Here is a 144179-nt window from a genome sequence, read left to right on the forward strand (position 1 = left end):
GAGAGGTGACTAGGGTTTCATCGGCTTTTGGGGAGAGGTATTGGTGGAGTCAGGCAATGCGTCGGAGGTGGAAGAAAGCGGTGCTGGTGAGGGACCGGATGTGGGGGAGGAAGGATAATTGGGGGTCCATCCTGATGCCTAGGTTGCGTAAGGATTCAGAGAGTTTTAGGGGGAGGTTGTGTAGGTGGAGGAGGTGAGAGCCGTGAGATTTTGGACGTTGACGAGAGCCAAAGAGTATGGCTTCCGTCTTGTCAACGTTCAGCTGAAGGAAATTTGACAGGCTGACAGAACATTAGGGGACTGGGGGTCGCAAAGAGAGGTGGAAAAATAGAGTTGGGTATCGTCTGCATACGTGTGGAAGTATACCCCATGTCTGCGGATGACATCCCCAAGAGGGAACATATAGATCAGAAAGAGGAGGGGGCCAAGGATGGATCCTTGGGGTCCCGCAGGTGATCGGGTGAGAGCGGGAGGAGAAGCCGTTTGTGCAGATGTACTGCTGGCAGTTTGTGAGGTAGGACTCAAACCAGGCGAGTGCGGTCCCACTGAGGTGGATGACGGAGGAAAGGCAGTGGAGGAGGATGGCGTGATCAACTGTGTCGAACACGGCGGAGAGGTCGAGGAGGACAAGGAGGCAGAGGCAGCCCTGGTCACAGATAGAGATGATGTCGTTTGTGACTTTCACAAGCGCAGTCTCTGTACTGTCGAGGGGTTCAAAGAGGGAAGAGAGGTGCGCGCGAAGTTGGTTGACAACAACGCGTTCTAGACTTTTGAGAGGAAGGGCAGGTTAGAAATAAGGTGGTAGTGGCTGGGGTTTGAGAGATCTAGGGAAGGTTTTTTAAGGAAGGGGGTGATGACAGCAGTTTTGAGGGAGGCAGGGGCTGATCCGGAGGAGAGGGACTGGTTGATGATGTCAGCCAGTAGTGGGCAGAGGAGGGGGAGGTGGGTGACTAGTAAGTTGGTGGAGAGGGGGTCGAGGCAGCAGGTGGTGGGTTTCATGGAGGTGATGGTGGGTGAGAGGGAGGATGGAGAGGAAGGAATGTACAATGGGGGTGGTGGTAGGAGCTGATGTTGGGGAGGGTGAGGGGGACGGAGAAAGGGTGGTGGTGGGTGAAAAGGGGCAGGTGGATGAGGCTGCCTGGCGGATGTTAAGTATTTTAGATGAAAAGAAGTCCATGACCTCCTCACAGTTGGCATTTGATACGAAGATTGAGGAGGCCTAGGGGGCGGGCACGGAGGAGGTAGTGGGTGGTGGACTCAGTTTGTGACTCAGCTATGCTGATGCAGGTGAATGTGAGATCATAGAATCATAGAATTATACAGCACAGAAGGAGGCCATTCGGCCCATCGTGTCTGTGGCGGCTCTTTGAAAAGAGCTATCCAATTCAATCTCCCCGATTTCTCCCCATATTCCTGCAAACTTGTCCTCCCCAAATAATTATCCACTTCTCTCTTAAAAGTTGTTACCGAATCGGCTTCCATCACCCTTTCAGGCAATGCATTCAGGTCCGAACAACTCGCTGTGTGAAAAAATTTCTCCTCACCTCCCCTCCGTTTCTCTTAACAGCTATCTTAAATCAGTGTCCTTGGGTTATCAACCCACCCGCCAGTGGAACTAGTTTCTCCTTGTTCACCCGACAGAATCCCCTCATAATTTTGCAAACTCCTATTGAGTCTCCTCTTAAGGAGAATAATCCTAGCACTGAGTAAAGGTTGGGACCTTTACCACAGGAGGGGAAGAAAGGGAGGGAGGTGGGGGCGAAGGCACAACAAGCAGTCAATTAATGGACTAAGGTGAAAGCAGGAAGCACGGTTCATTGCTGTACATGTGATACCCAACAGAAAAGGAAAAATCACAGAAATGTTAATCAACTGTACTTTTTTTTATATAAATTGCACAGGAGAGCACTCTGTTATGTCCTTCCAAAGTCAAAGGAACTATATCAAATGCAAGAAATAATTATTATTAATCTGAATCATGTTATCTGTGGACACCACCGAGCAGAGGTTAAAGGATTTCCCTAAGGAAAGATAGAACCAGTGATGATGTTTGGCAAGGGGAAGTGATAAAGGGTAAAGGGTAAAAATGAAATATTAGCTTTCAAAAAGGGAACTAGATATTTACAAAAGGCATAACTGACAGGGGGGAAAAGCAGGTAAATGGGCTGAAAAGATCTCTCTTTAACAAACATAATGGGCCAAATGGCCTTCTTCAGTGCCATAAATTTCTATGGTTCTGTGGAACGCAAAGCTAATTAACTAAGTAACAGAAGATACTTTACTTTCCAGCTTGCTAAGCAATATTCTTTATGTATCCAACTACTTCCTTTCTTCAATTTACACAATTAATGCTGAATTTGACTATTACCAAACTGTGTCCCAAAACATGCACAGTACAAATTGCACCGTGTGCTCACTACAGATATCACAAAATACCCATCAAGAAGGTTTCATTTGCAAATTTCTGAAATATCTTTTCGTTCACCAAAACAATTATGGAATCAAAAGTGCTCATAATATTTATATAATAATAATCCTTCCCTTTGGTAAAGCACCTTGCCAAGTAGTTGAGACATCTTAAAGCGGTTCACAGAATATACTGTAAAGTGTAATGACTATATTTTGTGGGCAAAACGCAGCAGCCAATTAATTGCGCACATCAGTGTCTCACAAACAGTCATGGATTGAGTGACCAGATTATTATTATTTTTTGAAGGGATTATTACCCCCTCATGTACTTTAGTTAAAAGAAAATTCTGGAGTTAAATGTTCCAATGTATAAATTGAACAGGTTGCGCAATAGTGTGGGAGCCACAGCACTGACAAGGTCTACAAACAGACATGAAGATGCAGCTCACATGGTATATTCACTCTCAATAGTACACATTATTCAAGACGTAATCTTTCAATGTATACTGTACCAGTCTCTGGAGGGAGCTGAGAAGGACTTTACAATCGCATTAGCCCCACAAGGAGGAAGCTGGAGAGGAGCCAGGACAGTAACTGTCACTGCCAACAATTGTGAACAATTATCAAGAGAATAGCTCCGCTCAGTCAGTGTAAGAGGCCAATGTGCTTCCATTGATAGATAGTCGAGCTCTTAAAGTCCCTGCAAAAGTTCACAAAGCTAGTCATTTTAAAGGGACACCATTTTCATGGAAAAAGTGCTCAAGTAATCTCTATTTTAGTGGAAAGCAATGGTGCAAAATAATCTTGAATAATTTGTCACAAGAGATCACAAACAACCCAAGCGATGTCATGTTTGAGCATGATCCACTTGAGCCTGCTTGGTTTTCTTACAGACAAAAGGTTTTGTCACACATGTTCGTCCTGAATATAACTGCCATGCTCTCTGCATGACTTTCTTATTAGTTTCTGGAGCCCACCGGGTCTCATTCACGTGCTGTACAAAAATTACAATTGCAAAGCCGTTGGTGGGACTCAGAAGCTAAGTTTATGTTGGCGTGGTTATAATAATAATAATAGTAACAATAATAATAATCCTTGTATTTGATATCATCTTATTATATCTTTGAGACGTCGCAAAGCACTTCATGTTTACTGTAAAGTGAATTCACTGTACATTTTTTGTAGGCAAATGTCAGCAGATGGTACTGTATTGAGACTCAAACTGCCGAGTTGCTTTCGTTTTATGAACCAGACGATTTCAGGAGCTGCGCGATTCACAACTTTGTAGTTAGCATAAATCCTGCGAGAGCAATTTTGCTATGCTCACTGCACCAAGGAATCTTCAGCCAGATTGTTGGCCAGGAAGCGGAAGAAACTCCCTTTTCTTTTCGAAAAGTGCCACGGGATCTTTAACGTCGATCAGAACAGGCAGACTGGATCTCAGTTTAATGTCTCATCTGAAGTATTCCCCATGGACTGTGAAATAAAACATTCAGTTCCAGATTCTCAAGTTACCTATGGTGACTTGAATTTCACTGGCCTGATTGACAATAATAGCTCCACATCAACATTTACAGCCCTGTGGAGTTCAAACTCTCATCTTTCAAATGACAGAGGTAATTATCACCAGTGAGCTAGTTCAAAGTCGCTTGGTCTTTTCACTGAATGTCATCAAGTGGGCATGTTTGAGTCAAGACAACTCAATTCGAGCAGAGCTTTAAAGAGAGAGGCTCCCTTTGACAGGGTGTAATTCGAGAGTGCTTCAAAACAAAACCGCTTAGAACAAATGCTCCCCGAGAGCTCTCGCCCGAAACTGTGACATGGTGGGATGAGCACTTTAGTTTCATAACTTTCACTCGTTTTTACATTCTTGCCTCCAGCAATGCCCAGTCCCAAATCACATACTTTTCCTAAGTTGAAAGGAACGTTCCCTCCCAGTTCTGTATCTCTACAGCCAGATGCCAGGACGTGTCCTCGTGGGTCATCAACCCATTAGCCTATCCTTGTGAATTCTGTATTATATACACAGTGCTATATCCCACCCATGTTTATATGCTTACTGTCTATACACATTACAAATAGGCGGGGTCATGGAATTTGTGCCTTGGGTTAGAAAGAGAGATTATCAAGGTTCGAAAATCGAAGAAACAGAATTACACCCATCAAGACAGCTGGCAATGGCCAGGACTGTGTACATAGCAGATCTTTGTCTTAGATCCTCCCCTTCAAAAGACTTAATCGGCAGTAATTTAGCAAACACGGTCTTTTCTTGTCTTTGGTTCACTAGCTGCGCCTCCATCCCATAAATAGAGCATCAACTGTTATCTTCAAATATTTATTATTTCAATAAAACTTGATTACACAGCGCCACATATCTTATCCTAAGGCCTGACGAGGTGGATTTGCAATATGTGGAGGATATGTACTGGAGGCTGATGTTTTGCAAATAAATGAACCACTGAGTGGCGCTCCTCAGATAATTTACAAGTACCTCACGAGATCAGTTTGGATAAAGATTTCGTACAATGGGTTCAATTCCTGGGTGGGGTGAAACCTTAGGCAAGTTTCCTTACTCCACACGCCTCTGTTTACCTAGCAGTAAGTAGAAACCCGGTTGTTAGTCAATTGTCGGATCGCTTTTTGGGGGTAATAATCCCTCCACGTTTTGCCCACAAAATATACAGTCAATTCACTTTACAGTATATTCTGTGAAATGCTTTGAGATGCCTTGAAGACATAATAAGGAGCTATATTTAAGATGCAGAAAGAAATGTCTGCCTTGTTTTATCTCAGAATGTCCAAACCTTTCTTTTAAAATAAATAGAATGGTCTCAATCTATCTCTGGGATCTCTACGTGTAGGTATAATGCCTGAAAACCTCAGCTTGGTTTGGATACTTTTAAGCATGGTGATGGGTTTCTGCACGCGCCAGACACCCGGCTGACCAAAAACAAATGCTGCGGTAGTGATTAGTTAGTTCATTTGCTGCCCTCTGCAGGAGTGAAATAATATCCCATTGAAATAACATTCTGCTACTGAATTTCAGTCTCTTTGCACCAAATTTTTAGCCGTGGATATAAGTTTAACATAAGTTATGTTTAAGTGGAGTCCTGTAGCTCAGTGGTTAGAGCACTCGCCTCACCAGCGAAAGACCTAGGTTTGATTCCCGGCAGGGCGAAATATTGGGAAAGTTTCCTTACTCCACATGCCTCTGTTTACCTAGCAGTAATTGCTGGTCGACTAATAATAAAATTGGTCACTTCAATCCATGACTGTTTGTGGTTACACTGCTGTGCGCAATTAGCTGCTGCGTTCTGTCCACAAAATATGCAGTCAATTCACTTTACAGTATATTTTGTGAAGCGCTTTGAAACATCTCAAAGAGGCAATAAGGTGGTACATCAAATGCAAGAATTATTATTATTGACTTCAGATTTTATTTTTCTTCACTTTCCCCTCAAACTATTCCATGTCAGACAAGATGACAGATAATAATGTCTGCATTGAGGTCCTCCTTACCTCTGTGACATACATAAACTTTACCAACCTGTCCGCTTCCTCTGCTCGGCTGGCACTAGCCTGCTCCATGTCCCCCCAGCCAGCCCACTCCACCATCAATGGCCTTCAGCCCATCTGCCCTATCCACTGGAAATCCATCTCGGAGCCCCTCCACCTTGCCCCCTTCAAGATCTTTGTCTTCAACCACGCCTTTGATCATCTTCCCACCTCCATCCTCCTTGCCCGTCACCCCTCGGGATTCTAACCACCAGCTCAGGTGCAAACTATAACACTTGCATTCGATGCAGCACCTTATCCCGTCGTTGAGATGTCTCAAAGCAATTCACAGAATATACTGCAAAGTAAATCGACTGTATTTTTTGGGGCGAAACACAGCAGTGAATTGTGCACAGCAGTGTCCCACAAACAGTCATGGATTTTTTTTAACAAGACTATTCCCAATTGGTTATAAAGCACTGTACTAAATGCAACGATGATTATTATTATCATCATCATCATCAACTGGTTATTTTACTCTGCTAAAATACTCCTAAGGCTAAAGTCAAACACAGAAGAAATGTGAAGTCCTGTAGCTCAGTGGTTAGAGCGCTCGCCTTGCCAGCGAGACACCTGGGTTCAATGCCAGGCAGAGTGAAACCTCGGGCAAGTTTCCTTACTCCACACACCTAATAATATTCCCTCCAAAACAAAACAATAATAAATTGGTCATTTTCAATCCACGACTGTTTGTGGGACATTGCTGTGCGCAATTGGCTGCCGCGTTTCACCCACAAATATACAGTCAATTCACTTTACAGTCTATTCTGCGAAGCGCTTTGAGACATTGAGAAGACGTGAAAAGCGCTATATCAAATGCAAGGATTATTATTATTATTATTATTAAGGGCGTATGGGGGGAAAGTTAGCAGCTTGTTTTGGAAAAGACACTCAAATGGTACAGAAATAGCTGGGAGTGAGGGGTAAAGTTCAACAGGACCAGAGAGAACAAACCAAATATGGAGCAGAAAATTCACTGACATTGAAAGGTACATTAACTTTTTAGAAGCGGCAGTTTTCGAAGCGAGATTTCCGACAAGTCCGACAAGTAAGAGGTCCATCGAAGGATTCGCCTGAAATAAACCCACCTGAGAACCTTCTGCCTGTGTGCAACTGGAATAATGCAACGTGAGAAATTCACATTAAACTGGATCAAAGGAGTGGGGTGGGGGGAGGGGAGGGGAGGGGGAGCCACTGGTGTGTGCCATTACTCAGATGGAAAGGGTCTGTGCTTGAACAGGACCACTCCCCACCATCCCCATCCCACCCCCCAAACAAGGTTGTCAAAGGGCATTCATTGAACAGATTGCCCACCTGACTGATCTAATGCACACTACCCCCCACCCAACCCCAATCCAACCATCCACACCAGGTGTGAGTGAGTGAGTGAGTGTGAGTGAGTGTGGACCACACCTATTCGCATTGGCAAATCACTCCTCGCATTCTTGCGTGTCATTTCCAAACGATCTCTGTGGACCATTGGGTGATTTGCTCTCTGTGGACCATTGGGTGATTTGCTCATCGTTAAATAATCTTCGAGACCCCAATCACCGGGTCGGTCGGAGAGGGAGAGATAGAGAGAGAGAGAGAGAGCAGAGGATCTGTTGGTTGAGAATTCCTTTATAACGCGGAATTCCTCGGGAGCGCAGAGGGGAAGTCGGTTGCGCTGTCGTTCCTCTATAAAGCGTCAATGAGTTGGAAGCCGCGGTGAGAGGTGACTGTTGTGTTGGACGCTATGGGCGCTCTGTGCCCCCTGTGCCCCCTGTGCCCGTGGCTGGTGCTGGTCCTGGTCCTCTTCTCCTTCTGCAACGCATCGGAGGCGCCTCCGAGCTCCGATGACTACGGACTCCTGGTGCCCTTCCTGAAGGTCTTGAGGGAGAGAGACGGCAGTAACCACAGCTCTCCGACAAAGCCCGACACCAGGTACCTGCGGTACATGCGGAGGCTCTACACCGTGTCGGCCACCCAGGATGGCATCCCCAGAAGAGGCGTCGATCATCACTACAACACCGTCAGGTTGTTGACCCCTCGGACTCTGTGCACTGAGACCGACGGTGAGATCTCTCTCTCTCTCTCCCACATCCATCCTCCCAACATCTGACCAAATGTCCTTCTCCTGTCTTGGTTTTTTTTTTCTTCTTCTCTCTCTCTCTCTCTCTCTCTCCTCCCAAAGAAATGTCTTCGATAGTATTGCGACTGTTTCGGAAGGGTTTAGTCTGTCTCTTGTCCGGGCGCCCGATCATAATCTCTCCGAAAAACCTAAACAATGATGAATTGGGCATTTTCAATCCATGACTGTCTGTGGGACGCTGCTGTGCGCCATTGGCCTCCGCGTTTGCCCACAAATATACAGTCAATTCACTTTACGGTGTATTCTGTGAAGTGCTTTGGGAGGTCTGGAAGATGTGAAAGGCACTATATCAAATGCAAGGATTATTATTGTTGTTTGTATCTCCAATGTCTTTAAATGATTGTTACTTCCACCCGAGAGACTCGTGTCCATATTATTCTGCCTTCTGTAGATGTGCGCTGAAAACTTTGGGACTTGAAACTCTTTTGGAGGAATTAACGTTGGAAGCTGTTTGCTACCATTAAGCTTGAGCTTAAATGGTAACATTGCGATGTGGTGCCCTGGAGAAAATCCCAAACGGCTGTAAAAGTTCAGGGAACTTGCAGTAGTCCATCACACTGCTAGTTTAACCAATTTATTCCAAATATTTTCTTTACTTGCCTTGGTCCCCCCCAACCACCCGTGCCAAGTCTGCCTCGGAAACCTTTCCTTCTCTGCTCTATTTGCCAAATTCTACATTGGTCTGAAATGCTGGCGATGTGCTAATATGATGAGAAGGGTGATTTTCCTGGCGTCCTGGCCAACAATTTCCAACCAAATGTGTTCATTGGCATCCTGGCTGTTTGTGGGTTGCTACAGTTCTCAGTAATTATTGTTCAATGTATCCAATTAACTCTAGTTACCCTGTACTATTAAATTAGCTTTTAAGATTGTTTAAGGTACTAGGTCAAATATGAGAATTATTTATGCCCAGAAAGTAGGGCATTTACTATAAACCATATTTTGGGTTTGGTTCTCAGGTGGGGTGAAGCCTTACCCAAGTTTCCTTATTCTATTTAGCAGTAAGTAGGAACCCAGTTGTTGGCCATTGGTAGATTGCTTTCCAGGGGTAATAATTCCACATACACACACACAAAAATTGGTAAGTCAATCTATCACGAATTGTGGGGACACTGCTGTGTGCAATTGGTTGCTGTGTTTTGCCCACACAGCAACATAATCAATCCACTTCACAATATATTCTTGAAGCGCTTTGAGACGTCTCAACAACATAAGGCAAATGCAAGGGTTATTATATTCCTGACACCAAATGTGAAGTGGATGCTTGATGTGCTATGAGTTCTACTGCAACAGTGACTTGTCAGTCAGATCACCTGACGTTCAGGGAAATTAGACTTAATGCCCTTATTCTCCTTGTGCTTTCAGGAGAAGCATTCAAGCAGGATGTGTACTATGGATTGGATTTTGTTACGGAGGATCTGTTGAGATCGGTGCTGCTCTACTCGGTGGACAAACCCATTCATTTCCCAGTTTTGTGCAACTGCAATCTCCTGGTTAAAGACCACAAGTTAATTCGGTTGCAGACTTGCTCCAATGCTCAACGATCTCACAACTTCCTTCTGCGTCTAGAGCGTAGGAAGAGGCACGAGTGGGTGGAAGTGGACCTGACCTCATTTCTTCAACCCTTTATTGGGCTTCACAAGGGGAGCCTTCACATGGTGTTCAATTATTGGTGCGTGAGACCAGACCAGTCTCACCCCAACCTCACCAGAGGCAGAGATGGTGATGACAACCCATTGAAACTGTCTCTGATGGCCCCTTCCTTACTTTTGTTCCTCAATGATACTCGTGGACAAGCTCATCAGCGATGGTATGATGAAACTGAGCTCAATGTCCATCCCAGGCTGGGTCAGGTACAGTCACTAGCAAAAGCCCCGTCCCATCAAAGCCGAGAACTGGTGAGGCGTTCGAGTTCGCGTTCCATTCGCAAACGCAGAGGTCCCAAGCGAAGAGGATTGGTGAAGGCACCCCAGAATATTCATCGCTTCCCCTGGTTGCAGCATCCCAAGGAGGAATGTCAGCTCCACGACTTCAGGCTGGCTTTCAGTCAGCTTAGATGGGATCATTGGATCATTGCTCCACACAACTACAATCCACGTTTCTGCAGGGGAAGCTGCCCTAGGGCTTTGGGTCATCGCTATGGTTCCCCTGTTCACACCCTTGTACAGAACATCTTGTTTGAGAAAGGCAATTCCCCCATCCCTCAACCCTCTTGTGTTCCCTCTGGCTACAACCCCCTGAGTGTCTTAACGCTGGAAAATGATGGTTCTGTAACCTACAAAGAGTATGAGGACATGATTGCTACTGCTTGTACCTGCCGATAGTGCACATTTTGGCTCCAGAATGAAATGTATGTGAATCAGTCTGAAGGTTGTTGCTGACTTGCATGGCATGGAAAAATAGTATTATTCCTGCAAAGCCAAGAAAAGCGCCATAATATAGTGTATTAAATTGTTTTAGTGTTTTTTTTATTTGCAGTGAGATGAGACAGTTAATCCCACAGGCACTGCTTCGATGCGGTGCCTGTGGTAGAGCGATACGGGCAAGCAACTGGGAGATGCTTTGCATCGCTCTCATCGTGGGTTCAGAACAAGTTGACTGGAGTCTGTCCATAGACACCTAATGCTTATGCCAAGCTCCGCTAACCGGCTCTGAATGCTGGTTAACTTTTCTAAAATCTTTATTAAAGAATCTGAATTTGGCTGATTCTTTAATAATGTTTTTTAAAAAAAACTTTTAAACTAAGTTTAAATAAAAAAAAAAAGACTTTGCATTAGTTGTAGCTTTAGACCATGGTTTCTCCCACAGCTGATACAAAGTGAATCGATGGAACCCCACTTCATTACGGTGGTTGCATCGCTTCCCTGAATGAGGTGCCCAGCTCCTGACATGTCGTTGTACCTTACAGCATTTTGTTAATTTTGATGCACAAATGACACCTGATTAATGCAATCTGCATGGTATAACTGGTCCCGTTCTGACACCTATGATGGAATATAGTTAAGTGTTGCACAAAAGATGTATGGCCTCAAATTCATCAATGCAAAGTGCTTGTTGGCTTTTGTATTTTGATGGCTTTGTTTTTCATATCATTCTGTCTGTGGGGGGGTAATTTGATTGTTTTTATGTTTTTTCAGAAGGGCACATAAATTTGAATACTGTATATAAGTGTATTTAAAAAAAAAATGACGTTTTTCTTGGCAATACAGGCAAAGTGATTTATTCTTTTTACCGCAGAACCCCAAAAAAGCTGCTGCTTTCTCTCCCAAAAACTGGTAGTTTTGTATGACTATTCGGTAATCTGGCTGAAATCTTATTCAAGTCTCTTTTAGGAAGTGGGCTGCTATATTTATTCAGAATTGATTTTTCCATGCTAAAAAATAAATGTAACTTTCATGAAGTTATGAAAACTAGGTGTCTTTATTGCAAGATTTCTCACTTGGGTGATTTTGGTGGATATGTTTATATGTAGTAGTGAGAATGCTGCCACACTTTGCCAGGCTACGCAGATCTAATCAACTTTGAGATGGACACAATGTGGAGAGTGACCTGTAAGTTGGCTTCATCGGTGGAAGGTATCTCTCTGCTGTCTGACATTCCACCGAAACCCTGAAATTATGTAATTTTAACATGTTTTTAAGGACACAAGTGATACAAAGCGTTATCTGCACAACTCTGTGACTATGTGTAGTTAAAAAAATACCTAGCTGGTATCTTGGTAGATTCATACTTCATTATGGAAAATATATTAAGTGAAGACAAATGCAGGCTATGATCAGAAATTGTATATATTCAAATAAAAAAAAGCAAATGATTTTTTTGTTCAGATTTACTCTTTCGTTCCCTCCAAGAGAAAATGATGGTCTGACTATTTGGGAGATGTTTCATCTAATTACCACCTCTCGTCTGATTATTCTAAACCCAGAGCAGGAATTTGTCACAAGGCAAATGTTTCAATGCTACCCCATGGCCAATTGTTAGACTATCGATTTTTACTGTTTGCTAAGACTCTTAATGTTCTTGGCTTCAAATAACCTTGGTGAGAATCAGCAAATTACTAAATGATTATTCCCAGTTTAGAATCCTACAGCACAGAAGGAGGCCATTTGGCCCATTGTGCCTGTACCAGCTCTTTGAAGGAGCTATTGAATTAGTCTCGCTCCCCTGCTTTCAACAACAAGATTACATTTGTATAGCGCCTTTCATGTCGGGAGGACGTCCCAAGGAGCTGGACAGTGTACAGCATTTCAGACCTGAGCTGGGGTCAGGGGGGAGAAGGGAGGGGAAGGGGTGGTGACCAATGGCATGGTTGAAGAGAAGAGTTTTGAGGCAGGACTCGAAGGAGGCTAAGGAGGGGGCGAGGTGGAGTGATTGGAGGATGGAGTTCCAGAGGTTGGGGGCAGTGTGGCTGAAGGCTCTCCCGCCAATGGTGGGCCAGGGGACGTGGAGCAGGCCGGAGCTGGCTGAGTGGAGGGAGCAGGCGGGTTGGTCGGGGGTTAGGAGGTCATAGAGATAGGGTGGGGTGAGACCATTGAGCCCTTTGTAGGTGAGGACCAGGATTTTGAACTAGATCTTCTGAAAGATAGGGAGCCAATGAGTTGGGGAGATGGGGTCACCGAGTTTGGTGCGGGAGAGGACACGGGCTACAGAGTTCTGGATTATCTGCAACCTGTGGAGGGAGGAGTTGGAAAGGTCGACAAGCAGGACGTTTGCATAGTCGAGCCTGGAGGTGATGAAGGCACGAACAAGAGTTTCAGCGGCCTGAGGGGTGAGGTCGTGGCGGAGTTGGGCGATGTTACTGAGGGAAGGCAGAGCGGGTCATAGCTTGAATGTGGGGAAGAAAAGACTTGAGGATCAAACAAGAGACCTAGGTTCCTGACTGGCTTGGTGAGTTGAAGAATTGAAGTTTTCCCTACAGCCTTATTTTTTTCCCCCCAAGTATTTCTTTAAACTGCTTTAGACAGGAGGATAGGTTATCGAAGCCTTGATCCCAATCTGATCTACTTGATCATGCTGTAGAATGGACTAAGCATTAAATATACTATAATCCTCAGACTTCCATGCAAATGGTATAATTGTCTTATAGTTTAACAACTGCATGGCATTTATTATAATAATAATCCTTGCATTTGATATAGCACTTTTCACATCTTCTAGATGTCTCAAAGCGCTTCATAGAATATACTATAAAGTGAATTGACTGCATATGTGGGTGAAATTTGTCCACAGTTAAGTATTTTCCTCAAAGGAAGATTGGTTGCTTATAAGTCATATCAATCCAGCATATGGTATAGGACACCATCATTCAACTTTCCAATAGATATTGCGTCCTGGTCAAACTTGCTCTGTCCTGAGTTCTGCAACAAACGGAGCAAGTATAATAAAATTCTAAAACGTCAGAGAAACACAGCCATTAATCCAACAAGCTTCTTCAGTTGTTGCCAGCGTTACAAACTGGTGAGTTAATTTTTTATATATATATATATGTGTGTGTATATATGTATTCTCCATGGATTAATTTTACAAACATTGTCACCTTAAATAAAGTAAAAGACAAACATGAAATATAATATTAAATAACAAGAGGATCTGGGTTTGATTCCCAGCAGGGCAAAATGTTGAGCAAGTTTCCTTCTCTACACCTCTGTTTATCTAGCAGTAATAATAATATTATCTAGGAGTAAGTAGTTGATTGGCGGATTGGTTTTCTGGGAGTAATAATTCCTTCAAAATAAATAACAATAAGATTGGTCATTTCAATCCATGACTGTTTGTGGGACACAAACTGTTCAAAGGTACAAAATGTTATTAGATTTATTCTGTTTTGCAATTCACACGCCCTTCCAATTATATTTGTTGTAATAATAATTCTTGCATTTGATAAAAGCACGTTATCGCGTTGATTTCCTACTAAAAAGATTAAAAAAAGCATCCGCTCAATCCACGACTGTTTGTGGTTACACTGCTGTGCGCAATTGGCTGCTGCGTTTCTCCCACACAGTGAATTCACTTTCTGGCATATTCCATGAAGCGCTTTGAGAGGTCGCAAAGAAGTGATAAAGTGCTGTATCAAATGCAAGTATTATTATATCATTATTATTGTAAGGACTGTTATATCATTATTATTGTAAGGATTGTTATTGTATTATTGCAAGGATTATTATTATATCATTAGCTTTATTGCAAGGAGTATTGTATTATTGTAAGGATTATTATTGTTGTATCATTATTATTGCGATGATTATTGTTATATTATTATTGTAAGGATTGTTATATTGTTATATTATTATTGTAAGGATTGTTATATTGTTATATTATTATTGTAAGGATTGTTGTATTATATTATTGTAAGGATTGTTGTATTATATTGTAAGGATTGTTGTATTATTATTATATTATTGTAAGGATTGTTATATTATTATATTAATGTAAGTTTTATTATTGTAAGGATTATGACGTCAGTCAGTGATGATTGTTCTGCTCCGCCTCCCATTGGCTGAGCGCTCCCCACCCACAAACAGACACCACGCATGCGCTGTGCACCGCGCTCGCTGTCCCCGCACACATCCGGCGGAAGTGACGTTTTCTGGGGGTCGCCATTCACACCCGAGCGAAGGGGAACATCCCAAGGTGAGAGGCGCCACACCCCCACACACCCCCCCCCACACCCAACCACCCCACACCCCCCCAGACACCCCCAACCACCCCCCCACACCACCCACACACCCCCACACCACTCCCCCCACACCTCCCCACCACCCCCCAACCACCACCACCCCCCAGGCCTGAGCCAGGCAACAGCCACTCACTCCACCCGACTGTCCGGAGAAAGGGGGGGAGAGAGAGAGACAGGAGGAGAGGGGGAGAGAGACAGAGGGGGAGAGAGAGTGACAGGAGAGGGGGGGAGAGAGACAGAGGGGGAGAGAGAGTGACAGGAGGAGAGGGAGAGAGAGACAGAGGGGGAGAGAGTCAAAGTGACAGGAGGAGAGCGGGAGAGAGACAGAGAGGGGGAGAGAGAGTGACAGGAGGAGAGGGGGAGAGACAGAGGGGGAGAGAGTCAAAGTGACAGGAGGAGAGGGGGAGGGAGAGGGGAGGAGAGGAAGAGAGATACAGAGAAGGGGGAGAGAGAGAGAGAGAGATGCACACAGAGAAGAGGGGAGAGAAAGAGATGGGGGAGAGACAGGTCGAGGGAGTGATAGAGAGAGACACATACAGTGAGGGAGTCACACAGGGAGCAGGAGATGGGGTGGGGGCAGCGAGAGAGAGAGAGACGGGCAGATAGAGTGAAAGAAAGAGAGAAATGAGGGTGGGGGAGAGGCAGAGAAACAGGGACAGACTCGATGACCGCCCAGTTGTTTGGGTTCGGCACTCACAGCACTATCAGTGCGTTGGAGCTCTCCGGGAACAAAGTAGTATTTCTTTTGTGAGTTTAGTTGCTGCGAATGTACAAACTATTCAACCCGGGGGAGGAACCGCACACTCTGCCCTCGCGTGACGGATATGTGCTGTCACATTTAATAGAGAGGGTGATGGCGTCCCTGGTTTATTCTACGTCAGTCACTGGCTGACGGAAATAAAACCATCAATTTAGAGAATAACAGGTATCGGGTAATTTATGTAGATACTTATGTAGACTTTAACATTGTTCTGCAGTTCGGTATTGGTTGTTAGTAGCAGTTTGTGTGCCCATAATCTTTAAACCTTTTTGGTTTGTATATTTATTACAGACTTGGACTCATTGAAATGGGTCGTCAATTTGGAAACTTGATTCGGATGCGGCACATCATCACCTACACCATCTCTCCCTTTGAACAGAGAGCGTTTGCAAATTATTTCTCCAAAGGCATCCCCAATGTGTGGAGACGATTCAGAGCGCAGGTGTTTAAGGTTGCTCCTCGTAAGTACTACAATCTGTATTAGCGGGATTTTTCTATGCCACTCATCTAACATTTGCCTTGTGTTTTGCTTTACCTTATGCCTTGTAACAAGTGAACCTTTAAAATGTAGATCTTTGGAACGTAGGTGTCTGGACAGTTGTTTTGTCTCTGCTCCCTCTAATACGATGTTTGTTCATCTTGATTTGACTCCAGGTACAGCTTTTGATTTCACTTAAAATGTGACTTTAGCATTAACCTGGGTACTACAACAACAATTTACATTAGTTTTGTGCCTTTCACTTCAAGAGGACGTCCCAAAGTGCCTGTATAGTCAAGGATGTGCACCCAAGCTGGGGGGAACATTCATTTTCTTTTGAATAGGAAATAGTGATTATAATAATCATGATCCTTGCGTTTGGTACAGCGCCTTATCACATCGCTCTGATGTCTTAAAGCACTTCATAGAATATATTGTGAAGTGCAGTGACTGTAATCTGTGGACGAGAGACCCATAAGAGGAGAGCTCTTTAAATAATAAAAACACAATATAATAATAATCCTTGCATTTGATAAAGAGCTTTGTCACATCTTCGAGACGACGCAAAGCGCTTCACAATATACTGTAAAGTACATTGACTATATATTGTGTGGGTACATGTAGAAAAAGAAACGATTGTTTAGAGCATGTGTTTAAATAGTGGCCTTTTACATTTTTAAATATTACATATTTAATATAATAATATAATTTAATATAATAATAAAACATCCCCCAGAGGATTGATTTCAAGATTTCAAGATCCTCATCCTCACCTCCAAGGCCATTCACGGCCTCGCTCCCTCCTACCTCTCCAACCTACTATTCCCCCTACCTACCGGCTCCGGTCTGCTCCACATCCCCCGCCCCAATCGCCCTACCATTGGTGGTCGGGCCTTCAGCCTCTCATCCCCGAGGCTCTGGAACTCCATCCCCCAGTGCCTTCGCCGCTTCCTCCCTCTCCTCCTTCAAGGCCGGTCTCAAAACCTTTCTCTTTGACCGAGCCTTCAGCTCCGCTCTCGACTCTCTACCCCCTCCTCGCTCCCTCCCTTCCCTCCCCTCACCCTGACCATTTCCCCCTCCTCGCTCCCTCCCCTCCCCTCACCCTGACCATTTTCCCCCCTCCTCGCTCCCTCCCTTCCCTCCCCTCACCCTGACCATTTCCCCCCCTGCTCGGGTCATGACCCAACTGTGCAGCGCCTTGGGACGTCCTCCTGACGTGAAGGGCGCTTTATAAATGGAATCTTGTTGTTGTTGTTAGGAACTGAAGCCTGGAGAAGATGCCAATGGATTTTCTTTCCAGTTTCTTTGCAGCAATGTTTTCCCTTTGTTCAGAGTAAAATCTTTTGAATATGACAAAAAATGTCTTGTTTCGTGAAGGCTAATCCTGTGCGTTTATTTTCTCTTTCATTCTTTTTAGCATTCGTGCTGACGTACCTGGTGTACACCTGGGCCAACCAAGAAAATGAGCGGTTAAAGAGAAAGAATCCTGCTGACTTTGCCAATGATGAGTGAATCATCCTGAGCAGAGGGAGCCATCCTCCTGACTGATTTAATGCAGTGTGTTCTTCATGAACCTTGCTTGTTGCTTCTTTCTGCTGAATAAATTCTCCTATTGTGGAAAATAAATATTTATGATGTATAACTTGCTGTAGGCTTCTGTGCAGATTTTGCACCCCACCCGCCCGAGTTTTTACTTCTTACTTTGCTGGTTTGAATGCCCACAAAAATATACAGTCACTTCACTTTACAGTGTATTTTGTGAAACGCTTTGAGACATTTCAAAGACATGATAAGGTGCTATATCAAATGCAAGGATTAGTATAATTCGCTCAGAACCAGCCCCTTGGCTTCCCAATGTGGGAGAAGTGGAAATATCACTCCAGGGCAGCAGGAGGTGATCTTGTGACTTGAGAGTTTAAATCTGCAGAGGAGAGTGAACTTTACACTGGATCAGACCCATTGCTGTTTATGAACCTGTGCCCAAAGTACAGAATGCCTCCTTTTCCCACTGTTGCCATTTTGTACACACACTTATGATCTGTTTGTAATGTTTGTTTTCCCCCCACACACAGTATTTGCAGATAATCATGTAAACAATGTCACCATTGTGCAGTGAGGTCCAAAACAGCAGCCAAATTAGTTTATTGCCCTTGAGTTAACCTTCATTTATTTCGGGCAGGTCTGTCAGGTTATTGAACTATTATATCAACTTACTTTGTTTTACATCAATTAGACTTTTGTCGACTTGAAGTTTCCTGATCAGATTATTTGGTAGCTGGAAATCATTCTGATCCACAGTTTACAAGCCTCATCGACTGGCTGTTGTGTGAGATAAGCTGTGGCCATTGAATCTGGTTATAGTGGTTGTAAATCACAGACTGGTACGCTTATTGTGCGGTAATTTCTGCGATTGCAATCAAGAATATTATAGAAAGATGAGCATTTGATAACTATTTTTACCTATTGGGCTTGTATTTTTGTTTTGTTTAAACAGTTATGTGGTTTAAGACTGAGATAGATGTATTTCTTATTGCAAAAGGGATTAAGGGATATGGGGATAAGGCAGGGTCAGGTTATTAGCTGGAGTTAGATTAGAAGATCAGCCATGATTGAATGGCGGGGCAGGTTCGAAGGGCCGAATGGTCTACTCCTGCTCCTGTATGTTATATTAAGTTGGAATCTTGTTCCCCTACACGTTTGATTGTGGATTCCTGTGGAAGTCTTGTAACATGTTGGTTAGAGCACTCGCCTTGCAAGCAAGAGAATCTGGGTTCAATTCCCAGTCAGGGCTGTTTAGTTAGCAGTAAGTAGGAACCTGGTTATTCGTCAATTAGTGGATCACTTTCTGGGTGTAATAATTCTTTCCAAAAAATAATAATTTGGTCACTCGATGCACGACTGTGCTCAATTGAGTTGTGCTCAATTGGCTGCTGTATTTTGCTCACAAAATATACAGTCAGTTCACTTCACAGTTTATTCTGTGAAGCACTTTGAGACGTCTCAACAATGTGATAAGGTGGCTATTATAATTATAGGATTATTATTAGTAGTAGTGGTAGTAAAACTGCAGGTACCCACTCATATGTTAAATCATTCACATTGCACTGTAAAGCATGTAAGTTTTTAATACAATTTTCTGGTGTGCAAATTCATTTCCTTCTCCCTCACAATATTTAAGGCAGTCTGCTCTCGGACGGTTGGACCTTCTGCACACAAAACATCGAAGTGGCTGCACTGGTGGGATTCAAAGGTAGAAAATGTTATTAGATCTTTCTGTTTTTGCAATTCACGGAAATGAAACAGACATTACACATACTGAGGAAACACACACAAGTATTAAGCAAACAAAGGTCTTTAGCGTGGCATCAGCGACCAAGGTTCACAATATTTTAAAACATTGATCCAGTTTAAAGCTCTGTATCATGCTAAGATCCTAATGTCATGGATATAAAATAAAACCACAATAGAACATGTGTTAAAGTCCACCTTTCAACATAGGTGTTGATTACAGCACGTGTCATCTTGGGAATCTAGAAAGTGTTAGGGTTTCACTATGTGTTAAAGCTCCAACAAGACAAGGAGAGTGAGACCCAGGTTCACACCAATGATCCAATGAATGGACTTTAATACTGAGCGAATGGACTGAGTGGAATCCAGGAGCAGATTAATGCAGAATATATATGCTCTTATTTCAACGAAGCTTGTTTACAGGGAATGTTCTCCATTGTTTCAGTTCATTTGTCCTTGGACCAAATCAAATAAGAATCTGCTTATAGCAAAACAGTAAAGAATAAGTTAATCATAACTATGGCTGCACTCAGAGCAATGACAACTTGCATCGGAGAAGAGAAAAATTGACCAATATTCTCCATGTATCAGGTATCCTATAATTAATCTATACACTCCTAAAGTCAGCTCAACCAATTGACATGGACAGTGTAGCAACACTTAATATTATTAATCCTTGCATTTCACGACGTCTCAAAGCGCTTCACAGAATATACTGTAAAGTGAATTGACTATATTTTGTGGGAGAAACATGGCAGCCAATTGCGCACAGCAGCGTCCCACAAACGGTCGTGGTTTTCAGTGACCAACTTTTTTTAAAAAGTGATTTGCTGATCGACTAAGACACTTAATCTCTATCCTGTAACCCATGCTGGATGGCGTGTGAGTGTGGTTGTTAGTGGAGGACAGGATTAGCCTTGGCTCTGATGCCTCCTACTCAACCCACTGCACAATTTGGCGGCATTCCGACACTCGATGTCCTGCCTCACTTCGGAAGACGTCACTTAGATGAGATGCCAGAGGTATCTATGGCAGTTCCTCCACATTTTCAGGAGAAATATCAAAGGTCATCAGAACCATTGTAGATTGTAAAGTTAGATCAATATTCTGGCATTTTTACTCAGTTACAATGGTGAAGTATCTGATTTTCTATCTTTGAATTTTTACCCACAATTATGTGTCTTTCTCTGGAAATTAAGAATTTGAATGTCGCTGATTAGTGATAATCATCCCTGGGAGGAGAGGGGCTTGGAGAGGGTGGAAAGGGTTTCAAGTTACAGATATTTTGTTATTCTGCACCCACTGTCTGGAGTTCCATCCCAAAGGCTTGTGCTTCGCCCCCTCCCTCTACACCTTTAAAGTCTTTAAGCATCTTTCTTTTCAAGTGTGTTTATGGACACCTTTTGTTAATCCCCTACACACACAAACTTCCTCAGTTCACGTCACTCCCTCAGCTTGGGCTCGCAGTTTGCTCTGTAAAGTAGTCAGCCTGGTGTCGGATACATGTGGAAACCCAACACAGTTTATCTAAACTGAAAGTTCCATGCATCCCACCTACACATGGAAATTACAGAGATGTTTATTTGAAGGAAGTGCACACTCTCTCCCTGGAGGTACACATCTACTTGGCTAATTCAGGAGAGCATAAGGGCAGGTTGGCAAGAGCTAAGACTTGGGACTCTAGATTTTGCCTTGGAGTCCTGCTGGAGTCTAACCAGCTATACGTTCTTGAAAGCACTGTCCCTGTCCCCCTGTAAATGAACTATTGGTGGAGTTAGGTCCTTGAGATCTTCAGACTTCAGATCTTATCCAAACAATGTCGCAGTTTCAGGCGATCTGGTCAGGACTTTAATATTGCCTTGAGAATTGGCTTAAAAAAAACCTTTGTTTAGCAAGTGAGGCTAGTTTTACCGGTAAGAGTCTTCGTGTGGCTGCAAGAATGCGATGGTGAAAGCGGTGATGGTTCGTTATTTGAACTTAAAGAACGAAAGACAGAAAAGAAACACATGGGATACAAAAAGAGGCAGAGTGAAGATATTAAACTTTACATTTAAAAGTCTATGTTTCATGATAACATGGATTGCAGTAATAAATCTATTCCTGATATCACAGCGTTTTGGTATGAAGATTGCAGCGTCAGCTAAATTCTGAGTTAAAAAGAAAACAGCAGCACAAGAGGCACAACATGTCCCTCGATCTGTTTCTCTTCTGAGGTCCTAATAAACTGAATTGAGACAATAACAGAGTGGATTCCAGGGCAATGATTTGATGGAAGGAATGGGCACAAGGTCGCGTGGCCTTTCCTCATTCTGTCCTTTATAACCTGAACGTAGTGAAGATCTGCTGGATTATTCTGAAGAGAGCTGACCTTTGGGCTTGATTACTGGGATTACTGCTGATATCTTGCCCTGGGTTTCTGATCGTACCATTGGGGCCATCTATAAAACAAGGTCCAAAGATCTGAGGACACATCTCGTCTGTTCCACATCTCTACCTGTCCAACAAGAACAAGCACGCTTCCTTCCAAAATGATCTCCCAGTTTGTGAAACTCGTTGCAATAATGTGCATCATTTCGACTCTGTTCAGCTGCCAGGTAAGAAGAGAAGAAATTATTTTTTGTTGTACGTGAACCAACTCGATCAATTGTATTTCCATATTTAAAGTCTAGACAATCGCTTTGTTGCAAACTTTTAATCTCCCCACTTCAGTAGGTTAAGAAAATAATACAGGTCATGTGAAACAATATCCAAAGGTGGACTGCGTAACTCACTTCAGTTCCTTATCGCTATTTTGCACAACTGCTTATTGGGAGAAGGGTTTGAAGCAGGGACAAACCTTTATGTATATCAGATAAGACAATAAAATGAGATCAAAAAAGAACAGAGACATTTTCCAATGCTCAGTGTGTGCATCTCTTAGTAGTGTGGTGGGAGATAATATTCCCACTGGATGATCCATCAATGGTTGTTAACAGTAACGTTCTGTGGTGTCCTAGGCTGACTCTGCTGCTCTAAGTCAGTCAGAGGTTCTGCTGCAGCGAGTCCGGAGAATGACACCGTTCTGGAGATGGATTGCTCAGAGACCCCTTGGAGCGTCCTGCAGAGGCAATAATGAATGTGGCTCCAAATACTGTTGGTAAGTGAGGAGATCAATAAAACAGGGACAACAACTTGCAATTAATATAGCGCTCCTCATGCAGGGTAGAGTCCCAGGGTGCTTGACATTGGCAGAGCCGGGGGGAGGTGACCAGAGCCACGTCGAAGTGGAAGGTCTTCAGGTGTGACCTGAAGGAGGGGGCAAGGGGAGGGATTGAGGGAGAGTGCTAATAGTAATAAAATCTTTCATTTAATATAGCGCCTTATCACGTCTTTACGTCTCAAAGCGCTTCACAGAATATACTGTAAAGCAAGTTGACTGTGTATTTTGTGGGCAAAACATTCCAGAGTTTTGGGGCGTAGTGGCTGATAGAGACCTAGACTAATATCAGTTCGCTTGCCAAGAACAGCAAAAATCTTCTGTAATATGATCCGAAGACAAAAAGACTTCATTATAATGTCTTGTTTTTGAGCTTTGTTCACCAGTGCATGTTTTAACCAGATGCTACAGTTTCTGGAATGTACACTATGCAGTTTGAGCACTGGCGATACAATCGTGGTTTAACCAAAAGCATATTTTAAATATTGTTTGTTCCAAAATCAATGCGGTAATCTTCTTCAGTGATCAAATTTTTAAGGAAATATTTTTTTCCTGTTCTATATCACAAAGGGCATCACTCCACAATCACTGGGAGTCACTGCCACAGAATCCTCCCACCTAAGGATATCTTTGAGAGGACTTCATGTTTCCCCTGAAGATTCCACAAATATATCTACTACAAGGCTACCCCCAAGTGGTCTCTTTGGAGCTGAACATGTTTGGCAAAGGAATGCTGGAATCGAGCCAGGTCTCTGTGGCAGTCTCGGTAGTCTGGTTCCTGAGCCAGGCGTGTCCGCAGTATTCCAGGGCATTGCTGATGACAGCACAGCCAACCTGGCTCATTGGCTTGAATTGGAAGGGCTGACCCATCACTGGGGGCAGGGAATGATCCCACTCAGCTGTTAACCCTGCAAGCTAAAGTCCTAATATGAAGGGTGATCCCAGTGGGACAAGCAGCGGGAAAGCTTCTCAGATAATGATATCAATGTAGTTTTAGCTGGTTAGACTCCAGCAGTGTCCCAACACACACTCTGGGGTCCCCAAGCTTTGGCTCTTGCCAACCCGAGCCTAAAAGTGCTGTGGAATGTTACCCTGTGTGACGGCGCTATATAAATGCGAGTTGTTGTAAAATAAAAACTACCCTTTTTTGTCTTGACAACAATGACCAATATAATGTGTCGTAAACCCCAAATCCTCTTATGTCTTTGCAGGAAAAATCGCTGCTCCTCGACAGTTCACAAAGACTAAATCTCACGGAGGGCATTCCAAACAAAGCATTTCTGACCAACACTCCCACTAGATTGTGAACAACAGTGATTTTTTTTTAATAAAAGGTCCACACGCTATTTATATTTGTATATTTGCCAAACTAGGCTTGAATAAAAAAAAATGTGTAACGAATCACAGTCAGTTTCTAGGATTTTTTTTATTGCCTTTGATTTTATTTTCTGGCATCTATTTCTACCTCATCTCTTCTAGACTGAGAGATCAAGGTGGAGGCCTTCGAACATAGGAACAGGAGTAGGCTATTCAGCCCCTTGAGACTGTTTCACCATCCTATTAGATCATGGCTGATCTGTACTTCAAATCCAATTGCCCGCCTTTGCTCCATATCCCTTGATACCCTTACCTAACAAAAATCTATCCACCTCAGTCTTTAAAGTTTGAATGGATCCAGCATCCACAAGCTTTGGGGGAAGACAGCTTCAGATTTGCACTACCTTTTGAGTGGAAAAAATCCGCTCTGGTTTCACTCCTAAATGGCCTAACTCCAATTTTAAAATGATGCCCCCTTGGTCTGGAGTCTTGCATCCCGGTTTCTGCCAGAGCCGTGGATAAGGAAATCCCATGGTGAATCCTCAGTAAGGCTTCTGGCTTCTAAACAGTGGCACAATTGTATCATCAGATGGGATCAGGAGCAAACTTGAGTCTTAGCATTGCAGACTTAGACTTAGTTAGCATACTGTCAATGCTACATCCCAGATAGTCACATGTCTGTTAATCATTTGCGTGGGACTGCGCTTTGCCTTTATATAGACAATTTTTTTTTTTGCCCTTTGCTGCCTTGTGATTCGCTTGACTTCAAAGTATCACCTCCGATCTAACATGCACCAAATGTGGATGTCGTATATTGTAATGGGGTTTGTGAAACGCTTCAGACCCAGGATCCAATCATTACTGGGACTAAGTGTTAGTAAAACCAAAGGAAAATGAGAATCAACATTATTAAATCACAGTCATTCCCATCTCTTATGAATAAATCGCGTTCTGTCACCAAATTGTTGAATGACAATAATATAGACATATGAAATCAATGTCAAAAGCTAGCTCTGTTTTATGTCATTTTTTCACTGTCTGCATTTTATTGAGGATATATAAAACAATAAAGATGGTTAGGTCAGTATATAATTGTGCTGTAATTTAGTCTCCGAATGATGCACATTAAATGCTATCTTTCGCCTCATGGCTTGAGGTCGCTTGATCTCTGATTGATTCCGTGCTGCTTCCAGAAATTAGTTACTTCTTTGCAGAAGTAAAAGAGCTGTATTAACACCAGGGGGAGATCTTGTACCATTCTTCAAAATCTATTCAACGTGTGGATTGACTGTACAGACATTCTGACTCTGGCAATGCATTCAGAGGCATAGGATATGTCTGCACACTGGATATACTGTCCATAGAGTCAGCGAGGAGATATAAAGCTCATCACTAACATAAAACCCTTCATTACCTATCAATAATAATCCAGATTTGGTATAGGACTTTATCATGTCTCAAAACACTTCATTGGTTTTTTTAACAAAAGTGTAGTTACTATGTATTTTCAGATGAATCCAACAGCCAATTCGAGCACAGCAATATTCCACGAATAGCCATGAAACGATTTTGTTTACATTCAAGTGTCAGCTTAACTCTGTTGCCAACACTCTCTCTTCTGAGCAGGAAGGTTGAGGGTTCAAACTTCCCATCAGAGTTTTGAACTCAAATAGTCTAAGCTGACACGCTCAATGTTGTGCTGCATTGTTGGAGGTGCCGTCCTTCAGATAAGATGTTAAACCGAGGTCCTGTCTGCCTGTTCAAGTGGATTGTCCAGTGCCTTGGGACGTCCTCCTAATGTGAAAGGCGCTATACAAATGTAAGGAATATTTATTATCATAGTTTATGAAATCAACATCCTGACCTTGGGTTGAGCCCACAACCTTCTGACTCATAGTTGAGAGACCTACCAATTAAGCTTGGCACTGACTGATTCAGTAAAGCCACATCAGAACTGCTGAATCAATCTGTTTCAAACCACACTTCATGACACTGCCAAATACGTAGTACTTCCTGCAAGCTGGCTGTGGGGGTTTCTTAAACCATTACTGGCATTACAGGAACAAACAAGATATTATCATTTTTTACAATTAATTGAGTATTGAGCCTTTCACCTCTGGGGCATAGGTGCAAATAGAAATAATCGTTGCATTTGGTATAGCACTTTTCACATCAGGAAGATATCTCCAAAGTTTAACAAGATTTATTGTAAAGTACTGTGTAATTGCAGGCAAACCTAAGTCCAGATGCAGACTTAAAAGTCCCAGGCTCTTTCTGACTCTTATAATAATAATCTTTCCATTTGATATAGCGCCTTATCACATTGTTGAGACGCCTCAAAGAGCTTCATAGAATATATTGTAAAGTGAATTGACTATATTGTGTGGGGGAAACATAGACCTAATTGACAGTGACAAATTGTAACAAGTTGTATGGCTGCCAGAAACTGGTCTGACCTTGGTTAAACTTATTTTACGTGGGAGCCTCAGAGGCAGACACACACAACTTTCAACATATTACACAATTCGAAAGAAGGAAGTTTCTGCCAGGAATGTCTTGGCCAACAATCCACCAGATAAAATTGATCATTCACTTCGTGATGATCCTTGCATTCGGTGCAGCACCTTTCGCATCAGGAGGATGTCTCAAACCACTTCACAGGATACACTATAAAGTGCAGAAGCCGTCTTTTGTGGGCGAAATGGGTCTTGTAGGTAATGGATTTGCAGCTGGAATTTCCCAGGCAGAGGAAGTGTCAAAGCCCACACTTACACTAATATGACTCAGCGAATTAAAAACATGGACAGTTTGTATTTACAACACCACCACCCAATTTTTCCAATGAGTTTTGACTGGCTGTTTATTATCCTACGTGACACTGCTCGCAGACCCCGGCTGAGTATTACCAGAGGAATTTGAGTCAACAATTTTAATAGCAGCTCTATGAGCTGGAGATCTTTCTCGGCGTTTCTATTATTGATACCTGCGCAGATTGGTAGGGTTGTGCGTCCTGTATCCGTGCAGTTACATTCTTCCAACTTATTCCTTTTCATATTCTGAGCATTCCCGTTCCAGTTGAATGGTGCGCTCACCTTTTCTAGAAAGTTTATTTTTTAAATCCACCGGATAGTAGAAAAATAATTCCAAGTCCAGATATGAATGTCCATTCTTCCTTTTTATTTAAGTCAGTCCACTTGTTTTCCATCTGGCCCCCCCCCCCCCGCCCAAGATAAACTAGGAATCCATTGGTCCCATCTCCTCTTTGGATGGAAGGTACACAAAAGGAGTTTCTCACAGGAGCCCAACCAGATCAGTCACCTGATGCCAGTACGTGGATATTGCTTGCCCAAATTGCTGCTGGACTTTCTTATAAAAAAACAGAATTATCATTGTATTAAAAAATGCAACAGCTCACAAAGAACTGATCGCCTTGGGTCATTACCCAACCCCCCCNTGCCGATGTGAAGGGCACTCTGTGAATTTATATTGTGATCGACCTCCGCTTGCCTTGTTGTTATGTCAAAGTCAGTAAAAATTCTATGAAGGCAAATTGGATTAAAAAATTGTTTCAAATTTGCTAAAGTGGAGCATCACTGTAATCCATCCCATACATTACCACCTCCCTGAACACATTTTTAAAATCTTATCAACCAGGTTCGTTCGGGTGGTTTGGAAGTTCAGTCGTAATGTTGTTGGTCGATTGCATTTGATGAATCAGCTTCAAACCCTCCTCTTGTAGCTCTCGCTGTGCTTTCATTACTTTATTACTGCAGTTACTCAGCAATAAGTTCTTCAGTGTGGCTTGCACCTGACCTTGTTTAACACTGAGGTGACTTAGTACTTTTCGCCCACAAAATATAGTCAATTCACTTTACAGTATATTCTGTGAAGCACTTTGAGATGTCTCAACGATGTGATAAGGCGCTATAACAAATGCAAGATTATAATTATAGTAATAAGCCTTCATGATACAACAGGGATTTTAATAATTGAAATTCTAAATACAATTACAACACTGCACGATTGGGAAAAAGTGAACACACACAGAATGAAAAATGAAGCCAGCCACACACTGAATAGCTTGATACGGACGGCAAAATATGGTGGGGTTCGATTTAGCTATGTCTTCTTATGATGATACACTCTGCCAAATCCTGCTATGTAGGCTCACACGTGAAGAGGAAGATAGCCAAAGCTGCTTGGTTGGCAGAAGAGAATAGTACTGGTGAAAATAATTGCTCATTAGTGATTAGAGCAAAGGTTTCACATATATTGGTGTCGATGCATTAAAAAAAAATTAAACGAGCCACTGTTTGGAAAGTTTATTAAAGAAAAAGCTCACTGGAAGTTCACTAAAGTTAACAATTGTGCATTATACAAAGCAAACCTACTTCTTTTCATGACAGAATAATTAACAAGAATCTTGAGTTTTTTTATACACATAGTAAATACGTGAATCCCATTTTCCTTAAAAATATGCAACTTGTGGTTAAAGTTGAAAAATACAGAGCTGAACTGCAACAATCTAGATTTGCTAAAAACATTTTTCCATTATGATGGAAAATATATATTTTTACAGAAGCCCAAAAATCTGGTTATACAATGCTTTACTTGCCATAAACAGATTATTTTACAAATATTTCCCGATTCAATTGCCCCAACATTTAGGAGGCAATCTTGACCCTGCAGCACTCTTCGTAAAGAGCCAAAGTACAGTATATTGCAAAAGATGGCACTATGTTAGAGATTAACCTCACCCACAGCTATAAAAGCTTTCACTTGCTGAGTTAACTAAACCTCTCCATTTGTATAAGCCAATGCAATCAAGTGTTATAAATCATAAGAAAGCAAGTTATTTGGAACACATTTAAACACCATTATAAATTTAAAAAATAGACCATTCCCCTTTTTATTTTAAAAAGGTACCTTTTGTTAAGTAAGATGTGCTAAATTATACAAGCTGTACCAGTATTCAGTAATACAGTTGATAAACAGGGATAACACTGCGTGAACATAAATAGGTCACAGAAAATCCAGGCAACTATGTCGAGGGCATTCAAAAAGTTGCAAAGAACTTTACGAACATCCTGATTTTGAGCAACTTATTGTCTTAGGACTGGTACAATAACCTAAAGCAAACAGCAGAACATGTCGCAATTGATCTAGTGATTGACTGATGTTTTGCACAAGGAAAGCTGTTGTAAAAAGTAAAAACATTTAATTTTCTGAAAGGTATTCAGTACTAAACAAAAATGCCACTTGCAAAATTCAGACAATTTTTGCTGAGGTCTAAACACTGATCAAGATAATGTGACAGGAACACATAGCAAAGGAAACCCACAAGAGGGGGGAGGGGGAAATCACATGCCCAATTTTGATTAAAATCATCACTTCCCTTTTTGATTATTTCTCTGCAACTTGTCATTTTCTGCTATACAAGGTTACTCTGTTTGAATGTTTAATGTGTTTCAATAAACATCTGTAGCTTTAGACTGAAATGAAAGAAAAGTGTAGCTAGTGAGGAGCAAATGATCTCCGGTATATTTTTTGTTCATCTTCAGAATCTGAAAATGAAGATACAAATCATAGGGAGGCATTAAATGGGAACAGCGAGCTAAAAGGTCTACATGACCTAGACATTGTCTACAGTAATAAATACTATAAAATATTATAAGGTCAGTTATTTCTATCAAATAAAACATTTATAATTAGAAATACACGTTACATTAAAACTTTTGATACTTTAAGGGCAGACATCATATCAGACACAAACCTATCATTACACACTTTCAGTATTAACATCACATACATTTATAGTCCCAAGTACGACAACGGTAAAGACTGAAACCATTTTGGAATCTGGCTGGCTGACAAATGTTTGGGAACCTCTCTGGAGATCGCTGTACAGGAAGACTGTGCTAGTTAAGTGGTTCAATGGCTATTTCTTACTCTGGTTGAATACATTACTTTTTTTCCACACAGAGAAGAAAAGTGGAGAATGTAACAACAGATGACTTTTACCAGTATGTTCGGCTGGAACAAGAGTCTCTCTCTCTCTCTCTCACTAGGTGCAGAAGTTGTTTGATCTAACTTTTTCCAAACATTGCTGTCAGTAACAATTCAATGAGATTTTAGCAGTAAGAAATGACAATGAGGTGTGGTAACTGGCAGGGATTACTCTTTTCTAAGCCGTTTTCAAGCAGCTGCGATAAAAGGCCCGTGGAATTCTTGGAATATTTACAAAGAATTGTCAATTGATTTTAAAAATATTTTAATCTTAAAAACACTTCTCGCCTCGTCCGGCTTTTTAAAAAAAAAGCATCTTGCTCTGAACTCACGGGCCTGCCAGTTTTGACCACAAGTAGGCCAGTTTTCTACAAACAGCGAGACAGAAAATTTCCCACTCTTTGTTGTCTGTAGGGGCAGAATTTCGGACGTCCTCTGCTCATGCTGTTCCCCTGAAGCCACTTGTCACCTTGACCACACTCAGCAGAATCTGTTTCCCAATACTTTAAAGCAGCAACAAAAACCATTGAAGCACATCTCCCTTCCTAACTAAAAATATATTGAGTGGTCGACTGTAGACAGAATAACCTCTTCAAAATGTCTTTACCACGGAACACGTTTGCTGGTTAAAGTCTAACCACTATAATGCTAGTCAAGGCACCTGCTGAGCGCTGGGCCTTCCTGTTTACTTGGCAAGTAATTTTGTTTTTTAAAAAACAAACTGTTCAACAGCAAACATTTTGGGAGTCACAAACAAAAAAGAAACTTGCACTACCAATTTCTTCACTCAAACAAAAAAAATTATATTAAATATATTCCCCGCTTTAAGTTGCTGCACTTCTTCCCTGTTTGACTGGCTGCAAATGTTGGAACTCATTTCAATAGTGTTTTACCTCAACCTCCCCGTATATTTCAATTTATTCCAGGGGAATAGTCTGGACCTCCCGCCCTGTAATTTTACACTAGTGCAATCAATTTAAAATAGTGTGGCACGGACATCTGGGGAAAGTGGCCAACATTTACCCCAAAGGCATGATTAGAAATTAAAACACAAACGACACTTTTTTCCCCTCAAAATAAGTAGTTTACACAGCATGACCGCTTGACGTAGCACCATGGCAATCTACTGTAAATATATATCAAGGAGGGGGAATACAGATGTATAAGGCACACCCAATGTGTTTGACGTGGCAGATTCAACCCCCAAAAGAGCTTAACAAAAATACTCAGGAAATGCTAACCTGGTTATACTCGTGAGAGTAATTTAAAAAACGTTTTTGCTAAATCAGTGACATTTAAAGCAGCCGTATATTTTTATAATGCATAATAACTGGAGCTGCATTGGTACTTTTTTCAGATTTTACAACTTAATATATAGGAATTCAATTATTCACATTAAAAAGTCCTTTATACGCCAAGTATTTCATGTCACATCCCAACACTCTTAGAAAAAAAATGCTTAAAACCATCCATAATTTACAAAACCTCCAACCAGCTGTTATACCAGAAACATTTCAGGCACATACAGTCTATGTTACGCAAACAATTACATTTCATTCAGGTCTGCATTGCCCACGGACATTTCACTGTCCAACTTATGTGCAGGTACACCGTAGACTGATTAAGCTGTAGGCCCAGCAGAGTAGAGAAACCAATATATGAAAGCAGCTAAGCTGTGCTGGTGATGGGGAGGCAACGGTGCGATTCATTTGGCTAGCATCGCAGATGAGTTACAACAGCTACAACAGTATAAATGCTGTACATCTCCTGTACAAAGGTGCATGTCTTCTGTACAAATGTTATGCCAGAACCACTTCAGTTATCCAGCACATGGCATTCAATAGCAAATGCAGTGAAGTACCTACATAAATCATAGCCCCAAAGTATCCTCCAATGTGCAGCAATAAAAATCCATTCACAATTCTGTTGCATCAACTGAACTTGAAAGTCACATCAGACTGGGGCAAGGCTGTTAACACAACTACTGTTTTGTATCTACAAGGAACCAGCAGCGCACATTTTTCTACTTTGGTAAATCAAAGTCAACTTCCTAGGTAGATTGCAGCATGCATTCAAGAAACAAATGTAGCTTTGAGCATGCGTTATAAAGTGGGAAGAATTTTCTAATGCAGTCTCTTACAATTGAATTTTAAAAAAAATACCCTGTGTTAATGTCGGATTTGACACAGAAATTGAGTAAGATTCATAGGAAGGAAAACTCCCAATATTATCCTTACAATAAGGACTGGGCACGTAGGGGAATATGACATGGAGTACAGAACCATTATGAAATGTAAGTGCACCTAGATTTCATGCAGTAAACTTGGCTTATTGTTTCTAAGCTGTGATTATTTCATTAGTGTAAATACTGCTGATCATAGTTTACATGATTGGGAGCCTTCATTCTGGGAGAGGCTTGATGAAGCTTTGACGATTGATAGTATTTATGAAGAAATGTAACGAAAGTATTAAAAATTTATGGTCTACGTATTTTATCAGGAAGGTGAGTCACTGGTTTAAAAACGGTTTCATTGGTAATGTAACAGTTCTCATAATTTCTTTTTGTTCTGTAAAACCAGGTCAGGATTTTATGCGCAATTTCTTTAAAAATATATATAGCAACAATGATGTGAAAGATGTTCGAGGCAGTAAGAAAGAGGAAGAGTCTTCGGATCTCCAGTCCAACTTTTCCAAGTTCCTCAAGGTATCAGGCTAGCATCCAAACGAAGCCAATGTAAACCCTGGCGGGTGTAGCGTACCAGCTCAGTCATACTGCTGCTGCTGAATATCAATGGGTGCATCACTTTATCCAACTCAGTAAAAAAGTCTAAAAACAAAGAAGATTTTTGGTAAGTACATGCAACAAAGACATTATTGGACTCATGTCAATTTACTGAAGTTAATAATAATCCTTGAATTGATATAGCGCCTTATCACTCTTCGAAAGGTCTCAGTGCCCTTCGCAGAATATATTGGAGTCAATCGACTGCATATTTTCTGGGTGAAATGCAGTAGCCAATTGCGTACAGCTGTGTCCACAAACAGTTGTGGATTGAGTGAACAAATAATTATTATCCTCGCCAGAAACCCAAAGCAAACAACACTTCTAGCAAGCACAGGATAACGATTGCATTATAGGCAGGCTTGCACTCTACTGAGGCCTTTTATAAACAGAATTGGCCTATACAGGACTAAATTCCCAAAGTGGTAGACTATGAGAATCAAAGTAAAATGATTTCAAAAAACAACCTTACATTCAAAATAAATCGAGAGAACTCATATAAGTAGCATAATACTGTAACGTAACACTGGAAACTGCCTTCAGGTAACCTACCTTTGTTTTCTTTCCCCAGCTGATCAGCTTGGTCCCACACCTCAGTGGCAAACAGGAAATTGGACGTGACTTGGACATAACTAGCTGCCATCTGATGGATCCTTTGTGGAATTGTGACAGAGGCAGAAGAGCTGCTGGAGGAAGAATTCCCCCCAGAGGAATAGTTTCCAGCAGTGCCTGGAGAGAGTTTGGGAGACACAGGAGATGGTGTGCCTGCAGCTTTGCTATCAAGAAGGATTAAAAAAATGTTTAACATACATTCAACGGTAGCAAATTGCAAATCAATCTTCAGTCTCAATCGCCTTTTTATGGGACTGTAATATTTGTTTTGTTCCCAAATGTTCCCTTCTGATTATTCTGGGGTATGGTTTTACAAAGGGTATCAGCAACCCTCAGTAGCTTTTATGAGAGTCTGTAGTGTCAACAAGTGTGTCAACTTCGCTCAGTGGGTAGGACTCTCGCGTATGAGTCAGAACGCTGTGGGTTCAAATCCCATGTCGGGACTTGAACTTACACAGTCTAAATTGGCACTCCAATGCAGTGCTGGGGATGTGCTGCATTGTCAGATGCTGTCCTTTAGATGAGTATAGTGACTACATATTTTACAGTTGAAGCGTGAGCCAATTTGCACACAGCAATGTTCCATAAACAGGCATAAAGTGAATGACCAATTTTATTTGGGGGGATGGTTGGCTAAGACTTTCCCAAATTACTATTTCATTTGGAAAAAGACTCTGTGGGATCTATAACATCCTGTTGAATGGGCAAAGATATCTTGTTTTAATGTCTTATTATCTGAAGGTTGACATTTCTGAAAACACAGCATATCCCCAGCACTGCACTGGAATGTCAGCCTAGATCAAGTTCAAAGTCCTGATAAGGGACTTGAACTCACAACATTCTGACTTGGAATGGGAGTGCTACCAATCGAGCCAGACTGCCACGCATGACAAAACTACACAACTGCTCCACCCAACCATCTCCCCAAAAACTTAATGTTTATCTGTGATTTTGTATAAGATAGAACATATGTTAAAATAATGCACAAAAAGTAAATTACCTGCCCACACCAGGTGACTGAGCCTGAGCACTGTTATAGGAATTCTACAAAATGAAAAACAGTTTTAGGTCACAAAATGGAATGGCTTAGAGCAATCAAGTAAAACAAACTACAACAATAATGATCTGATTTACCTTGAGGTGTTCGGTCAATGTTTTGGAGTATTTTAGTGCACTGTCCTTCTTCAATTTAAACAGCCTCATGTACAAAAGTGACTGACATCGGAGACTACAAACAAGGACATGCATTTGAATTAACAGACATTTCTACATTGTTAACTGAAGAGATTCCTAGACTGAAATTCTGGGTGGTGTCATAGCTAGTGCCTTGGCAACCTTGACCTTCATTGGCATTTCCCCCGAATGAACACCAATCAAAATTTCAGCCAATTTACAGGTTAATCATTGATTGAGATTATGGCAGAAATCAAGCACATAGAACTAGAGGGCATAGTTTAAAATCAGAACTGGGAGGTCCAGAACGAAGATGAGAAAATTTTTTCACAGAGTGTGGCAAGAGTGGAATTCCCTGCCGCAGTCAGTTGTTGGGGCACCAACCACACGCACATTTAAAAAAAAAAGACTGGACACATGGTTAAAGGAGAATAAAGTTGAGCGATATGGGACGAGGAATAGGATTGAGGATAGGCACTTGTGTGCAGCATAAACAGCAGTCGACTGGATGGGGCAAATGGCCTTATTTCAAAGCTATACTGTTACTAAACTATCACTGGAAGATAGAAGGTCCAAAAGAGTGACCTTATTGTACAATACTAATCTATGCAGCGCCTTCCACATCAGAACATCTCAAAACGCAAATAGGTCTTGACGTGTGCTTTGACCGTATTCATATCAGAAGCTGCCATCAACAATTTACGATCAACAATTTCACATGATCACGCAACGTGTGTATATATATATATATATACTGTTGATGTTTTAGATATAAACTGGTTAGTGCAATGGCAATCCATCTATTTCAAAACAAACTTCCTCTGATCAGAAGGAGCTCAAACCTCATTAAGATGACGGTACACAGAAGGCTAAACGTACCACAAGACGGCCAGCTTTTTATCTGCTGCAGTAGCATCAGGTGCCATATGGTTCTTTAACTTCATAGTGTATCTGGAGAGAAGAAAATACAGATGGTGCACTTTTTGGTTTGTGAAACCTACATAATTGTATAAAACCTTGTAACATTATAGAATTTACTTTTTAATAAAATACTGAAGCCTTAAATGTTCTCATACTTTGCAACATCCAGCGACACATTTTGTAAGCACTGAAGTGCTGAGTGGAGGCTGCGAATGCATCTGGTCGTAAAACTGAGTAAGTGAAATAAAAGGCAAAACTAAGTTGCAAAACACGTTAAAAGGGATTAAACAATGTCAGGGAAATCAGATAGAAAATGGTTTATTGGGTTATTTATATTCTAGCAGATACTCAACTCTGAACTAGGTGCTAAAAAAAGTAAATAATAATAATAATCCACGACTGTTTGTGGGACACTCATGTGTGCAATTGGCGGCTGCATTTCGCCCACAAAATGTATAGTCAATTCACTTTACAGTATATTCTGTGAAGCGCTTTGAGACGCCTCGAAGACATGATAACGCACTATATCAAATGCAAGTATTATTATTATTCAAAGTTTAATCCATTAAAAAAAATTCATTGTTTACTGCAATGAAGATACAGTGTAATAAAGTGACCCTGCCCATCGATACCCTAGTAGGTACTTTTGCCACAAAGTAGACTTTGTTTGTTTTGTTACCCAATTTGTCTATCAATTCACTTCCCACTGCACATTACTTGGGGAATGTGGTTGAGTTTTCTTCCACTTGCTAGGCCAAAAATAGGGATGGTGATTTTGAACCATCTCCCTTGGTTGATTTTCTGAGAATACAGTGATGTCTTTCCAGATTAAAACCTATGAGGACCGGTGTGTGGGTGTGTGTGCTTTGATGTACAATAAGAAATGGCTTTTAGAATAAAGGATTATATCTCATCTCTCTGCATCTTTCTCATTGCAAACCAGTGTTATGGTCAGACATGTTGATAGCTGTTGCTCTCAGTGATTTTACTTTGAGAAAGTAGAGATGTAATAGACTAAGTTTAAGTGAGAGAGATAGGAAATGGTTTACTACATTAGAAAAATATAGAACGAAAAGATCACGATACAAGATAGTATATCACTAACCTCTACCCTATCTTTGATATCAATTAGCCCAAATATCATGTTTTTAAGCAGATAATGTATGATCCACAGTCACTGAACCACTTACTTGATAAGTTCTACAGTCTCAGCATACATGGGGAAAGGAGACTTGGCCTCTTGAGAACTTCTTTCCAAAGCATTACCGCACTCAATGAAAGATACGACAGCATCAAGATAATACACTGCTTTTTCAAACCTGTCCGACTAAAAGTGACAAAATTGTAGGGGATCAGCACATAGCTCCAATAACAAACAAATTAAAACTTATGTAAAATAACTTTTTAAAAAAAATTAATATGGGGAGTTAAATATTTAACAAGCGCTTACAGGCACTATTCGCCTAAAGGGCGCTAAAAGTAGTTTAAATGATAGTTTTCCATCATTCTTTGTCTAAATTGCTGAAGAAGCTGACTGGTTTACTGTCACTGTACGGTGATCGCTGATTCTAAGTTGTAAAAGTAACTGATCAATCCCCTTTACTGACATCATTATAGCAACAAAGAGACAGCCCAGATTTCTAGGGTATAAAGGCTTTGTTTCTGAATTTGCTATCATTGTCAGACAGGATGGCTGTATATATAAATAAACCAGGACAATGGATTTCTATTTAAAAAAACAATTAGCAACATGTTGCCCCATTATCTCCTACTGTTCTTCAACTGAAAGTCCACAATGTGATTGTCAACACACTTAATTAAACGGACACAAGTTTATCTGCAACATTCACTGTTCCGATGACTGCTTTACTGGCCCATTGCAAATTTAAAGCAACCTCACATATTTGATTTGAAGTTTGCTAAGCTACCAGCCCTGACATGTGGATCTCAAGCAAATAAATGGGAGCTTTTCATAAAAGAAGTATAAACGATACCAATGCAATACACACAAATGAGTTTTTGTACCAGAAAAAGGCAAATAGTATAACTTACCAGTGCATCTGCATTGTGCTTGAGCTTTTTTGCTTCCTGGAGGTAATGATCAGCTGAATACAACCTAAACGATTAAATAATAAATGTAATCTCCAGGTTTTAAAGAAACATTGTTCTTCACAGGTCAAAACTACAAGTTGGTAGTTAGCAAGTTCACTTTGACAACCATATGCATAACACTACTTGACAACTCTGCAACCAACATTTTTTCTAGACTTTCTAGATTTTAATTTCGTTTTTGAAAACAAAATATTTACATATCTGAATCTGAGCAGCCTACAGTCACAAATGTGTAAGCATTAGTTTCAAGATTCATCCAAAAATAGAATACAATTACATTTTGAATATTTAATTCTGGAATTATGCAGTCACATACAAAGCAGAGATAAAAGGGAGGCAGCTTTCTGAGGATGTGAAACACCTCCATTTTCTCACCACTTCGTCAGACACCTGTGGTGAAGGGAGGCGTGTACCTCCAAACTTTAGCAATGGTCTTCAGTTAGGAAACCCTGTAGACACTTTCCCCACAGACCAACGCTACTGTGAATTAGTGATGTTTCTCACCCCTGTTAAAAATATCTCAATGTTAACAATAGCCATAATGTTGCCTGTGCTGCTGAAATATAGGATGCCTCAAGGCATAGGGCTTTTGGGAATGCCAATTTAACAGCTTGGTGTCCACAACATGCTCTACAATGCAGCACCTACAAAGCTGTTTTTCCATAAACATAACTCTGATGTTGACCCCCATTATCAGTTGAAAATAGTATTTCAGGAGCGGCTGAGTTTATAAACTATACACAAACATTGTGGAGGCAGAATGGAGCATCTAATGTGTATAGATGTACATGAAATGTTGATTCGTTCAAACACCGATTAGATAGTTTTCTTTTAAGAAATAACATTATGGGATATAGTACATGGGTAGTTCGGTACATATATGCATGCGAACGCCAGGAAGGTGGAAGGTGAACGAGATGGATCTTGGTCTTTTTTCATCTAGCATACCTAGATATAGGTTGTTATATGGTGTATTTCTTTAAGGGCAAGAATCTTCTAATTTTCTCTCTTGATTTGTGCTAGGGCTCTTTCTCTCTCTGCTTGTTCCCATTACCAACCAGTTATAGCCTTGCTATAACATTGTCAACAACACTTGAAACTGTACAACACTTCAATTTAGCTCCATTCACACCCAAGCACAAAATTGTACTCACCGATCCTCGAAAGTCAACTTGGGCCTCCTCAACTTCAAACCATCTCCTGATGGTGTTGATGATGGCAGAGCAGAGCTAACAGGGTTTTTTTCTTGCAACTGCAAATTAAAGTTTCAATCAGACTGTGTACAGTTCAGTATTCCTCACTGTAACAGTCAGGCATAAAAAGCACTTTTCATTTTCGTTCCAGTAATTTAATATTTAATTAATACTTTACTGTCCTACGTTAATATTTGATTATTATTTCAACATTCAGGAATGCTGCAAAGAGAGAAAATTGATCTACATTGATGTAGATTTGAGCTGATGTTTGAAAATAACTTTGCAGCCATACAGGAACACTGCTGAGCTGTGTAAATTGTATTCAAGCTTTGCTTTAACGAAATCACTTGTGCAGCATGTTGTAATGTTTACAGAGAATAGACCTAAACAGGAAAAACAGAATACAGCAATATCTACTTCTGATCACCAATAAAAGCTGTATTGTTCTAAAGAACTGTAAGGTGCCATAAAGGAGGTGAGCATTGTGTGGGTGCAGAATGACAACAAGATTGCAACCAACTACGAGACTGCAAGAGTCAAGTACTGTTGATCTTGAAGATTAAATCTCACATGTAAATAAATAATGGTGAGGTTTTGTAGAGAGAACATGTGCAAGTAAGATTAACGAAGAAGAGGGAATCAAAGCATCTTCCTGAGAACAGAAAATTGTCAAGGGACAAAGTATTTATAATTCCTTAGAGTACAATGGAACGAGAAGCACAAATATGAACTCATAACCGTGCTTCCCAACACAGTGAGACATCAATTTCAAACCAGAAACAAGCAGGGTCTCTACAGAAAGGGTTTAAAAATAAACGGTAAGGCTCAATCCCTGTGTGCATCTCCCAGTATCCAGTCAAAGAGTTGCATTTGTTCTCAAAGTGCTAGCAGTATACATAGCTTTTTAAAATCACCAGAGATGACTGACCCGGTTCTCCTTGGGACGCATAGATGCCTTTTCTTCTGTCTTTTTATGCTTGGAAGATGAGGAACTGCTTTTGGCACTGCTGCTGCTTTGCTTGGTGCTACTGCTATTATTGCTCTTTGAGGTGGAGGACTGACTAGCAGTTCTCCTGCGGCTCTGATGTTTGTGCTCTGTCTTGGGAGTCCTTTGCGGAGCAGAGGCAGATGGAGATGGTAGAGATACCTTGTCTCGTTCAGAAGATGGCCTCAAAGAACTGTGAAGGTAGGAATGTAAACTCTTGTTAATATTGAAATGATTCACTCTGATAATGTAAATCGGATTTCCTCCTTCAAATATGTAATGACCCAGTGGAAATATCTGCTACCCAATATTCAACATACCATGCATATTGTTCCGCCAGTGCGACAGTTATAATTCCAGAGTACCCATGGATAAAATCCGCATGATAACAACAACAAAATTACACTTGTTAAGCGCCTTTCACGTCGGGAGGACGTTCCAAGGCACTGGACAGTCAGTGTTATGACCACATAACACTACTGCTATTGGTAACAAAAATCTGGGACTTAAATAGCTCCAAAAGCTCATCGAGTATAAAAACCACATGATACCGCTCTCAGCTTTACAGAGCAGAAAGATCTGGTACCCATTGGAAAATAGCTCATGAATACATTATTCTGGTTCAAACAAAAAGAATGGTCAGTTGGGTAAAAGCACCAAAGGACTGATGTTACCCATAGAACAATACCCCAACTCGAACTGCTGCCTTCAGCAAAGGTTAGTTAAGAGGAAAAACTAGAAAGGAAAAAAAAAATCGGGTAGTAATCTAAATGTCAATCTAAAACAGAAACAACTGTACATCTAAAATAGAAACAAACGTACACCCTTTGCTGCTTGTTCTTACAATCTGCTCCCTTCCAACATCCTCCGGTTCTGACAAAGGTCATTGCCCTGAAATGTTAACTCACCTCCTCTCTTCATAGATGCTGCCTGACCCAGCAACTTCTGTTATGATTTCTGATTTATTTCAGATAATAATATGCAGTATTTTGCCTTATGTTTAACAACTGTACATCCATGAATGTATTTAAAAATTTAATTTAAAAATTATTACTGCATATCCCTCATTAACATTTGTAGGCAGAGGTAGAATATTACTTACTCTTTGCTGCTTGAAGTCTTGTGGCTAGTAATCTTTTCTTCTGCTTTAGGCTTCTTATTTTCACAGCTCTCACTCTCTCCATCATTCTGAACAACACATCACAAAATAATTGCCACCAAACTCTCCCAACTCGTATTAGCTTCGATGTTGCAGCAATTATCATTGCATCAGTAACTACATTAAACGTACATCTCCATTATGAGGTCACATCCACTGGCTTCAAGTGCAATTACACCACAGCCCCCCCTCACAGCAATGGTGTCTTGCATTCAGGAAAAGGAAAACAACCCTGGAAAAAGAAGTTTCTAAACAAAATTGGTTTTATATTTGCTGCTAGGATTTCGTTTCAGATTTTGATCGAACAAGAAACCGACAGTGCACAAGACAGTCTGTGATGCTACTGTACGGTTTGTCATAACACTGAAATGATTTTAAGATAGAATTGGAGCCGGTAACAAGAAAACCCTCACAATACAAGTGAATTTGGTCTTTTACTATAGTAAAAACTGCAGTTCCAAAATGGCTTAAAGGACAGAAAAAAACATAGTTTGAAACAGTCCACTTGTAGACAGTATAAGATGGTATAATGCAGGGGGGGATTATAACATCAGGGCCACTCAGCAACCAGTCCAACTAACACCGTTTAAAGTGATACAAATATATTTACCAGAAAGGCAAATGATTATAATGTGGACAGATAATGATACAAGAGCTTGAAGGAGAAAGCATAACCATTACAAGTAGAGGTGATTAATTCGCCTCTTAGTTGACTGCTACACTTTGAAAAATCTGGAGTCTCTCAGTTATAATCATAATCCTTGGATTTGATGTGGTACCTTATCATGTCTTCGGGACGTCGCAAAGTGCTTCACAGAATATACTGTCAAGGGAATTAACTTTGCATTTTGTGGGCGAAACTCAGCAGCCGAGTGCGCAGTTCCCAGCGCAGACTGCCTCAGCAGTGAATGAAGTATCATTAACTCAACCTGTAGCAAGTTATTCTTTTTCATTCAAGCTCTTGTATTGCAGACGCACTGTTGAATCTACCATCCTGTGAATATCTGTGGGCTCAAATAAAATCCAGTGGGAAAATCACCAAATTAATCTGTCTTCATAATTACAACAGCCTTGGATTGAGACAAGGATTGAGACGGTCAACGAATTGCAAAATTAAGAGCATTTTTTGCACCCACAGACCTGTACCCATCTCTCCAACCCTCTTCCCCCAGGAAAATTACAGAATTTGTCGGCAGCACCACCGGCTTTACCATTTCCATTGATTACGTAAGACCTCTAGTGGCAGAAAATATTATTACAGTCTCAGGTAAGGATTTGAGATTTCACAGGAACCAGCTCGCTTGCCAAATAGACCACGAAAGAGTGACACTGGGTAACTACAAATCCAATAAAGACAAAAATTATTTGAAAAAAAAGTTTGAACACTGAAACGTGACGAGTTCCAGAGCAATGGGATCATCGAATAATAATAACAATCCTTGCATTTCATTATAGCGCCTTATCGCGTCTTCTAGACGTCTCAAAACACTTCACAGAATATACTGTAAAGTGAATTGACTGCATGTTTTGGGCAAAACATGGTAGCCAATTGCACAAGGCAGTGTCCCACAATCAGATGCGGATTAAGTGTCCAAATTATTATTTTTTTTTGAAGGAATTATTCCCCCGGAAAAGCGATCCGCCAAACGACTAACAACCAGGTTCCTTCTTACTGATAGGTAAACAGAGACGTGTGGAGTTAGGAAACTTGCCCAACGTTTCGCCCTGCCGAGAATCCAACCCAGGTCCTCTTGCTTGCGAGGCGAGGGCTCTACCTACTGAGTTACAGGACTCTCCATAACCAGAGTCAAGATCCTGCTAAGGTTGTTCTGAATCAGCATACATCCTTCCTTGAATATCCTTTCCAAGAGATGGCATGGTAAGCCTCCATGGTGATTTGTATGGCTACTTGCCAATCAAAGGAAGATCCTGTACAGGATGGACAGTCCTCTGGCAGGTCTTAGCTCCCACAAAGCCTGACCGAATGGCAATAATTAGGAACCCAAATAATATACAGTCCTCTACGGCTGTCATGTTTCAAAGGAAGAATTTGGATTTGTCCCAAGCTGAAAAGAATGGTTACAAATGTTTGGAAAGAAAATAAAGTATGCAAGGAGAAAACTTAATAAAAGCTCAAACGATCTCTTTCCAAATAAATCAGAAGTTCAAACAGTAATGAGAACATTTGTTTCTGAAATGGAAAAATTTGCAGGGATATGGAGAAACAGCGGGGGAGTGCGACTGATTAGGTAGCTCTTCCAAAGAGCCGCCACATGCACAATGGGTCGAATGGCCTCCTTCTGTGCTGTAATATTCTATAATTCTATTATTTGTGTTGTCTGCCCTGAAGCTTTCTAATGAATTTGCCCACAAAATATACAGTATATTTTGTGAAGCACTTTTGAGACCTCACAATGTCATGATACGACGTAAGGCTTATTATTAAATAAGGGCTTTGAGACAACCTCCTGATGGGAAAGACAGAGAAATATATTGTAAGATCAAACCATTAAGTACATATTCATTTTCATATATTTTGTTGACATAAACCCTTTTGGTCAGTAACGAAGATCAACACTTAGATGTAAAATAATGTACATCTTTGGAAGGCACAAACAGTTTTGGGATTTACCACATTTTTTNGGGACCCCTCTTGATCTATGCAGATATACTACACTTAGAAGACCCACCATCAGGTTCAACTGAGTGGCCCAGTGTTCAAGACAGTGAGTACAGCACACAAGATCCCCAGGTGAATCCACCAACCACATCATCTGAAATAGAAGCACTGCAATTCTATTTGAAATGCCTGCAACAGATGGACCAAGTTCACCCCTCTTGATGCCACCCAATGATGAATATCTTCACGATGAGTAAAAATGTACTCTCAAGCCAACGCAATGTCTCTTACCTTGTGCTTTCTCTTGCCTTTGGTGGTACTTTTTTCAGTTGGTTGTTTTGGAGTGTCTCGCATTCGCCTGTCAGAAGAGACCTCCTTGTCCACTTTAGGCTGCTCAATTTCTTTATGAGGAGATTCAGGTCTCCGGGACAAGAGACTTAAGTCAATTCTAACAATAAGTGAGGTAATGTTGCGATATTTGTCATCAACATCACTCAGTGGTGAAAGGAGTTCCTTCTCTTCCATAGGAGAGAAAATCCTCTGCCTAAAAATGCTGTCTTCTCCATCCATGGAGGATTTATGAACAGGAGTCCTGTTATTCTCTGAATACTTTGGGGTTTGGGATGCGGGAGGGAGGGTCTCGCTTTGCTCAGAATCAGAGGAAGAGGAGTCCGTATCAACATATTCCTTGGATTTTTGGGGGGTTTTACTCGCACTCTTGTTGTGCTTTCTTTTTTCCACAGTCACTCTCGTCGATTTGGATTTTGTGCTAGGCTTTCTGGAACCCTTTGTAGCAGCTTTGTGACGATTGGCAGGAATAGGAGTAGCCCTGTCTGAGGTAGGCTCACTTTCAACTTTCAGCCCTCCTCGTTGCTCCTCAGTTACAGCTGGCCTTTCTGCCTTTTTAGGCTGCTTTTTACCAACCCACTTCCGTTGTGTGCTACCATCACTTTGTGCTGGTGATTTCTGACGGCCTCGGTTTTCAGAACCTTTCTGTGCAGTCCTCGAATCCCTTCCGGATGTGGCTGTGGTCACATCCTTTGATCCACTTGGATCCTCGTAGGCTGCATTTTGGTCTCTGCTTTCTTTCTTGTAGCTCTGCGATGACTGGATATGACTGTCCACAGAAGAAGCTGGGGAAACTTTGTGCGAGTTCCCTTTCAACCAGTTGTCTAGTTGCCACTTACTTGAAGGTGGTCGTTCAGGCTGAACAGAAAAGAGAAATCTAAACTGGTGCTCACAGAATCCAGACACATTTTTTTTTAAAAAATACCGGTAACAAAAACACTAAAAAAAATGTGAAAATGTAGGACGCATTGGCAGCCAATATAACTTTCTTCGGAGAATCTTTAAAAAAATCTAAAGGTTTTATCACGATAACAAAATACAGTAACATCCCTCAGTCCAGCCAATGGAAGCTTTCAGGAGATTGCATTTACCACTTTCCATATCTCGACAGGCATTTATTTTGGAAGTACATCTAAACTGCATTTCTAGCATGAAATCAAGCCTCCATGTCAAAGATGACATCTTTAAAATCACTGAATTAAAGAATTTACATCATCCAGACAGGCGTAGACAGGGAATTGAATGATTTCAACAACTATATATTTACCCTGGCTATGTATGCACAAATTATTACATTGCACACCTTAAGATGTTATTGTTGATACTGCAATTATTCACATGTAGGAGAAACCATACACTACCAAGCTTAAACATTCACTATTCTAACTAAAGTCTGCGTCAGACCTGCTGAAATGTGTTTCTGTAATGAGTGAACATGATGAATTCTGCTGTATTTTACCTGATGTAATTTTCATTTTTCAGAACAAAATCTATACTGTGACAAAGTCAGATGTCTAACAACACAAACACTAAATGCTTTACCCTCCTAGCACAAATGAACACTTAGGATTGGGAGTGGCAAATTCAGGCTCATAAAGCTTTTTTTCTAACCAAAACCATAGGTGAAAACACAGGTAATGGAAAGAAAGCATACCATCAAACACATTACAATTACACTATTAACACATCAATTACATCACACTAACTCCAGACATACCTCGGGTGATGCACTCCTAGATGGTTCATTTGCTTCACTGTCACTAGAGCTGCTTTCGCTTTCAGAGTCTGATCCAGAACTACTTTCCGAGCCACTGTGGCTGCTGGAATCACCTCTGGATGGTTCCACGCCCTCACTGTTTTGCTGGGAAGGTTCAGAAGTACTAAAGAGAACACATTTTATGGGCAATTCTAGCAATCAGTTAAGAAGTTCAAGTAGATTTCAAATGACATGTTCTTTATATACAAGACTGAATAATCAGTCTCTTTACTTTGGTTTTGTTACCACATACATTTAACAGAAATTGAGAATCTAATAATAGTCTCTGGCTACATCCATTATGTTATTTCTATTGTGAGAATAATTCAGCTTTTAAGAGCTCTGTTCACAATTTAATAGTTATGCAAGGTTGTGGCTAACTAAGCTTAACAGAATCAATGGAGACTACTAGTCAAGCAATATCAATATGTTAGCAGTTTGTTATCCATAAAATTATGTCAGTAGCAGTTTGTTACTGACCAAAGCCACAAACTACTTAGGGTGAATTGCTGTGCCAATTCTGACATTCTACTGGTCCAATCATCTAGGACTAGAAATGATAAACGTTCACAGGTGGAAAAGGCTAGATAGAATACTTGAACAGGAGAGAAAAGCTTAAGACAGGCTACATTTTGCGGCCTCTGCCAGTATTACCTACCCGCCAGGAGTAGCCCTTGCTGCTGGTTTCGAATCCTAAGGATTAAAAAGATACTCATCAAATCCATCAAATTAGGAATCTATATGTAAATGACTATTGCAGTGCTTCATCACATGCTGAAATACTCTATAGGTTCACAGACCAGTGGTGTAAATTAAATCGTCAAGCTACAAATCAGTGTTCGATTATCATGAAACTAAAGCAATTTAAGGCAGTAGCATTGCATAATTTCAATGTAAAGTAAGGACAATGGTGCCACAACCGAAATAGCACACACCTTCCATTATTGGTTTATATGAAACAACGCTAAAAAAACGCACAAATATACAAAAAAATCTGCAATAGAACTTCACTTTACTTCAGTTTTAAAATGCAGTTTCATTACACACAAAGGTAATTAAATCACTGAGCAAGCAATAGGTCTGATGTGTGAAAAATGAAGAAAGGCTGAGAGCTATTACATGCTTGGTGGGGAAAGGGAGTTTAAAGAATGATGATGTTATCTTTAATGGCAAACCGAGAAAATATAAAACAAGCTATCAGAACTGGCGCAGTTGTAATTCTTTAATCTTATAGCATCTCATAATTTTTTTGAAGGAGGATTGTTTAATCTTATAGCATCTTGTAATTTTTTTGAAGGAGGATTGGGTGGGGTGGTGGATGTAGGGGTTAAGAATGGTGTGAATGAAAAATGTCACTTCAAACAGGTCACCAATGAGCCCCCGTCACATTTTGGCAAGCTGGAAAGCAAAGCAACCTGACAACTTACAAGTGCTGCAATACCAATGCACTTCTAATCCCATCTCCAGGCCTTTATGGCTCCTTTCTCCACCATCTTGCTGCATGTGATCCTTTGTGGCCTGTTGTAGCTCTTCCCTCATTCCCTAACTCAAACATTTACACACTTTCCTTGTCTCCAATTAATACCTCAGTAACAGTTTTTTTTGGTGAGTGAAAAGGACAGTAAGGGGAATTGAACCAACATACAGATCAAGAAACAAATAGTGTTCTCCAGCACAGGGTCAAACAGGTTGATCAAGGTACATTATTCCTGAGACAACATTGACATTCATTCACAAAATACGAACACTACAGTGAAAGCAAACCTGATCTGCATCGCTGTCCTCACTGCTGCTAAGTTTGAGGTCATCCTCCAACATTCTAAGCAATAGAAAACAGAAACCATTGGGGACACAATCATTGCAACAAGGAGGCTCATGCAGATTTGGCTCAATACAAGTGAAATCTGCATTTACCAAGAGTCTGATGTACTTTCAAACTCAGCCAAGGGCAGCAAGGTCTGATCGCAATAGACCACTCACAAGACCAAAGTTTTCTGACACCAAAACATACACAATGGCAATGGAGTGATACTGAAGTCACTGCACGACTAAAGAATGATAAAAGTCATGAGTAAAGTAAGACTCTAAATAACAAGCAAACATAAAAGTCACCTCCATTAAATCCACCATAAGGAATTTGTACTACATTAGAATAAAAGATATGGTGAGGGGGAAAGGATACAGTAATTTTGCTTCAAAGTGTATCACGCAATTACATCCCTGTTCCATTGAGAGTTCAAGCCTTTTAAATAGGATCCATATTTCTATAGTTTTCCATCCATGCACAATAAAGTGCAAAGCCCCACCTCAGTTGCCAAGTCTGCTAATATATTTTTATCTGTCAGCCTCTGAATAGCTATCTTAAAACTATCTTTGATTTTTAAAATATTTTAGTCTTGAATTGTTTTATAAGATAATCTACAAACTCCAACAAAATTATTATAATCTAGACAGTAATATTTTCACTACAAATAGTGAACACATTAGGATTACGTCAAAAATTAAGTAGTGGGGGCCACTTGAGATCTAAACTGCTGATAAAGCATCATCATTTGCAACATTCACCAAAGTACATTTTGTTCATTCTAGGCATCTACTTAATTTATTGATTTTGTTTTAAGAAATTTCAAATAGTTTTTATTCTGAGTGGAAGTGGAAATTCTGATGGTTGGTAGTTGTGCTACAGTCTGATGCTTAAATGCAGGCCATTAACAGTGAAATCAGGAAGCATTTTTCACTGAAAGGGTGGTAGAAATCTGGAATTCTCTCCCCAAAAGACCGTGGATGCTGGATCCATCCACACCTTCAAGAGCAAGGTTGATAGATTTTTGGTAAATCGGGGTATTAAGGGATATGGGGAGAAAGCGGGAAATTGGAATTGCAAGGATTAGTTGAGGTACAGATCAGCCATGATCTAATTAAATGGCGGAACAGGCTCAAAGGACTGAATGGCCTCCCCCTGTTCCTATGTAACTGAAAGTTACAGAACTTTCAATAATTGCAACTCCTCTGTAAAATAAACTCAGAATGGGAGCAAGAATTAGAGTAAACCCAAAATAATAATAATAATCCTTGCATTTGATATAGCGCTTTTCACGTCGGGAGGACGTCCCAAAGCGCTTCACAGAACACACTGTAAAGTGAATTGACTGTATATTTGTGGGCGAACGCGGCAGCCAATTGCGCACAGCAATGTCCCACAAACAGTCGTAGATTGAAAATGACCAATTTATTATTGTTTTGTTTTTGGAGGGATTATTATTAGGCTCTGTGTGGAGTAAGGAAACTTGCCCAAGTTTTCGCCCTGACTGGAATTGAACTCAGGTCTCTCACTTGCAAAGCGAGTGCTCTAACCACTGAGCTACAGGACTCCACAAATGTATTGATTCTAAAAGCTTCAAACAAAATCAAAGCAAAGTTAAATTATCTTCTGGTCTAATAGCTCAATAATGGTGCAGTGGTCTAAATTCTGTCTGTTCATTCCATAATGGAATAATAGTCACTGGTAGGTTGACTTACCGTGATGCAGCTTGGTCAGGTTCACAGCTATTTAAAAAGAAGAAAAGTGGTGTTATATCAAACCACTTGTAAATAAACTTAGAATTATTTAAAGTCTCTTTTAGACATGTTAAGTATTACTTCAGTAATTTAGTATTGGAGATCGGTAAGATTGTTTTAAACATGTAAAAAAAAAAAAGCATTTTCAAGGCTCAGCCAAGCACAATATTTTACCGATGCCAAGACTGTTGAAATGCATGACCTAAACCACTCTAGCTCAAAAAAAGACAAAACAAAATCAAACAATGAAGTAAACTCTAGTTCGGAATTTATTTTGGCAAATCTTTTTATTTTTCAGGAGATCCTCTTCAACTGCACCTAGTCATCTCCCCCTCTCCCCAGCTCAGCATCGTTCTACGCCACTGTCAAGCGCTCTGGGACGCTACCCTGCGTGAGGGACGCTATATAAATGCGAGTTGTTATTGTATTCCGTTACTATTGATGTCAGGCATTCAGTCAACATAATCTAAAAGGCCTGTGCTGCAGGGAGGACCAGAGGTTGGTCAGGATCAATGGGATTTAGCGAAAGGAGTTGAAAAAAAANTCACCTTTGCTTTCCTCAGATAGCCAAGCTACGTTTGGATATTTCTCATCCACAAGGGGAAACACCTTAACAACCACCACTCTGTGCAGTATTTCACTGTACTAATGAAGAAGCAGGCTAATTAGAAGTCAACTTATTTGAAACTACTTCAACAAGGGATGCTTAGACCAGAGTTGCTTAGGCCAACTCTAGTGCCTCCCGGCACTGCTCGCTAATTGTGACAGACTTGTGATCAAATCTGGTACCTTGTCTCTAGCAGAGTATTATTCAATAAGCCATCAGGAAAACCTCAGTCTATTCTGGCAGATCACACACACCTCTAATTATTAGTGAAGCACTATTGTAACAATAAAATTGCAGTTGTATAGTGGCTTTCACGTCGGGAGGACATCCTGAAGTTGGGATCCACAGCAGTATGATAGGGTGCGGTCAGCACTTCCCTATTCATTTCTTATGAGACCCAAGAAGTTGGTTATATACACTGTTGGTTTAGTTACCTTTCCCATCAATTAAATTCATGTCTCAACAGTGTGTACAGGTTATAAAAATAATATATAACTGGAAAAAAGCTTATCTTCATCTGAGAAAAATGGATTTGGCCCATGTCTTCTCATGACCAATGTTTTTTTTAAATGGGGGGGGGGGGGGGGGGGGGAGGAGAGACACAAAAACATTTAGCTTTAAGGCATTTGCAAGCTGTAGTATTGACGATGCTTGAGCACGTATAGACGACTTTTTGAGCTATTGGAGCACCTGACATTTATATTCTTACTTAAAACTCACCTGGAAATTGCCTACTCCAAATTAAACTTCAACTTTCCTCACTTCCTCGTATACATCAAGAGAATAAAGTGGACAAAAATGAGAACTACTTACGATTTTGCTCGATTATTGGAGGCCGCTTTTGATGTAGCACTGTATCTCTCTGCAATTAAAATCTCATTATTAAAAAAAAGTCGTTACTATTGCAAAGACAAAGTGTGCAGTTAAAATGTAAAGTAGCGGACAGCATGTTGTGTACCAGTGACAGCACAGTGCTTCTCATCTGCAATTCCCCATATGGCGAGTTGCTGAAAATTGGTTCCTTGCACTTGCTGGGCAATTCTCACAGGGAGAATAATTAAGAGAGAAATCGCCCTGGACTGCTCTTGTGCACCTTCTAGCTTTCAACCTCTCAATAGCTTTCAAAAGAGGCATGGGTGGATCACCCACCTGCCCTATTAGACAAGGAACGAGATTTGAAAAAAGTTAATGCAGTTGAACTGCTATTTGTAGGAGATGAACTTTCTAAGGTCTGACACTTTGCTACTTTATTTCAAGGAAAAGAGCAATAAAATGATTTCCTCATTGGAGGTTTAAAGATCAGGGAGAATCATTTTTACCTCCATTCACTGTACAAATGATCTAGAGCAGCCTGGAATTTTTTTTAGATGAGGTTGTGATGGGGAGAAGGTTCACAATTGTTGGTTTTGTCCTTGGAATTCCTTAATTGCATCCTACAACTAGTTATTAAGGGACATGCTTTACAGAGAACCTTAGATGACTGAAGACATGCCTTTGTTCAGTTGATAACATGCCCAAGTCAGTTTCTCCCCCTTTCAAAATATGCGCCTTACTACGTTCTGCTTCGAGTTATGACGACAAGTTAACGGTACCTTTCGTAAAGAAAACTAGCCTGTAGAATAAAAAAAAGCTGTATTATCCTACAGCACCTTTAATACCCATTGTCAAGGCTTTTACCTCATTTGAACATTCCCTGGCAGAGAATATAGGTAAGTGACCAGTTTTCATCAGAGATTGCTCTGCAAATAGCTGCTAGGTATGCAAGAGGAGTAAAAGATTATTTGTGCACTGATTTTCATTGATTGTGGAGGAGTTGCCCAACATTCCTTGGCTCTCACTACCTAATAACTCAGCAGATAATGGAAAAAAAGCGCATCAGATTATTCAAGTTATGATGGCAATCCAACTCCTGGAATAAGTCTCATAATACCAGCACTTGTATTTGATATAGCACTTTATCAAAATATCAAAGCACTCCCTACAATTAATTACTTTTGCAGTACAATGACTATTTTATATAGTGACCTTTTAAAGTAGATTGACGATTCTGTAGACAAATGTAGAAGCTGATCTGCACTAGCAACATTCCACAAATGCCAATGTGATGAGATTGACCATTAATCCGGTATTTTGGTGACGGAGTGTGGGAGGAAAATTGGCCATGAAGCTGGGGGAACTTCCTCTTTTATATGAAATAGTGCAATGGGATTGTTACATCTAGCTGAATCACCTGAACAAGCACCTTTGGGAAACAAACTCTCTCTCAGTTGCTGTTTGGCCTGTCTAGATTATGAGCTCACATCCTGGAAAATGGACCAAATGCTGCAAAATTGCCCATTCAATAGTTGGAAACCATTTCTACAAACTTAATGCAGCCTATAAATTCCAGAAAGATACATGTGTCTACTGAACATTAAAACACATTAGCATAGTATGCCCTTTGAATTGTTGCGGTTCAGGCCCAAGAAATAAACTCCATTAACTTTACTGCCTTGGCAGAGACATTAAAAACATCCCATTTTAAATAGCTTTAAATACTTACTCGGCCCTGGTATACTGTAGTTAACATGCTGAGATTCCTAAAAAGATAAAAGACAATATAAGATGTGAAGTGTACAACATCTGCCACGGTCACAATAGGAGTGGAAATGGAACATGAAACTCTCTTTAGGCCAAACAGATTTTGTCTGTTTTCCAATCGTTTTATCAATATAGGCCTCCATAGCACACAGTTCCCGATATGCAGCAGGTGTCAGAAGAACAAGATCACACGCACATATATTTAGAATGTCAACACACCATGAAAACAGATCTGTAAACTGGTTTTGAAAGTCACCTGCAACTTTTTCAAATTCACTCAAATGAACTTTTCACTCACCAAAAGCTATTATTTGGATTCTAATCAAAGGAAACCTGAAGAGAATTAAAATGTACCTTTGGTATAGATGAGAAACTAGTCTGTAACATAGCCAAAAAGGATCAGATGCAGCAAGAAAGCAAAGATAGAAACATTGAAAGGTTGGAGATGGAGGGATAAAAACCAATGTTATTAGTAAGCTGGTTGCCTTTGGTTTTCAGCGTTGCCAAAGTTGGAAAGTATCGCCTCAGCTAACTGGCATGGAGTTTCTACATCTGCTGTAAAATAGATGCATTATCTTAAACACAAATAGGTCCCTGCATACAAGGCAAACACCACATTTTGTTACATGCTCAGGTTACCCTCCCAACCTCACCCCCACACCTCTTGACTTCCAACCACCTCAGGTACAAACCCTCGACTGCCCAGGGACTTGGCAGTTTCTCCCGACGGAAAGGCACTATATAAATGCAATTTGTTGTAAATTTATTTGGTATTATTACTATTGAGATTATAAATCGTCTCAGAAGTATTAAAACTGTTTGAAGGCGCTTTTTTGAATCCAAAAGTAGATTTATTCTTCAAGGTTGGTTCAAAGCCATATTCTACTGTATCAGTATTGAATTCATTTGCAACATTATGGCAATATTTAGAGGTGCGCTAGGTTGCATGCAAAGGTTACCTCAGAAAAACCTGTAATCAAGATAACCTTCTTTTGTAAAACTCTCTGCATCCTCTCCTCCCACGGTGTGCAGGTCTCTTCTTCCCCTACCACGATACGTTACATTTGTAAACCAATCTATCCTTGTACTCTAGTCTAGAGGCTGAAATAGATACCCACCTTAGTTGGAAATGGAAACTTTGATGGCTCAGCCTTGCATGGTGTGTGAATTGCTGTCAAAGGCGGTGGCCAAGAGTGTGTCATTTCCTAGAATATACATGTTCATAGATTTAAAAATTCCAAATTTAAGATAAATGGAAAAAACAGGGCAAAAGACAACACTACTATTGGATTACTAACATACAAATACCAATACACGTGTGTGCACACGGGACGTACCTTTAGAATCTCATCCACACAGCTCGCATCACCAGAAACAGATGACTGTAAATTTCAAAAAGAAAACAAGTTAATCTGTATTTTGGTTTGGATCTTGTGGCCTTTCAATAAAACAATCTGCAATAACAAACCGTAGCACAATTAGGCTTGATTCATTCTAACTAGTAGATTGCTCGAGTGGCCAAACTGCAGCAACATCAATTACTGGTGCCCTGTACACTTATGTAGTTCCATGCAGTGTACCTCACTATCTCACCTCCAATGGTCTTGTGAACTATCTGAAATGGGAGAAAGTTAGGCATTTGAGCTCTGGGTCCAGGCTGATACTTCAATGCAGTGCTGGAGGAATGCTGCATTGTCAAAAGTGCTGACTTCTAGTCAGTGAACTCTACAGAAAATTATGTGATGTGATTGAGATGGTTTGACAATGTGATAAGGTACTATGTCAAACAAAAGGGTAATTATAGAAATATACTGAAGAGTTGAGAGACAAGCTTTTAGAATTCTGTCATCCAATTAAATTAGAATAGATGAAACAACTGTGCTTCTTTTTTAAAGACACATGGGGTAGGGGGCAGACAAAGACCGTTCTAAAAAATAGAAACCAGCTTCCAGCTTTTCATTACATCAGTTCTAATTCCCAATACGTTTCTGATCTCTACAGGGTCATAACAACATTTGTCTTAATTTTGTAAACGTGTGCTAAGTAGCCAAATATAGCAGAGCTAACAATTTTATTCCTTAGATTTGAAATAACTAGCTGTGCTTAATTTCTCTTTACACTTCTTGTTTGAGATTTTTAAATTGTTTGTGAGTGAGAAGGTGATATTGTCAATCATTTCTATTTTGTCAGCCATTTTTCCCAGTAAAGCTGAATTCATCAAAGCATATCTTTATACCCTTTTAAAGCAATAAATTCCTTGAACTTGACTACACACACAAAATTTTAATTTTGTTATAAATAAAATTAAGTTATAAAAGTTATAAATAAAAAGAATGAACCATTTGTTTACCTCCACAGTCTGGGATGGGATTTTGAGTTTTGAGAGATGCACTTTGTTGCCTGACTTCATCTCTGACAGGCTGCTTCCATGAGACTGGCTACCATAATGCTCGGAAGGAATTTTTGGTTCCAATGATTCATTGGGGGCCTGATCCTGTCCGTCCATAGGTCTCACATAGGCTGTAGGCTTCTGCAGCATCGAGCTGGGTTTGGACATCAATGCAGGAGTGAAAGCCTGAGAAGTGTGTTGTCCACTAGCAGGGAACGTGTGAACACGAGATGGAGAGTCCCGGGTAGCATCAAGATCTCGAGGTGATTTTGACCGATGGCGCTCTTTGCTATGGTGGTCGCTTCCTTGAGACCTCGAATTACTGGAGCTTATGGAAACGGTTGGTGGTTTAGCTGGGCTGACTGAGTGTGATTTTGAATGTTCAGATCCATGTTGGTTACTTCTCTTACGACTGCTAATGTGTGAATCACGTTCATGCCTCTGGCTACTGCTGCTGCCACCACCAAGTCTTTGGCTGCTGCCATGGCTGCTTTGTAAACTGGAACTTGACCTCTTTTGTGTCTGTGATGAAGTACTAGGGGCAGAAGCTGCTGGACCCACTGGGGTCCACTTGCTACTTTGGTGAGATGTACTGTGTCTCTGATCACCAAAGAAAGCCGGGTCGGGTTTCTCATCTGGAGTTGATGGAACAGTGCCTTTGGGTATGCCTATGAGTTTTCTATCTCCTATCAAGTCTTTCATTTCATCGTAATTTCCCAACATGCTCTGGATTCGACTGGAAAGTTTATCTTCTGATCTGCCCTGTTTTTCAAAACAAAATGAGAAAGGACTTAATTTAGAAGTTAAATATTTCAAAATATAGTTGACTTGTAATGAATATTACAGTCAATTAGTGTATAACGGTCCCATTGGAAAGTTGCACAACATTAACATTCAAGTCTTTTCCCCCTCCCCACATCTCCCTAAAAGGGAACTCACTGTGTAGAGTATCGTGGCAAAGGCCCATGTCCCAAGAGCTATACAGTGAAACCGGAAGGTTGAATAGTTTTATCATGGTGCTGTCATTTCTTTACTGCAATAAGATTCCATTAACTGAAAATAGGCATACAATACTAAACCTAGTGAGTAATACATCACAAGAGAATTGGTACATTGAGCCAGAATAATTTCTGCAAAGGACAGTTTATAAAACATTGTCAGTTTAATTTCTAAACAATGATTTTTGTTTCAGTTACCAAAGTGACAATTCTACAGAACCAAGAGAAACATATTCAAATATAACATAGATCATGTATATGGTGATGTACAACACTCATATAAACAGTGTATGCAAGGTTATTAAATTCAAGACTACAACACAAAACAAATTTTCAATACAATCTACTGAACCAGCCATGACTTTTGAGATTGGCATACAATTACTGAGCTACTTGGCAAGTGGCATCTACAGACAGTTGTCTTTGGCTATCTATCTGTTTTCACACTCACCAAACAACAAATTGTCAGACTCAATGGCCACACTGACTTCAATCACAAAAATTTAAACATTTTTAAGGGTCTTCTTTCTTCAAATGGAACAACCTTCCCATGTCAAAGGCGCACATCTTGGTTGTCAATGGAACAAAATTAGAAGGAAGACCATCTCTTTAAGATATTTGAGATCAGTGACACAATGATATCAGGATCAGTTCCTCCACTCCAAGGAACGAAAATGCAACAATAATCACAATTACCTAACATTAGAAAGATACCCTGGGACAGGAGCTTGGTATGTGGAGGATGCTTCAATTGAAAAGCATGAAGATGACCCATTTCTGGTATCTTTTAAAACTTAATTTTCATCTTCATTGCAGTACAATCAGATATTGGGATTTATACTTGGTGGGGTACACAAGGACAATAGACCGACAACTTAAGATTCTTTGGTTGACAAACCATTTTGAATCACAACAGTATCTCAAAACTTAAGGACGCGCCTTAAACACACTACTGTTCAGTCCAAGAAGTTTGCCTTGATTCCAACCCCAGCTCAGGTCAAATCCTTAACTGTTCAGTGGCTTGGGACATCCTTCCGATGTCAAAGGCACTATAGAAATGTGATTTGTTGTTCAGGGGCCGTTTAAACAAAGCCTGAGATTATCCTGACTGACTAAAGACTTTAAATATAATCAGATCTTTAAAACAGTTGATGCTTTATATTTGAAAAAAGTGGAAGCCTTGATCTGGCTTCCGCTTACATAAAGTATTTAACCTGTCATCGGCAGAACTTTTAAAACAATAAGGAAGTAGGTCAATGCCTCAGCAACCTGGAACAACAATCAGGTTTTACGCAGCAATATGCACTGCTTATTATGACATCCTGTATATAACAATAAAGAATGTGACATCATTATCTACAGGCGTCAATGTAAACTGGCACATCAGCAAAATCTGCATGACATGACTTTACGTCAGATGTGATAGCGATAATAGAACACTCCTTTAGAATTACTTTTATTTGAAATTAAATGTTACTTGACATAACTGAATGAGAAAGTTACAAAAAAAATCAGATGCTATTCTCGAACAGTGATTGTGCAATATAATCTCTGAAAGGTTTAAGGCTTTCCTAACATTTTTGGAAATTTTGACTCTTTGCCGAACAATTAGGAAAGAATTGTGAGAAAGATAGTTGATTGAAAAAACTTAATATTCATTTATTTGGGCATACAAATGCCTTGGGACATCCACCCGACGTGAAAGGCGCTATACAAATGTAATTTTGCTTTGTATTGTACAAGTCTTCAACCTAAAACTGTGAATTCAATCCACATTTTTCTTAATTCAGGCATCAAGAATACTCTTGCAGACTATCAGATAATCTGAAGGCAATATAACAATGAATTCAATACTTGTTACCAAAACCAACAAGAACATAAGGATAGAATACAAATCTGGTTCTCAGTTTAATATTGCTTTTCTCTCTTCTGTGCCCCCTTTCCTGAAGGTAGTGACTCAGATGAGGATACAAATCCCAGACGATGGCAGGTCTCCAGCATCTTACCCAAGGAGCTATTCAATACCCAAGAGCCCAGACAGCAGGTGGTGGCAGGATAATTGACAGCTCAGTTGAGCCCAATCATGTTATCGCATAAACATTCACTTAATCAGTGGCACTGATTAACCCACTGAAGTCACCCAGAAATCAACTCCATTGGAATTTTTTTTTGGACCCAAGAAACCATTTTGCTTCCAAACAGCAATATTCAAATTCTGTGATGTCCAAATAGAAACCATCATCATTGTCAAGATTCATAAGTAAAACAAACTCAAGATAGGCCTAGCTAAAGATGAATTCAGTATCAGATTTGCTTCTGTATTTGTTGGAACTGCTTCCAATTTACAACAATGGATGTGGACAGGATGCCAAATTTCCAGACATTGAAAGGTTACATTTTCAAAGATAATTTTAGGTTTTCTCACCCATAATTACTGTACCTGTACTTTATATGGCTCAGCAAAGAGGGGGGAATTTCCAGGGAAAGTTTCTTCATTCTGCTGAATTCCTTGATTTCTCCGTTCTCGTTCTTTCATTCGCAGTGCATTTCTATCTTCACGGTTCATGTTGCTGAAAAGCAAAAGACAGCCATCTGTCTTTTCAGAGAAATGTTGGTGGCATAGGTTTGAAAGTATCTTTTAGAACCTGCATTCCTTGTCTGGGTAAGGAGATCCCCGAGATCTCCATGCCTCCCGGGTGTCGCATCTAGCAAGTACCCTTTAAATGAGACACAGCATCACAATCAGTACCCAATTATAATTAACCTGAACTTCCTTTCTGTCTCTAAAGATGAAGTTCCGACAATGAAAAATAGCTAATTGGCGACATTGAGCCAGACAGTGGAAGGAAATTGAATTAACCTACACAGACAAAATAAGAGTACTGAAGCACCCTGGATCAACAAATGTTAACATACAGATGAATTGCTATCCATAAATTACAGGTATCACGTTACTGGGCAAAACAACTCTTTCAAGACATTTTCCCCCAAAGTAAGCAGTAATCAAGATTTAAAAAGGATTTAAATTAATAGAGAAACAAACACAAAAAATACAAAACTATGCTTGAAAAACACAAAAGTATACTGGCAACACTTTTGTATTTGGGGAAAAAAATGCAACTGATCGAACCTCTCATAAATGAATACACAAACAGATCTTGCAGCTAAACAAAACAAGTCTTTCGAATTGTAGGTAACATTTCTAACTTAGCATTACCCAAACCAGCAGATTGACAGAGGTAATAAACAACTTAGGTTCTGCAAATTCTTTGTAAATGTAGGAAAGCATTAAATGTATATGGTACAAATTGAACTGTCCCTTTGACAATGAAATACAAATGGTCCAGACAAGGCAAAAGATCACCAATCGTTGCACAGAAATAAGTGGTCGTCAGTGAAACACGTACTTCTCTTGTAATACAGGGTTTACTGAATTATGTACTCCAGACACTTCTTTAACTTTAAACTAAAATAAATCAATACAAACACATATTATTTTCAAAATGATTTTCTGGGATAGCATGGGCATATTAGCAGCACTCATTGTTGATAAGTGTACTATAAACACCAGTACACCTGTAACTGCTAAAGATGATACAGCAAATTCTGTGTTAATCAATTTGTCCAGAACCAAGCAATTATGCAAGACTTGCATAATTCACAAGTCAATCAGACTGTTCGACCATGACTTTGCAACTACTCACTTTTGTAATTCCACCCTAATCAGCGACTGCAGCCAAAATAAACCCCACTAATTTCTTCATTCATGAACACATTGCTTTGTCAGAAAATGTTCTTCACTTAATTGGATATCCAGGAGGTTGTAAGGCACATGGCTCAAAGATTCTTACACAATGACATTGGGGTAAGCTTGGTGCAGACTTCAGAGTTCGGAGGTAATGTCTTTTCAGATTTTTACAAATCAAAAATGTTATGATTCAATAAGTATTGCTAGACAAATATTTGAAACCATCTGTACATTTCCTTCCTGAGGTTAGAGAGCCAAGCATTTTAAACCTCCTCAAAACTGTAAAAGTCATTCCCTGCCCTGCTCAATTGTGCGGTAACAACTCATCCAAACCCTAACCGTCCAGGAAAGTTCTAGATACTGTGTTATTTACCTGATCTCAGCTAGTGATAGCTGTGCAAGGGTAATGTATGCCAAAATTCTATGTTCTGCTCTGATCTTTCCCACCTGGTTGCCTACCAATGGCAGCAACAAACCAGGGACAAACAGCAGACGTGTAGTTCAAGTACAAATAGCACTGAAACTAACTTTCATAATTAAAAACAATATTTTTTTAAAAAAGAGCTGACTGAAAGTGTTATATCAATATATTACTGCACAACAATTAAACATTCATTGTTTGCCCACGAAATCATTGTTTTCTTCTTCTATCTAGACTTTCCATGCTACTTGCTAGGGTGGAGGTTTCAACATGTTTTTAGTATTTTTTGCGCACGCTCTACCTCCCCCCCACTCATCAAGCAATTCCTCAGGTCATAGCATGACTGTAATAAATCTATTTTTCAAACAATAGTGCATTGAAACAAAGACTTATTCAGCCCAGGACACACAAAATTCCATGGACTCTTGCACACCCAGAACTAAACAATTGAATTTCCAATTACACCAACATGTACAGTTTAAAGCTTGATTTGCAACAGCTGAAATAATCAATTTCTCACCGGCTTTAAATCCAATTTGTTAAGATTCTAAATGCTATATTGCTTCCAAATTTACAGCAATTACTTCCACAATCACAACTTTTTCCTAACGCTACTATTTCACAACAAGATTCCAATTCATCCCAAGTACTGTAGGTGCAGTAAAGTGACAGCACCCATGATGTAGTTAGTACATATTAGTATATTATTTGAAGGGTTCAAACCTCTGCTTAAGAAGCAATCATTGTTCAAAATCTCAACATTTACACTATTGATACAGTGCTTCTCTTTAAAGCATTTCCAAAAATGCAAAGGTAGAGTTCTAATGGAGGGCCTGAGGGCTCCCCAGGCTTAATTTGAAACAAAATAAGCTCCAGCATGAGGCACATAAACAGTTAAAGAACAGTAATCAGAATAGTGCATAAACCATTTTTTAAAATGAAAAAAAATCTGTTTTTCATTTTTTGTTGTCAGACTCTGCCACTGTGAAGCGCTCCGGGACACTATAAATGCAAGTTGTTCTTTCTCGGGAAATAGCTCAATTTTGATGAACTGAACCACAAGTACTCCACTACCCTAACACTCCCAATATGCTGGTGGTGTGTGAACGTTGCTGTTGGTACCCAAATTAGGGTAACTTTGCGAACGATTACAGACAGACAGGAATTTTTTTTGCTGTAAAGACAAAATTCAGACACTCACAGCTTGAGTCTTTTCCTCTCAACTCTTTCCTTACTTCTGAAGAACTAAACTCGGTTTTGACATTCACATTCCAGAAAGTGCAGACTGTTTTACAGTGAAAGGATATTAAGGTACAGCTATGGGATGCAACATTAACTCAGGATGTAAGTGTGGCTTTTTTGTGTGGTAAACATGCTGAAGATTCGATGTAAACATTTCAAGAGGTTCAATATTTTATTATACAATTGTTTTTTTGTAACTTAGTTTCCACTATATACTCATCATATACTCATGCTCAATAGTAACTTTGTATTCAAACTTGCTGTTCAAAAGCACACAATACTTGCTCAAGAAAAAGTTGCCTTGCTACACTTGAATCAGATGGCTGGTTAAGTCGTAGGGCAGGTATATACGATATAGTTTAATGATCAGAGTTTCCAGGACTTTTTTTTCCTGAAGGAATTACCATCACCAGGAAAGCGATCTGCCAGTCGACTGACAACCGGGTTCCTACTTACTGCTAGGTAAACAGAGGCGCGTGGAATAAGGAAACTTGCCCAACGTTTCACCCTGCCAGTAATCAAACCCAAGTTTCTCGAGTGCTCTAATGCTCTAATTGCTCTAATCACTAAGCTACAGGACTCACGATAGATAGAACTGATACAACTGATAGAACTACAAAAAATAGCACCATCCATATACTGTATGTAAAACAAACTGAAACTGCCTATAATACACAGAGATAAACAATTATATATATATATATACACAATGTGACTTAAGAAATGTTGGAGTCTTTTTCACCATCTCCATATGAACTGAACATCACTGGGTTAAACCATTTTTATATTACTATTTAACCAGGAATCAACTTGCTAAAACAAGGCACCACCAAAAATTCAAGAATCTAAAAAAAGGCATTTTATTTTAAAATGCATCTCTACTTAGATTGACTAGTTTTCTCTCACCAATTATAATAAGCACCACCATCCAAGTAGGACGCAAATCCCCCCTCCACCAATGAACTCCTATGGTGCATTGAGAATATATACTGAGTGTTTACATCAATGGATACAAGATGAAAGTGGACTGAAGATTCACAAACCACATATTCAAAGCCAAAGAATTCTACCCCAAACTAGTCATATTCAACATTTTAATCATAAATCATCATAAATCAAAATGTTCTTGGTTGCAGAGTAATGCATTAATATACAACATTCTTGCTATCTCTTGTACAATTATTGTACAAACTGGTTATGTCTGTTGGCCTCACCAGTTGTATAAAAATACCATACCACAGCTATGGTTTGTACGGCGACATGGCTATTAATTTCAGTGTTTAAAGAGATCATAATAATATTTTTTGCATTTGATATAGCGCCTTATCACATCTTCAAGACATCTCAAAGCGCTTCACAGAATATATGTTAAGTCTAGTGATTGTATATTTATATTGTGCATGGTTGTCAACAGAGGAAATGCTAGGAGCTTTATAATTGCAATGAAATCAGTTCTCAAAACCATTTAAATAAGCACATCTAAATTTGTCGCATTTTTGAACATATATAAGTGTGTATTAGAAATATTAAAGAGTATGGTGAATGCGGGGTGGGGGGGCTGCATTTCATTAAAAGTTTCTGCTAAGACCTGGCGAAACAGGCTTGATGGACTGAATGTCTGCCTCATGTTCCTGTTTTCCTAATGAGCGTCGCTCCTAATGATCGACCTTCAACGGATCTGTCATTAGGTAGGATTTCTAGATCACAGGTCTGCGGACTACAACCATGTACAACAAGTATTTACCACACCCAGTCTGGCTCAATTAACAACCTGAATGGGATATTTGATGCAATTTAAAACAAATGAAGAAATAAACTATTCAATTTCTGAGTTTCTAAAACTGCATTTTAAAGTTTGAAATTGTGAGGTGTTTAAATGAAAACAAGTGCCTTCCAATTAACAATTGAAATATAAAAGTACATTTAGATGGTTTCTGTATTCAAAACTATTGTGTGCTAAAATTAAAGCAGATTAAATGTATAAAATTGTATAAATTCAAAGCAACAGCTACTTACCCAGTCTGTGAAGCCATGGAGAACTGTGTGAAGCTACAGAAAAGGCTTCACTCATCTGAGAAAGACATTTCACGCCACATGTGTTCCCTCCTCTCCAGCCAATCAGCAAATTCAATTTGCTCTGTAGTCTTTAAAGAAAGAAAAACACCTCAGTGGGGGAAATTGTCTACATGCACTCCATTCAGGTACTCTCTTTCAGTATCTACAACTAAATCTAAACTAATAAGACCATAAACACACAAAACACAAAATGTAAACAACTTCTATAGGCACATTTGTGTATTAACTCTGTTTTGCACAACATATTGTACTGCAGAAAGCTCTAAAATATCATCCAAAGACTATTTTTATATTTGGATTACAATTAGCAAATTAATAGTGAGCATTTTAAACAGGTTCTATTCCCCTTACATTTAAGTCATTTGGTTAAAAAAAATTATCATACGTTTCTCCGCAGGTTTAGTTCTAATACTACTCTTCGTAAAGCAATGAACACATATCATAATTTAAAGCAATAATCCACTTCATCATGGCAGTAATGTTTGTATGATTAGTGATAAGTAAAATAGAGAGATCATACAGATAATTCTGAACTTTCATAAAAAAAGTATAATCCATCAAGTTTCTTTTAAGAAGTTGCTAGACTAGCAGACTGTGCCACTCCCTCAATGATGCAAGGTAGACAGCATTTGCAACCAATTAGAATGCATATATTTCACGAAAAGTGCGCTTCTTTCGTAGGCAGTACTATTTTCCACCCAGAACAGTTTAACTTTTTTTAAAAAAGTCTGCACACTGGAGATAACCTACAATCATCCTACAACAGCCGCGAACTCACCAACATTCCAATCATAAATATACTGTGAAGCTTTGGGACTGATCTTAGTTAGCCTGTACATTCACCAACAACAGTCGGTGTTCTTTACAGTATATCCTCTTTGGGACATCCTCCCGAAATGAAAGGTGCTATACGAAATGTAAAGAGTATCATTATATGGGTATGTACATTTCTTTAATAATCATCCACGTTTAACTGAAATCAAGCATTAGGTTACTAGATACAAATTGAACACGCAAGTCCAATTTTAAGCCTTCACTAAAGTGAAACTTTCACATTCAATTCATTAATCATACAGTATTCAAAGACTGTAAAACTTTTAGCTCAATTGTAGACTATGAAGGAAGCAGATGTAAAGAATAAACTTGCCAATGATGCACCACACAGAAGGTTCAAGTTACTCCTACAAAGCCTTCAGAGAAACAATACCGAATTGTAGCTGGACTGCAAAGACACTGGACAAAAATTAAACGGTGCAACCAAAAATGAAAACCTGCAACATTCCCCTTGATCAGATATCACAAGCAAAAGCCTCAGGTTGTATGCAAATCCTGTATGATAGGAAGTAGCAGGTGAGGTGCTGGTTTCAAAATACCACTGATGTGAATTTAAAAAAACAGTAATGTAACCTGAATTTTATTAGGAAGCTACCAACATACTCTGCCAGTGTAACAGAAGCCACTTTACTGGGAATGATAAAGCCATCAATTGCAATTTTTGGATTATCTTTTCTGGAAACTGATCACATTTTGCCTTAATACAAGTATACTGTTATATACAGTGTGCTATAATACTTCAAGTACGAACCCTGACCACTTCGATCAAACTCAAACTGAACATGGCGTATGAACAGATATACAGTCAAATTCCTTTAAATTTCTCCTCCGCACTCACTAATGACTCTGTGGCAATAATGTCGAGATATGAGTGTATTCATCCAAATTCTCAATTCCTCACACAGTTCTCACAAGTCAGATGTAAGAATCACTATCAGCAAACAATCCAACCACAAGAATTTTCACTGAACAGCCCAAACTTTTTTCGCGTCTTCACACTTGCACAAACGTGTCACTGGGCTTAAGAGTACCCAAACTAGACGGAAGGTTCCACGTATGCCATCTATATGTGGAAATTCTAATGTTTGGAATTTGAATGTGCAATTTCTCCTTAAAGGCATATACCCTGCTTACCCATTTCCAGAGAGTATTAGGCACAGAGAATATTAGGAACCCTCGAGTGTGCATTGGGATGCTACTGGAATTTAATCAGCTAAAATTGCAAAAATTGCCACTGAAAACACTATCTGGCAAGATTTCCACTACTCATCAAGCTAAGATCGCCTCCAACCCCCCTCCCCCGAATATAGTCAAATCTGTCAACAACATGTAATTTGAGTATGGATCAACAGGCAGCAACAGAGAGTAGGTATCCAGGAGTAGGAAAGTGCTTCCACACCTCCGCTGACGTTGTTTGATAATGTTTGCTCAGCATATCCCAATGTAAGGAAATCTGGCATACCCCATGGGAGAAACTTTCATCTTACCCACTAATGTATCACACCGCTTTGAAACTCTGACTCGGTGTTCCATTTTAGCATCTTTCACTTTTCATGACTTCTCTCTATTAGAGAATTTAGTCTCACCACCTTTCACCCACCATCTCTACTTCCTTAAGGTGCTGCTGATTCATGTTGGGAACGATTCTTCCACTAAAGTTTGATTTGTCCAATATCACTAGCCTCCATCTAGGACCGGCTCTCCTCTATTTTCTTTGTATCTCATGATTCAACAAGAGAATTCCAACAAAATACATCACCTCAGATAGAGTAATTTAATGTGTTATTTTAAACAAATCCAGAATATTTAATTTTTAATTGCAGTTGGGGAAGAAGGCATGAATGGATTCATGATTTAATAAGAACTCTTAGAAATTACATCTGAAATGGTCAAATTTTCAAGCAATCAATTTTTCAAACAGGAGGATCGTTATGACAAGCTTGCTTTGCCCACTGGAAATTTTTACAACGGAAAAAATACAACACATCAAGTGCTTAGGTACTAAAGCCATCAACTTTACTCCCCTCTAGTGAAAGATATTCAATGCACTAATAAAATAATTTGATGAAATGTAAACTCTGCCTTTCTACAATGTTTGCTTCACAAGTGCGCTGACTCAAGCTAAGAAATTCATTTTTTAGGCCAAATAAAGTTTTACTAGCTAGTTTATAAAGTGGTATTGTACTGAAACAGATTCAAATTATCTGGCAAGAAACTAACAGGCATGCTATTTCTGCTTAACATAAGCCTGATGCTAAATGTATGTTTGTCATTAACAGAATTGAAGTTGACAGCACGTGAATGCAGAAATTTGTTTTCACAATACAAACTTATGAAATATAAACTGTAATCCAATCAAAGATAAAACATAACTCTCCAAATGCCATAATAAAATAACAAATATGATCTATTCATTCAACACACATTTACAATATATTCTGTTACCATCACACTTATACATCAAAATGTCACTTCTTACTAACTATAAATAACTAGCAGAAGTGAAAAGATGACATACTTTTACATCTACTTTAAAAAATATTTTTGTGCACCTAAGTGTTATTTCAGTCTTTAAAACGTCATACAGATACATTTTTACATCAATAATAAATGTTAGCAAGATATCGTCAACAACAACATTACATTTGTATAGCACCTTTCACGTCAAGGGGACATCCCAAGACGCTGCACAATCAGTGTTTCAGACCTGAGCTGGGGGTCGAGATCGGGGAGGGAGATCGAAGGCACGGATGAAGAGGAGGGTTTTGAAACGGATCTTGAAGGAGGCAAGGAAAGGGACCTCTAAGTATCAAACCACTTGTAGGCCACAAGTATCAAACCATCACTTTGACAATTGTATTATAAGTTTAATTCTTGCGGAAACATAAAATCTAGTTTTTCTAAATTTGCATTACACTATCAATGCACTTCAACAAACTCAAGTTGAAAGTACAGTGGTGATAGAAACAAAGCAAACAATTAATGTGTGCTCTATGTGCTTTGACTTGCACATTTTAGAAACTTTGTTCTTGTTTTACAATTCAAAGAAAATAATGAATTATAAACCCACCTAACAATGTATTTCCAATGTCTTCCTTATTCAGCTTCCTAGAAGGAACTAGACAGAACCGCTGTTTTGTTTACAAAACCAGCAACTTTATAGCTATGCACGTAAGATGCTTTTAAATTATATTCTACGAAATTCCTGTCTGAAAGGTAATCACCACTTATCTTGTTTGATTCACACATTTGTGTCATCACCAGTTTCTTCTGCTGTTTATTCAAGTTAGCAGTATCTTCCTAGCATTGCTCTCTGCTCAGTTACCTCCAACAAGGTATGACAGGATTTATTTAGAATAGTGGCGAAGTTGACACTGGATTGATGTCTGGGCACTTTATTTAGTCATTGGAACCTTATTAGTACAAGCCTGCTATGATTTTCTTTCTATAATAAAAAAAAACTCACCTTTCTACATCCCCTTTTTAAAAAAAGAGACAAACATTGAGCAGTTTCCTCACTCCACACACATGTCTCTGTTTACCTAGCAGCAAGTAGGTAAACTGAGGTAAGTAGGTAAACTAACCCACTTGTTAGTTGATTGGCGGATCCCCTTTCCGGAGATAATAATCCCTTCCAATAAAAATAATAATAATTTGGTCACCGTTTGTGGTCACTGCTTGGCGCAGTTTCACCCACAAAATATACAGTTGCTACAGTTTACAGTGTGTCCTGTGAAGCTCTTTGAGACGCCTCGAAGACATGATAAAGCCCTATATCAAATCCAAGGATTATTATTTTTAAAAAAATCTTGAAGAGCATAGTTGGTCACAAGCACAAACAGTACACAGTATTTGAAATGTAATATATTGCTGAATGGATTAAAATATCCTGAATTGTCCCATAATCCTTGATGCAACAAAGGGAGAAAGATATATATTCAATGTTTCTTAATTATTTGAGTACTATTGTACTGGTTTGACGCTGGCTCAGACCAAACATTGTGGATATTTTCTCTTGTGTGATATCATGAATGGTAATGGCAAATTGTTAGCATCATTCTTCATTCATGTCACTGTGGAGCAGAACTTCCTGGGAGAATACAAAGTACCTACTTCCAGGCTGACTATCTCACAGAAAGCAGAGGAACAAAGTTACAAAGATAGAGATCTGTAAATAATAAGTAGCCCCTTCATAATATTTATATTGTGACAATTTGTATAATACAAATTTCACAATCCATCCTTTCTAAATTGTTAGATATTACCATATCAAATGCAAGGATTATTATCATTGGTGAATCTAACTTGTAAGCGAAATATAAAATCAAACCACTCACAGATGGATTAATATTGTGATGTCATAGAGGTGGTTTCTCTTATCTCTACAGTGGAACGCCCTCCAGATGTGAAAGGTGCTTTACAAATGTAATTTTGTATTGTACTTTAACATACTCCATCAGCCAGACTATGAAGTACTGTAAAACAATAAAATAAGACACAATAAACCTCAGACTAATGTTTAAGTAGCTATGCCATCATACTCAAGGATTTTCAAAACAAAATCATATTGCTGTTAATGTTTGGTAGAAACGTATTTATTCACTGACATCAAATACACAGATGGCAATCATCAGCCAGGTTTCCTGATTATGAATATTGCCCAGTGCTACTTGAAAATATTAATGATGCAACATTGGGAGAGCTCATGACTCAGATTTAAAAAAGGCCACTCTTGCCCAACAAGCTCACTCCCATGGTGCATTAACTCTCGTACCATGGCAACTAAACATGCATTTGAGGAGACATTTTCCCTGATATCTGCTCACCATTTTTATCTTCTGATCCTCCTACTCGTCTTACGTTTAGATTTACCTTCTCCATACCATTTATTACTTTTATGCAAACCTCACGAGTGCTTAGTGATCTTTCCCTGATAAACATAGTTTCAATAGAGATCAATAATGAATCGATAGGGATGTTTAAGAGAGACTTGGGTACTAGAGACATTAAACAGTATGGCAAAAGGGCAGGTATTTGGATTAAACAATGTGTCAAGATCTAAAACTGGTAGAACAGGCCAACAAACTGAATAGCCTCCCCCTATTCCGATTTTCCTATGTTTCTCTGGCTCACAATTTTTTTAAGCTCATCTCGGAAATTGGGTGACATTGGCAGGGCCAGCCAGCATTTATTGCCCATCTCTGGTTACCCTGAGAAGTTGGTAGCGGACCTTTTTTTAAAGCCATTGATATATAGTGGTTGCTTACAACTGCAGAACAGTATATTCTGTCGGCGCTTTGAGGCGTCTCGAAGACATGATAAGGAGCTATATCAAATTCAAGGATTATTATTAGTGAACAAGTTAGACTTTTACAACAATTGGCAGCTTTATAGAATTTTTTTGATCTCGTCCAATTATCAATTTTTAAAATTCTAATTACACAACTGCCATTGCGAGATTTTAACCCATGACGTTTGGATTGCTAGTCCAGTAACATTACAGATACACTACTGACCACATAAATTGTCTCCGGTTCTCTTTCAACACCTTAAAATATATACCATCTATATGTGGGGACTTGTTAGCCCACGGGACAGCATAAAGCTCAATTGGAGACCCACTCCCCAGTCATTGAGTAAGAAAGAAGAAAGAATCCTTGCATTTGATATAGCACATCGTCGAGACGTCTCAAAGTGCTTCACAGAATATACTGTAAAGTGAATTGACTATATATATGAATAGCCACCTAACGTTAATACATAAAGAATGGCTAAGAACTCAGAATAAGACTACTTTCATAGGAACGACCTTCAAAGTGTGAGGGGGAAAACAGTCGTGGAAAAAGATTGAATCAGGTACTCTACACAAGCATCACTGCCAAAGCAATGCTTCAATCAGTGCCGCAATTATTTTTCAGCAAAAATAAGCTAGTAATCGGCACTCTCTTTTGGTCATTTCAAAGATTGATACGATTGCATTAATCTGTTGCACTGATGCAGATGAGACCTTGAATAAATGTTGCATGTCTTGAGACCAATTCTGGTCTGGCCAACTAGGAACACTATTTCAATTTGTCTATTCTAGTTCTTAAAGGAGTAGCTATGTTATACTGATGTGTTACCACAGAATCCATTCATAATTCTTTCCAAAAATGTATAGAGTGTCTGGGAAAAGACATTTTGTACTAGATTGCCAACATCAAGTCGCATTCACCAATTGGGAATGCGCACGGAGGTTTAATTATTACTATTAAACTATTATTACTATTAAAGAGATATTTCTGCACAAAATGTCTGCTGTCACTAGGCCTTTGACCTTAACTTTATACTATAAAATATGAGAACACAGGCATAAGCAAATGTACTGATACTCCATCCATATAGAACACTATCTGCAATATTCCTAAAATGAACTTTTGAAAATGTTATGGCAAGACTTAACACGTTTACTAGGGTATTATATTTACTGTAAAGGAATCAAAACAATATAGTGGTAATATAAAACTAATGACAATATTTGCATATGATATATGCCTTTTCACTTTGTCGAAATTTCTCAAAGCGTTTCACAGAATTTACCACAAGTAAAGTGAACAAACCACACTGTGTCTCTCTATCCCATATTTACCAGTTCTTTGTGCTCTATAGGCTTTGGCTAAATTCAATCGAGATCCCTATAGCAGCAGACATTGGGCCCACCAATGCCACAGTACATTTCAGTATGTAATCAAAATAGTAATTTAGAACAAAACACATTTAACATCAACGATTACCAACAGTCAAACTCTCTAAAATATTTAGTCAATGCATGAATTACTTGATGTACAGCTAAGAAAGCTTAGTATGTCTTAAACGATACACACTTGGGAGATTAAGAAATCTTTTACTTCAGATATTTAAGATAAATAGCTTCCTCGGGATGTACAAAAATAATTTTAAAACTGTAAAAAAAAAAGTTAGCAACAGTGGTAGTTAAAAGTTCGGCTACAACTGCGTTTGTTGACGCCCGCATAATCAGGCCATATGAAACACACAACTTTCACAAGACCCATGTATATAGACTGTGTCCATCCCTGCCACAACTCAAGCAAATGGGCCCCAGATCTGTGGTTCACTTCACTTGATGAACCGATCGCATATTCTCGAAAGAAATATACGGAGTCCATCCCGAGAACGAGATATAAAAACGTCTTAAAAATAACATTAAAACACAAACCTCGAACGACAGTGAGGGGGTACCTCAATAACTAACCGCCGGGTGTGGACTGTTCAGACCTTTTTAAAAAAAATCCCATGAAGAGGAAAAAAATTCCCAGTGATACATTCTTCCGTTTCTTTTCCAAGAAAAGGCACAGCTAATCCTATTAATACCCACAATCCTGACCACGGACAGACTTTTTAAGGGATTTGTAGTTTTCGTTGTCAGGGGCTCCCATTGCTTTTAAGGAAGCCGTCTGTCAGGAAGGACAACAAGTCCCGGGTGCTCGCTCGCCCCACATCGGTCCGAACAAAAGGGTTCGGCCGACGTGACGTCTGGTCTACGAAAAAAAATGTTACGACTCCCAACAGTTTTTAAAAAGAACATTTTAAACGTAAAAGCATCATGAAGTCAACGGGCTGGTCGAGAGAAGGGAAAGAAAAAACGAGCCTCCCTCTCCCCCCCCACCCCCCCACCACCACCCATCTAGCCCGACAACACGTCGAAGACAACTACACAATATCAATACGATAGAAAGTTTAATAATCGTTTTAATAAATCATTTCGAAAATATCCACCAAACCCGGGGAGAGAAAAGATGCGGTTGGGGAGAGAAAAGAGAGAGACAGAGTGAGGGGGGGGGGGGGGGGAGAGAGAGAGAGAAAAGAGGCAATAGGGGAGAGATCGAGAGGGGGCGAAAAGAGAAGAGGGGGAGGGGGGAGAAAGAGAGAGAGGGGGGAGAAAAGAGAGAGGGGGGAGAAAAGAGAGAGAGGGAAAGGGAGAAAAGAGAGAGAGGGGGAATGTGAGAAAAGAGAGAGAGGGGGGAGAAAAGAGAGAGAGGGGGAGAAAAGAGAGAGGGGGGGAGAAAAGAGAGAGAGGGGGGAGAAAAGAGAGAGGGGGGGGGGGAGGGGGGGGAGAGAGAGGGGGGGAAAGAGAGAGAGGGGGGGAAAGAGAGAGAGAGGGGGAAAGAGAGAGAGAGGGGGAGAAAGAGAGAGAGGGGGAAAGAGAGAGAGGGGGGAGAAAAGAGAGAGAGGGGGGGAGAAAAGAGAGAGGGGGGAGAAAAGAGAGAGGGGGGAAAGAGAGAGAGGGGGGAGAAAAGAGAGAGAGGGAATGTGAGAAAAGAGAGAGAGGGGGAATGTGAGAAAAGAGAGAGAGGGAATGTGAGAAAAGAGAGAGAGGGAGAAAAGAGAGAGAGGGGGGAGAAAAGAGAGAGAGGGGGGAGAAAAGAGAGAGAGGGGGGAGAAAAGAGAGAGAGGGGGGAGAAAAGAGAGAGAGGGGGGAGAAAAGAGAGAGGGGAGAAAAGAGAGGGGGGAGAAAAGAGAGAGAGGGGGGAGAAAAGAGAGAGAGGGGGGGGAGAAAAGAGAGAGAGGGGGGGAGAAAGAGAGAGAGGGGGGAGAAAAGAGAGAGAGGGGGGAGAAGAGAGAGAGGGGGAGGGGGGAGAAAAGAGAGAGAGGGGGGAGAAAAGAGAGAGAGGGGGAGGGGGGAGAAAAGAGAGAGAGGGGGAGGGGGGAGAAAAGTGTCAGAGAGGGGGAAGAAGAGAAGCACACAGAGGGGGAGAAAACAGAGAGGGGGGGAGAGAGAGAGAGAGGAGGGGAGTAAAGAGAAACTATTGGGCTGCGACCTGACTCCACCTAAAACAATAATAGAGCCCAGACCGCCGCTCTAACTAACTGTGGGCAAGACGCCGGCTTCAAACACACGCGCACACACACACACATATAACATGCTGGTCGCCGCCGCCTCCCCTCCCCTCCCCGGGGCAAACAAGAGACAAACCCGATCCCCAAAGACAGGTTAGGTTTACCTTCAATCCAGTCCTAGGGCCCGAGCCGTTCCATTCCCACACACTTTGCTCCCGACGCCAACCGGGAGGAGAGGATTAACCCCCGAGGAGGAGGTTATGTGTGTGTGTGTGTGGGGGGGGGGGGGGGTGAGAGGGTGGGGAGAGAAAAGGAGGGGGTACGACGACGAACGACGGGGGCGACCGGGTCAGAAAAAAAAACTAGACCAGGCCGCTCCTCCTCACCACAGCCAAAGGAGAAAAAACTCCTCGCTCCCGCGTCTGGCGCCCAAATCCCAAAGGATTCATCGTAACGACGAAGTCGACGTCACTCTGAGGATCATGGTGAAGACTTGGCTTGGTGGGGGGGGTCGTGGTGGTGGTGGGGTGGTGGGGGGTGGATTTGCGTCGACTTAAAAAAAAACACACAACACAAAAAAAATCATACCGGCGCCATTTTAGGAGCAGGAACAGCTGGTAACCAGGGAGAGGGCGCGTCACGTGACCGCCCTGCCGCCAAGCGCGCTGCATGCCGGGATTCTCCTCTCCCCCCCGCCCCGCCCCTCCCCTCCCCCGGGGGTGGGTGGGAGGGGGGGAGGGGCTGCTCGCCGTCACGTGACACGGTCGGACCCGTCACTCACGTGACACGGTCGTATACGTCACACGCACCCATCACCCCCCCCAGTTGCATTATTTGCTCCATCAGTCCATACTGGTTGAGCTCTTCCTCCTGGGGGTGGGATAATAATAATAATAATAATAATTATCACCATCTTCTTCATCATCGTACTAATCCTGGCACGTACACAAATTGGACGCTGCATTTCCGCACAAAAAGTTATTACATTTATCATGTGAAGTACTTTGAAAAGTCCTCCCGATGTGAAATATACTAATAATAATGATAATAATAATCCTTGCATTTGATACAGCGCTTTTTACGTCGGGAGGACGTCCCAAAGCGCTTCACAGAACACACTGTAAAGTGAATTGACTATATTTGTGGGCGAACGCGGCAGCCAATTGCGCACAGCAATGTCCCACAAACAGTCGTAGATTGAAAATGACCAATTTATTATTGTTTTTGGTTTTTTGGAGGGATTATTATTAGGCTCTGTGTGGAGTAAGGAAACTTGCCCAAGGTTTCGCCCTCTGCCTGGAATTGAACTCAGGTCTCTCACTTGCAAAGCGAGTGCTCTAACCACTGAGCTACAGGACTCCACGACTGGACTCCACGACGAATATCAAATGTAAGGATTATTACATTAGGCTCGAAATGCAAAGCAGGTGCACAATGTATGAAAAAATATTTATTTTTGCATTCTTTTATTATAAGTCAAACGTATCAAAGTAGTACTAGTTTAAAACTTAACTGTGCTGCCTCGTTTCATAAGCTCACTTTAACTTGGGCCAAAATCAAGATTGTCAAATGTCCTTTTCTGTATCAAGCATAAAGAAAACATGATAACACAGAAAAAAACAATGCTCAGATACTGAAATAAAATAATAAAAAAGCTGGAAATGCACAACAACTGAAAAAGAAAGGTTAAGGTTTGAAGGCAAGTCCCACCCAGTGATCAAACGTTAAATATCTATCTTTTTGACTGAACCCGTTGTGCATTTCTATTCATATTAAAAAAGTGACAACTCGCTAGATCTATCACCAGATTTTTGAGTAGGCTGTCTAGAAATGTAGCATTGTTCACAAAACATCTTTATCTTTCTGCTGTTGATTGACCTGCACATTACCAGTATATCTGTTTGAATTCATAAAAATCCCGACAGTCTAATTGACAGCATTTTGGAGCTATTATCAGACTTATGCTATCGAAACATTTTCTAAAATGTAAGTGTAACATTGCTCCCATTTCATGGTCCCAGCACAACCTTGGCACATCCCTGATCAAATGACAATGCCCCTCCTGTTCTCCCCACATCCTATAGCAGCATGTGATTGGCAAGGTTTGAAATTCAGTGGCCTTACCAAATTTTACATCATCCTCATAACCCCTTTGAAGTTGCTGCAATAAGAGGGGACGCAGCTGGGGATTTAGTATCTTTGTTAGTTAGGGAAGCAGATGAACCAACTGGATGTCATTTTTGGCACAATACTAGCCACATGCCTTGACATGATTTGCATCTGAATGCTTAATAAACAGGAAAAAGTTTGCTAAACATTGTCCCATACACAATAAGTCTGTCCCTTTTAATTAACCAAAAATCTTTGTGTGCTGAAATCTACAGGATCCTAAAATCATTTGGCTTCAGTTGGATTGTCACATTACACAAAAAACATTAAAGGTGACAGCTCACTATGCAGGTCATCCAACCCCCAAGAATGATATGCCCTTGACACAGACAAGGTATTATTTTTTAGGCATCCAAGTAAATGTTGCCCATATCATTCCACACAATACATACAAGTCGAATTTATTTGTATTTTAGCCTTTCTCCTTTCTTGTCCCCCTCCCCCTGCTAGTTTTATCTCAAATTTCTTCCCTTAATTCTCCTTTCATGAAAGTGATGAATAACCCTGCAGTAAATTTCACAGAGTTAGCAGCAGTCTCTGGTGGATCACCCAAGTGAATTTATGAGAAAGCTTGGAATGTTGGTTTTGGCAAGTAATTCAACCAGTGAAGCCTAACCCTGACCTCATATGCATTTTTCACTGGAATGGGAGAGGAAGAGACATTGAGTATTGACAATAGAGCCAAATCCTTGTTATTTTTCCTCTATGTAGACTGGGGTTGAAGGCCCATCGTATCCCCATTGCTGTGACAGCTGAAATTAGCTAACAAGGCGTGGATCAGTGAAATAACCTGTAGCTTTTCTGGCTATAGCTGAACCACAAAAGGAGCTTTGTTAACTTTTTATTCTGTTCTTGGGCAAGTGTATTAACCAGTGGCTGATATCATGGCAGACAGCAATAGAAAACAAACATCTGCAAATAAATCATGAGATTTTAGTCGAGTATTAGGTTTTATTTTAATGCATTTTATAGGGGCACTGCATACCATGTAACACTCTATTGGATAACATATGAGCTGGAGTCTATTACAAAGGCAGCAATTCATCCGGAAGCTCCAATTACATCATAAACATAGCAAAGCCTTGGGAGTTTCATTTCTCAACTGTATATCATCTCAAGCCTGATATACATTATATTCTTGCAATGCAGTCCAACCATTTATTCTAAATGGAGGCAGTTTTGTTGCATTTTGGTCACTCAGTTTTGTATTGAATGTATTAAGTCCCATGGTGGACAGGTGGTACGGACAATGAGTGAACCACTTTGTTTGACCCGAGCTGGTGTAGGCCACTTGATCTGTAGTGGAGTGACAATGGTTTTTATTTCACTGCATTCAGCGATTTTACCCGAAAACAAACACCTAAACAGAGAACTTTGTTCCTTAAACCAATTTTTGTTTTGTTTCTGGGATGTGACAGGTGTTGGGAATCTGTGGGGGAAAAAAACACAAACCTCATTGATCGTACCTTATCTTATCACATGTCTATTTGAGTAGGAACCCAGTTGTTAGTTGATTGGCAGATGACTGTCCTGGGGTAATAACCCCTTCAAAAAAATTATTTGGTCACTCAGTCCATGACTGTTTGTGGAACACTGCTGGGCGCAATTGGCTGCTGCGTTTCGTCCACAAAATATATGGTCAATTCACTTTACAGTGAAGTGCTTTGAGATATCTCAACGACGTAATAAAGTTCTATATATATCAAATGTAAGGAATATTATTTTATTACCCCAGGACATTGTGGATTCCTGTAGCTCAGTGGTTAGAGCACTTGCTTTGCAAGTGAGAAATCTGAGTTCAATCCCAGGCGGGGCGAAACCTTGGGCAAGGTTTCCTTACTCCACACACCTAATAATAATCCCTCCCAAACCAAAAACAATAATAAATTGGTCATTTTGAATCTACGACTGTTTGTGGGACATTGCTGTTCGCAATTGGCTGCCGCGTTCGCCCACAAATATACAGTCAATTCACTTTACAGTGTGTTCTATGAAGTGCTTTGGGATGTCCTCCCGACGTGAAAAGCGCTATATGAAATGCAAGGATTATTATTATTATTATTATTATTATGAGCATTGAGAATCTGTTTACATTTTAAGTGATCCACACAAAATATTAAAGTATGTCCTCATACATGCTTTTATTACTTTGAGGCTTGATTACGCAAACTCATTGCTTGTCGGCCTCCCCAACTTCTCCCTCCATAGGATGCAGATCATCCAGAATTCTGCAGCCCGTGTCCTCTCCCACACCAGGCTCCATGACCCTATCATCCCCATCTTCGACCAAGTCCACTGGCTTCCCATCACACAGAGGATACAGTTCAAGATCATGGTCCTCACCTTCAAAGCCCTCCACGGTCTTGCTCTTCCCTTCCATCCTGCTCACTCTCTCCGCTCGGTGGGCTCTGACTGCTTCATGTCCACCGCCTCGCTCGCCCCACTGCCACTCTGCCCCCACCCTCTGGAACTCTATCCCGCAGTCCCTCCACCTCAACCCCTCCACTTGCCACCTTCAAGACCCATCTCATGACCCTCATCTTCGACCATGCTTTCGATCTCCCTGCTTCCCCGCCTGCCCTCCACACTCCCCGACCCCGATAACTTTGGTCCGTAACTTTGTGTCCAGCACTTTGGATGTCCTCCCGACGTGAAAGGCGCTTTACAAATGTAATTTTGTTGGTTGTTGTCTTATTCCCCAAAAAACATACATTATTTAGAACCTATTAATATACTGGACATTTAAGATACACTTTTGATAATACAAATAATAATAATAATCCTTGCATTTGATATAGCACTTTTCACGTCTTCTCAACGTCTCAAAGTGCTTCACAGAATAGACTGTAAAGTAAATTGACTATATTTGTGGGCAAAACGGGTCAGCCAATTGCGCACAGCAGTGTCCCACAAACAGTCGTGGATTGAAAATGACCAATTTATTATTGTTTTTTGTTTTGAAGGGATTATTATTAGGTGTGTGGAGTAAGGAAACTTATCCAAGGTTTCGCCCTGCCTGGAATTGAACCCAGGTGTCTCGCTTGCAAGGCAAGTGCTCTGACCACTGAGCTACAGGACTCCACTAATTACACTATATTGATTTCAAATCACAATGCAAAACTCTTCAATTACAGCATAATGTTAACATCATTAGTGAAGTAAACTTTCTGTGTTCAATATATATTAAAAAGGATAGCTTCAATTTCAGATTAGCATTAAACAAGCTAGCATAAACTAGTTCAAAAGCTCCCTCAGATACAGAACAAGTTATTATAATTTCATAGACCAATCCCCTAAATTACCATCTTAAACTTAAACAATGCCAACATTTGTAATAGGATGGTACGAAGATTAAAACCCCCCAAAATTTTAAGAGACTTCACTGTCCTTTATTTGCAATGCTTCTTAATATCATGCACAGAGGCTGTTATTTTATTTGAGATTAAAACATTTATTTATGGATCAAAATTTCACTGAATCTGTAATCTTATTAAACCCTCACAAATCAATATCATGTTGGCCATCAACTCACATTGATATTGAAGTCAGTAAACCTTTGATTGCTGGCGGCTGCTTTAAAATCTTCACTCTGTGGGCTGGCCATTTGCAATAGTTAACATTCGGTGACTCTGAAAAATCCTTTTCCAGCAATAGTTTCAACACATCAGTTTCCAAGTGAGAAATGTTCCCAAGTGTTCCCTATCCATTACAGTAACAATATATAAAATAAATCGGAGTACGCTTGGAAGTACAACTTTCTAAAAATTAACAACCTTAACAATCTCTCATCATTACTTTAAAAACCAAGGCACTCTTGCTCAGCTACTCAAAGTTTTTCAAAGAGATAAAGAAGCTGAGAGTGATATGACAGAAGATTGGAAAGCAAGACGAAAAATGGAAGTAAAAAATAAGAACGCAATTTTCCACCAATTTAAATAAATCTCTTATCTTAAACTATGAAAACTAATGGAGCGATGTTCAGGAGTTTAATCTTGAATATATCTACACGGCAATCTGTATTTAATAAATATTAATATTGAAATGATGTGCTGCGCTATTTATTTTCATCTAAGCGTCGTCATGGGTTGAATAGATATCTATTAAACCATTAGTGCATTAGTCCATGGGGAGCTGGGGAGACATCTGCAACTTTATAATTGGATAATATGGAAGAAATCATATAAAGAGGTTAATACCATTATATATACACAATTCAAGAGTGATAAGATTTGAAATATCATTTTAATAACTTTTCAGCATTTAAAACATTTGCCATTAGTAAATTATATTTTCAGAATTACTTTATTCAGCATGCTGAGGAAAAAACAATTGACTTGGTTCAACCACTATGATGCAGGTATAAACATTGTAATTAACTGCTCACAATGCTAAGATACAATAATTGGTACGGTTTGAAAAATGGGTACAAATGCCCAGTCTTAAGGGCAGAATATACAACTCAGTGGCAACCACCTGCGATTAAAAGGGGAACGATAGTGTAGTGATAATAGGAAAAGTGACGCATAAATCACAAGCAAAAATGTTTGGATACATTTGCTGCTGAATCAACTCCAATTACAAGGTTTCATATCCCTGCAATCGTACATCTGAGAAGATGCAGTGAAGACATATAGAGCAAGAACATCTGCAGTACTTATCCCTACACTATGTTCTCTTTTAAATAAGTTTCCATAATAAATGTAATTTCACTATAACCATAAGTCACTGTCTTAAGCTATCAGTATTGCATTGGGACTCGCTAAAGCAGTGACATTGGAAAGCCAAGGCCCCATCTTGTTGCATGTTACAGGTGTCCCAAGCATGAGGAAAAAATTGTAATTACTCAATAAAGTTAGCAAGACTATGATGGACATCGTTCTTCATATCTATTAATACCTTTGTTTAATCCATTAAAACACACACAAAAACCCGAAAGGGTTAGTGAGAGGTTTAGAGAACCTTAGAATGAATAACCTTTAAGATGATAGAGGACCTAAAACACCTTACCATCCAGTGATGGTTGTCATGATCGACTTACTGTAAGGTTGTTCACCCTATTTAAAAAAAAAGTTAATAGAACAATTCATAGGATTTGGAGATGATGAGATTTTATACCAGATGTAGAAACAGCTGCTATATGTAAAAATGGCTGATTATCTGGTCATTTGTAAGAGTAGTGGACTATTTCTATTCCGATTTAGTTAAACCCCATTTTCAATCTAGTGCTGTATAATCTAAACTTATCAAGAATAGCTTCATGGCCAATTGGTAAGAGAATTGTTCAGGGTACTCACATTTGATCGAAGGATTTCCCAATATGTATTGAGTACGTAACAATATTTCTGTTTAGTCCAAAGGTCACCAAACCCGTTAGTATTTCAATTAAGTCTCTCTACAGGTTTCAATCAGTGGGTAAACAGATAGATTCAGTATCTCTTATGAATAGATTGCAGATTACACTTGCTATTTAAAACAACAAACAAATCAAAACAAACAAAAGGACCGTCACAAACTACAGTAAGTCAAAGACAGGTGAGACGATTATAAGGGCAAGGTTCAGGTTTGTGAATTTTAAATTTAATTTGGAAATGGTACAAAAATAGCAAAGTATGCACTTTACAAGCAAAGGCAAAAGTACAGAAATGCAGCACTGTTGCCATTATTTCTTTACCCCTCTCTGGTACAACCATGGAGCTTTCTCCCATTGTTGATCTTGGGAACAGTCACTTTGGTGAACCAGACCTTCCTTTCTCTTCCCCCCCCCTCCACCCCTTTTTTACTTAATGGCATTTAGCTAATGAAACTGTAATGTGCAATCCAGAGGAACGATGGGGTAGAAATCACACACATGACAGACGAAGGAAGTTTAGGTCAGATTCACAAAGAGGGCATATCTGAACGTTAAGTAGATTCTAAGACTGGCGGGTACTGCAGAAACGATTGGTAAGTTTTAAACCGAACAGCTTGGTATGAAATGTTTCCGACTACAGTTCACACAGGGAGCAGCATCACGATTTGGGCTTCTTTTTGGGCGGTTCTTCATCCGAGCTGCTTACGCTACTCCTGGAACTGGAGTCAGAGTCCGAATCAGAGGATGATGTTTCGCTGGAGGAAGAGGACGAGGAGGAGGAGCTGTCGCTTGATGAACTATCCTCGTCGCTGCTGCTGTTGTCCGAGGAGGAGGAATCGGATGATGATTCACTGTCTGAAGAGGACTCACTGGACGAAGTACTGCTACTGCTGCTGCTGACACTCTGAGATCTTGAAGGTAAAAAAACAAACACATGAACCAGAGAAATTACTAATTCATTACAGGGGATAAACAGATCTCTTATTAATAAAATGTATATTTACAATATATCCATTAGGGTTTCATTCCTTTGTGTCTGCTTGCCTTTGATTTAATCGAGGATTCATTTTTAATACAAAGGGACTTTTCCTAAGTTTTTTTCCCCACAATGGAGCATTAAGATAGGACATCATTACATTAACTGCGGTTAAAGGATTTTTAAAAAAAAAGTGTTTTCCTATACCATTAGCATGCAAGGGGATAGGAAGCTTGAAATATCACATGAAAGCTACAAATAAATTATATTTGCAACAGATATTTCTAATCGACATTGACAAGATTTCACCTTTTCTCTAGAAGGTTTACAAGAAAAGTTCATGTTTAAAAAAAAAACCTTCAAACTTTACAATAAAACAAGGCTATTTAATTGCTTGCAGGTTTTCAAATAATGGAACATGCCACTTCACTTCAACAGATAAAGCCATGTTCTTTGCCACAGTATTTTGATCATGACAATGATAAATACACTTTTGTTAATTCTGAAATATGCTAGTCTACATCAAGAAACCATAATAAATCAATTACTTTACTCCATCTAGACTTTCTAACAGTATAATAAGTGGATGTAATATTTGTAAAAGACAAGTTAAATACACCATAGAAAATATTCTCACCAGGTATTAATAGTTAATTACCTCCTCCTGGTGACATTTTTGTAGCTACACAATTCACTGCCTCAAATTACCCGTACAGACAGCAACAGATGCAAAGAGCACCTTGACATTTGAACAATGCTACTCAGTTAAAAATAGCTCAGATTCTCTGCCACATATGGAGCTTGAGAGAAATGTTGAGAATCTCAGCAGTTCAGATCTCCTTAGAATGCAGTATATTTTTGGATCCTCCTCAACATCTCGTTGGGTTAGAAACACTCCATTATCTGCTGCTGTGTCGTACAGTTTGAGCTAATGTTAGCTGAGTTCACTCAGAGTGGCAATTGCGGACGGGGAATGAGAGAGAAAGAAAGGTACCATATAATTGGGTTCAACATATCAAGATGGAGGAGGTGAAAAGAAAGAGGGAGAAAATCACTATCACTATCCAGTAACTTGTGCAAAATTCAAAGTTAAATATACCATCGTAATTTGCAGATAAACACAGAGGCACTGATTACTGGAAGGCTTGTTATTGAAATATTCATGTAATGGCATTTAAAGGTTAGGACTGTTTCTGGGGAAATGAATTGGAATTAATCAAATATACTTGTAGAACATATTGCAGCCCTAACAGAGACTTATCTTGCTTTGACAAGGAAAGTCTGAATTGTGCAACTAGGTCTTGTTGTTGTGCTGTTAAAATTTACCGTTTCTTCTTGGTCTTTTTTTCTGTAGCTCCCTGAGCACTGTTGGAAATTAAGAAACACAAGCATTTAAATGTTTCGGATTGAGGATATTTTACAACTATTATTCATTATACCCTTTAAGTTGTTTTACAAATCCCAACAACCCCCAAACAGTAGTTTAATGAGCTACATTATAATGAAGGCTTGCTTATTGTACGATTGGGTGTTGGAACCTGACATTTATTTATCAATAGAATGTGCACAAATGGCAGCTTGTCCATTTTTCATTACGTCACTTTCAGCGATTGCATCCTATTGTGTATGTATATATGTGTGTGTGAATATATATATATATATTAATAGTAAAATAGTAAAATCCCAAGCAGTTAAAATGGGGCTTAACGTATTACAATCTGTAATATAAGCAAGTGTTCCTATAAATTACAGATGAGAGATGACCTTCTATCTATGTTAATGTGTTATTCTGTTTTTTTAAAAAAAACTTTTTTGTAACAACAAACGGCTAAAATTCACTTTTATTAAGTGAACCCAATATGTTTAATGTTGACTAATATTTATTCTCCTGACTCTCCAGTCGTATTACAAATGACAGTATTAAACCTTGAATACTGGCTTTGATCATTCCTAAACCAACATGGGTAGTTTTAGCGTTAATGAACCTGCACAGGAAATAATACTCCTGGTGATATTAGTTGCTCTATCTCATCTCAGGCATAAATGTTGAAATTTTCAATCATGAACATATATCTACCCTCTCTGAAATTAATAAATTACAATAAGGACGCAAGCTTCCCTATTTTCCTAATTTTTAACTTCAGCCTTCTGGTATCTATTATTTTAGTATTTAACAGCGGCAAGCATCACAGCCAAGTCCAATCCTGTCCTCGTCCAATCTAAATACTTGCATATTTCCAGCAGGGAGTTACTGTATAGTGATCACAAATAAATTCATCTTCCTCTCTCTTAGTCAAGAGACACAGAGGAAATCTTTGAAACACAACGGATTTAGCCAAGATCTATAAATTCAACACATACTGGGAATCCAAATTTGAACCTTTCAGTTATGTATGACTGAGTTTATCCTCTGAACTGTGTTGGGGGGGCGGGCGTTAAGAGCAGCTTTTATTATGAAACACTCACCTGGGTGGCAATGCTAATGCATTTTGTTTCTCTTTCAAAGTCTTCTTTAATTGTACTGTCCGTGATGGTCTGTGTAGATATTTCCGCTTTCCAGTGCATTCGTAGGTCCAGTGGCCATATTCTAAACATTTCTGACATCGAACATGTTGCTTATTGGCTTCCCTAAAAAGATGACAAAATCAGAATAATAAATAAACACTGCTTTAATAAGCCGACTTATTTGTCATTCACTGCTGCATTCACTTACAAAATACAGACACTATATTTATAGTAAATACTGCTTTGCAACATCCTCCTGATGTGAAAAGTGCTAAATCAAATGCAAGGATTATTAGTAGGTTTATTTTACTTAATTCAATGGTTTTCAAAGTAGGACTGTGTAAAGAAACCAATTTGCATTTTGTTTCTATGCACAATTTACCCATTAACAAATATCAGTGCAAAAAGAGTTCATAATGACATTGGAAAATCACTCCTCCCTATTCAAAAATGGATGCTTATTCAATCTAGATCAAGTGGACTGACAGATCCAATTGTGAGACATGATTTGAAGCACTGTACTCATGATTATGTTTATTCATCTGCAAAACGTCAGCAATGCAGGAAAAAAAACATTAGATGAGAATAATCTGGAGACAATTACAACAGTACTGCATTTCCAGTATTATAAAGCAATACTTTTTCCAAGTCTGTTCTCTGAAAATGAAAATACACAATACTCATGCAGATTTGCAATTGCAAACAAAATGGGAGGGATAAACACATAGAATTTCTTGCACTTGCGCAGATGACCAACACACCAACCAAAACCGCACCTTTTCATCTCTTCTGATAAATCTATTCTCTACTAATCTTGCAATCTATTGTAAATGGCTAAATCCAAATCGTGTTAACAGCAGTAGAGAGGTCAGTGATTATAAAGGGGGAGCGTATTAGGATTTAAAAGTGAGGTCGAGGATCTTGAACTTAATCTCTGATGAATGGGAAGCCAGTTGAGCTGGGCAAGGCTGAGTGTGATCGACTCACAAAGCCAAGTTCAGAAGAGGACACGAGCCGCAGAGTTCTGTAATCCACATCTGGGATGCAGTACTAGATACAGATCAGGAACGTCTCATGTTTGATGCCAGTCTGGAATGAATTGTAATTGCAATCAGGAAGCAATAAATTAACCTGCGCTGAGCTCCCTGTCTTCATTTGACTTGATACAGATGTGTATCTGTAGACAGATTTGGACTCGTCTGTGATGTGTATCACTAGGTGTCCAGAATGCATGCGAATGACCGCTTGGCAGAGAGACCAGCAATCTGACAATGTCAGAAAGGTATTCGGCAAAAGAAAAAACACCTAAAGTAAGGGACTGGATAAAGCAGGATGTAATCTACACATTTAGTCATTCACCTGCAAAATACATAGTTGCAGTGCTTAACAGTAATATCTGGTGAAACGCTTCAAGACATCCTCCTGACGTGAAAGATGTTACATCAATTGTAACAATAATTATCTAAATGCCTTCAGGAAAGTAAGGGGCGGGGGAGGGGGGGGGAAGAACAAGAGTACTCATTTTGGAGGAGTGTGACGTTCTTCCATTTGTTTGACTGGACTTGTAAACTGTCTCGAGCTGGTAAATCTCACCAGCATTTTCATTTTCAGTCCATTGATAGAATAATAATAATCCTCGCATTTGAAACAGTTCCTCACCACGTCGTCCAGATGTCTCAAAGCGCTTCACAGGATATAATGTAAAGTGGATTCACTGTATTTTGTGGGCAAACATGGCAGCCAGTTTACACCTAGCAATATCCCACAAACAGCCATGGAGTGAGTGTCCAGTTTTATTTGGGGGTTTATTTGTTGACGAAGACTAAGGAGAGAGAAACACCTTTCTCTTTTCCTAACCCATCTTCCCGACACATCCACCTGAAAAAGCAGACAAAAGACGGGAGCTCGGTTTAACGTCTCATCCGAGAGACTGCACTTCTGACAATGCGGCTTCGGCCCCCCCCCACCCGACGCGCCATTGTAATGTCAGTTCAGACTACGTGAGTTCAAGTCCTGATGTGGATTCGGAGGCGAGAGTGCTACCTACTGAGTGCTGGAGGCTGATACACACGCGCGCACACACACACACGCAACAAATACCACCAGCAGTGTACGTGCAATCCTGCAGCGCCGTGGTTATGAGCTCTCGCCTCGCAACCTGGGTGGTTCGATTCCCGGCAGGGCGAAACACCGGGCAAGTTTCCTTACTCCAAGCGCCTCTGTTTGCCGAGCAGTAAGCCGGAACCCGGCTTTTAAGTCGTTTAGCGGATCGCTTTCTCCGGGAGCAGTGACCCCGTCGATTTTTTAAAAAAAATAATAACAGACCGGTCTCCTGAATGCACGGCCGTTTGCGGGGGTGGGGGACGCCGCCCCGCGCGCGACTGGCCGCTGCGTTTCGTGCACAAAATACGCAGTCGCTACACTTTTACGGCGTATCCTGTGATGCGCTTTGAGACGTCTCGAAGACGTGATGAGGCTCTGAGGTCGAATACAATTATTATTATCACTGGGTGGGTGGGGGGGGGGGGGGGGAGAAGCGAGGCCTGAGGAGAGGAGAGGGGAGAGGAGGGGAGTGTGTGTGTGTGTGTGTGTGACAGCAGCGTCTGAGGAGGGCGGCGGCCCCGGGCCTCGCCCCCCACCACCACCACCTCCTGGTCCTGGTCGAGCGAGTGAAGACTTCCCGGGAAGTGAGAAATAGCAGCGTCAGACCCACACCCTGCGGCCTCGCCAGCCGCCAGCGAGGGGACAGCAAGCCCGAGGTGCTGTGGCGGGGGGCCGGGGGTGGGCCGGGGGGCCGGGGGGGGGGGGGGGGTACTCACGCTTGCCTGCGAGCGATCAGCCTGTGCATAGGCGTCGCCATCTTGTCTTTTCCCGAAATGCCTCAGTCCCGTCACTAAGCAACGGCCCGAGAGCCCACGCCGTGTGCCGCCCAAATACCGCCCGGAAAGTAGCCCCCAATGCCGCGCATTCCCGACCCCCCCCCCCCCCCACTACCCACCACCCACCACCCAAAGCCCTTCCCCCCACCTCCACACACTGCCCACCACCCGAAGCGCAAGCGCCAGCACCAGAGAGAGAGAGAGAGGGGGAGAGAGAGAGAAAAAAAAATCCGCCCAATTGGGCGTGAAAGCCGCCCAATCCGGCCACGTTGCCCTTCAAACGTGTGGCAGGAAACCCCAGAGCTTCTCGCAGAAGCAACGCGTTGCTTCGGTCGGGCGGCTTTCACGCCCAATTGGGCGAGATCGGGCGGTTTCCACGCCCAATTGGGCGAGATCGGGCGGTTTTCCCCCCCACTCTGAATGAGTGTTAAAAAAAAATCACAGGTTTTTTTTGCCTAATTTTTTTTAAACCCCCCCCCACCCCCAAACATTTTTGAATTTGCAAAGCGTTTTCTTTCCTCGGAAGACGCTTTCTTACGTAGGTTCAAAAGGGCTGACCCTAAATTGCCCGCTCTGCTACCCCCAGAGCAGACATACTGGGCTACTTTTTGATAATATGTAATAATAATATATAATAATAGTCATGACAATAATCCTCGTATTTGCCGCAGCGAGAGCCTTATCAGGCGACGTCTCAAAGCGCTTCACAGACTATAGTATAAAGTGAATTGACTGTATATATTTGCGGGCGAAACGCGGCGGCCAATTGCGCAGAACAGCGTCCCCCCACCCCGAGAGTGACCAAATTATTATTATTTATTAATTGGGCTAGTATTTGGTCGACTTTGGGCACGACACGTGTATTTTAATTTGTTCACGGGATGGACAGACAGATAAACAGTTTGACTGAGGCTAATCGCTCAAGTTCTTTATAACCACTTTTATTCATGCTTTTTTGGTCCAAATCAAGTGTCCGCCTTGCCTCATTAAGTAATAAATAAAGTAATCCTTGCGTTTGGTATCCATTCGTATGAGGATATAGATGGCAGAATACATCTTGGTCCTTCTTTGGATTTGTATACGCTTATTGTGGAGAACACCATTCAACCCTCATAGTGGACCGATTCTGCTCTTAGCACTCCCTTCAACTGCTACTGCTCGTATTTCAGACCTTTCTCGGTCCATTTGACCCCTCTGATGCCTCCAATCAATCAGAACTAAGTAAACCAGCACATCTTTCCGTGAGTGAACCAGAACCCGTCAAGAATGCCTCAAAAATAGAAAAATACTGAGACATCAGCCTCACTGTCTCAATCCTACCACAGCCCCTGTATTATTCCCCACCTCGCCCAAAACCCCTCAACCCCAGCTCGGGTGCAAACCTTGGAACGTCCAGCCCCTTGGGACATCCTCCCGACGTGTAAGTCACTATATAAATGTAAATTTGTATTGTATTAATGCACAATCTCAGGCCATTCTCTGGCCTCTGAGTCAATGCTGTAGTTACTGCTATAGCTGTAAACTGTCATGTCAATATTTGTGTATTCTTTCCTACATATTGATTTAGTCAGGATTACCACATCTTGAGCTTTCAGTAAAGTACAGCAGTGACCTCACCAGGGGTTTCATTAATTCATTGTGAAGTGAAGGAGGTTTTAAAACAAACATAACAGGAAACAGTACATGGACAGCAGAATGTACAGAAATACAGATAAGATTCCATGCAAATACACCAGAGGATAATTTTAACAGCAACGAGAATGTTTTCCAAGCCTGCCTCTATGTTTTTTTTGCGTCTGACTAATTTTTAGGGCTCTTTATATCATGCCTCTCAGGACAAGGTGCTGTTAAATCTCTGGCAGTGATATGCTTCAGGGGCTTTTAAAAGGTAGTGCAAGGAAGTGGGCAAGAGAACCTGGAATGAGTCACAATGACTGTCTCTCCCAAGAGGAAGTGGCTTCTGATGAGGAGCTCCACTAAATGGAAATTAATTTGAAGAATAGTGGATGTGTCCTATGACTTTGTGGGTTAGCGCATTGGAGTATCAATGACTGCATTACCGTGCTGTCTCATTGAGGCTTCGTTCCATTGAAACCTCTGTATCTGAGCCAGAATAACCCATTGGCTTTGGACAATATAAATCTCACTAATTTCTCTAACACTTCAGAATGGAGCTGTCTCAAACGTTCTTTCCGATTTGAATCAGTTTGGTCTTGAGCACCAGTCCCACGCACAATGGAAAATGCAATTTTTACAAGGTGATAAATCTGCTACAGAGTACTCCCGGCTGTGGAAATGTATAGCTCCTCTGTCTTTAAATAAATATGACAAAGAGGGGAATTTGTGCACACACCCACACATGGAGCATGAACTTGGGTTGAGAGTAATAACTGAGTCAGATCCTCAACGTTGGACTTTTTCTCATATATCTCCATGATGACTGAACATGACAAGATATTTGTCAATGTGTCCTCTTTTTGCTTTTGCAGTGACCTGCCATTAACCTACTTGTGCAACGTTAACAGCGGGAACTGTTGTGTTCAATTGCGATTGCAGCATTCATTCAGCCCTTAAGCTTCCTTAAAGGAAGGTGCCATTTAATGCATTTTCCAACGTATTTTTAATTTCGCAAGTGAAACAGAACACACAACGCACAAGAGAATAGCTATGTCATTCTCCCACACAAGTGGTATATAAGAACAGGGACACCTAAGTGTCATATTAATTTGAATTTATTCCATTTTGTGCGCAATTGGCTACCACGTTTCATCCGCAAAATATGCAGTCAATCCACTTTACAGAATATTCCGTGAAGCACTTTGAGACATCTCAATTACGCAATAAGGCGCTATATCAAATTCAAGGATTATTATTATTTTTACAGGTTTTTTTGTGCTGTTTCTGATGTAAGACGGAAGTGAACGATATTCATTGAAGCAAAGTGTACAGCAGAGGCAATAATAATAATAATAATCCTTGCATTTGATATAGCGCTTTTCACGTCTTCTAGACATCTCAAAGAGCTTCACTGAAGCATATATTGTAAAGTGAATTGACTATATATATATTTATAGGCGAAATGCGGCAGCCAATTGTGCACAGCAGTGTCCCACAAACAGCTGTGGATTGATGTGACCAATTTATTGTTTTTTTTTCTTGAGGGATTATTATCAGGGGTGTGGAAACTTGCCTAAGGTTTCGCCCTGCCGGGAATCGAACCCAGGTCGCTCGCTTGCGAGGCAATTGCTCTAACCACCGAGCTACAGGACTCCATGTCACAATGGTTATGCAAATGCGGTTCTCAGCGTGGAACTTTATTTTCTCATACGCTTCTGACCAAAACTATGTGACACATTTCTCTGCATCTGTGTGGAATAAAACGACAGCTTGCACTTACATGTGCTAAAGTGGGTCATTCATTTCATGGCTTGTGCGACATTGCTGTGCCCAGATTAGTTGCTGCGTTCGTCTATAGAATAGACAGTCACTATACCTTGCAGTGAAGCACTTTGAGCAGGCTCTGAGATTGAAGTTTTAAAGTAAAAATCATTGTGAATCGATTACGTATATTTTACGTACTGTTTGAATCTGAACTCTTTTACGATGCTTACTGGCGACTGACTTTCCATTGTTCGAGACTGTGAAGCCGCTGAAACAATGGCCACCAGATGGTGTGAGTGTACCACATGTTTACAACATGTTATAAAAACTGTTTTCTTTTCATATAGAACATTCCTAGTTTTTGCCATAATCCATGGGCTCCTGAAGCTCGATTCACGCTGGTGTAAAGCTTCCAGCCAAACTCTGCTACCTCGTCCAACTGGCCATCTCTCATTGTATGAACTGAAACAGTGAGACTCAGCAGTCTATCTTACCACAGAACCTGATCTTTTCCTTACACACACCCTGTTTTGCAGGGTCACTGGAGAGCAATCCAAAATGGGAACAGCGGCTTTTACTCTTCCATAGTTCATGCATTTTGAGGCCAATTATAGTACTACCTTGGCTGAGATGAGCTAACTCAGCACAGATCAGGGCTCAAATTTGGCTCATTTCTGGCGTGTGTTAGCTCACTGCACAGTGCATTGATTCACTGACTCATTAGAGCACCTTTAGGTTTCTGGGGTATATAAAGAACACATGGAATAGCTCATACTTTTCTTAACGTGAAACCTCTAACCCAAACCTCCAGTGCTGCCTGATTGTCTGGCTATTGTTTCTCCGACATGCATTGCTCTGCTGTCTGTTCTTCCAAACGACAGAAGAGACAGACAATTCTAAACCAAGGAGAGAGGGAGGATTTGACTATATCATAAGAACTAATTGGATGGCAAGCTCTGTGGAAAAAAATATATATAGACCAAAACTTTTTGAATATTTGATTTGTGCTCATTTCTAATTTTGTCATGCTGGTTGGCACGGTGATGACACACCTCACAAATCCAACGCGGTCTCACATATTTTATGGGGTGGAGGTGCACATTGCTGCTTTGTGCAGCTAAAATAAGAGTAATAAAGATCGTTTCACAGCTCCCCTGAATGGGAAGGTCCCAGATTCGATCCTCGCTGTGTGCTGAGTTGGCTGATCTCAGCTTTCTGTAGACTTGATGTGTCTGATGTCAGGCCCCAATTTAGAGCAGCGAGAGTCACATAAGGTTCTTAATCCTTTTCCTTTCTCCTGATGCCTTCTGTATGTGTGCGTGCGTGTGCGCGCGTGCGCGCGTGTGTTCAATGTGGCTGTTGATTTAGTTGCAAAGTCATTGTCAAATAGCCTGCAAACATTCGCTGCCAAGGGTCATCTGTAAACAATGACTACTTGGGGCATTAGTAATAATCCTTCCATTTGATATAGCGCCTTATCATGTCGTTGAAATGTCTCAAAGCTGTGTGACTGGAGTTTTAAAGTGCTACAGACCTTGATTTCTGCCACGAGAGGGTGTTCCCAACAATGGTCTCCAGTAATAATAAAAATCCTTGCATTTGACCAAGCGCTTTTCAGGTTACAAATTGCTTTGTCAGATTTTACTGTGACTGTGTATTTTGTAGGCAAACTGCTAATACAGTACTTTATTGTGATTAGTTTATTGAAGGCCCCTCATAAAAGAAACCTTGGACTCTAGCATTATAAATCTGTTTATATTCATTACAATACAAATTTACATTTATATCACTCATTTCACATTGGGAGGACATCCCAAGGCAATTAGCAATCCTGACACCCAAACCAGGGGGGAAAAAAGAGGGGAAGTCGGAGGGGCAGGACGATGGAAAGCTCGGTTAAAGAGCTGGATCTCGAGACAGATCTTGAATACAGCGAGGAAGGGAATGAAGTTGATAGGACTGGTTGCTGGAATGGAGTTCCAGAGAGGGAGCAAATATATACTCCAGTTGTAATACTCCAGGTGTCATAATAAAAATTGCATATCTATGACCAATATTTATATATATGCTGTAAATGTCTCCAGATCAGTTTGTGATGTTTCCTTGTGTCTGCCAGACTGATTTAAGAGTTCCTGAAGCCAATTATCACATGACTTTAATTTAATTTAATAAATAAATTAATAAATTAATTTAACAAATTCACTTTACAGTATATTCTGTGAAGCGCTTTGAGACGTCTTGAAGATGTGATAAGGCGCTATATCAAATGCAAGGATTATTATTATTATTGTATTATGACCTTCAAGCTTCTTTTCTGTGGCACGTTCAGATCCATCTACACTGAACTAAAGAAAAAGAAGATGAGGCTGGAGTCCCACTGAACGAGTGCGAGCCCATCAGAGCCAGTTTTCTCCCAGAGGAGACAACTACACGTTTTGTAGAGATATAATTGCTGGTCTATACAAGTAACGGAATTGTCCTATTTTGTGAGATATGCAGTAAGATGTAATTGCGAGAAATAATCTTACCTAGTGTAACATCCCTAGCAGAAATTGAACTATTCATAAACAGAATCACGTGAATGTCAGAGAACTAATAAACACGGTTTATATAGGAACTGCACCTTCTGTTTAGCGAAATGTAAGAGAGGGGTAATAGTAAGTTTAGATCATGGTTTCCATGATATTGTACAGCGTGTTGAAGCATTGTACTGCACTATGAGATGGGATCAAGGATTTTAATGATGAACAATAATAATCATTGCATTTGATATAGCGCATTATCACGTCTTTGAGACATCTCAAAGCGATTCACAAAATATTTTGCAGGCGACAGCCAATTGCACATAGCAGTGTCCCACAAACAGTCATGGATTTAGCGACCAATTGTTCTTTGAAGGAATTATTATCCTTGGAAAAGCGATTCTCTAATCAACTCACAACTGGGTTCCTACTTATTGCTAGGTAAACAGAGGCATGTGGAGTAAGGAAACTTACCCAACGTTTTGCCCTGTCGGGAATCAACCTCAAGTCTTTCATTTGTGAGGCGAGTGCTCTAACCAATGAGCTACAGGACTGCACATTTTAATTGTTAATTTGTGAGGAGTTAAATTTATTCCCATTAGAAGAAAGATTGAAGGAGACATGTTCCAGGTCTTTATAATGATGAAACGCACAGATGAGGCAGATTGATGTGTAAACAGTCTTTTGATTTAGACTGTGAGAGCAGAACTAGAGAGCAGAGGCATAAAATGAAAAGGGCACAAATTTATTGTAGCTTTCACCTTCAGAGTGTGAGGCATTTTTCTACCTCTGACATGGCAGTCCATGGGTGCACTAAGATGCTTTGCCAATAAGGGCATTATTGATGCGTATCCTTTGATGAGATTAAACATTTCCTTCTTTACTCCTGACAATCGAGTGCTGCATCTCAAGCAAATTGGCTAATGGTGTAAAAGGAGCCCACTGTCTGGCATTAAATTAGACTAAATTACCACCTAACCCATGTGGAAAATTTATGTCACATTGGGTGTGGTTGGAGAAATGAAACATTTACCATGTAAATGTTTAAATTCCTTATCAATTGTATTTCTCACCACAAAGCAAAACAAAATACCCCGGTACGACAAAAATACTCTTGTATCTTCAAAGGATTGTTACCAATCCTTGTAAGACTGTTCCTTATTCTACTGTTCTCAGTAATATCAGTAAACAATCCTTGCATTTGATGTTGTCATTATTGATATCACCAAGATGTGATTGAATCATATAGTAATCCCTGGGATTGATTTCACCGTCTCCCATTTTTCTCGATGGCGTTCAGTAAACAGAAACTGGAGTTGTGTTATGAGTCAGGTGTAGAGAGTGTCTCTTCCTTCTAATTTTTCTGTCCTTCCCTGAGGGGAACATCCATACCTTCTTTGGCTGTTTCCTTTGGAGTGCTGAGACTGTGAGCTCCACGCTGGGCCATCTGTTTCTATTTGAGTAAAACTGCAGATTTCCCGGAAAGCTGTAATATTGAATCACAGACAACATCCAGATATTATTTGTTTAGTTCACACACAGTAGTTGACTCTGAGTCACACAAGCCTTACAGTACAGCCGTGACTAAAATATACTTAGTGACAGCAATTGTTCTTTGGTCAGCCTGACACATGCGGAAGCCAATCACCATGCTTAAGAGTCCCCAAACCAAAAGAGTACTGAGAGTTTCACATATATATTGAATTTTCCATTTGTCCAGAATGAGGTGCATACTTTCGATCCCCTGGAGGGATAAAGCCTTAACAAAACCAGGTTTGGTTTGGTGCCAGATTGATAATAGTTTTGTCCATTCCTATTATGTGTGGCTCCGCCATTGTTAAGAGCGCCAAGATGCTGCCTTTGTGAAGTGCACTATATATTTATACATGTATATAGTTGTTGTGGTTGTTAAATTATATTGTCTGTGCATGTCTCATCCAGCTCCCAATTCTCCATCTGATATTCAGAATAAGATCGTGTACTCACTGGATTCACGGTGCTCAAGTAGAGCAATATGGAACCACATTGACTACTGATAATGGGTTATTAAAGTTACCTCTGGTTAAAAGTATCCGTGATGTTTGTTTTCAGTTCTGTTACTTGCATAAAAGCACTAGAGAATAGGGTAAAGTATAATAAATTGCTTAATGATCTTTGAAGCAATTTAAGGCCTTTGAGAATAAAGTATAGGCTACATCCCACTTAAACAGTACGTGGAACTTACTAATAGATATCTGAGAAAGGCTTATGCAGAGAAAGCTGAAATAAGTGTCTGATTTACATATAAATGAAAGAAAGAAAAAAAGATTTTTTGTTTCTGCCACTGCCGAAAGCTACTTGATATCTTGATTTCTCAAACTACTCCCAGTTTCTCAGCGGGCTGAACAAATTTGGGATTTTCTTAAGATTGCTAGCATTAGAAGAATTAACAGATGTCTCTGGGTGATTGGTTCTGATGATGCGAGAGATTTTAAAGAAGATGAAAAAGTTATGAAAATGAATTCAATAAACAGAGTTTTTTATGAGAACAAAATTGCAAATGGATTCAAGCACTTTTTGAGAGCATTACATTTAATTTCTGTTTGTCTCATTTAGGCAGCTTGTTATTTTCTGCAATAGAAGTTTCTATTTTCTGCTGCACACTCATAGCGAGGCTTTTTAGGTAACCTTGTTCCTTGGTGCATTGCTGTACTTGACTAATTCACGGCAAACTCTTGACTGGATGGGTGATTTGTCGAAGATAGGGTGTATGCCTTTCCTGTTGGTTCAATTTATCCAGCAAGCCTTCGGCTTGGGTGGTGTTAAAGGGCACTACAATGGGCTTCAGACTCTGGCTCATTGAGGGTCAAGGGAGCCAAATCCTGATTCCAGTTCAGCAATCCCTGTTGGAAACGTTCCCGTGTTTGTCTTTCATGCGAGGACAGGCTGGAAGCTAGTTTCAATCTTTTCCCCATCCAAATAAGCTGTTGATATTCACTTTCAAAGGGCACACGTGAATGCAAGGATTATTATTATAATGGGCTTATTGGCAAAGCAGCTTAATGCTTGGTATGGAATGCCAAGTCAATGGTAGAAAACCGCTTTCAGGAGAAAGCACTAATTCCTGAAATCATTCTTAATAATAATATTATGATCATTCCGCTTGTTATAGTAGCTTGACATGTCGTTGAAATATCTCAAAGCGCTTCACAGGATTTATTGTGAATTGATGGCTGTATATTTTTAGGCAAATATTTTAGACAGGAAATTTGCGCACAGCAATATCCACCAACAGCCTTGGAGAGAGTGACCAGTTTCTAATAGGGTTTTAAAGGAATTAACCAAATAGGTGAAAAGGAAAAATACAAAAAGGTGTATGGGAGAAAAGGCAGGCAAGTGGGCCAAAGTGGACAAAGCTTTCAGGGAGCTGTCGCTTTACTGAATAGACTCCTAATGTGCTGTAAAATTATGATTCTATGAATGAATACAATATAATTGGAGGTTGCTGCATATTGACCTATGCTGGAGTCTAGCTCTTCAAACCACTCTGCGGAGATGATTTCTCAGTGAAACGCTGCGCTACTAATGCAACAATGATCTTTGGAGATCCTGGAAATGAACTGAAATTCTAGGATGAGCGAGAAGAATTCTCCGTGCACTTTTATCTTGAGGAAAAAGAGTATTAGTATCTTTGCATCTCTTTGGTTCATATTAATGTCTATTTCAATGCTATGTAAAAAGATTCAGATATGAGCGATTCCTTTCTGCTCATGTGTACTCTACATATATATTAATTGATGTACAACTGCGGTATCTCAGAGCTGCCTGTATTGTCAGCTTTTACCCGCTGTGTGTACAGGACATGACATGGCCAAAGATAAGCTCCTCCAACGTAAGTTATAGCTGCTAACTAAAATTGCTTTTTATTCTACTTTATCTAACAGTCACCATAGAAGCAGTTAAATGAGGTCAAAGATGTAATAATTCACCACTCGATCAAAGACAAAGTTCATACTCTGAAGGTGACTTCATTATAATATGCTTCATTGGCCCATAAATCAAGAGGGTAGGAAAATTAGTAACTGCAGATGTTACCCAGTTTATTCAACCATGGATGATTCATTTGGTTGCAAAATTAAAGTTAAAGTTAAGCATGAATTTAATCAGCTATTTTACTATCACTATGCCTGACCTTTCTAGCTGTCTTATAGCAGATGGCTTAACATGTATATGCAGGTGAGGTTTGATAATTGCATAATTAGTTTGCAATTAACTAAGGAATGTATATTAATGTTACATTTGTTAAGAAATTAAAATGGCAAATAAAATAGGCTGATTTCGCCCACAAAACACACAGTTAATTCACTTTACAGTGTATTCTGTGAAGTGCTTTGAGATGTCTCGAAGACACGTTAAGGCACCATATCAAATTCAAGGATTATATATTATTATTATTTGTTATATTGTTTCTCCCAAACCCACCAATTCGTTCACTGTTCGAAAATAGAAGGGAGTTTCTCCCAGCGTTTTGGTCAACAATCTTCTAAACTAAAATTGATCATACACTTCCTGGCTGTTTCTGGGAAATTGTCACGTGCAAAAGCCCTGTCACATTCAGCTACAAATACAAAAGCAAATCAGATAAATTTATTTTAGGAAATAATATCTTGGGATACACTATAACAGTGTATAGTTTGGGACATGACATGTTCAAGCAACTGTCAGGATGGTGGAAGGCAAACTGGATGGACCTTGGTCTTCTTATGTCTGCAATTCTTATGTTCTTATGTACAAAATCACATTTCACAGTAAAACCATTTGAGACATCTTGATGATGTGATAAGGCGCTGTATGAAATGCAAGGATGATTATTATTATAATTTCTTCCTACAGGTTGGCTAAAATTCCTTGTCTTTTGAGAATCAGTGCCAATTGTCCAATTCATCCTTGCTTCAAGCAACGACCAAAGACAAATTTGTGATGTTTCATTCATTAATAATCTTGCTTTTTGAATGCTATTTTGCTACTTAATGCTTGACACATTAAAGTAACAAAAATTGTTATTTTGCAGCTGCAGAGTTGTAAAGAAATGCGTGAATTATTAAAACGAATAAGAATACAATGGATCAAGAAAATGTCCCAATTCATTCACAAAAACTGAGAGTCGTTCTGTACATCGGGGCTTTATAAAAATTAATCATACACAGCAGATTAATTTTGGAATAATAATACAGGTCTTAGAATTAGGCAACTAATTGAACCCTTGATTTAAATATTTATTTATTAAGAAAGAAAAGGTTCAGGTGATTAATATTGGGGGGAAAGAAAGGAAAAATTCAACTAATTTGCTGATTTTTTGGGCCTGAAAGAAAAACTATTGCAGCGTTTAAACTGTAAGTAATTACTGTGCGTGCGTGCAAGGAGACTTTAATGAGCAAACAAAGCAAAATATCAAGCAGGAAAATGAAAAGTTTAATTCATTTTTGTTCTGTTTTGAACACTGCTTGTTTATCCTCAGCATGTATTAAACATTCTGCAATAACATCGCAGACATTTCAATCAATCAGAGGGGCACCGAGATACATTTTTAACAGATTAATAGTTAAGGCGATTGAATTTTTTTATGAGATGAAAAAGTCATCTTTTTTAAAAACAAAAGAATTATGAGCAAAGGTGAACTGTTTCTAGGGTGGGATTTATGCCGGTCACATTTATGCAAGATCACAAGATCGGTCTGATTAAAGAAGGTCCTTTGGTCTTTCTGATCTCAGATCTCAGAATATTCAGAATATTCTACACTTAACAGAATATTCTGTGAAGCGCTTTGGGATGTCTCGAAGACGTGATAAGGCACTATATCAAATACAACGGTTACTTTTCTTAATCTTATTCTTATTACCTCATCCCTCCAGAACACCCACCCTATTGTCCCCTCATCGCTGCATCAAGCTGCTTTTCAAATGAATCCCAGTGTCCTAACCTCTACCATCTTTCCTGGCAAAACCAAACACTTTTCCTTGCAATAAAACAGTTGAAAAGCTCAACTGGTGCCACAGATCAGCTCGTTTAGACGGCTAATAATAACAACAATAATAATAATAATCCTTGCATTTGATAAAGCGCCTCATCACGTCATCGAGTCATCTCAAAGTGCTTCACAGAATATACTGTAAAGTGAATTAACTGCATATTTTTGGGGTGAAATATGGCAGAATAAACTTAGCCCGAGTTCAACCATAGAGTCAGTCACCCAATGGTTAATAATAATCATAAAAATAAATAATAGTAATAATCCTTGCATTTGATACAGTGCCTTATCACGTTGTTGAGATGTCTTAAAGCACTTCATAGGTTATACTGTAAAGTGTGGTGATTCTATATTTTGTGGGTGAAAGACAGCAGCCAATTGCACATAGCAGTGTTCCACAAACAGTTGTGGATTGAGTGATTTTAAAAAATAATATCTGGAGGTTTATGCATTTACATCAATGTTAAATGTCTCAGATCTGAGGGCTGAAGGGTGGGGAAGGGAGTTGACCAATTTTGTGTGGCGGACTGTGAGCAGGAACACAGGAAGAAGCTCCCTTCTTTCGAATAGTGGGATCTTTAATGTCCACCGAAACAGGCAGACAGCACGTCCGACAATGTAGCACATCCCCAGCGCAGCCTTGGAGTGTCAGCCGAGACTGCTGAGTTCAAATCCTGATGTAGGGCCTGAATCCACAACCTTCTGACTCAGAGCCGAGAGTGCTGCCAGCCGAGCCAGGCACGTTGCAGGTTAAGACTAAGAGGGCATTTCCTATCGCAGCATTTGACTAACGCACCGCGGAAACATTTAAAAAAGAGTTTTGAAAAAGAAAACAATTGTTGAGAGTGCTTTTCATTATTCGCTGGTTGTCATGTCTTCATCCTGAAAAACGACCTGCTCAGACCATATGACTTGCCACATTTATTCCCCCAGCAAAATAACATGGCCTGAATAGCCATCCCCTGTTCCTATGATACAGATTCACCTCACGGCCAATGGACAGGGCAATAACTCTTCAGTCAGTCATTCAGAACAGATTGTATTTGCCTGAACATGGCTACACATGAAGGTACGGTCAGAAGTGCAAACTCGAAGGGCGCTGCTTTAAGCTTCGCCTCGCAAACAAGGTATTTGCGGAGATAACAAAAAACAGAGAGACGGAGAAGAGGGAGAAGGAAAAAAAAGTTAATCTGGAAACTTAAATTAACGAAACGATAAAGGGAGCTCATTATTTTATCATTTTTAAACAGATTACGTGTTTAAAAAAAAGCTGCCTATCAAAGTGACGGACTCAAAGTTCTCTTGCCTCGAAGTGATAAGACTGGCTCCAGCGCAGTTCCCTTCATTTGTATGCGAGGAGTACATTTTCATCAGAATCTTCATTAGCCTACCAAAGCCTTCCTGAAAAATTTGAGGAGCCAGTTACCGAGCGGTATAATTAAGCAGTGATATTCGGTTCGTGCACGCATCACTGGCGTAGCCGTGTACAGCTCACAGGAAGAATTTCTCAGCTTATTCATCTGTGGAGCAATGCACTCTTAGCTGCAATGAGTTTTTAACTCACTGATCAAAACCTGTTTATTACACATCTAAAGAGCTAACAACAGCCTGCAAATTGCGAAATATAATTTATTATTGTCCCAGAAAGATCCTTGTTCTGTTCTGCAGATATAATTAAACTAAATCTGTCAAATGCTAATTATTCTTCTAATAAGTCTGTTGGTCTGTGAGACCCCAATCAAACAAATCAAGCTAGGTCCATTGGCTGCTGCTTTAATCAGACTTTGAAACAGCAGGACAAGTCAGCTACAATTTGACTGAATCCAGAACACAAGTCCTGCTTGAGCTATAAGCTTTATTTCAAGGGCTAATTGACTGGCTTCTGAATAAAATTTACAGTTGAATAGAAACTTATACCAATAAGCGGTATTGCAGCCACCATTGTGAACATCACCAGCTTATACCAATAAGTAATAAGACGATACAAGTTCTACTAACACCTAGAGAACTAACAACAACAACAACAACAACAACAACAAGATCGCATTTATAGAGTGCCTTTCACGTAGGGAGGACATCCCAAGGCGCTGGACAGTTGGGTCAGGACCCGCGCAGGGGGGAAATGGTCAGGGTGAGGGGAGGGAAGGGAGGGGGCGAGGAGGGGGTAGAGAGTCAAGAGGGGAGCTGAAGGCACGGTTGAAGAGAAGTTTAACCTTAAACTTGACATTGCTCTTGAAGATTTGTACAAGTTACGTGATACCATTTGCTGCATAAGTTATTATGCTTATATACCATACCTTCTGAAGAGTTCCTAATTCCTGAAGCTGTCCTTAATAATATAATAATCCTTGCATTTGATATCATGTGGTAGAAAAGTCGCAAAGCACTTCACAGATTTACTATAGAGTGAAGTGACTGTGTATTTTGTAGGTGAACACGGCAGGCAATTTTGTGCATGGCAGTGTCCACAAACAGCCCTGATGTGAATGACCAGTTTTATCTGGGGCCAAGACACTTGGAGAAACTCCCTTGAATATTATCCAACTCATCGCGATGATCTTGAATCGACTTAGGATTCTCGAAAGAGGACCTGTCATTCAAAATGTGGCATCCCCAATAATCGATTCAAATTAGAACAATTTGCTTCAGCTTTTAATCAAACGTCCTTGAGATGTATGCGAAAGCTTAATCAGCTTTGTTTGATAACATCTTCACATTGACTGAAAATGCTTAATGAAGGATCAGTAAATCAGTGGCAAGTCTTCTGCTGAAGTTGTGATTGAGGCATATTCAGGAAGAAATTCTCTGAAATTATGTAAATCTAGAACTAGCCGGAAATAATAATGATAATAATAATTATCCTTGCATTTGTTGTAGCAACTTGTCGTGTCTTCGACGGGTCTCAAAAATGCTTAAATAAAGTCTTCATTTTGAAGCTGGCTTTTTAATAATAATCCTTATAAAATATTATTATTAAATATTATTATCTTATTAAATCTAGTGGAAAATCTGGGAGGAATTTCACCCCAATACAATGGGGCCAGGGTTGTTATGCCTGAATTTGAACTGAACGCTGGTTTCATGTAGTGGAAAGACGTTTCATTCTCTCCTGAAAATATGTCCCTCAACTTGATCAGCAAATTCCCCCTCGAAACCATTACACGAGGTACAAGTCATTGAGCCTGAAAACAGTGAGGGTTGATAAAAATCGTGCGTGGGATCAGCAATTAACCACAACAACAACAACAAGATTCCATTTATAAAGTGCCTTTCCCGTCAGGAGGACGTCCCAAAGCGCTGCACAGTTGGGTCATGACCGAGGGGGAAATGGTCAGGGTGAGGGAAGGGAGGGAGCGAGGAGGGGGAAATGGTCAGGGTGAGGGGAGGGAAGGGAGGGAGCGAGGAGGGGGAAGAGAGTTCAGAGGGGAGCTGAAGGCTCGGTCAAAGAGAAAGGTTTTGAGACCGGCCTTGAAGGAGGAAAGGGAGGAAGCGGCGAAGGCACTGGGGGATAGAGTTCCAGAGCCTGGGGGCTGAGAGGCTGAAGGCCCGACCACCGATTAACCAAACGAATCACATCGGGAAGTCAGTTAGAACGTAAATTGATATTTTTGTCACGGTTCTCACAAAGGAGTTTAGCGTATTCACACCATCTGTTGCATTCGGAAACTGCTGAGCACTCCTGCTTTCCCAGAAGGTGAAGAGACTGCGCTTGTATTGACTGTGCTTGTATTGAGACGTTTCTAAGACGTGATGAGGCGCTATAACAAATGCAAGGATTATTATTGTAACACACAACAACAGGGTGAAACTAGAGATAGTTGTCGCAGCGAAGTCGTTTCAGCGAAATTAATTTTGGTGGCCGTTGGAAATATGCAACGGTTTGGAGACAGTTTCCTACAGTAGCTAAGGGCAACCAGAATACCATAGCCTAATGTGTGCTCCAGCTGTGATAGCCTGATGTGCAGTGGATATGTCTGCTCAAAGGGTATGGAGTTCCAGGGAGTTCAGGCTATTTGGGAGTGAGCTCCACAGGCAGGAAACGGTACGTGATGTTTTACCACTGGTATTCTGTTTAGATTGATACACAAAATGCTCAGGCAGCAGCTGTTGTGTTCCTAGCAAGAGCCACTGCGTGGAATAAGGCTAAGCACTGCCTGTAGGGGCTGTTAACGGCACAATTTTTTGTGCATGATCAACAGACAGCCTGTTCTTAATAAAGAGAAAGTCTGTAAATGTTTGAAATCTGACGAAGGTTAAAGCTGAAACATCAACTTGCCTTCCTCATTCAGATGCTGATCAACCGTTTCCATGCATTTTCTGTTTGTACTTCATACCTTGGGTTAACAATATAATCCTAGATAATCCTTTTCGGTCTATTCTGTGAAGCACTTTGAGACGTCTCGAAGATGTGAAAAGCGCTATATCAAATGCAAGGATTATTTATTATTTTTATTATTATTATTTGATGTACCGCTGTATCATGTCGTTGAGACGTCTCAAAGTGCTTCACAGGTCATGCAACACCACCAACAATTAATTGGGTTTGTTTAGCACCTTTCACATCAGGAGGACTTCCCAAGGCGCTGGACAGTGAAGGGTTTTGCACCCGAGCTGGGGATTGGAGTCAATGCTCCAAATCTAAAGTATGCTCCAGCTGTGTTGGTCTGACATCCAGTGACGTCTCTTCACAGGGCGTGTTGTAATAGGACAATGAACACCTATTAATCATAGCTCATGACCTGATGTCTCAGGAAGCTGGAGACAAAGGTTGGCAGCTGAACACATAAACTCCCTGAATGAGGCAGCAATTTTATGTCCGGTTAAGGGATCTGTAAATGGTAAGCCTCTCTTGACCATTGTACTTAGTACTCAGTGTCGAGAATAATGTTTGGTGCAAAAAGCGAACCATCAGACCTGTTAAGAAATAGTATAATTTCCACCCCATCATTGGAAGCCGTCACTGTCATCTGTATTGTACACTTTTTATGGAGGATTCAATCAGATCATAGTTTTAATAATCCTTGTATTTGATACAGCACCTTACCACGTCTTTGAGACATCTTAAAGCGCTTCACAGAATTACTGTAAAATGTACATAGTATCACCAGAATACACTGTGGCACATTTGTGGCTGAACATTTTTCTCACAGTGAAGTCTTAATTGTACATCTTTATAATTCAACATTATTGCTGTACTGGGGTTACTTGAGTCCATTGCGCCAATTATAATAATTATATGTTTCATTGGGGATTTAATACTTAGGTGGTAATGGTAATACTTAATACCTAGGAGTAGTTCAGAGTGCAAAAGGACACTTAACAGAGAAAATCTGTCTTCTGTTAAGAGCTAATAGGTTAAAAGCAGTACCACAAGTGTGATATTCGATACACAGATTTTAGCAATTTAATTATAGCTCAGTTCTGTTCTGTTCTGGATAAGAGCCTTTGCAGTTTTATTTAGTTTATTTGGCGATGTATATTATAATAATAATAATTCTTGCATTTGATCCAGCACCTTGTCATGCCTTTGAGACGTCTCAAAGCACTTCACAGAATATAGCGTCAAGCAAATTGACTATATTTTGTGTGCAAAACGTGGCAGCCAATTGCGCACAACATCGTCTCCCAAACAGTTGTGGATTTAGTTACCAAATTATTATTATTTGTAATAATTTTTATCATTGCTTATCCAAACAGTACCAGTATGATCCAGTGCTAAGAGTTTGCCATATCGCCCACGCCAGCGAATGGTGTGTCCAAACCTTTTTTCTGATGTATGTCGTGCTTTCTCGCTTCCAGGTTTAGCCGAATGCAATTGGGAGTTTGTGACAAAGTTTCGGAATTCATTGAGGTGTAATGATTTCAGCTCCTTGTCTGTAACAATTCAGCCGTGCCGAGAGGCGATGCTGTCCGCTGTGGTTTTCTGCGTGTTCTGTGGTTTGACTGTTTGCGGAGAAAAGTTCCTTGTGTTACATTTCTGGTGTCAACAATGTTCCAACAGTGTAACACCAGCCAGAATCAGCAGTGCGGTGTCACTGGGCCAGTCATTGAAGAAAATGAATCAGGGTGATAAGAAGGAACTCTTTACACAGAGAGTGATGAGCACGTCACAAGGTGGATTCAGGTGAAGAAGGATCTTCGGTCCATTTGATCTCATCCCTCCTGAGTGCACACCTTACCCTCCTCCCGTCACAGCATCGAGTTCCTTTTTAAATGAGTTGAGTGCACTCGCCCACCCGGTAACCTGTTCCAGTCGTCAGTTACATTTTGCAACGTCCTGTTGGGTACGATGGGCAAGGCAGACGAGGCTACTTTCCCCAATTGTTTGGGTAACAAAAAACAACGACAACTTGTATTTATATTGCGTCCTTCACATGGGGCAGTGTCTCGGAGCGATTACCAACGGTGGAGCCTGTCGCCGAGCCGGGGGTAGGGAGGAGGTAAGCATGGTCGGAGGGAAACATCTTCAGTCATGATCTAACAGAGGGGAAGGAGGGGGCATGGCGGAGTGATTGGGGGAGAGAGTTACCAAGCTTCGGGGCTTACTCCAGTGTGTCGGGGTGAGGGGCAGCCCAATGTCAAGTGTTCACCTCAATCTTCATCATCTTTCCTCCGCCATAGGAAAAGGTTTGGTTGCTATAGTGATTAAGGCGGTGAAAATGAATGAAATTAAACTGTTGCCTGCGTCATATCACGCAACACTTATCCTTGTTCAACAGCATTATTAAAATTTCATTAAGCGTTAACTCAGTCGTCATCAATGTAACCAATGTGGTTACAAGGTTCGGCATTCAAAAGGCATTTTTATTCACAAACTAAATTACCTTTGTTAATACACAATTTTTCAATTTGCTATGAGGTGGTGGAGATTCGGTAGTGCGGTTGGTAGACCTAATAGTTGGCTGCCGTGTTTTGCCCACAAAATATACAATCAATTCACTTTACAGTATATTCTGTGAAGCGGTTTGAGACAAGGATTATTATTATCACGTCGCTGAGACATCTTAAAGCACTTTGTAGGATAAAATTAATTGCCTCTCAGGAACACTGTTAGCCCCGTAATAGCACTCTCTTTGGAGAAAGAAGAATGGAATTATAAAACTTGTAGATGCTTTGAAAACGCTAAAACGCATCAATCAACTTTTCTTTTTCTCTCTCTCTCTCCCTGAGGAACACATGCCAGAAAATTGGCTTTGCGGAGAGCACGTCTGGAATCCTCGTCACATGCCTCGAATTCACATAAATATAAGACAGTCGTGCGAAAGGCAAATGACAATTAGACAGTCCAGGTGCTTCACTCCGCTGCTAAGTGGATTCCAGTCCAACTTGGGCCACTGATCTGGAAATATACTCACGCGTCAATCAATATCCTCTCCAGCTCAGCTTGGTGGGCCGTTATATTCTAATGTTTTAAAAATAGATTTCTTATCTTATGGAGACACGGAAAAAATCATTCCTCACGTGGCTAAGTGTAGTGACATTCTTCTCCTCTGCCTCGACCCCATCCCTGCCTGTCCTTACCTCCCATTCTTCTCCTGTCACCACCCACCTCCGCTCCCTCAAGGCACAGGTGAGTGTCGCCAAACACACCTGGCTCAAATCTCACTTAACGGTCCATAGCCTGATCTGGCTGGACCACATCAAAGCTCACCACTCCGCCCTCGCCTCTGCTAAATCATACTTTACTCCAAGACAATCTTGGAGGCCAAGGACAACCCCAGGGTCCTCTTCTCCATCACCAACAGGCTCCTCCGCCCACCCTCTCACACTTCGCTCATCCTCTCCTCCAACTCCAACTACGAGGAGATGCTAGACTTCCTCGAGACCGACATTGATGGGGTTCCACTCAGCCACCTCTGCCATTCCAACTGCTACCCCCAACCCCATCTCCCCCTCACAATCCGGCCCCTACCCATCCCTCCCTCCACACCTTCAAACTTGTCTCCCCCTCATTTCTCACCATTATTATGACCCATATGAATCCCACCACCTGCTGCCTCGATCCCATCCCTGCCTGTCCTTACCTCCCAGCTCCATCTCTTTGCCCCTCTACTTATAGCCTTCATCACCCTTTCCCTACCCACTAGCACCATTCCCACCCCCTTAAAAACAGCCGTCATCATTGCTATCCTTAAAAAAAGTTCCATGGACCCATCCCTGCTCTTCAACTACCTCCACATCTCCAACCTACCTTTCTTTTACAAGGTCCTGTAACAAATCGTTGCTTTCCAGCTTCACTCCTTGATCTCCCTCTATGAACCCCTCCAATCGGGTTTCCATGCTGTCCACACGGTCAAAGTGACAAATAATAGCTCCGAGACTTCACCTTACCTGAAGGACGCTATAATAATGTAAGTTGTCCCCATTCCAATAAAAAAATAAATAGTAATTAGAAGCTGTTTGACAAAACAGATGGTGATAAACATGGAACATGACAATGAATACACAGTGTGACAACCAAATTCGACAGCTTAAATCTACTTTGTTTGACATGTGCAGCCACTGGAGAAGGTGCCAGCGTTTAGAAGAAATAGCCATCAAACCTGCCAACACTTTACAATTGAGCGGGTAACATCATACACTGTACATGCTGAATGAATGAAATGAGGTTCTTAATCTGCAGCTTTGGATAAATATTAAAAATATAATTAAGAAACGCAGCTTTTTCCGAAAACCATTGGACATGACGGTAGCTCTGCATACTAATCAAGATCATCATTGTTTTACATTGTGGGGAAGACATGACGGAATTGTACGTCCCTCGGGCAGATTGTATCCCGTTTCCATAGTAACTCAGTCTCGACCTCAGTATCTGATTCCAGTGTTTGATTTTCGTGTTGTCTCCCCACCTAACTTGCCACGGTTTCACAATCCCGCCTGTTCTTCTGTTTATTTGCCATCATCCCGCGGTTTGGTTTGTCCACGTCAAGCATATTAAGAGGAGTACAGTGAAAGCCAAGTCAAGCTGCCTAATTGTTTTCAGCAAACATATAATAATAATAATAATCCTTTCATTTGATATAGCGCCTTATTGCGTCTTTTAGACGTCTCATAGTGCTTCACGGAATTAACGTGTATTTTGCGGGCGAAACGCGGCAGCCAATTGCACACAGCAGTGTCCCACAAACAGTTGTGGATTGAGTGACCATATTTTTTTTGAGAGATTATTACCCCCGGAAAGCAATCCACCGAACGATTAACAGCCGGGTTCCTACTTACTGCTAGGCAAACAGAGACGGATGGAGTAAGGAAACTTGGTTTTGCTGTTAGGGCATGAGGGACAAGCAGAAGACCGGAGTCAAGTGAGCTCTAAATCAAATGCAAAGATTTAAATAGAAGTTAAAAGTAAAGGGAAAGGGGTGGGATGGTGCAGGTTTAAAGTGCTTGTGATGTGAGTGATGGGAGCCAGGTTTAATATCAGTCTGAATTACAGCCACAGCAACAGCAAAGCTGCTGAAGAGCATAACCTTCGACCGCGATGACATGATGCCAATCTCACAAATTTTTTTTCGCTCTGGTAATGTGACACTAAAACAAAGTCGAAAATAAGCTTTCGGTTTATGTGTGGATGAACTGTCAGTCATTTTCCTTTTCATTCCTCACATTCACACTCCCAGAGCAGCCCAGCTTGTCTGCTGCCAATAATGAAAACATACCATAGGAAAGTTTAATGTTTCATCGACCTGAAACTTTAACTCACTTTCCTCTCTCCATAGATGCTGCCTGACCTACTGAGTGTTCCCAGCGACTTCTGGCTTTCTGCCAAGTAGTTACTTCTGGATCAGGATATGAACGATTCACAGCTAACAATAAATCAATTTGCAAATCTATGTACCCCGGACGAATTAATCACTCAGTTAGCAAACTCGATGGAAATGAAAATTGTTGAATAAAAATAATTTTGCACAAAAAATAATTGGATTTCTTGACTACTGGTTCATGTGACATCAGGCAGTGAAGTGCAAACATCTATGGAGATTTGGGCATGAAGTGTTTTTTGGTTGGAAGTGTGACTTAATCTGCTGTGCTGTGGAATGCTATGACGTGGTATAAATGCTCAATTTAAATAAAACATTGGTTAGACCACGTTTGGAGTACTGTGTACAGTTCTGACTGCCACATTCGGGGAAAGATATTGTAGCATTAGAGAGCGTAGATTTAGAGCTTAGGTTTATTGCGTAGATTTAGAAGGATATTACGAGGGCTGAATGGATAAAGCTTTCAAGAAAGATTGGACAGGTTAGCATTTTCCCTCTGGAGATGTGACAATTGAGAGGGGACCTATTTGAAGTGTTTAAAATTATGAAAGGATTCAATCGATTGAATATTAAAAGGCTGTTTCCACTAGTTGGTGAATCCGTAACTTGAGGACATAAATATAAGACAGCTTGTGCGAGATCTAACAGGAAGTTTCGGAGGGAACTTCTTCCCACAGAAGCTGCTGAGAATGTGGAACTCACACCAAGAAGCTGTAGTTGAAGCAAAAAAACATTGATGTATTCAAGAGGCAACCTGATGCACACTTGAGGGAGAAGGGAATAATAATAATAATAATAATAATTGTTCGATATCAGGCCTAATCATGTCATTGAGACGTCTCAAAGCGCTTCACAGGATGTACTGTAAAGTGATTGATCGGCTGTATCTATTTGTGAGCAAATTCAGCAGCTAATTTGCAGACAGCAGTGTCCCACAAACAGCAGTGATTGATTTTATAGAGGAGTAAAGGGGAAAGGAATATGAAGAAAGGCGGCTCATGTGGAAGGCCAACATTGGCATGGACTAGTTGGGCCCAAATGGCACATCTCTGTACCATATCGCTCCATGTAAATGTGTGCCCCAAATCTTCAATTTGCTGAAGCCAGGCACACAAGTTTGAATCTGCCTCGAAATAAAGTAAACTAAATAATCAGGGTAATTAGACACATCACTTGTGTTTGATGTCGTTGACACGGTGACATTTAATTCCGAGCATTCTTTCTAAGGCTTTTAAAATCTTGTAACTGGTCTTAATTATTTCTGATTCTCATCTCAAAGTCAAACCAGTTGTTCAAAAGACGTGGCAAAGGAATTCTTGATCTGTGATAAAAGTCTCGCTTTGTCTTTATGATGACAAACTTATTGCCTGCCCTATATTTAACACGATCGCAAGATCACTAAAGAAATTCAGATGAAGAAAGCTGTTTGGCTCATTTGATCTCATCCTTCTAGAATACCCACTCCCGTGAAGCTCGTCCTTAAATGGGTCTGTATAACTTAGCAAGAGGATATCGCAAAGTATTTCAGGGTTGCATTGGCACTTGAGCTGGAGGGTTGGGGGTGGGGTGGGGTGAATGGAACCCCGAGTGGGGTGGGAAAAGTGAAAAGTTACAGGAAGATGAGGCCCAAAGAGGTCCATTTTGAGATGTGCCTTAAAAGAGAGAGAAAGGAGTTAGCGAGTTGGAAGATTTGGGGATGGAGCGTAAGTAGGTTTAACCAGCTTTAATAATGATAATAATCCTTACATTTGATATAACACTTCATTATTTCATTGAGACATCTCAAAGGGTTTCACAGAATATACAGTCAAGTGGATTGACTCTGTATTTTTGTGAGCGAACCCGGCAGACAATTACGCACAGCAGTGTCCCACAAACAATCGTAAATTGAGGGAGGAGGGATTATTTATTACCCCTGAAAAGTGATCCACCAATCAACTACCAACCCGTTTCCTACTTGCTGCTAGTTAAACAGAGGCGTGTGGAGTATGGAAACTTGCCTAAGGTTTGGTCCTGCCTGGGAATCAAACCCAGGTCCTCTCGCTTGTGAGGCGAGTGCTCTAACCAATACTTTGAGACTGCTTGAGCTTTGTTGTGTTGTTGGTGTGGGTTTATCACTTCCATCCTTTTGACTTGAGTTGTGTTACACATCAATCTTGATTGTGGGCTGATGTGGTGTGACAGCGCCGGTTGGCTAGGATTTGATCTTACTGGGAGTCCTGTCTCGCAGTAACGTAAGGTGCAGGTCTCAGTGTGGGCGTCCTTTGGCTCCTGCTTTCTTTAGCACATTATCCTTTCACCTCAGGGACCTGGATTTAATTTCCTCCCTGACTGACAGTTAGCTCTGCTAACTGTAATGGCCTTAAGAGAAATGAGTTTGGACATTTTCAATATCCCATCATTTGGCATTAATTGGCAATCTCGCTGAACGATCACAAGAATGACTGGTGCAGGGAAAAGACATACTACACTGCAGTCCTTGAGGGCACTCTTACAAAGCTAGGGAGTAAAGAACATTATTGGGACAGGATTCAAGGAGCTTTCTGACTTGCTCTACATCTAAATCAGGGTTGCTTGATGTTATTCCTGGAGCAAACTGCAGCGCTCGACTGGCTCCGGCCTATTCCGACACTGTTATGAGCTCCGAGACATTGTCCGGGGTGAAGGGCATTATAGAAATGCAAGTTCTAGTAGTTGTAGTAAACAACTCCAATAGGGGAACCAACACCAGCACATATTCAATGGGCAAAATGGCTGGAAGCTTGTTATGATTCTGTAAGTGCTTCATCCCCCAGGAATAACCCACAACCTTCTCCCTCCCTCCCGCCACACAGTTAAATAATAATAAAGTTTACATTTGATACAGCGCCTTTCATGTTGGGAGGACATCTCAAAGCGCTTCATAGGATTGGCTGTCAGGTGCAGTGACTGTGTATTTCATCGGCAAAACCTGAACATTTCATTCTGTTTAGTTTAGTTTCAGTCAAAATAATTTGCTTGCGTCTACGTACGAGAAGAAAAGTTACATAATTGCTTCAGAATAATTTTCACGCTGTAAACCATGAATAAGTCTTATATTCATTGTTATGTTCCAGTTACTATACCAAATTTTTGCATGCTTGTTTTGACTAACAGTAGACTGTGAGAGCAAAAGGGGTGTAGCAAAGGCAAGCATTGTGTAACCTTATTGCAGATGAAGCCTGGATGTCTCGTTGGGTTGGAGTCAATTAAGCTGAAATTCCCCGTCAGTATTATGCTTAGCGCCTTTGACAACGACACGAATGAGATGTCCTATTAAAATCACTTATCGCCAAAAGTGTGAAACACTGACTGGAATTTTAACTCAAATGATTCAAAATCTAGTATTGTATTGGTGGAATAAGTGCTGTGGCTTAAGTAACTAAAAGCATGAAATATTAAGTATCAGAGCCTAAGAACATAATAACTTTTACCCGAGAAGCAACACGAGTCTGCGATTCTAAGGATATTAAAATAGAATCTTATTCTAAAAAGACAACAACACGTAGTTGGTACCTTGTGCTATGTGTCTATTTCTACTTTCAGTTTTGGCACAGGTCCTGGGTACACTGCTTAGCAAATCAATACCTCAATTTGATCCAATCTACTGTGAAGCAGAACTGGTGTGTGTACTGTACAGAGTCTACACAGAAGAAACCGATCTTTGTGCAGATCTATAAAATAGCACTGATAATTTATCACGGACAAAATGTGCACACGGTATGAATTACATATGAACCCTTCAGTGCACAACGACACTTACTTTTCTGATCCATGTGTTTGACAAGAATAAAATAAATAATATGCTGCACGCCTCATTTGTTTATAAATGGCTGAATTCCCGCTGCTCCCACCATAACCATTTATTGTTTGCTCCTTTCCCGCATCAATATCACATAAAACTATCTGGTGACACAAGATAAATATTTCAGTGTTTCCCTGTTGCTCAGCTGGGAAATGCACTGGCCCGCATACAATCTCAGCCGGAGAGTGTGTGTGTCTGTATGTATGGATGTATTTGTGTGTGTCTGTGTGAGTGTGATAGAGTGCCTTATCACGCCGTTGAGACGTCTCAAAGCCCTTCACAGAATATACTGTAAAGTATTTTGTGGGCGAAACACGACAACCAATTGCGCACAAACAGACCAAATTATATTGTGTGCCTGTGGTGTTTTTATGTGTATGTTTGCATGTGTGCTTCTGCATGTGTGCGTGTAGGTGTATAGGACTGTGAGTTTGTGTGTATGGCTAGCCGTGTGTGCATGTTGTGTGTGTGTGTGTGTGTGCGTATGTGTGTCGGTCAGTGTGAAGGCAGGTGAGGACAGGGCTTCACTGTTAGATAATGGTTGTTCGCACTCTTCGACTAGACACTCACCCGTGAAGAATGGTGACTGAAGTGAGGTAGTGGAGGGTGTCAGTCTCCATCTACATGTCAAACTGCTGACTTTCTGGAGCAAACACCGTGTGAAACTAATATCATACCATAACAAGCTTGAGGATTCTGCAAGACGCCATTTACACATACTTCAATACTGTGGGTTTGGCAGAAGTGTTGTGTACAGATCCAGAGATAGTGCTATTACAGGACTAATTACCTAATGAGAATGCATAATTCACTTCTATTTCATTTCATTAAAAGGCCCATCACTATCACGGTGCATTGAGATGAGAAATTTCGTGCCCTATAATTTTTGCACTGCAAATTAGCCGACGAACCCAAATTATCTCAAGACAGAGAATTATATTTTCCTAATTAATATAACATTTCTAATGTAGGAGAAAGGATAGGAGCAGAAAGACCGACAGAGTGGAAAATGAGAGTGAGAACATAAAAATCACTTTAACGTCAATCTGTATCTGGCTATAAATCTGGGATTAAGTCATGGTTCTTGGGTATCATGAGGCTGAGATGATTATTGTTTGAAATTTTGACCTAAATAAATTAGGAAAGCGTTCAACATATTAAAAAAAACCCTGATCATAATGCAAAATATTCTGAAAATGTTATTTTAACATTTTCAGAAAAACGCTTTGAATCTTGGAAATACACAGGAAACTCCTGATAACTCGACCCCGGTTTCATCTCTCACTACCACTTAAGTCATCATGCTGTCGATAAACCGACCGCATTTGTTTATGTATTTATACATATGCCTAACTCTCCACTCCTGATAACTCAGGTATTGTACATTACCACTTTGTGGAGACATCTCGAAGCTTGAAATTAAATAGAAGGAAGTATGATTTCTCGTTACGTAATCAGTCCAGTAATTAGCACTATCACTTAAGCGCTTTGAGACGCTATCCTGCATGAGGGGCGCTATCTAAATACAAGTCGTTGTTGTTGTCGAGCCCTTTCCCTTTGGAGTGACGAGTTATCAGAAGTTTGCTGCAATATAATAATCGTGGCATTTGACACAGCAGCTGATCACGTCATTGAGACGTCTCAAAGTGCTTCGCAGGATTTGCTGTAAAGTGGTGCGACTGTGTGTTTTGTGGCGAATGCAGTGCTTTCCACAATATTTTGTTTACTTCTTTCTAGTCAAGAGGCGGGATTGGAAGATGGCCAATATGTGTGTGGGGGCAGGGCAGGGGTGAGCGTTAAATCTTTTGGCAGCGAGCTTGACGTATTGATTCAGCCCGGCCGCACACCTCGATCTGGGAGCCAGCCACCGAACACTGTCACTGTGCCCGTCAAAGCTCAGAGTGCAGTAAATTTTAATCTCATTAAGAATAACAAGCAGCTTGTTGTTGATCCGAAGAGCAATGCTGTACACACCAAACGCGCAAGGAAAAAGACTGGAACTCAATCGTTATAAACGGCGTAATATTCCTCCTCAACAAAATACAAAGGCTGCATTGCAATAGCAGCCTGGCTCAGCTGGTAGCGCTCTCGCCTCTGGGTTCAAGACCCCACGTCGGGATTTTGACCTAATGCAGTCTAGTTTGGCACTTCAAAACAGTGCTGGGGGTACGCTGCATAATTGGAAGTGGTGTCCAAGGATGAGACGTTAAAAACTGAAGTCCCGTTTGTCTGTTCAGGTGGACCTTATAGATGGCACAATTCAAAACGAACCGGGAGTTTCACCCAGTGTCCTGATCAACAGACCTCAAAGATAACAAATTTGGTCATTCATTTCGTAGCTGGTGTGGGCCATTGCTGTGCGCAAATTGGCTGCTGCATTGTCCTACGAAAGTAATAATAATAATAATAATAATAATCCTTGCATTTGATATAGCGCTTTTCACGTCGGGAGGACGTCCCAAAGCGCTTCACAGAATATACTGTAAAGTGAATTGACTGTATATTTGTGGGCGAACGCGGCAGCCAATTGCGCACAGCAATGTCCCACAAACAGTCGTGGATTGAAAATGACCAATTTATTATTGTTTTTGGTTTTGGAGGGATTATTATTAGGCTCTGTGTGGAGTAAGGAAACTTGCCCAAGGTTTCGCCCTCTGCCTGGAATTGAACTCAGGTCTCTCGCTTGCAAAGCGAGTGCTCTAACCACTGAGCTACAGGACTCCAGTACTGTCACTACACTTACAGTATATGCTGTGGAGCGGATATACTGCTCCACTCTCCTTACTGAGATGTGTTCTTGATGCGAAATGGCTTAAACCATCGTGTTATAATGGGATCAAACTGTACCTTAATAATAATACTAATAATACTTGCATTCGATATAGGAACTTATTACATTGTTGAGATGGCTCAAAGTGCTTCACAGAATGTAGTGTAAAGTGAATTAACTGTATGTTTTGTAGGGGAAATGCAATAATCAATTGTGTGCAGCAGTGTCTCTAAACAGTCATGGATTGAATGACCATTTTTTTTTGAAGGGATTATTACCCCAGAAAGCAATCCGCCAATCAACTAACAACTGGGTTCCTGCTTATTGTTGGGTAAACAGAGGCGTGTGAAGTAAGGAAACTTGTCTCAGCTTTCGCTCTGCCTGAGAGGCAAACTGGAGTCCTCTCGCGTGCGAGATGAGCGCTCTAACCAATATGCTTGACTCAATCAATCGATTTTTTCTCTGCCATGCACCCTGCAACATGTTTGTCTCTCAAGGCATTTCCCATTCCACAATACAGGTGCTCGTACCAAAGGGTCCTGGTTACCTATACCAATGGCAAACTCCAAAATAGCAGAAAGCATCAAAAACAATGGGGGTAAAATGTAGGCGTTGATGTGATTCATTGGTGAAAATAACAGAAATATCCTCTACACTTCCACCACTTCCCTCTAGTGCCATCATCGTATAAACTAACCCAACTTTAGCAAAATTCATTAACCTTTCGTGATGAAATCGACAGATAATGATGAGATACAATGCGGCTCTGATAAGCAATCAGTCTTGTTTCTGTCATATGTAACCAATGTGCTTTAGCTTCAACAATTAAATCACTTGGTGGACATCTTTGCATGATTTTTTTCCCCCAGCTCCTTTGACAATAATTTATCATTTCATTATGCATTACGCATAGTTCGTTGGAAGGATAAATATGCATTTTTAATTGGCTTTATCGGAGAAAAAAGTTGCTGCATCAAAAGAATACATTGGAATAATTATATTCTCTTTGCTGATGGGTGTTAACAGTGTCGGGTTTTGTTATGCTACCAGTCCTGGAATATCATCTCTCAGAGTGAACACATGTTAGATTACTCAACGTCATTAGTAGCAGCTAGATAGCAATCAGCATTGAGACATCTGATTTGGATGAAATGATAATTTGCGGGATTCAGTAGAAGTGAGTTTCTCCCGGAGTCTGGGTCAAGAATCCTTCCAAAAATGAAATTGTAATAATAATAATAATAATCCTTGCATTTGATATTGTGCCTTATCACGTCTTCGAGACATCACAAAGCGCTTCACAGATTATACTGTGAAGTGTAGTGATTGTATATTTTGTGGGCAAAATAATAATAATCCTTAGCCCCTTTCATGGAGAAGGATGTGTCAAAGCTATTCACAGGATCTATCGCAAAGTGCAGTGACTGCATTTCAGGGCTGTTGCGAGACATTGCACTGTTAAGCACTTTGGGACTTTACAACACGTTAAGGTGCTTTATCAAATACAAATGCTAGAATTATTTTCTAGTCCTACCAGCCTTTCTTCCTCCTTTTGTATTTACTTTCCTTCCTCTCGTATCTTTCTTCATTTTTCCTCTCCCTCCCTCCCTGCCTCTTCTTCCCCTGTTGGTACAATAGGTATCCACTTGGCTCAATAAACAAACCAACATTAAACGACCTAACATTAAACCAGCCTATCAATGCACCTTCCATTTCATCCTAGCTGTTGCAGACCTTTAGGGCTGAAAAAATAGCAAATGAATCAAAACCTATTACGTTCTGAACATATACTAACTGAATGGAATCTTTATTGTTGACAAACACAGTCTAATGATATCACAGAAAGCACCACAAAGCTCTGAGGAGGCACAAACCACCCACAATCCAAATTATATCTAAGCACCATAAAGCCTGAGTGTTTCATTAGGTGAAACTGACATTCAATTTATTTTCCATTTCCTATCTGCCACAATCATGCAGTGATTCCTGACCTAATTCTATGTGATGTTCGTTTGACATCTCACAGGCACAAAGCCTATTGAGCTCGTGGGCTTGAGGGGGAATAAAGAGGTTGGAAGATTTCACAAGTGAAAATATCCAAGAGAACTCAGACTTCAGTCAGCATGGTCAATCATAACACGAATAAACATGTCTTTCACATCAACCGCTCTGCAGGTTCACAGCGCGAAACTTTACTTTTAGAATATTGAGAATTAAACGTTTATTAAATAATTCGGTCACTCGATGCATGACAGCATTTGTGGGACACTGCAGTGTGCAATTGGCTGCCGTGTCTCGCTAACAAAATATACAGTTAATTCACTTCACAGTATATTCTGTGAAGCGCTTTGAGACGTCTCGAAGACGTGATGAGGCGCTAATATTAAATGCAAGGATTATTATTATTGCATCAATAAATGGGCACCCATTTTACAGGCTATCCAATTTTACTTTATAGTTTCTTGAACTGTTTTCATTTGAATGACCTGATTTGCGGAGGGAGGTTGGTGGGTCGTGGGGGAGGGTTACATGATGAGGCAGAGACTGCTTCCCGGTGTGTTTTTTTTCCTGTCTGTTTGCTTTGAAAAGTTTTGGTTTCTGTGGCTCTTGAGTGCTCTGCGTAAAACAATAATCGTTTGCACTGGAAAATTGTTCATAGAGAGCAAGGTTTGAGGTGGAGTGCGTTAGACGAAGAAAAGCCTGGGGGCAGCATGCAACAGAACAGCACTAGAGTTTGCACGAACAATATGTGGAACAACTGAGATAGAGCACGTTACATAGACTTTCAGGTCAGGCAGACGTTAAGATCCTATGGCACAATTCAAAAAGGAAAGTGTTCTGGCCAACAATCCCCCAGATAAAGTTGGCCATTCACTAGCAACATCATCGACAGCAACATCATCGATGTTGCTATGTAAAAATTGACCGCTGCATTCACCTACAAACTGCACAGTCACTTCACATTAAATCCTTTGAGGACATCCTCCTGTGAAAGATACTGAACTGTATCAAATGCAAAGTTTATTATGATTATGTCTCAATAATGGTGACATTTCTCACAATATTGGCAACACATCTGCTAAATGGAAAGGAATACGAGATGGTGAACTATTTTTCTATTGTAAAGTTACTGTAGGTAGTCTATGCATTGGAAGGCTGTGTGTTGCTCCCAATTCGGAGAGCTTTGGGTCTTATTTCACATTACGGATCATACAGCAGTATATATGCTTTCAGGATGCGCTATATTTATTCAGCATCATTTATATCAAAGATTGATTGATTTAAAAGATGAGCTGTATGCAACTGAAAGGTCGGACGGCAATAATTTCATCAGTTACTCGACCGTTAAAGTCAGAGATGATTAGTGGCAGTTTAATGACAACTCACTGTAGCATGGCAGGAAGGGTCACTGTTTGTGCTTCATGCAGAACATGGGGTACTTTACATGGCACTCTGTGTACCAGTGTGCAAGGTCATGTTGGGAGTTCATAAAGTGCCAATCCAATAATAATAATCCTTGCATTTGATACAGCACCTTTCACGCCAAGTGGACATCTCGAAGCGTTTCACAGGATTTTACTGTAAAGTGCAGTGACTGTGTACATTGTAGGCAAATGCAGATGCCAATTTTCACACAGCAATGTCCTACAAATAGCCATGAAGTGAATGTCCAATTTTGTTTTAATATTTGGAGGATTGTTGACCGGGATAAACTCCCTTCTCTTTGCGAATAGTGCCATGGGACCTTTCACGCTCACCTGAACAGGCAGACAGGATCTCTGGATGAGAAACTGTTATGAACTGACTTGTTCAGGTCATAACATTTCTCGGAGAATGGCACTCCGACAATGCAAAGCTCCCCCCAGCCCTGCACTGAAGTGTCAACCGAGAATGTGAGTTCAAATTGCTGACGGGGGAGCTTGAACCCACAACCTTCTGACCCAGAGGTGAGATTCTACCGATTGAGCCAGGCTGACACATATTAGCACAGTCACTTTACAGTAAACTCCTGTGAAGAGGTTTCAAAGCCTATTCATATATTATTACTAGACATCATTGTGGAGCTATTCACTATTGCAAATATGAAAGGACATTTTGGGGTTCTAGGTGGTGTGTGTCAATGTTATATTCGTAGTGGTCTTAAGCACTCCCATTGCCATCCATGTGTGAAGGGTGCTATATATATATACAAGCTGTTCTTGTTATATTGTACATTTTTGGAATTACAATTGGGAATCTGGGTTAAAGAGTAATGGTTTTATTTTCATAATCAAAGGACTCTCTATAATGGCTATTAAATGTGCATTATTTGTTTTAAGTATAAGATTGATCCTCTGCGGTTTGTTTCAATGTTATTCCAGACACATTCGAAGCATTTTTCTCCTCCTCGCACCTCGCAGTCACAATATTGCAATACGTTCTATCAAGATGCCCTTTCGTGCATAAATTGCTCAAGAGAAACGCGACCAAGTGATAAATTTTGTGTCTTTAATAATTCATATTGCTTGATATATTTTCAGAGGTTATTCATAAGTTGGAATCGCTATCTAGAATAGGTCACACTGTTATTTAAAGATTAATCATTTTTCTCCAGCATTTGCATCACTCACGGAATGCATAAAATGACAAGAAGTTCATCCGACTTTTTAAGAATCTAAATTAAAAAAGCAGATAGTGTATTGGTAGTCAGAGCAGGCAGCATTCCAAGTTATCGTAAATCAGTACCCCGTGGTTAGAACACTCACATCGCAAGGGCAGGACCCGGGTTCGATCCCCATGTAGGGCAAAAGCTTAGGCAAGTTTCCTTACTCCACATGCTTCTGTTTACCTAGCAGTAAGTAGGAACCCTGGTTGTTAGTCGATTGGCGGATTGATTTCCAGGGGTAATAAATAAAAACAATAATTCATGACTGTTCCCTAGGGAGAAGGTGGACGCAGAAAGTGTTGATTCTTTCAAAAAGCAAATTAGATAGATTTATTTAGGAAATAATGTCTCGGGATGCAGTATATAGTTTGGGATGTTACATGTGCATGCGACTGCCAGGATGGGTGGAAGGTGAACTGAATGGACGTTGGTCTTATTTTGTGGAGGAACTCTTATGCTTTTATGTAAGTTAGGGGGTGACATTCAATTCAATTCAACAAAACGCAGTCTAAACTAATGCCCAATGGGAAGCCATAAAGCTGTAACCTAGACTATGATGATGAGAGATTAGCTGGGTCTGTGCTAACAATGAATTACACATTGTGGCCTATTTGGCTAAATGTCCTCACCCTCCAAGTCTCCGGGGGAAATCCACTGTACTTTATTCTGCAAGTTGTTTTTTTCTGTTGAAGATTGAATACTCTTTGCTGACAGTTCTTTTTATCTCCTTACTCCTGATGCTTCTGTTTACCCAACAGTAAGTAGGAACCTTGGTGTTAGTCGATTGGCGGATAATAATCCCTTAAAAAATAATGATAATTTGGTCACTCAACCCATGACTGTTTGTGGGACGCTGCTGTGTGCATTTGGCTGCCTCATTTCTCCTACAACATATGCAGTCAATTCACTTAACAGTATATTCTGTGAAGTGTTTGAGACTTCTTGAAGACGTGAAAATGCGAGGGCTATTATTATCCCCGATTCGCATCTAAGAGAATGTCAGCCTAGCTCAGCTGGTGTCACCCCCCTCGTCTCTCAGTCAGAAGGTTATAGGTTCAAGCTCCACGTTACGGCTTTGAATTTACAGTCCAGCCTGACATTCCAGAGCAGTGCTGGGGTGGGGTCGCTGCATTGTCGGAGTTGCCGTCTTTCGGATGAGAAGTTAAATCGAGGTCCCATTTGCCTATTCTTGAGGAAGCTAAAGATCCCATGGCACTATTCAAAAAAAAAAGAGTGTCTTGGCCAACAATCCCCCTCCCAGATAAAATTGGTCATTTACTTCATGGCTGTTTGTGGGACATTACGGTGCGCAAATTGGTTTACTGAGTTTGCCAACAAAATACACAGTCACTACATTTGATAGTTAAAATCTTATGCAGTGATTTGAGACATCCTCCTGGCGCGAAAGGCATATATTAAATGCAAAGATTATTATTTATTATTTCTGTAAGTGTTTCTGTAACAAGAGCAGTATGCAGTTTGCTGTGAAGAATCGCTTCTTCACAAAATGCAATCCGAAGTTTAATTGTGTGCTTTCATAATTAAAGGCTAAACATTAACGGATGAAAAATAATACCAACTCTGCAAATCCCATTTACCTAACACAAATTATTTAGAAACACTTAAAGGGGTCATTAATTCTCCGCCTACGGGGAGATTATCTGAAGAAAAAGTTATACAATTAACGTTAATTGATACTCGGTACATATCTGCAGCTTTGCTTTGAAGTTCTATTGCACAATATTGTCTACAAACTGCATCTTTAAGCAATTAATATATATATATATTTAATTTTCCCCACAAAACGCAGAACATTTGATTTGTCACATCTTCGTGGGAGGATTAAGTTTGCCTTGCTTGGAATTGAATAATAAAACAACTAACTAAAACAAATCCACAACTGTTTGCAGGACACTGCTGTGTGCAATTGGCTGCCGCGTTTCACCCACAAAATATACAGTCAATTCATTTTACAGTATATTCTGTGAAGCGCTTTGAGACGTCTGGAAAACGTGATAAGGCGCGATATCAAATGCAAGGATTATTATTATTATTAACTTCAGAATGAACAAATGTGCTAAATGGGAATCATAGCCTGGGCTGGCTCTTTGAAAGAGTTATCAAGTAGTCCCACTCCCCTACTCTTTCCCCATAGCCTTGCAACTTTTTTCTATTCAAATATCTATCCAATTCCCTTTTGAACGTCACTATTGAATCTGCTTCCACCACCCTTTCAGGCAGTGTATTCCACATCGGAACAATTCGCTGCATAAACAAATTGCTCCTCATTTCCCCTCTGGTTCTTTTGCCAGACTAAAGGAATCTAAACGCCCATTAATTGTGCTCTATCAGACCTCTCACTCGTCAAATACTCTCTCTCTCTCTCTCTCACATGGACCCCAATTCCCTTAGCATTCATAATCCTAACAAGTTCTCTCTTGGAACGCTCCACACTGTCTACCTTCACAACCTCCTTGGGTAAACTGTTCCACAAATTTATCTGAATTGGTTGCTGGAAAATATTAGGGCCAATAATAATAATCCTTGCATTTAATATTGTGCTTTTCATATCTTAAGGGAGGATGTCTCAAAGGGCTTCGCAGGATGTACTGTAACGTGTAGAGACTGTATTTTGGTAGGCAGACGTGGCAGCCAACTTGCACACAGCAATGTCCCACAAACACTCATGAAGTGAATGAACAAATTATCTGAGGAGGGGGGCAGTGGGGGAGAATTGTTGGCCTGGACACCAGGAGAAACTCCTTTCTCTTTTCGAATGGTGCCATGGGATCGTTTAACGTCCACCTGAACAGGCAGAGAGGACCTCTGTTTAACTTCTCATCCAAAGTACGGCACCTCTGACAATACAGCGTTCTCCTAGCAATCCGCTGGAGTGTCAGCCTAGGATTATATAAGTTCCCAGCCTCGAGCTCATCAAGTCAATTGCACTTCATGCTGTGTCTACTGATGAGCTAGTTGACTCCTCATTACAAGGTCATTCAGTCCTGCAGCACACCCTTAAAATGATTTGATCCTTAACTTTGCCACCCAGTGCAATGCCGGGAAAAACACAGAGTCTTATCTCAGTGCTCTGACATCTGTGTTTATTACATACATAAGAACATAAGAAATGCTAAAAGACCAAGGTCCATCTTGTTCGCCTTCCACCTTCCTGGCGGTCGCATCTATGTCCCAAACTACCTATGCACTATATTCCATAATGTTATTTCCTAATAGAAAACTATCTAATCTGTGTTTGAAAGAATCAACACTTCCTGCTTCAACCTTCTCCCTAAGGAGCCTGTTCCACAGGTTCGCTCTTCGCTCACTGAAATAGTGTTTGTGTAGATTCGTTCTGAATTTCCCCCCCTTCAATCGCAGGCTGTTTCCTCCAGTTTTTACTATTCTGGACTAGTTGAAACAGCCTGTCACGATGTATACTGTCTTGCCTCTTTAGAATCTTAAAAGGCAGCAATCATGTCGCCTCTAAATCTTCTCTTTTCCAGCGTGAACATGTCTTAGTTGCTCCTCATAGTCCAGTCCTTCCATTCCCTCAGTCGTATTGGTTGCCCTCCTTTGTATCTTCTCGACTTCTCCAATATTCTTTTTATTCTGTGGAGATCAGAACTGTGTGGTAGGATTACCCCACTATTTCGGCTTGCTATTGATCTTTTGATAAATCCCAACGTCTGATTTGCTTTATTCACTGCCACAGAGCATTGTTGCGAGAGCTTCAATTTATTGTCAATCAGGAACCCCAGTTTCTTTTCATTTTCCATACATATTATTTTCCTTCCATTCAAATAATAGTCCCTTCCAGGATTTTTGTCCCCATGTGAAGTACTTTACATTTCTCCATATTGAATTTCATCTGCTACCGATCTGCCCAATTCCCAAGTATGTTCAAATCCTCCTGTAACCTATCTTGTTCAGCTTCGCTAAATGAAAGTGGTAGATTGCGAAGCTGAACAGGATAGGTTTCAGGAGGTTACACATGCTTTCATTCTTATTGTCCTTAAGACCCAGCAGTGAGAAATTCCCCCTATTCTACCTTTGAAGACTATCTCAATTAATAATAATAATCTTTGCATTTGATATAGCGCTTTTCACGTCTTCTCGACGTCTCAAAGCGCTTCACAGAATATACTGTAAAGTGAATTGACTGTATATTTGTGGGCGAAGCACTGCAGCCAATTGCACACAGCAGCGTCCCACAAATAATAATAATAATCCTTGCATTTGATATAGCGCTTTTCACGTCGGGAGGACGTCCCAAAGCGCTTCACAGAACACACTGTAAAGTGAATTGACTGTATATTTGTGGGCGAACGCGGCAGCCAATTGCGCACAGTAATAATAATAATAATAATAATCCTTGCATTTGATATAGCGCTTTTCACGTCGGGAGGACGTCCCAAAGCGCTTCACAGAATATACTGTAAAGTGAATTGACTGTATATTTGTGGGCGAACACGGCAGCCAATTGCGCACAGCAATGTCCCACAAACAGTCGTAGATTGAAAATGACCAATTTATTATTTTTTGGGTTTTTTGGAGGGATTATTATTAGGCGTGTGGAGTAAGGAAACTTGCCCAAGGTTTCGCCCTGCCTGGAATTGAACCCAGGTGTCTTGCTTGCAAAGCAAGTGCTCTAACCACTGAGCTACAGGACTCCACAGTCATGGATTGAAAATGTCCCACAAACAGTCATGGATTGAAAATGACCAATTTATTATTGTTTTTGGTTTTGGAGGGATTATTATTAGGCTCTGTGTGGAGTAAGGAAACTTGCCCAAGGTTTCGCCCTCTGCCTGGGATTGAACCCAAGTGTCTTGCTTGCAAGACTTGCTTGCAAAGCGTGTGCTCTAACCACTGAGGACTCCACAGACTCAGTCAGGTCAGTCTGCCTCTGTCCTCCATCTTTAGCATTGCAAAGTAAGACACTAACAGCAATGGGCACCTCCTATAACCCTGTGAAATGCTTATCTCCCAAAGACCTTGTTGAAAGGGAGTCTGGCGGATCTACATGTCATCTTTAATGCAAGCTGCTGGGCTACAAAGAGAATAACTAGTTTCTTGTCTTTAATCTCACGCTCACACAGACATAAACTCAGAGATCTGTGAGGAATTTTAACGATTTGGGGCTGGATTCTTCTGTCAGTATTCTACTGTCGGTAGAAATTATTATTTTTCAAAACAGGGCAAAATACAACACGTAAAAATAAACTTTTTTTAAATATTTTATTACTAGTACAAATAATAATCCTTGCATTTAAAATAGAATGTTTCATGTCTCAAAATGCTACACAAAATATACTGTAAAGTGAATTGACTGTATATTTTGTGGGTGAAACTGGGAAGCCAATTGTGCAAAGCAGTGTCTGCTGCTATTAAGCAGAGGCATGTGGAGTAAAGAAACTTGGCAAAGGTTTACTCCTATTTTGCCCAAAGGCTGGCCTTTTCATAGCCAGCCACAAAGCAGCCAGTGCTCTTGTTATAGATAGGATCTTTTTTATACAGTTTATAACGACACAGTCAGTGTTTGTGTTCACAGTGAGTACCGGAACAGTCACTTCCTGTGACTTGAAAGTTTGGTTCCTTCTTTCACAACCTCGAGAAGATAAACGTGAAGAGATATTTGATAATCTTGTTGGGTTGGTTTGCAATGCTTGTGGTTTGGAAGAGGAACCTGTGAGGAGAGAGAGAGAGAGAGCGATGTTTAATATTAATATTTATTATGTAATATATAAAATATGTTAAATATTACAGTAATATATTGTATGTAATATATGTATATAGGTGGTGCATAGTATGTATCACATATATACATATATGAGCATATATATACATAGAATCATAGAATTTTAAGGCATAGAAGGAGGTCATTCGGCCCATCGTGCCTGTGCCAGCTCTTTAAAAGAGCTATCAACTAGGCCTACACCTCCGTTCTTACCCCAAAGCCCTGCAATTTTTTCCTTTTTAAGTACATATCCAATTCCCTTTTGAAAGCTATTATCAAATCTGCTTCGACAACCCTTTCAGGTTATATATATATATATGTGTGTGTGAATATGTGATACACATTATTTATCACATAATATGTGAAATACAAATTTCTTCTTAAAAGTTCAATCGTGCTTAAACTGTCGAAATGAATGATTACAATATTTTTGTTCCCCTTATTTGGTTTTGCCAGGGGAATCCGAGAGTTTGACGTGTTTTAAGACTCCTGGGTAAAGTGAGCTAATAATTTAATGGTTTCTAATTAACGCAGACCTCGAAGTAGCAAGCTATTGTAAGAGAGAGGAAAGGTGAATCTGGAGAGCTTGATAAATGACAGCCTCAAGCATTTGCAAGTTCCTTTTCATCTGCAAAATGAGAAAAGGGCAATTGGCAGCAATGCACTTTGACAGGCTACCTTCAGACAGCCTGTCACAACTCTAAATCTGGCTCTTGGGTAGGAAGATTAGTTTCTGTTCATTATTAAAATATGCTTTAAGGATTAGTGACGTCCTCTGTCAGACACTTAACACAGAAGAAGCAGCGGTGCAAGGGGCTGTTTTTCATCATTGTGTTTACCCCATAAGCTTTGTAGAGAATAGGATGTTTTTTTTAATCTATTTTGAAGATTGTAAGAACAGTCAGTGTTTGTCCCGGGTTTTACTGATGAAAACTCCTGTAATAACAGTAATAATCCTTGCCTATGGTCACCTCCCGCCTCTCCCCAGCTCCGCGTCATTCTCCAACACTGTGAAACGCTCTGGGACGCCACCATGTGTGAGAGGCGCTATATAAATGCAAGTTGTTATTGTTGTTGCTATTTAATGCAGCCCCTTATCACATTGGTTGAGACGTCTCAAAGCTCCTCATAACATATATTATAAAGTGGAGTGACTATGTATTTGTGGGCGGAATAATGAGGGTCTCTTTCTAGTCCAGGAGGACTGGTTAGCAATACTTGCCTCACCTTTGGACCCAGCATAAACCTTCCTCTAACCTCTCTCAATACTCAGACTGACATCTTTTTTGATCCAGATACCTATCATATTTTAATACACTACTGATGTCCATTTGAACGTGTTCTCCTGTCGACGTGTTGTCCACGCTAGACTCTCAGCATTCCTTTAACCACTTTGCTTTGCACTGTGACAACGCCAAATTATGAGCAGTTCTGCCCTGATAATTCACGTGCGTGCGTACTGGGACTAAATTAGGATGGCTATGTGTTACAGGGACAGGTGATAGCATACATTAAAAGTATTGTGCCATGTCCTTCACCTCAGAGAGACCCACATTTGAGTCGAGCTATAAAAGAGATATAGAGAGGTTAAACTACATTCTGCTCTCCTCTCTCTGGAAGATGCTGCTCTGAATTCTAGTTGAGTAGATCAACTGATAAACTGGTTCGGATTAATCCCAACTGGAGGCTTCAGCGGCTTGTTAATGTCTGGACCAGTTCTATTCTGAGAGGGTTTACAGGGAAATGCATAGGTACCACGGGTCTGACTGACACCTGCTGTCAGGTACCACTTGCTCTGAAGAATGACAGGTCTCTGTGAAAGAAGAAACTCTGCAAATGGACACATCAAACTCCACTCACAACAGAATAAACCAGAGTCAATTAGAATTGAAATGTTATTAATAATAATATTAAATTATGACCCCTTACCTACGTTCAGCCATTTATAATTTATATACTATAATATAAAATAAATAATAATAATCTTTCAATTTGATATAGCGTCTTATCATGCCTTCAAGACTCTCAAAGAACGTCCCAGAATATACTGTAAAGTGAATTGACTGTATATTTGTGGGCGAAACTCGGCAGCCAATTGCACACAGCAATGTCCCACAAACAGTCTGTGGATTGAGTGACCAACTTTTTATTGGTTTTTTTTCTTGAGGGATTATTATCAGGCGTGTGGGGTAAGGAAACTTGCCCAAGGTTTCGCCCTGTGGCCATATACTATGGGCAGTATATAGCTGAATAAAATGAAAATGACGGTAATAAAGTTTAGAAGTAGGGGAACTGACATTGATTGAAGACTGAGAGAAACTATTATGACGTAATTGGTGCAGAATGAGAGGGTTGCAATAGTCGGCCATAATACAGGAATTATTGAAGAAGGAAATTCACAGGGAAGTTGGCGCTCAGGTATGTTCATTAACAAGACTGTCTGGTTAGACTCCAGCAGTACCCCCAATCCACACTCTGGAGACCCCAAATACCTTGGCTCTTACCAACCTGCGCCTAATACTTTGCGGAATTAGGTAAACAGGAAGCCTCCCTCGAGGGAGAGAGTGCGCATTGCATTCCAACAAACTATCCCTGGGATTTCCATGTGTAGGTGGGTGCATGGAATTCTCAGTTTGGTTTGGAGACTCTTAAGCAACGGTGATGGGTTTCCACATGTGTCAGACACCCGGCTGACCAAAAAATAGAATGGAAGCAAATGAAGAGATAGGCTGTTTGTTTTTTTGTTTTTAGGGATATAGGTTTGCTTTTCTTTTATGTGTGCACAGTGACAACTTAGAACAGCAAACTCCTGTCAAGGGCTTTCAGGCATCTGGATGACATGAGAAGGCATTCTATCTAATAATAATAATAATAATAATAACTCTTGCATTTGATATGGCTCATTATCATGTCATTGAGACATTTCAAAGCACTTCACAGGATATACTGTAAACTGGATTGACTGTGTAGTTTGTGAGCGAAACATGGCAGCCAATTGCACACAGCAGTGTCCCACAAACAGTCGTGGATTGAGTGAGCAAATTACTATTTTTGGAGGGGATTATTACCCTGGGAAGCTATCTGCCAATCGACTAACAATGATTACTGCTAGGTAACAGTGGCGTGTGGAGTAACAACAACAACAACAAAATTACATTTAAAGCGCCTTTCCCATCGGGAGGACGTGCCAAGGCGTTGATAAGGAAACTTGTCAAAGGTTTAGCCCCACCTGAGAATCTAAGCCGGGTCGTTTCGCTTGCGAGGCGAGTGCTCTAACCAATACTTTACAGGACTCCACAATGCAAGGATCGTTATAATAATCATAATGCTTACAGTTGGTACAGAGTTTTTCACGTCAGGAGAACATTCCAACGCACTTTGTAAGATACAGTGTAAAATGTGGGGACTGTGTGTTATTGGCCAGGTGGAGAGGAACTTGGTAAGTGAAGAAAGTTAATACTGAGATCAGTGTCAGAGCCACTTCCAGGTACAGTTATTTAAAAATCCTTTTTCCAGTCTTGCAAATGAGACTCATTGTGTCACATTAACACAATGTTGACCAGCCATGCTGAATAAACAGAAATCCCAAGCAATTACACAGTGAGTAAGTCTTACCTTGATGGATAGCCTCACAGAAAATCTCTATACAATCTAATCTTAAATCTGAAAATCACAATGAACGTTCTCATATCTTCCCCCTGGGAGAAACTGGTTTGATGAGGCAAAAGGTTCCAGTTGAGTTCTTTACAGCAATGTTACAGGGTTTACTCTGTATGAGCACAATTAGCTCAGTAATTTCTCGCTGGAATTATTTACAACTGTGGTTATCTACGTGGAGAAGAAACTCACATTGGAAATATAGTAAAGCCAACAATACTGAAGTGATGAGTAACATCCCGGGAGAGCTGAAGAATTCTGACTTAAAATATACTTTTCCCACTGTCCTTTCATAGAAGATGAGGGGTAACAATTTGCCTTAAATTAGTGATGAAGTGATGTTACGAAATGGAACCAAAGAAATCCATTAGGAGCCAGAACATTTCTCATCTCACATTAATCCAGGAATAAACTGGAACCGCTAATATGGTAACACGGAAGGAGACCTTTTGTGCCTGTGTGAAGTCTTAGAATAATCTCAGTTCTGAATATCAATAGGATTTTATTTTATATGTTTTACAAAACATTTAAATTACTTAAAGGAGATGGTGTGTCCCACCTGCGGGCAGGAGGACGGTGGCAAGTCTCTCATGTGCACTTGTGCAGAGTTGTGGTTCTCCTTCCCAGGAAACTTGCTTGGAGTTTCAAATATCTACCTCCATTGGTAGTGGATTGGCGGATCGCTTTCTGGGGGTAATAATCCCTGCCGCCCCCCAAAATTGGGTCACTCAATTCACGACTGTTTGTGAGACACTGCTGAGCGCAATTGTCTGTAACGTTTCGCCCACACAATACACGGTCAATTCACTTATATTTTGTGAAGCGCTTTGAGACGTCTCGAAGACATGATGAGGCGCAATATCAAATGCAAGGATTGTTATTATTAATATCAAGTGAGGGCTCAAAGCTGCACTTGTCGGATGTCGAATGAGCAACTTGCGGTCAGGACTTAGCCCAATACTCCAGGGACAGAATACAAGGACATTTCAGTCCAGACACAAGGACATTTCCATGAGTTGGTGGCATGCATATGTACAACGCTCAGTCTGGTTAGGACATCCTTAAGCACAGTGATGGGTTTCGTGGCCGGCTCATTAATTTTCATAATAATAATAATTCTTGCGTTCGGTATAGCGCCTTTCACGTCAGGAGGACGTATCGAAGCACTTCACAGGATGTCCTGTGAAATGCAGGTACTCTGTTTTTGTGGGTAAAAATATTACAAGGCAGCTGGACACTCTTTAACCGTAAAATGTAACCCGCTCTTGTAACCGGTTGAAAGCTCAGGGTTACCAGAGTTCAGTGCAAGCACTTTGTTACTCACCAATAGAGCTCTACTTATGTTGGACTGATTCCAGCACCAGAGAGACTGGGAATTGATTAGATAACGTTTGTCTGCTGGCTCTGAATTGCTCTATTACAAAAGCCGCATTGAATTGATGCCGGTAGTTTTAATTCAGCCTTGAATTCAATTTTAATTTAGCACATCTGTAGCTTCTGTCGGTATTAGTTTTGTGGAAGTTTTTGTATTCTCTTTCACACCTTTTCGTAACAATAACTATCTTCGGATTTGATGTTGCAGTTTTCAACAACAACAACAACAACTTGGATTTATATAGCGCCCCCCACGCCGGACGGCGTCTCAGAGCGCTTTACAGTAACGGATCCCGGGACCGAGCCAGGGGGAGAGAGGGGGGGAAGGTGACCAAAGGCGCGGTTGAAAAGAAAGGTCTTCAGCAAAGACCTGAAAATGGAAGGGAGGGAGAGAGACGAAGGGAGTGAGGAAGGCAGTTCCAGAGCCTCGGATCTTTTTTCTTTTCACATCAGAAGGATGTCTCAAAGCTTTTTGCAGAATCTACTGTGAAGTGGAACGGTTGTGTTGGCGGGCGACTGCTGCAGTCCATTTGTGCACATTGATATCCCACAAAAAAACAATGCATCGAGTGATCAATTTTATTTAGATGGCTGTTGGCCAAGGCACGGAAACTCCTTTTGTCCTTCGTTTTTCTACTATGTTACACTCTTCTGCATGCTTCCAATCTTATTTATTCTCTATTTATTCTATAGATGCTCTCATACTTTCTTGTACCCTTTGTTTTTCCCAATCTAGACATTTATTTACTCCCTATTTTGTACCATCTGTTTGCACTTCAGAAGGTTGTGCGTTCAAATCCCACGTTGGGACGGTGAGCTCACAGACTGTGATAGAGTGATAGATAGAGTGCGTTGTTGGAGGTGCCATCCTTTAGATGAAATGTTAAACCAAGGCTCCGTCTACCTGTGCATGGCACTCTTCTAAAAGAAGAGGGAATTTCTCCCAGTATCCTGGCAAATAATTATACAGAAAACTTGACCATTCCCTTTGTGGCTGTTCATGGAACATTGCTGCCACGTTTGCCTACACAGTCACCGCACTTTATGGCAATTATCTGTGATTCACTTAGTGACATTATGGATGCTGTATCAAGTTCAAGAATTATTGTTATCATTATCTTTTATCCCCCTTTCTCATCCTCTTCTGTTTTAACGCGTTGGTCCTAAATTGTTGACGTTCCTTTGCCAGCTGCCCACTTCTTTGCAGACTCCAGTGCCAATGCTCAAAGCTTGGCTGGTTGGCAGGTATTTAGAGTGAAAAGAGTCAGCAGATCAGAGGCTTTTAGTGAACTGGCAGGCACGAGAGACATGCTCACCGAAGAGCAGCAAGGCATCTTACAAATTAGCTACAATAAATCACTTGGAACAGAATTAACAAAAATCTTGTTTCAGGGTCACGTTCCACCAGCAGTGATTATTTTTTATTGATTCCTGGGCCAATTGAGTTAGGAGTTTGGCAAGAGAGACAGAGAGATGATGGAGTGCCCTTGTCGTACCAGAGTGTCGACACCGAGCAGCTCGGAGCAAGGAGAAAACGGATAGCACAAGTGTCATCACGTCTTTTTTCTCTTATTCGTTCTTCGTTGCTGATTGACGCTTTGCAATGTTGCTTTGCAAGGCGCGAAACTAGCAGGTCAGGAAGCAAAGTAATTGGAACAGCAAAGTAATTAGCAAAAATGTAACACGTGATGTGATCATGATCATTATCCCACTGTCAGAATTTCTATCCCTGTTGATGTCTCAGTTGAGGAACAACCACTCTCGACCCCACTGCCCCCATTCCCGTCCTTTGGATGAGACGTTAAACCGAGGTCTTGTCTGCCTGGTCAGGTGGGCATCAAAGATCTCACGGCACTATTCAACAAGAAAAGGGAGAATCTCCTGTTGTCCTGGCCAGCAATCCTCCAATTACTCATTCACTCCATGCCTGTTTGGGGAATGTTGCTTTGCGCCAATTGGCTGATGCGTTCAGCTTCAGAATACACAGACCCTACACGTTACAGTAAATCCTGTCAAGCACTTTGAGAAGTTCTCCCGACACAAAAGGTACGATGTACAATGCAAGGATTATTTGTTGTTACTAATTGCCAAAATTATGGGGTGCGTGCCTGGCTCCAACAGCCATTGGATCTCCTGCCCTGTGGATAACAGCAGATCATTTTTCAAGGTATTTATTTAGCTCAACTTTTTTATGATACAAGAGAGACAGAAAGTGTTCGATGAGAACAGAGAAGAAACAAATTTCATTTGACAAGCAACTGGAAAAAGGTTTCGCAATGTAATGTCCCAACAGCAGAAAGTAGATTAAATTGGAACAATAATAAAAATTAAAATGAATTGATTCTCTAAGCTTATCTCATCCAAGAAGTCTCTTTATTCACGCAGAATGTGATAGCCTTTCAGCGCTGTGCACTTAATTCCAGGCTTGCTCATGTGGAAATATGGAATCATTCAGTGGCTGAATTATTTTGCTTCAGGTTGGACCTTCAATGCAGTTTATCTCACTCGGATGGGCTGATGTGACTGGAAATATTTTCCCTATCATCGTAGCATATGATTTCATATTATTTTGTCAGGCTGATTAATTCACAAGCTAACTTGGGAATGGAAATGAATACAAAATGAATACAACAAGCGCTGCACAAAAATCACTTGCATGGATCAATAATGGCGGAACTTTGAGACGGAAGGATTACTCGTGATTCAAAGGTTGCCGGTATGAACTCATACTGTAGTTTTCCCATCACGGATTTATACTGTAAAAGTTTCTACAGTTTGTAGTTATAGGAGTTTCAGCACTAGATTCCTTGAGGGGATTAAAAAGGGCAGTGGTTTAGCAGGTTCCTTTCTCTGTTGCTTGATTTTGAGACATAATCCTGTTCCAAATCAACTATTACTATTACTGCTGTATTAAACGACAAGTTTACGGGTATTATGGGAAAGGGGAATAACGTTGGCCCATTGGTGCAGGAGGAGATATTCTTATAAGGTGCAGAAATTATAATAATCCTTGTAGATTTAGCTTCAATTAGAGCCTTATCACATTGTCGAGTGACTCAAAGCACTCCACAAGATATACAGTGCTGTAAAGTGGTGTGATTCTATTTAATTTATGGGTGAATGAAGCTGTCAGATTGCACACAGCAATGTCCCACAAACAGCTGCAAAGTGATTGACCAATTTGGGAGAATTGTTGGCCAAGGACACGAGGAGAGAGCCACTCCCTTCTCTTTTTGAATAGTGCTACGGGATCTTTAACACCCACCTGTACGGGCAGACAGATAAATCTTCTTCCTAGAATATAATTATTACATTCATTCTAGTTGCTGTCAGTTCCCATCTGCACGTTCAGGTGGAGGTTAAAAGACATTAGAAAACAGTCATGACTAATGTCTCATCAGAAGGACGGCACCTTGACAATGCTACAATATGCAGAAACAACAAATGTTGCGCATGCACACAATTCCAGATAATATGGCAAGAGTTTTTGTCGCCTTCAAAGGGTCTCCCTTGCATGGAGGACAAATGACCCTGGGGATATTTAAGCACTATGCGTGAGAGAGAGAGTGCGTGTGTGTGTGTGTGTGTGGGCAGAAATCATAATCGTGGTTTCTGCTTTTTGCAATCAAATTCAGTCAGAAACTAGACCTTGGTAACTAACACATGCTACCCAGTTGCCAGTAATTTTTTCTGCTGCATCTTGAATAACAAACCACAGTGAATTTTCAGCACCGCTCTCACCTCAGGGCCCAGAACAGCATGCCAATGTCTCTCTGTTCGCACTCAATCAGAGAATGCAATGAGTAAGCCTTCTGGATATCTTTAATGGTCTTTCTTTTCACTAAACACGCTCTGTAATAGATTAGTTGCACAGTGTGCCAATGGAACAGATCTACTGAGCACTATTTAGCCATTGTGCAGTATTTCTTTCTGCACCACCTACTCAATGAATATTTGCCCTGCACTTTATCAGAGCAATACATACAACTGTGCCAGCCATGGCTGGGATCAGTCCTGGGTTCTCACTGTTCAAAAAAAGCTATTAACCTAACTTATATATAAATAAAATAATAATAATAACGCAAACGTTTCTCGATTTACTTTATTGCTAGATTATTATTAATAGTCATCTTTACATTTGATTCAGTGCCTTCAACATTGAGACTTCCCCACTTTTGCTCTGCAACATGTATGTCAACTGTAGTGACTGTGTATTTGTAGGTGAAATTGGCAGTCAATTTGCCCACAGCAATGTCTCACGAACAATTATCAAGTGAATGATCAATTCATCTGGGGGCTTGTTGCCCTGGACACTGGGAGAAACTCCCTTCTTTTTGTGAAAAGCGCCGCAGGATCTTTAACATCCAACTGAAGAGGCAGACAGGACAGGAAGCACGGCACCTCTGGCAATGCGACACTCGGATAGCATTGCATCGGTGTGAACTAGGTACTCAGAACCTTTGACCCAGAGGCGAGAGTGCTGTCGAGTGAGTCAGGCTGACACCTGACCCATTAAAGCATGGTTTGTTAACACTCTTGCGCTAGAGCATAGAGATGTGATTTATTCGGGAGGTTTTGGAGTGGTGTACCGACCGTGGGGTTCCCAAGCAGAAATTGACCTTTCCTGCTGATAAAGAGCCAATTTGACTATTTGGGGCTTTTTTATGTTGATAATTTAGGTGTCTTAACGCTTGAATTCAGGATTATTGACAACGTACAGGGATCAGACCCACCGACGCAGTGTGTGATGGATAGATTTTCAACAGCAAATATAAGGTTTGTTCACACCACTGATTGACATCAACTCACCAGTTAGAGTTCTCCAGTCACTTTAACAGAACAGTGCGAAATAACATTTCACTCCCTGGCCGTTCTGGCATTATGGACTTCTCAACCGTTTGATTCGATCACAATTTGCAAACTCACTGTTAAGTATCTATTATTCCACGCATAAAAGCACCAGAGGCCTGAAGTTTCCTATGGTTTTAGACTTAAGGCCATTGCCCCAACATTTAAGCCTGTGCGAAAAATCTTTGGAAAATTCTTAAATCCGCACTCGAGTTGGGAGCCTTTTATCTGCAGTTACCAGTTAGCCATTAGACAGTATCAACTGAGAGCTAGGTTACATTCTGGGTCACTGTTGGAAAATGCCACCGTCTCTTCGGGAAATGCACAGGGGAAAATGATGGAGTAAGTTTTCGATTCCGCGAGGCATTCTGGTTTCACTCCGACAAGCCTATAATTAATATGTTTAACTGTGCAGTTATGAAGAGTGAATTGGGTCCTTTATCATCCGAGGCACCTTTCATATTGATTCTTTCTCTCCCCCCTTTCCCTTACTAGCAGGTAAGAGGCTTGAAGCGAGGAGCTGCTTGCAAATCTGCATGACTAAATAATGTCATAACAAAGATCGCGTCCAAATCCTCAGCAAACAATTTACAGGTGCAATCTGCGAGATGTTGTTAAGAACATATTTAAAAGTCAACACAGATATATTGGGTGGTCTATCTGAACACATAATGGAGCAAAAACATCACATATTGAAGTACACGCTATATCAGAGATGTGGAATCAATCCCTCTTTAGGAATGTGAAAGCCTCTTCTTGGCTTGCTATATATTCTCTCTGCTTCAACCTTGTTCTCCAGTCATAGGAAGACTGAAGTTATACTGTCAGAGGCAGAGATTACTCCTTGTTGCTTCTGTGGAATGAAAGCCCATCTGAGTCAAGACAGGGTCCCTGTGAAGTGGTTAGCAGCAGCAAGAGAGATGTTCAAATCTTCAGATCAGCTTCGAGCCAAAGTTAGAAAATGTGGGCTTTCACGCGTGCAGTCGGGTTTTAGTTATTGCTGAGTTATTGTGGTGTTTCATAAGAGATTTGGGTGCGACGGGGGAATGGTGAGTTGTTGGAGGGGCTGTATTTGAATGAGATGTTAAACCGAGGTCCTGTCTCCTTGTTCTCATGCGCGAAGGAACGCTATATAAATGCAAGTTGTTGTGCTGTTGTTGTTGTTCAGATGGATGTTGAAGCTGCTCATTACGTGATTAAAAAAGAAAAGGGAGTTTCTTCCAGCATCGTAATACGAACGCACGGGTATGTTGCGTAAGAGAAAAGAGACACGTGTTTACAGGATAGCACATCGCTGGAGGTACGCCCCATTGAACCTGATTCAAAACAACAGCCAAGCAAATTATTATTAATTGCCTGATCTTGAATTAAAAGACAGCTATTCACAAAATGCATCTCAATTTTACTTTTTTTTAAAAAAAAATTAGTCTCTTGGCCGAAAGCCAGTGTTTATTGTTATTTACATTCGGGCCTTGACAGGATACATATCTAGCTTTCACAAAAGAGCATAAACGAACCTAATGTGTGTGTTTACCCTGAGCTTTCCTCACTGTACAGCTTGAATTCCCAGTTGTCAGACAGCAGAGAGGGACACTGTTTCTGTTTCTCCTGTAAGTAAATTACATCTGCCCCGAAACCAGCTCTGTAAAATTAATTATCCATGTTTCCACCATTTATCAGATACTGAGTGCTTGGCCTCCTTTAACCTGATCCCTTTCCTAAAAAATGGATGTTGTGCTGAGTTAATTATCTTTTTCACTGTTCTTCTGTGAATCCCCAAGGACTTTTTAACAAAAAACATATGAACATGAGCAATCAGTTTCCCAGTTTAACTGGATTGAATGAATCTCCACTTTGTCTTCTCTATGATGTTCTTCAAATTGCATTCTGATAGACTGGACTCAATTGCTTCACCATCCGAATTGCTTTCACAAGTTCTCTTTACACTTTAGGCTATCTTGATGCAGAGACGTCACACTCAAGCTACACAGAGAACTGGTCAGGCCCCACCTAGAGTCCTGCTTGTGGTTCTCATCATCACAACATAAGCACACTAACACAGGCCCTACAGGGATGATCCCTAGTGTTAGAGGAACAACAACAACAACTTGCACTTATACAGTGCCTTCCACACAGGGCAAAGTCTCAGAGCGCTTAACAGTGCCGAAGCCTGACTCCAAGCCGGGGGTGGGGGGGGGCAGGGGGTGGGGAGGTGACGGTAAGCACGGTCAAAAAGGAAGGTTTTTAGGCGGGACTTGACAAAGGGGAGAGAGGGGGCAAGGCAGAGGGGTTGAGGGAGAGTGTTCCAGAATTTTGTGGTGCAGTGGCTGAATGCGCAACCTCCAATGGTGGAGCGGCGGGCGCGAGGGATAAGCAGGAGGCCAGTGCCAGTCAAGTTGAGCTACCGGGTGGTGGATTGAGGAGTGAGGAGGTCGGAGAGGTAGGGAGGTGCCAGAGAGTGCAAGGGATTTGAACATGAGCGTGAGCATTTCAAAATCGATCTGTTCATTGATGCGGAGTCAGTGGAGCCTGCCCAGAACTGGTGAGATGTGAGCACGGAGTTTGGTCCAGGCAAGTATAGAGTTCTGAATGAGTTGGATTTTTTGAATATTGGAACTGGGGAGACCGGCGAGGAGTGCGTTTGAGTAATGCCTGCACAAGGGTTTCGGCTGCACTTGAGTTAAGGTATGGTCGGAGGTGGGCAATGTGGTGGAGGTGGAGTAAGGTGGTACTGTTCAGGGACCGGATGTGGGGAAGGAAGGACTGCAGGGTGGTCGAACTAGATGTCTAGATTGCGCCCTGGTTCAGTGAGTCTGAGGGAGAGATCTGGGAGGGTGAGTAGGTCAGATCCGCAGGAGTGAAGACATTGATGGGAGCCGAGGAGTTTGGCTTCTTCTTGCCCACATTCAGCTGCAGGAAGTTTGCGCTCATCCAGGCCTGACGTCTGCCAGACAAGCTGATAGAACATTGACGGATCTGGAGTTGATACTGGAGGGGGCGAAGTAGATTTGTGTGTCATCTGCATACATGTGGAAGTTAAGGAAGGAGTTATTAGCAATAATCAGACAAGATAGTGCTCTTCAGTCTTGAAAGGAGATGTTTCATAGGGGTTCTTGATATATGTATATACGAATGTTAAATGGATGAGGATATAAACCCAGAACAATGCTTTGGGATGTATCGAGGCAGTAGCATAAGAGGACACAGGTTTAGAGTTCATTTCACACCATAGACTACCTCAGGGAAAGAAATCTCATTGTAATGGACTTTAGCTGATGGAACAATTAATTCCTCACAGAGTTATTCAACTCCCTCCCTCATTTGATTCTAGATACTGCACTGATGAACTTTGTAAGCTGGACAGTAAGTTTGACCAGAGGGACAAGCTTTGGTGACCAAATAGCTTTCTCTCATCCTTCAGTTTTCTAATATTTTTGATACCGTTTGAGTGTGGCTTCTTGTGTTAAAAGTATGTATCTTCTATTCTCCTACGTGACGTCTGACACAATGCAGAAATTTCTGTCAAACCATCATAGGTTTTGATCTAACAGTGGACTGCATACACCGCTGGTATTGTGTTGACAGAACTGAGAATGGCTGCTTATGAAGCTGAAGTCTCACAGATAATTTTACTTACATAAAGGTTAGGCTGTGGCAACATTTCTTCTTTTGACTATGAAAGAAACAAACAGCAAAGACATCGATCTTGTTGGCATTTGAGTACAGGAAGTGGTTTAAATGTTACTTATGAGTGTATTGGTCAGTATCCCTGCCAGTCATGTGCAGACCAGGGTTCAATTCCCTCCCTGAGGGAGGGATGTTCAATTTGGCTCCATGTCCATCCACCATAATATAAATGAACCAAGTAATGGACCAGTACTCCGACCAGAACAATAACAATCAGAAAGATCAAACAATTTTCCATATTGACATTCCCACATCTAATAATGTTCTCTCTCAATGGTTTGGACACAGTTGGCAGGTTCTCCAGGGCCAAACTATAATGAGAGCTTTCAGCTCAATGAGAAGCAGGTGATGCATTACTTCACGTTGACTGAATGACAATGGGGCTATTTATCATTGGTGTCGGGAGACATGTTGGGCAGACTGAGAAATCACTTGTAAGTCAAACTATTGGTCTCTAGAACTGCAAAGTAGCCTCTCAGAGTTACTATCTGACTGATCTGGCAAATGCTAAGATTTGTTAACCTTCATTAAGTCAAGGAGTTGTCTTCCCTTTGGTACTTTGGGCCATACTGTAGTTACAGGTTTTTTTCCTGTCTTGCAGTCCCTCTGTGCATGAATAGACATTTGCAATTTGAAGCATTGTATTTCATAAGAAAGATTTACTGAATAATTGTATTCACTGGAATTTCTGAGCATTTTTACTCTCCTATTTAAAATATATATTTATCGTCCTATCCGAATTTTACCTATTTTGCTCAAAAAATGATGAATGTTGGGAATAATTCAACAAACAAAGAGCTAGAGGCAAAAACACTTTGTTTTCAAAAGACTTTCAGATGCTGTGACCTGAGAGTTAATGATTTAGGTGTCAGCTTGCCTCTGAATCAGAAGGCTGTGGATTCAAGCCCCACGTAGGGATGTTGAGTTCATACTCTAAGTTGACACACTAATGTAGTTCAGTGGGAGCTCTGCAATAGTCAAAGATGCCCTCCTTCATTTGAGATGTTAAACCAAGCTTAAACCACTTAACTATCTTTAAGTCTGCTTTAAAGATCCCATGACACAGTTTGAAACCTTTCTCCTGATGTCCTGAACAATAAACCTCCTGATAAAAATAAAACTCGGTCATTCACTTCATGACCATTTCTGGGACATTGTTACACTCAAATTGCCTGCTGTGCTCACCTACACATACTCAATCACTACACTTTACAGCAAAGGTTTCGATTTAATAAGGAGTTATATCAAATGCAAGTATAATTATTAATCTACCAGAGGGACGAGCTTTGGTGACTAAATGGCTTTACCCATGCTTAGGTTTTCGAATGTTTTTGATACAGTTTGTGTGTGGCTTCCTGTGTTAAAAGTGCGCATCTTCTATTCTCTTGTGTGACATGTGAAAGAGTTTCAGCAAGAGGAATGTTAGACCGTACCGACTTTATAGTGGTAGCCATCCGATCTCATGGCCTTTTCAAGCTGAAGCTAGTTATCTCTGCTAATCGGATCTTCCTAGCTGAGAATGGAGTCCAATGTGATGTATGCATCTTCCTGAGAGAGCCAAGGGAGCGGATGGTTGGTTAGGCAATGAGTGCTTTGTGCTCTTGAGATGTACAGTGAGGCACTAAAGTCTTCAATTCCACTGTGCATTTCAAGAGGGATCAGATGTGAATTTGCCATCTGTTTTGCTAAAGCAATGTTCTGAACCATGTTTGTTGCTGAAAGAAGTCTCAGGTTGTAAAGCTTATTCACTTGTCATCCTTCTAATAGTCTTCCCACATCTTTGGGGAACAGATTGTTTAATGCCCCTCCGGCCTCTACAGAAGTGTGATCTTCGAGGCACGGGGGAAATAGAATATTCTTCCAGATTGTGGGACCTTCCGTCAGCACCAGTCACTGGCAAGGTTAATGATAATAAATACTGACAATCCTTGCATTTGATATTGTGCCTTATCACGTCTTCAAGATGTCACAAAGTGCTTCACAGAATATACTGTAAAGTGAATTGACAGATTATTTTGTCGGTGAAACGCAGCAGTCAATTGCGCACAGCAGTTTCTCATGGACAGTCATGGATTGAGTGACCAAATTATTTAAGTTCTGGGGGGTGGGAGGCGTTAGAAGCAGAATGTATCACTATCTAGTCTACCCAAACAATACACCTTAATAATAATAATAATAATAATTCTTGTATTTCACATTATTGAATACCTCAAAGTGCTTCGCAGGACTCCACTTTGAAATAAAACTAAAGTTTCAGTCTGATGCTATCTATTTTACGTACATCTAAGAGAGAGGAGTTTGTCCCTGTGTCCTGCCCAACAATCCCCCAAAGACAAATGATCATTAGCAACACGGCTGTTTGTAGGGTAGGACATTGTTGTGTGCAAATTGGCTGCCGCGCTTACCTACAAAATACAGCGACTATACTATACATTAAATCCTATAAAGGTCTTTGAGACATCTCGGCAACGTGATAAGGCTCTACATCAAATGCAAGAATTATTATTATCTATGAAGCTCCTCCAAGATATGATTCATCTCGAGCCATAATGCCAGAAAGTTAGTTATAGGCTGTAATGTAATTGAAAGGTTCAGCTCATGTCACAAATAAATGCTGGGGAGTTTGTGTGCCAGAAGCGATTGTCAGTTGTGGTAAAACTGTCAGCGTCACTGATGACCTTCACACTACAGGGAGAATGATATCATCACCACAAGCTTATTGAGAAATGACACTTGTTTGCCAAGAAATTTCAGTACTTAGATAAGATGATCATAACAATCTTTGCATTTGATACAGCTCCTTTTAAATGTCAACATGCTTGAGATAGTTTTGGTGTAAAGTGCATTTGCAGGCGAATGCAGCAGTCAACTTGTGCTCAGATTGTCCCAAAAATATGACAAATTTTTGTATCTGTGCATTATTGGCCAGGACACCAGGAGAAACTCCCTTCTCGTTTCAAACAAGGATACCTTTAGTACCTTTGCCCTTCTATTATTCATTGATGATTAATTTTAATATGTTTAATGCCCACCTAAACTGTCAGAGGAGACCTTGGTTTAATGTTTAATCTGGTGGACGGTACCTCCAACCATGCAGCATTGGTACATTAGCCGAGACCATGAGCTCAATGTGGGGCTTGAACCCACAACTTTCTGACACGGAGGCAAGAGTGCTTCCAACTGAGCCAGGCTGACACCCAGCATGAAGTCACATAGCTCCCTTAGTATCCTTTCACATAACAAAGTCCCGGTTATTGTAGATTTATCATAGTAATAACACCAACAACTGGAACACTTTCACATAGGAAATACCTCAAAGCACTTGATTCAAGACTGAGATTGATAGATTTCTTTTGGATAAAGGGATTAAGGGATATGGGGATAAGGCGGGTAGGTGGAGTTAGAATAGATCAGCCGTGGTCTTACTGAATGGCGGGGCAGGCTTGAGGGACCGAATGGCCTACCCCTGCTCCTAATTCTTGTGTTCTTATGTTCTTATGTTGATAGATACTTGAAAAGGAAAAATTTGCAGGGCTGTGGGGTAAGAGGAGGGGGGAGTGGGACTAGTTGGATAGCTCTTTCGAAGAGCTGGCACAGACACGATGGGCCAAATGGCCTCCTTCTGCGCTGTAAGATTCTATGATATTCTGCTGGTGAATAGGCCTTCAGAACCCAGCTGGAAATGTCATTTCTGAGGCTTCAGAGACATAATTGCTGTGAGTTCAGCCACAGTGTAGGAGGTGAGATAGCTATGGGCAGTCTGGCAGAATTCACAAGCTCACAACAAATGTGCTTGAACTTCAAGCCACTGTGAGCAGCACTGTGTCTTTCTTGCAGGTGAGGGTTAAAGTGCTTCCACTCTGCCTGTCGCTGCTTGGCTGCTCTCTTGTCCTGCAGCTGACGCTCTGAAAAAATATTAATAAGACGTCCGAATGAATAATGGGACAGCAGAGGCATTAAAAAAAACCTCTCTGCTTTTCAGTCGCTCAGCGGCTGTGCAACATAGACAACATGGGAAACGGAGTGAGTCTTGTTTTTATTGGAGAAATAAAGGTTGAGCAGGGTTCGCAATCAAGATGCTTAGGATACCACACAAATAATCCTGCTATCTGGCTTGAATTCTGAGCGTAAAGTCAGAGGCAACCGGTGTACGAAATAAACATGTTTGATTTGAGACTTCAAGTGTCAAGCTCTGTCACTATTAAGCACTCCAAGACACTGCCCCATGTGCAGGTCGCTGTATAAATGCAAGTTGTTGTTATTGTTTCTGATTTTGGACAGGGTTGTGGAGTCCTGTAGCTCAGTGGTTAGAGCACTCGCCTCGCAAGCGAGAGACCCGGGTTCGATTCCCGACAGGGCGAAACCTTGGGCAAGTTTCCTTACTGCACACCTCTGATAATAACCCGTAGACACTGTCGAAGAGAATAAATTACTATTTTACAACATGCTTCACAGAGTATATTGTAAAGTGGATTGACTGTGTATTTTGATGGGAATAAGTGCATTTGCTAATTGCATGTTTTCTTGGGATCTTGTGACATTTGAGATTGTAGAACAAATTCGGATTTAATTTTTTTTTGCAGGGAATGAAAAACTGCATTTGGTTTTCATCTCTTTTCACTGCCTCTGGCTGGGAGGGAGGCAGATAGACTGGCGGCTCCTTGATTTCTCCCCATGGTGCTTTTCAGCCGAGTGCTTTGCGTCGCATGAAAGCAGTCTGCTCTTTGCTGGAGGCTGTCATTTTGTGAATAAGCAGCATGTGATGTTATCAGCAGGGACATCAGTGAGCTGCCTCTCTTGAGAGACAGTCTCTTCTTTTACATTTGGTTCATAAAACTCTGCTATTCCCCCTTCACCCAACAAACAAAAGCACCAGACACGCTAATTCAACAATACAGTAATCGTACTTGCATTTTCTGTAGTATCTATACGACATCTCAGAATGCTTCGCAAAGTTTCTGTGAACTGTAACGGAAGCAAACACAACGATTTGCGCACAGCAATGCCCCACAAACAGCCACAAGGTGAATGTTTGTTGGCCAGGATATTGGGAGAAGCTCCCTTCTCTTTCCGAATACGATCTATAAAGTCCTCAGGTTAACATCTCATCTGGAGGACTGCACCTCTGATAACACAAGACTTCCAGGTGCTGTCACCTTAGACTTTCAGCTCCTGCAAGTCCTGATGAGGGCCATGCTTTCGGACACCTCCAGAACTGCCTACCTCAATCCCTGCACCTCGCATCCTCTTTGCCTGTTTTCCGATTGTAACTGAATACCTTCCTCTTCAACTGCGCCTAAGGCCACCCTCCTCTCTC

At 40.7% G+C, this 144179-nt stretch overlaps 5 protein-coding genes across 8 annotated transcripts; 3 read left to right on the forward strand and 2 right to left on the reverse strand.

The window, feature by feature from the left end:
- The first annotated feature begins 7699 nt into the window (after nt 1-7699).
- On the forward strand, nt 7700-10574 carry gdf9 (growth differentiation factor 9). The gene is made up of 2 exons (XM_007891453.2): nt 7700-8018; nt 9461-10574. The coding sequence occupies exons 1-2, from the start codon at nt 7700-7702 to the stop codon at nt 10417-10419; spliced, it is 1278 nt and encodes a 425-aa protein (XP_007889644.2). The 3' UTR covers nt 10420-10574.
- A 4067-nt stretch (nt 10575-14641) lies between these two features.
- Nucleotides 14642-17651, forward strand: LOC103177334 (cytochrome b-c1 complex subunit 8). Its single transcript, XM_007891454.2, has 3 exons — nt 14642-14725; nt 15823-15992; nt 17427-17651. Exons 2-3 carry the CDS (start codon nt 15839-15841, stop codon nt 17519-17521), a joined length of 249 nt encoding a protein of 82 aa, XP_007889645.1. The 5' UTR covers nt 14642-14725; nt 15823-15838; the 3' UTR covers nt 17522-17651.
- Nucleotides 17652-21643: 3992 nt separating this feature from the next.
- On the forward strand, nt 21644-24746 carry LOC103177335 (liver enriched antimicrobial peptide 2). The gene is made up of 3 exons (XM_007891456.2): nt 21644-21891; nt 22294-22433; nt 23705-24746. Exons 1-3 carry the CDS (start codon nt 21826-21828, stop codon nt 23739-23741), a joined length of 243 nt encoding a protein of 80 aa, XP_007889647.2. The 5' UTR covers nt 21644-21825; the 3' UTR covers nt 23742-24746.
- A 3371-nt stretch (nt 24747-28117) lies between these two features.
- Nucleotides 28118-73041, reverse strand: aff4 (AF4/FMR2 family, member 4). Of its 3 annotated transcripts, XM_007891457.2 has the most exons (24): nt 72936-73041; nt 63040-63167; nt 58053-58182; nt 54576-55376; nt 53563-53607; nt 53344-53430; nt 52188-52224; nt 50459-50507; nt 49000-49026; nt 47245-47299; nt 46139-46173; nt 45442-45604; nt 43668-44582; nt 40700-40785; nt 39541-39790; nt 38571-38668; nt 37357-37420; nt 36495-36631; nt 35460-35534; nt 35263-35334; nt 34345-34438; nt 34211-34254; nt 33151-33374; nt 28118-32643 (listed from the first exon to the last, which is right to left on the reverse strand). In XM_007891457.2, the coding sequence occupies exons 2-24, from the start codon at nt 63054-63056 to the stop codon at nt 32516-32518; spliced, it is 3633 nt and encodes a 1210-aa protein (XP_007889648.1). In that variant the 5' UTR covers nt 63057-63167; nt 72936-73041; the 3' UTR covers nt 28118-32515. The 3 variants fall into 3 exon arrangements, with proteins under 3 accessions (XP_007889648.1, XP_007889649.1, XP_007889650.1); XM_007891458.2 differs by lacking the exon at nt 35460-35534; XM_007891459.2 differs by lacking the exons at nt 47245-47299; nt 49000-49026; nt 50459-50507; nt 52188-52224.
- A 6122-nt stretch (nt 73042-79163) lies between these two features.
- On the reverse strand, nt 79164-86746 carry zcchc10 (zinc finger, CCHC domain containing 10). 2 transcript variants are annotated; one of them, XM_007891460.2, is made up of 4 exons: nt 86591-86746; nt 83733-83894; nt 82593-82631; nt 79164-81201 (listed from the first exon to the last, which is right to left on the reverse strand). In XM_007891460.2, the coding sequence occupies exons 1-4, from the start codon at nt 86629-86631 to the stop codon at nt 80949-80951; spliced, it is 495 nt and encodes a 164-aa protein (XP_007889651.1). In that variant the 5' UTR covers nt 86632-86746; the 3' UTR covers nt 79164-80948. The 2 variants fall into 2 exon arrangements, with proteins under 2 accessions (XP_007889651.1, XP_042195883.1); XM_042339949.1 differs by lacking the exon at nt 82593-82631.
- Between the last annotated feature and the right edge of the window lie 57433 nt (nt 86747-144179).

The sequence above is a fragment of the Callorhinchus milii genome, unplaced genomic scaffold, assembly GCF_018977255.1.
Source record: "Callorhinchus milii isolate IMCB2004 unplaced genomic scaffold, IMCB_Cmil_1.0 Scaffold13, whole genome shotgun sequence".
Taxonomy (NCBI): domain Eukaryota; kingdom Metazoa; phylum Chordata; class Chondrichthyes; order Chimaeriformes; family Callorhinchidae; genus Callorhinchus; species Callorhinchus milii.

Excerpts from the sequence above, each read along its gene's own strand:
- gdf9 (XM_007891453.2), top strand. The coding sequence starts at position 7,700 with ATGGGCGCTCTGTGCCCCCTGTGCCCCCTGTGCCCGTGGCTGGTGCTG. Across the intron at positions 8,019-9,460 it reads TCTGTGCACTGAGACCGACG|GAGAAGCATTCAAGCAGGAT; the intron begins GTGAGATCTCTC and ends TTGTGCTTTCAG.
- LOC103177334 (XM_007891454.2), top strand. The coding sequence starts at position 15,839 with ATGGGTCGTCAATTTGGAAACTTGATTCGGATGCGGCACATCATCACC. Across the intron at positions 15,993-17,426 it reads GGTGTTTAAGGTTGCTCCTC|CATTCGTGCTGACGTACCTG; the intron begins GTAAGTACTACA and ends CATTCTTTTTAG.
- LOC103177335 (XM_007891456.2), top strand. The coding sequence starts at position 21,826 with ATGATCTCCCAGTTTGTGAAACTCGTTGCAATAATGTGCATCATTTCG. Across the intron at positions 21,892-22,293 it reads CGACTCTGTTCAGCTGCCAG|GCTGACTCTGCTGCTCTAAG; the intron begins GTAAGAAGAGAA and ends GTGGTGTCCTAG. Across the intron at positions 22,434-23,704 it reads TGTGGCTCCAAATACTGTTG|GAAAAATCGCTGCTCCTCGA; the intron begins GTAAGTGAGGAG and ends ATGTCTTTGCAG.
- aff4 (XM_007891457.2), bottom strand. Across the intron at positions 53,608-54,575 it reads TCCCATCCCAGACTGTGGAG|TCATCTGTTTCTGGTGATGC; the intron begins GTAAACAAATGG and ends TGAAATTTACAG. Across the intron at positions 32,644-33,150 it reads GCTGGGGAAAGAAAACAAAG|ACTTTTTTACTGAGTTGGAT; the intron begins GTAGGTTACCTG and ends CTTTGTTTTTAG.
- zcchc10 (XM_007891460.2), bottom strand. The coding sequence starts at position 86,631 with ATGGCGACGCCTATGCACAGGCTGATCGCTCGCAGGCAAGC. Across the intron at positions 82,632-83,732 it reads GCATTAGCATTGCCACCCAG|TGCTCAGGGAGCTACAGAAA; the intron begins GTGAGTGTTTCA and ends AATTTCCAACAG. Across the intron at positions 81,202-82,592 it reads AAAAAGACCAAGAAGAAACG|ATCTCAGAGTGTCAGCAGCA; the intron begins GTAAATTTTAAC and ends TTTACCTTCAAG.